We start from the raw sequence: 121,193 nt of genomic DNA, 5'->3' as shown, positions 1-121,193 counted from the left end.
TGTTGGAGGGTTTAGTGGGAGACCATAAAATGACAGCTGAGAAGCTGAAAGTCGGAAATGTTTGGTGTTTTTTGCTTGAACTACTTGAACAATTAATCAATGAACACAATGGATAGCTCTAAATCTAAATAACCTCGGGTTTATGATACCTAATGATTGTGAAGGTGTGGATTGCATGAATTAGCCATCTGACAGAAAATTTGTCATATTTCATCCAAGAAGAAAACGTTTGCTTCTCAAATGTGATGATTTGCTGCTTTTATATCTTATATGTGAATGTAAATTGAATATATTTAGGTCCTGTTGTTGAACTTTTGGTATTTGTAGACTGAACCATGAATTGATTAACCTGTTCAAAATAATCCAAAAATATGAATCAATCATGAAAACAATAATCACTGCAGTGTTTAACACTGACTTGACTGCAGTTTTTTTGTCCTTGTGGGTTTTTGACTGTCAAAAATGGGGATTTAAGTGTCCAAAGTCATGAAACATGGAACTACGACCGTAGAAACAGTGACAACACCAGTGTTCACTATCATTTGTGGCATGCTGGCTCGGCTGTCCACCGGGGACTGCCTGAGCTGTCAGTCTTCAGTGATTTGTGAAGCCACTTGTTCAGTGTCTCTGCTTGCCAACTGTACCTTAACATGGTCATGAGCTGACGGCATTCACAGCATGCCGGTGGAAGCCATACATGTCTATATCGGGAAGTGAAAGTACACTTTACAGAGTCGTGCCTTTCAGTCAGACATCGCAAAAGCTGATCTGCATACAGGAAACAACAGATGATCTGAAGTGATCGCAGAGTCACGCGATCATCGCCTCAGACAGGTTTAAATACACAGAACGGAGGCTCGAGACAGAGGGCGTGGTCGCGTGCGGTGACGTTCTGTGTTTATGTCCGAGCGAGCAGCAAACTGGCTATACGGTAACCTGTCAGACCTTCAAACCGTGGACCATAAACGGTACGTAGTCTCATATGCATCGCTAGTTTATCGATGTTTGATGCTAATGGCATTTCAAGGGCGTTCTCAAGTATTTGAAATAAATGTCATTTGATTTTTTTTTCGCTTAGGATTGTCGAGTTTTCCTCGCATCTCGACGCTAACGTTAGCTCGCTAGCTAGCTAACTTGGTGTTAGCTAGCAGCCGGTAAAAATGTAGCCTAGGAAATTTCTTCCCCTCTACACCAACCCGTCAGCGTCTGCCTGCGACTCAAGTAGCTTTTGTAATTTATATACTAATGTGTTATTTTTAAAAGTTGTCACTTCGTGTCAAGTGTGCATCACTGTTACAGACTGTCTGTTGCTTTCTTTTGTTGTGGAGCATGTCGTTGAGATAACGTTAGCTGTCAGTGTTTACGTTGAGTTAGCATACTTGCATCGCTGATGCAACGGGGACTTCTATTTAGTCGCAATAGCAGAAATGATAAACATCGGCTCTCACATTATCAGCTGCTCAGGCTTGCACTGTCAGGATGGCGTGGTATTTCCCCAACGCTGAAATGATTTCCATTAAAGAACGGGGAAAAATATTAAGTTGTTAAATGTTGCTCTTGTTCATTTGGTTAGAGAAGCGGTCATTCGCGATTGTCAACATGCATGAAATGATTCCATGAAAATACAGTTAATTCATAAAACTTTACTCTCGAAATCAAGATTTTATTTATTTATTTATTTAGTGGTCAGTTTCTCATTACGTGAATTTAAAATTCAATTTGCTGGACCCCCAATATCCAGTGTAACTCGTCTGCGCGGACCTGATCACTGTAATTATGCAGGAAATAGTATTCTCCAGTTTGTGCGTTTTTGTTTGCCACAATGAACAAAACATTACCTCCATAGGGAGCATTAACTTTGCAGCACCATATTATGAAAACTGCCATGCTGTTAAAATGGTGGTGGAGTGCATTTCTATATTAAAACAACATGTAATAATTAACTAGTCACAATAGCCATTACCTAACCAGAGGTCCAATCGCCCAAAACTACTAGAAGCTCCTGGGGGACCTTTTGGACCTATCTGTTTTACTCTGGTACATTTCAGGATCTCTGTTATTCTGTCTTGCAGTGTTTAACTCCCAGCTTTTTGAAAAATGTGTTTCAGTGTGTCGTTGTGTCACCCCTGCCCGGGTGCCATGGTCCTCAGTTACACATGAGCTCTACTATGTGGTACATCATGCAAAGCATTCAAAGTAAATACTCCTTGTCCGAGCGGCTCATCCGCACCATTGCAGCCATCCGCTCATTCCCACACGACAATGTGGAGGATCTCATTCGTAAGGTAGGCTTACTCATCTTCCAGTCCAGCTTTGAATGAATACAATGTCTTAGTGTCATCTGTTATATTGACATCATTATCACCTGTATGCCTAAGGGAGCTGATGTGAACCGGATGCATGGCACACTTAAGCCCCTGCACTGTGCGTGCATGGTCGCTGACGCTGACTGTGTGGAGCTGCTGTTGGAGAAAGGGGCAGAGGTATGTCATAGAAAACCTCTACACACTAAACCATTTCCCATAGCATAACATGGGATTTAGCACTAAATGCCTCCCTTCCAGACATCCACTGTATGATATTGAAGTGAGCCTGCAGAGAGTTGAAGCTTGTTCGTGGTAATCCATCACACTGAACATGATGTCTGATCTTGTTTTAGTCAAGATCTTTGTGGAGCAGTGCAGGTGTGAGCAGAACAAGTTTTTCAAACTCAATTTGTTCACCACAGGGGAAAAAATAGTGTGTTGCCAAGAACATTGCTGCTCAAAGCAAACATGGAAGACATATGGAAAGCAAACATGAAGATGAAATTATGAGTTGATGACAAGCTGATAGTCTTTTGGAGTAAAAGTTTTCCATTTGGCATCCAACTCTCTAGTAGTTAAACAAACAAAGACATTATTTGAAGTTTTGAATGTCATGCTATGCTGGCATGAATTGAATTGAACCAGTAGCTGCTTGAAATGTGGGGAAATTGCATTTGTAGATCCAATAATACAAATTGTATTTAATGATAGATGATTTTCTCATTTACCTATTGGGTTATCTAGCCTTACAGATTGGGTTACATTTGTCCAGGTGTAGAGATGTCTATCATTTCCGATATTGGCCTCCGCCTGAATACAGATTAAATACGTGATTAAAATATGGCCCTAAGTGCTTTTAACTTCTTAATATCGCTCATGACATTACATTTCCCTTTCAGGTGAATGCTTTGGATGGATATAACCGCACAGCACTGCACTATGCAGCAGAGAAGGATGAGAGCTGCGTGGAGCTGCTGCTGGAGTATGGGGCCCAGCCAAACGCCCTGGATGGAAACAAGGACACCCCACTTCACTGGGCTGCCTTCAAAGATAACCCAGAGTGTGTGAGGGCCCTGCTGGAGAGCGGGGCCTGTCCCAATGCTCGGGACTACAACAATGACACGCCTTTGAGTTGGGCAGCAATGAAGGGCAACCTGGAGAGTGTTAAAGTGCTATTAGACTATGGAGCCCAGGTCCATGTGACCAACCTGAAGGGCCAGACCCCTATCTCACGACTGGTGGCCCTGTTGGCCCGGGGCCTGGGCACTGAACAGGAGGAGGAGTGCCTGGAGCTGCTGTGCCGGGCAGCAGGGCGATTTGAGATCCGACGGGCTGACGGCACCCTTCCCAGGGAGCTGAGTAAGGATCCTCAGCTGCTGGCGAGGCTGACCAACATGGTGGCTCAGGCTCCCTCACTTCGCTCTCTGGCACGCTGTGCTGTCCGGCAGAGTCTGGGGGTCCAGTTCCTCCCCACTGCTGTGAAAGAGCTTCCTTTACCAGAGACTATCAAAGATTATCTACTGCTGAGAGACTGAGGGGATGAAGCCATTTGGGCGCTCTCAGACCTCACTTGCTGATTAGCTCATAAAACAGCCTTTATTGGCAAGGAAGTGTCTCCACTGAGCTCTAGAATATTGTCTGAGAGTGGCCCTCATCAGTCAAACCTTCTTGCAAATGAATGCAGATTTGCATACTGGGAGACATAAACCTTTCTTTTTTTTAATTATCTAGTGGTTGCACAGCATCTAAATGAGCAGTGCCGATTGGAAAGTTTGATCAGTGTCAGTTGTAGGACAATGGCTGCACCATTTTATGTTCATAATGTGTCAAAAGAACATCTAAAAAGTATGCAGTTGTTGGGCTTCATCATAGGAAATGACATACATGAACAAGTTGTGTTCTCTAGGAAGGGTTGAATCAGAGGCAACAGGGCTTGATTGTAGAAAGTTGAAAACATTTCACCTCCCATTCAGGGGCTTCTTCAGTTCTAGCTGCCTGGTTAACAGTGTCAGATATTTAACCTCCGTGGAGTACTTATCATGGTCGTAGAAACCACTTGGGTGTGGCTGGCTGTGTGAATGACACTTGTTTATGTTGTCACATAAAGCCAACATGATGGCCACATTTTCAAGTTTCTACTAGTCTGCAAGTCTGATTGCCCTGAATTCAGCCCTCCTTGGATAAACGTGACCTGGATGGCTGAGAATCTTCAAATTAATCTGTTACAAAGAGCCAATGCATCTTTTAAAATTTAATTAGGCTTAGTATTATTATTATATATGCAAAATTGACATTTTTGTATTGCATTTTAAAACTTGAATAATCATGGAAAAGAATGTCATGATTTGTCACAGAGCATGAGGAAAATCTTATTTGTTGAGTTTGGTGGTAAAATTAGTGTGCAGTGTGCAGTCAAAGATTAAGAGTTAAATCTAATTTAGGTTTATGAATGAGGGCTAGTGTCTAATGATGCAGGCTGTCCAGTAGTTCTGTCAGAGGATGCAGCTCCTGAAGTGGTGCTCAGGAATGAATGTTATGTAGTTACTACGATAGTTGGAGTCGCCATCTCTCTCCCAGTGAACTCACAGTGCAGTCCATTTAAAATACCAAGGGAAAAACAAATAATCCAATAAAAGTGCACTTGATGGGAACGGTTTTATTTGTCATGTAGAATAACAAGAGGTTGCAGAATATTATTATACTGGTTTGACAGATTGATTCACAAAATTTGGCCGAAACACTAATCTTCTCCATCTAGTCCACTGAAAATGTTCAACGCTGATAAGGGTCAACATGCCTGCTGTCATTTACTATTTATTTGGGTTGTATTTGATTGAAGGGTGCAGTTGCCAAGGAGGAATAAAATGTTCTTTTTGTTTTTTTACAGTGGATGTTTTCAGTCTTAACTTGAAAAAGTTTGTGCGCCCTTGTCCAGAACTTTGCGGGATTTCTTTAAAAATTACTTTGAATTAAATGTTAAGCTATTAGAACCAAGAAATGGCATGATTACTGAGTTTTTGTCCTTGAAAGATTCACTAAATAAGCTTGCAAAATGTATTTATGTTTGTTATGGCATCTGTCTGAAGTAAAATCAGACCTTTTCAGTGTTTGATTTTGTTTGCTTGTTCTGCTGTTGTATAAAAATTAACCCCTTAGATCATGTCTTGTGTACACCTGCAAAAGTGCTTTTTTTTCTTTGTCAACATAATGAAAGTAAATGCCTTTATATTCCATTCATGTTTTTTCTCTCCGTTGTTAATTTAGTTTGATCTGACAGCTATGATACATCTAAGCACTGTTACTTAAAAACCTTCACTGTAGTAGGCGGTGACCAAACTTAAAATCTTTAGTGATATACAACATTATCTACTGGGTCATAATTATAAACAACACATTAATATGAACTGAGTGAAGAAAAGAGAAGATGAGAAACCAGGTCGAAAATTTACAGTCAGAACTGCTCACTGGAGATGTTTCTAACCAATTTCAAATACTTTGCAAAAATGGTCGAAGAGTTGATAATATATAACAGCTCAACAGGATTTTTAGGTTTATTTTGACACAGGAAAATTATTTACTTTGTGAAAATAGGGATGAACTTTATCTTCCAGAGGAAAACTTTGACAAAACATTGAAATGGTCACAATATAGTTGCATTTTTCCTGAACTTTACCACAGTTCAGTTCTAAAATTGTCCACTAGGGGACTCTATAGCCTTGTCTGTGAACTGACACAGCCTCTGAAGGAGCTGATGTGTGATTTGTATACTGGACAGAAATTGTGATGTTACGTAATAATTGCTGTGGATTACACCAGCTGCCTCTTCTGCAATACTTTAGGCATCTCAGGTTCAACCATTGTAACCTGTTTGTAATATTTTAATATTCTGGCCCATTGTTTTTAGATTTGTACATCATGACACCTTGTTGTGCCGCAGTCAGGATGTCCACTTCCAAGGACAGAGAATAGGGAGAGAATATCAGGAAGGAATCCAAAGCCAGAGGGGAAAAGACCCCCCTCATTGTCAATGTTTATAAGCTCATACAATAGTTTCAACAATTATGTTTTTACCATATGTATTGTGACACATGAACCAGTAATCCAGACAGGAAAAATGTAAATAAACACATTTCTGACCAATTTTAATAGGAAATTAAGTAGAACCTTTTAAAAAATGAGAAAAATATGAGAAACTTCAAGAAAAGCAATAGGGGACACACAAGATGACAGCACTATAGATAATATAGAATAATAGAAAGAAATGGAAATTGAGACCATAAATATAAAGGATGGCAATCTCCATAACAAACGGATACTGATCTTTAGTGGCTTGTTATACCATTTGGAATAACAGAAATGTGTCAGATGCACAATCAGTCACTCTTCTACAGATAGTATCAGATCCCATGTGGGTCCTATTAGAGACACATTTGCTTGATCACAGTCTAAACTATCACCCACCCATCCAATCAATAGAGGCAATGCCATCTTTGGTGTTTTGTAATGAACAGTAGGAGCAATTGCCTTGAACAATGAACTATTTTGAAGCGGATTTATTAATCATCAAGTCAAATGTGCAAACAGCAACCTTTAATCACAATCTTAAGAAGAATTAGTGGTTTACATGATACAGATTAGAACAGTTCATTTATTTTTTTTTTTATGGTGCTGTATCTCATACTTTATTCAATGGCTATTATCAAACATAGTGCCTCTATACTTGTTAGTGAGGGTTACAGATTTTGATAGTGAAAGAGTAAGGGGTCATTTTGACCCAACTAGTGTATTTTTATCCAATATGAAGGTTGATAAAGGTAATATTTTCCTGTATATCCCTGGAGGCCTAATCTCTGCATTTTTAAGAACGTTAGAGGGCAAATGAAAACTGTGAAAATCAGGAACTTCTCCTTGTCTAAATAATCTAATTAGCTTTTGGCAATTTACAATTTTTGAGCATTACTTTTTCAATAGTAGTCAAACACGTTTTAAAACCAGTATCTTTAAGATATGAAAGGAGGAGGAAATCTTTTAAGCCGTATTATTTCATGATTACTTTTTTGCTATGATATGAATCAAATTAATTATGTAAGTTTCAGCTGCTGTGAAATTCTGATTGTGAAAAAAAATGGTATTACATCAGTGTTTGTTAATATAATATATATTTTTAGAAAGTTCTGCAAGTTTCTTTGGTAAATTGAAAGCCACCAAAAAGAAGCAGCATGATGTGCGGACACATCTGGGCTCCTCACGTCTGGCTGCGACAACTGCGTTGAATCTCGCGATGACTCGACGTCAAGGGGAGTGTCAAATTCCAAGAGAGAGGAGAGGAGAGGGGAGCCAGAGAGAGTGGGGCGCAAGGGTGAGTTTGTAAACACTTTATTACCCTTTAAATTCACCATAGATGTGTCGACTGCACGAAACTATGGCAAAGTAGCGCTCGTCGCGCCAGTTTCCAGTGTTTGTTGTTGTTAACACGGTCCGTCTGTCTGATTGTCAGAACTGTTGTGGCAGCTACAACGTTTCATTCGGACTCACTGTCTCGCTTTGCACTCAAGTGTCCGCTAACCAAGTGACTGCTAGCTCTTTTCTGCTGTTGTGCTTTTGACTGTTCTTAACGCCTCTAAAACACGCCAGTTCACCCCGGATATAATTAAATTAGTGTTGGGGTGTGTTTGTTGTCACTGCTGAAGTTGGTAGTAGCGCTGTTATTACACAGTTTAAATGTGCGTTCGGCCTGTTGTTAACGCTAGCCACTCCAGCTAGCCATTAGTTTTTCGTGGATACAAAAGTTGATTTCTGGTTTTTAACCAATAAGATTGAAGTAGCCGATGTTATTGACAGGTTCCAAAGCTTCGCATGTATCAGATGCTGTTGATTGACGTGTTTGTAGCCAATTGCTGAAAAGAATAGGCGGTCTTGTTACGGGAAAAGGCAGGACTAAGTATGCCCGAGCGTCGCCAGACCGTAATGAAGGCTAAAAAAGACAAACTTTTTTTTCAAGCCAGTCAGCGTTGTCTGGAAGAAGGAACTAAAGTGTGCAAGACTTTGAGATTTTAGTTTGACATCCACCTCTTTTACATGCCTGAAAGCCCACGAAAAGTATTTGCCTAGAATTTTTTTGGCGGTAGAATGTGCTGCAATGTTAATCTGCGTCTGCATGAAGAGTCTGTAAAGAACTCAAGTCTCAAGAAATAATGATATCCATAGTATTGCAATTTGAGCTTTTTGAACGCCCCGGGATTCGCATCTCCATGCATGTCAACACCTTCATTAGGAATGTAGGTCATGTTTTTGGCAGAGTTGTACCTCATTCCATCACATAGAGTTACACCAGACAAAACTGCAGCCTGTTTTGACAAATTAAACCTCTTGACCCACTCTGAGTAATTATATAAATCAGACTTTTAATGCAACATGAATATTATTTGCTGCAAAACGTTACACGTATGATGAATAAATGTAATGTTTCAGAAATATGTGTTAAGGACGTATGCTTTTGCAACACTGATTCAAAAACTGTTGGGACACTGTGTAATACGTATATATAATAAATATAGCAGAATGCAGTCATTTGCAAACAAGATGTGTGTACTGACAACCTTTTTATGAAATGTTGCTGAGCTCATATAGTAATTTCCTTTATATAATTGTGTCTCACAAAGTGGTGAACCTTGCCCTATCCTTGCTTGTGAACGACTGAGCCTTTCGAGGATGTCTCTTTCATACCCAATCATGATGCTTTCACCTGTTACCAATGAACCTGTTTACCTGTGGAATGTCTCAAACAGGTGTTTTTGGAGCATTCCACAACTTTCCCAGTCTTTTGTAGCTCCTGTCCCAACTTGTTTGAAACATTTTGTTAGCTTCAAATTTAGAATAAGTGTATATTTACAAAAATCAATGAAGTTGAAGAGGTTAGATATTAAATATATTGTCTTTTTACTGTTTTCAATTGAGTATATGCCTAAAAGGATTACCAAATTGTCACATTGTCCCAACTTTTTTTGAATCAGGGCTGCATTTGTCTCTGGCTGAGATCCATTTTATTATTGCTTTGTTAATTCAATATTTAATGTTCTAGAGCATTAAGCATAATGTTGCTAATGCTTTAGCAAAATTGTTATTAGCACATGACTGTGGAGGCTCCACTTTTGAGAATATTACCAAAACCTCACAGCAAGGGCTTATAAAAGTTGCCAACCACAAATGAAATTGGCACAGTGTTTCTGATTTAATTTTAGAAAACTGCCCTGGGTCTGTCCTGTATTGTCCTGCATTGTGTGCTAGCTCTGCATGGATTTAGCTTTTAGGCCTTGTTAGTTATGCAGACATGGATATAGGATTTCATTTGTTCCATTTACCAGATCTCGGGTTGACTTTGCTTACATAAATACGTATTGGCTCTTGCACGCACCCAGCTGCAGCCAAGAACTCACATTTACAAGGCCTCACCTGTGATCCAGCAAATAGCCATGATCCTTCAATTGACCAATTGCTGACCATGTTTTTCGTTCTTCCTTTTGCTATTTCACCATTTCACTCGCTCCCTCCCCCTCCTGTACTTCTTTTTTTCTGTTTGTGGGGTCTCCCCTACCCTCTGGCAATTCAAGCCTCAGATTCCAGAGTCATGGCTGCAGCATGAGCTATTAATACAGTTTGTTTAGTCAGTTTCCTAGCAGGCTGCATCAAACACTGGATGGCTGTGGCTGATTATAGCTGGGACTCGTTCCCCTACACCTGCTGAGTCGGAGAAATCCAAGTTAACGGTGGGACTTTGGCAGCAGTTCAATGAGAGGGACAGGAATTAGGGCACTTTGAGTGCTTCCATGTCACCTTGGAAGAAAGGAGGTGGAAATAGGTGGACTTGATATCCATGCGTGTAATGAATATCAGTGATGTGTATCAGGACTAATGTAAGTAGCAGGCTTGATTTATTGTCTCTCACAGAGCTGAGGTCTGCATGAAGAAGAGCATTTGACAGTGTGCAGTAAAACTTAACACTCAACTCGTAAATTAGTTTATTCTCAGTGAGATACATCTGACAATCAAAGTAGTAAATTAACATTATCCTGTCTTTCTGTGTACACTTGAATAGCAGAGGATTACAGATGGTGCTGCTCTTTTTGAAGATGTCCTTCAGTATACAGTAGATTGTCTTACCACAAAGCCAAGCAACGGATGGTGAAGAAAAGACCGTAACCCATCTGTTTTAATCAGGTTAAGTTATTGGTTGGGGAAGCTTTGAAAACAAATGGTATTTTCCACCCCTGTCATCTCAAATTTGTGCTGGAAATCCCACATTTCATGTTGGTGCCAGCCAGCCAAGTTAATGTGAAGCATGTCTTTTGTAAGATATAAACTCTGAAATCTGTTCCCACTCCTCACGCCAGATGTGTCCATTTCCCCACATAGTCCACACCCACGGTATAACGAGCTAGACGGAGTATCTCGTTTGCAGACACATCTCTGCCCAAATAGACTCAGCGGATTGGAAGCACTTTGTGAGGGTCCTGGCACCAACCTGTTGCCTTTCTCCAGAGCATGGGAGGTCTGCTCATCAGCCCTTTGATATGCACAAAAAGGCACAGGGCTTTAGCTTGCAAACATGGTGCAGACCCCTTTCCTCATAAAGACATGTAGCTGAGAGACACAACGGTAAGGCCTGTTACAGGCCCGGCGTCATGGGAGAGCGTTGTATTCCAGTGCAAGGCTGCAGTAATCATGTGTTGGCTCAGGGGCAGCTGTCCTCAGCAGAGGGAGAGGAGGAGGGAGGAAAATATACTGACTTCAACACTGGGAAAACTTTCAGACATTTATGCCTCGCCAACATAATGAATAATCTGTCCCACTCAATAATGTTAGACTACATGCTCACTCCATGTAGTAGGTACAAACAGAGGTTAATGTGCTCAGTAACTCAGTAATATTACCATACTAAAATGATACTAAAACTCATGTTGCTTTCCAGTTTGACGAATAGCTGTACATATTAAGTTGGATAATGCCTCAGCAGATTTTTTGTGGATGCGATTAAACAAGCTTTACAAACAAGTCAAAACAACACAGACATACAGAGGCTGTGGTGCCATCCTCACAGTCACCAAGTAAAAGTTCAGGAGGTGGATTACAAAACACATCTAATGTACATTTTGAAGGGTTAGTATTAAATTATTAAAGTCTGACGCCATCCCTGCTAATGACTGGGTTTTGGTGAAACCTTGTTCAGTATTACAGTAGTCAGTGACTTTTGTTTATTGAAAGGTTTCTACTTGTATACACAGCGAGGTCCTTGATGCATGTCGGTGGTTGCTGTACTGTCAGTGGGACAGCGTTGTGTAATAGCTGCCAGACGTCACTTTGGGCCAGTTGGCAGCGCTAAAACATTAATGTCCGTCGTCCATCGCCACACCTCCAATTCCCCAATTTCTATTCAATAGCCAAGTTATTTTTCTAAACTTCCCAGTTTGTCTTAACGTGGAGTGATCTTCAGCTGTGCAGAACAGAGCAGGGTGGAGTGGTTTGGTGGAGCTGGGGATGGGGTTGACGCAGAGGGAGGGGCGTTTGTGAGGAGTTATTCTCTGTAGAGACAGCTGATAGAAGCAGTAAGCTTACTTTATGTCACTTCAGCTTCAGGCACAACAGGAGGAGAAACCAAACATAAGCATGTGCATATTTGACTCTTGACAACATCATTACTTAGGAAGAGACAGACAGTATTTGGTTTGTTGTCCTGTGGAAGTGTTTTCTGTGCATGCAAATGCCCAACAATGCTATCCTTATGTGCCTCTATTTTTACAGCATTGCCAAATATTCATGCTTAGTTGGTAGCCCACCAACAATATCCTTCACATTATGCTATTACAGCATAGGGCTGGACCATGCAAGTACAGAATCTGAGTACAGTAATTGATAGAGACAAACATATCAGAAATGTTATATGTATATGCTGATGTATTTAAAAATATGATCAATGCATTGATAATTTAGGTAAATGTGACAGTTTATTGTTGCACAGATTTTAGCTCACACAGCTCAGGTCCGTTATAGCAGTATTAATTTAATAGAGAATAGATATATAATTTTCACTGTAATTCATCTTGGCAGCCAGCTGTCGAATGTAGATGTGTGAGATATATCAGTATGCTAATTATGGAATGATATAAGTTGAAGTTAATATTTTAAAGGTTGTCTCTTCTTGGACTTAAGCTGCAGTAAAGTGGTACAGTTGTTGTGCTCCATGTCAGGATTAGCACGAACGTCTCCCATCAGTCACCTGTTTCGCCATTCAGAAGAACCAAGTACATTGGAGTTTATCAGCAAAACGAAGTGAGGCACAGTACAGGGTCGCTGTATTGTCACTTTGCCCAGTGCTGTGGATTTACATGACAGTTCTCAGACAGTGGATGGACGGGACTGAAACAGAGATTGTGTGCAGAGTGAAACAGCTGAGTGAGGGAGAGGCTGAATGAGGGGTGCAAGAAGGCAAAAGGTTGGGAGGTGCTTGAGAGGTGAGGAGAGGGAGTGGTAATGGGAGAAGGAGGGATTGAAGTGAGGGAAAACGAGACAGAAGGAAAGGGGGAGTCGTCTTTGTGTAAATGGTAGCTGTCGTTCTCTTTTGTAAGCGGCTCCTCATTGGCCAGCCAGAATCCCCCCTGTGTGAAGGAAGTATCACCAGGGAAACTTCGTCTCGCTGCCTCTGTGCATGTTTTCCTCCTTGCCAGGGTTATTTTTAAATAGCATTCGGCTTCCTGCTCAGACTGAAGACTACAAGCCACAGCATCCCTGTTTTGTTGTTTTCAGGATTTGCCAGTTCACAAATCAAGAAAAAGCCGCAGCAATGTTCTCCTCTTCTCCTCTCCCGCAGTTACATTGCAAGCTCTTTGCAAAAATGGGGGACGACCGACCTTTTGTGTGCAATGCTCCTGGCTGTGGACAGGTAAGTCTTCTCTCTCCTTGTCCTGGGTTTCAGGTGTGTCTGTGTGTGTGCTGTGGGGTATTTTTGCCCTTGTGTAAGTACTCTCCGTCAGACTGTAACTACTTATGAATGAATGTATTTACTGCTAAAAGGAGATGAATTGAAAGCACTGTTTTACTTGAAAAGACTTGATTTGAGTAGAATAAAGCTTCGTGTTTGTAATGAGAGAGACCTTGACAAACCTGTAAAGACGTCTGGTCTGCCATTACACTTGGCCTCATTGCCAGAGTAAGATAAGTGGCTGTGATTTATGCAGCATCCTGAATGATCACCACACAGATAGCATTCCAGCTAGCTTGCAGTCTTGTGAGACAATGCTGTCTCCTTTAGCAGTGACTCACTGGAAGCTCCAGTGAGTAATCAGAGCACAGTTATTGTTTCAACCTGTCACTGTTGACTTCTAGCGCCTGCAGACACAGGTTTGAACCACGGCAGTGACTCAGCTGAGCGCACTCACATGTCAGTAACGTGGTGTATTGTCGGGGCTTGGCCTGATATCACAGCAAATTAAAAGAAGTGTGTTCTAGGATTTGTGATTATTCAACACAGGAAGTATTGTGTCTGATGTTGTGCTCAATTAGCTGTCTGATGCTGTGCAAGCGATGGCTTTTCTCTCCCGGGGGCTGGAGGAAGAAAGTGTTTACGTGGTTAGGAAACATTTGTGATTCATAAGCCTTCTTGCGTTCTCTGATCAGAAGCGATCTGTTGTACATGGGGATTGCGGTTCAAACAACAGGCATGTAAAGCAGTTTAACATGCAGTTGGATAAATAAATGATGATTTGTTTGACTGTTTTCTTCTCAGAACATTATGGACACCCGGGGACCACTTCCCTGTACATTTTAACTTTGCTTTGACATTTTTCGTTGATGTAAATACTCTGCATATTTCATTTGTAGATATGATTATTCATTTAGTTGGCAGTTAATGCAACAGAATCACGTGGAAGCTTTTCAAGGCAATGTGACGTTGATGACAGTGCAGGTCTAAAGCTGTGCGTTTTAGCTTCTTTTTGCTCTGTTTTGGTTTCTGTCTGAGGAATATATCTGGCTTTGTAGTGCGAAATGTTCCAGCTCCACTATGTTCATGAGCTTGCATTCCTCACTAAGTTTTTGTGTCTGCAGTTTGGTGCTGGACAGGTAGCGCACAGATTTTTTTTCACTGAAACAAGCGTACTACGGCTGGAATACGGATTGACGAGAGCAGAGGAACTGAACCAAAACAGTGAAAGACACAACAAGTCTGCAGACCTCAGTCAAACTGCAAAGTCTGACGATAGTCCACTGTAGATTTGTCACTACGAGCAACCCCTTTCACATTACATACAATCTGTAGGTATGTAAAAATATTGAATAGTTATTATCGATAAACAAGAAATAGACCTAAATGACGGCAAACATCCTTTATGTTACAAGGCCCTTATGTCCATATGACATTTTGCTGCTACTCTTTAAAAGCAACAGTTGTCTACCAGGAAAGTCTGAATCATGCCCATAATAGAACAAGGATGATTGACTCCTGGCTTTGCACAGGGTTTTCCTTTTACCAAGTTAACAACAACAACAACAGCCCCCGACATTATGATGTCCAGTATTTACTGTGTGGGGAGGGGTAATCCTAGCTGCCAGTATCTCATACAGGGAGATTAGTCGGAGATAGTTTCCTACGCAAGACCCAGCCGCCTTGTTCAGAGGAAAGAGACAAATCAGACATGCAGTTGTATTGGTGATGCTGCCTGGTAGGGCTAAAAATAAGCCCCCTGACACTTGACTGTGTTTCCACTTCACTCTCTCACGACTGAACTCGCAACTGCATCGCAGCGCCCCAAAATAGGTTGCAGCGAATGGTGAATAGGCTGGTGCCAGAGCCAAGATTATTCCTCCTCCGCCTCTGACTGATTCACCTCACTTCTCCAAAGAAGAAGTGCCGTGTCTCAGACGATGGCTGCTGGTTCTCTCTTCTAAAGGTCTCATTTGCCCAAGTGCCAGACCTGCCTGTAGCTTCCACTTTGGATACATGGGCTTTACTGAGACACAGGTTACGGCATCCACATGTTTTACACACTGCTCTTTTAAAAAAGACCTGAGAAACAGCATTTGTTTTGGTGTGTCAGCTCACTTAGTTTTGGTCTTTATCGGTGCCAGTGGTTTTTATACCTCTTCGGTTTGTTGACATTTTCAGTCATTACTTGTCCCCTATATTTCTATGCTGTTAAAATCCTTTCAGATGACATCCATACAATCCCCTTTTCCTTGTCCAGATGCAATCCTTGTTCCAGAGGAGTTGAGACGCTGTGTAAAACACAAATAAAACAGAATGTGATCATTTACTTATCCTTTTTGACATATGCTCAACTGGAAACAGTACAAAGACAGTATATTTAATGTTTAACCTCATCAACTTCATTGATTTTTGCAAGTTTGTACTTATTCGGAACTGGAATCAGGCTTGTAATTGTAGTTTGTGGTGAGATATTTGAGCCCATGTCCTGCGGCTATAATTGGCCCATACAGGGCTTTTGAAACACGAGGAATTGTACACCGCAGATGCAGTTTTCTTTATGGTTTGTCACGTAATATGTACAGTACATGCTGCATGTGTTTTCCAAGAGATCATCTGTCCGTGATTATTGCAATATGATATCTGGGTTAAGGTACTATAGGTCACCAGGACAAATAGACAATTACCTGCAGGCTCCTTCATATAATGTACTTATCCTTTCCTCTTTCTTCTTCCAGAGGTTTACCAATGAGGACCACTTGGCTGTACATAAACACAAGCATGAGATGACACTGAAATTTGGACCAGCCAGGACAGACTCTGTCATTATTGCAGGTACTGTTTGTCTGTGTGACAAACACACAGCTTTTCTCCTCTTTTGTCAGATATCCTCTCCCAGCATTCAGATGCAGGCTGAACATACCTCAGCATGAGCGCGTTCCAACGCTATTAGTAGAATCTCAAGAAAAGCAGCTCCAAAGACACATTAATGACACGGGTTTCTATATTCAGTGCAAAGTGTGAACTCAGTGCGAAAGTGTTACTTTGAATAGTTATCTCTGTTCATTCCCCTTTGCCAGACCAGACACCTACTCCCACCCGCTTCCTAAAGAACTGCGAGGAGGTTGGTCTGTTCAACGAGCTGGCCAGCTCCTTCGAACAAGATGAGGATGACAAGAAAGCAAAGAACTCTGTAAGATTTTGTCAGTATTTCGTGTGTGTGTGTGTGTGTGTGAGTGTGTGCGTGCCTTTATGTACGTATTATGTACAGAAGCAAATGGAATTTTGACTCCCATGGTGATAAATGACTTTTACTTTCTTATTTCTTACCTCAAGTGTCGTTGTACCCAGAGATTACTGCTTGCAGAAAGTCCTGCGTTGTGCATGTTGTCCATGTGTCATTATAGTTTAAACTATTGCACCAGCTTGTTAACAGCTTGTATTGCCCTTCAAATAGTGTTTTGTAAACTAATGCTGTGGTTGTTTGGTTTGTGTGATAAATACCATAAATACTCACTTCCTTTTTTTAATGTACTGTAGTGTATGTTCCTTATATTTGATAGCTAGTATAAACTCGTCTCTGTCCTTCTCAGCTTCCTGCACCCAACTCTGTGGCTTTGGACATGAGCCTGCAGACAGCATCAGATGTAAAGGTGAAAAAAGAGGCACCTGTAGATATCGACTCCTCGCCACCAGACAGCCCTGAATCTATCTCTGGAAGGTCAGACAACAGCAGTGGGCCTCTGGCTAAAGGAAAGGTAGGACAGGAATGGGAGGAGGGGGGGTTGCACGAGTGCATGGAGAAGAGGGTGGAACCTTAAATGATGTAGAAGGAGTATGGGTCATGATGCATACCATTATGACTTTTTCAGTATTACATGAACACACCTTGAGGAAGTGAATAATGTTGTCTTGTTCTTAGAGATGTGATGCCTGATGTGTTGAAACCACAATGACTTTATGTTGAATAACTGAAAGCTGTTTTACATAACTTACCTCACCGCTATTCTCCCAGGACACACCACCCAGAAGTTCAGCCCCCACCCCGACGATTGTGCGTCCAGGCTCCCTCCCACTACACTTGGGCTTTGATGCCCTTCAGCCCACCATGCCATCACCCACCTCTGTCATCACCCAGGCACCACCTTCCAATCGTACTCTAGGGTGAGTAAAGTTCAGTGTCCTTCTACTGATGAACCTCTTTAGCCTTCATTTGCCTCCTAAAAATGCCATCCACATGTGATGTTACAATGTCACAATATGATGAATATGATGTATATTCTCTGTGTGCTGGTTCTGTTCAACTGATATGATGCTTATGAGTGAACTTTTCAAACCCAAGATACATATGTACATCTTTTAAACATTTCCCCATCATTAAACTATGTTATATTTCCGAACACATTGTTTTTGACTTATATCTGACCTAAATTTCTGTGGGTTTGAGCAGTTTCTGTATGCACAGATTGAGTCAGTAATGATGGATGGAAGCATGGATTTTGTGGGATTGAATTGGGTATTTTTTTTCCTAAATGGTCACAGTTGCTCCAACACTTGATTCCAAAAAAGTTTTGATGCTGTGTAAAACAGAAATAAAAACAGAATGCAATCATTTGCAAGTGAACTGTGTTACAAAGTGTTCCTGAGCCCATGTAGTAATATCCTTAATACAGTCATGTGTTCACAAAATGGTGAACTTCACTCATGAACAACTGAGCCTTTCCAGGATGCCCCTTTCATACCGCATCAGGATACTATCACCTGTTACCAGTGAACCGGTTTACCTGTGGAATGTTCCAGACAGGTGCTTTTGGAGCGTTCCACAACTGTCCCAGTCTTTTGTTTGGAAGGTGTTGCTGCCATCAAATTCAGAATAAGCATATATTTACAAAAATCTGTTCAATTAATGAGGTAAAACATTAAATGTAGTCTTGAGTATATGCCAAAAAGAATTGTCAGTTTATCGCATTCTGTTTTATTTATGTTTTACACAGTGTACCAGACGTTTTTGGAATCAGGATTGTATGTTACAGACTTTACACAAACGTAACTGAACCTCCTGTTCCTATGTGCCTGTCTAGTTCGCCAACCAGCCACTACCCCATGATGATGCTTCCCTCTGGTCAGGCAGTGCCTGTGCTCCCTGGTCCTGTGCAGATGCCCTCTGTCATTAATGTAAGGCAGGCTAACAGTCTGAATTCAATTTTATAGCTAAGAATTTTGTTCAGGTTGTTAATACAAGTGTGTTTGTGCGTCTTACCTGGTCTCCAGCTGGCCCGACCCATGTGCATGGTACCCAACATTCCTGGGATCCCCGGTCCTCCTCTGGGAGGTAGCAGCAGCGGCTCTAACTCCCCCTCTGGCTACAGCATTCATTCAGAGGCCAAGATGGTCAGCACTAGATTAGCTCTCTATTTTTGTCTCTTTATCGGTTCTTTTTGTCTCCATCTTCACCCTCCAGCCTTCCTCTGCACTGGCTTAGTTTGTTCATCATATGACTTTTTACTGCAGTTACTTGTTTATTTAACCCTTGCACAACAAGAACACCATTTGTACTGCATTTATGAAACTGTGAAGTACACACAGAGCTCTATGTAAGGATCTGATGCTTTAACTGTATTTCAGATGAAATTGAGTTGGTTTGGTCTTTGTTTATAGTATTGCAACATACCCAAATTATCCTCTTTAGTAGTGTATTTACACAGACTGTTTGCTCCTTTAGTCACAAGTGGAAGATCATTGGTGTAAATGAAGACAAAGGGTGTTCTGTTGTTGAGCAGAATGTTTTGTGGGCACAGTCAACCACATGGGTATGAGTTACATCATTCACTACTCTCAACTGTATATAATAAACAGCTGGCATCATCATCACCATCATCAGGGTCACATCAGCTACGAGCTGAACCCAGTACAAAGGGGTTAGACAGACATGAATGCGCTGCTAGAAACAAGCTGGAACTGTGTGACAGTATCAGGTCAGCAGGGGCAAAATGTCTGCAGAATTAGAGCACCCTTTAAAATTCATGCCTTAGAGAATTCAGGCTTTTCCAACACAACCTGGGGCTCATTTGATAATGATGTGAAAACCGCAGAGATGTAGTAGAAAACGGATGTATTGCATGTAAGATATACACACTGAGCAGCCTGTTTGCAGCAGAAAACAGTTGCTGATTCTACAAATGAGTTGACGGGTTAACATGGAGTCAGCTTAGTGCAGTCTCTATGGATAGGACTTACTCAATGCTTTAGGCTGATGTTGACCATATCATTGTTCTCCTACAGCGTCTGAAGGCTGCGCTGTCCCAGCAGAGCCCATCAGGAAACGCTATGGGGCTCATGGCCATGGGCAGCAGCCCCATGGTACCTCAGAGGGCAGAGCAGAGCCAGCTGCTTGTCCAACAGCCAGATGCCCCATCACCTGCACAACCTCAGGTACACTGTGTTGTCTATAGTTGATGACCTGACTAGAGCAGTGTCACTTAAATCTGAAAAATCTGTGAAATGACCAAAAGTAATGAGTGAAAATCATGTCGGACACATGACGTATCACCTGTTTCAGTTACAGAAAATTGGGGCTGAACTTCTCGTAGTGAGATGACTATAATGTGCTCTGACTGAAATAATGAAACTGTGACTCAAACTTCCCTTTTCTCTCTCGTCTTTCTTCTGCTCCCCTCCCGTCCCCTGTCTGTTTCCTCCTCCCCCCCGTTCCTCTGCTCTCCCTCTAGGTATCTCCAGCACAGCCTACAGGTGGGCGTCGGCGGCGGACAGTAGATGATGACCCAGATGAGCGAAGGCAGCGCTTCCTCGAGAGGAATCGGGCCGCGGCATCGCGCTGCAGACAGAAACGCAAACTGTGGGTCAGCTCCCTAGAGAAGAAGGCTGAGGAGCTCTGCACCCTGAACGTCTCACTGTCGGTGAGTGGGCTTGGAGGGGGTGGGCAGGGATGGAACGTGGTCTGTGGGAGGCCTGTGTTAATGTGAGGGAAGTCACACTGACTGCGCCCAGTTGACAGACTTTCAAGTAGTTATGGAAGTTTGTGAGGTGTTTTCCAGATAAGCAGTTTCAGGGGTGAGGTTACAGAACTTCTAACCATGGAACTCGTTATAACTTGTTTCACATCTTTATTGTGTTTTTAGGTAATTTTTAAACCATATGACCACTTTTCCACTGCCAGCCGTACTGTAGTGGCAACCAGACTGTTTTTTGAGGTCCCCCTGTTTTGAGTGCACTGTATGTATGATGTGAAGTTCTCTCTGAATTATTGAAAAGTGTTTAATGTCCTCATTTTGTGATCCCTCAGAATGAAGTGTCTCTGTTGCGGAATGAGGTGGCTCATTTGAAGCAGCTGCTGCTCGCCCACAAGGACTGTCCTGTGACCACCCTACAGAAGAAAACGGCCTACTTAGGTGAACATTTCATAATTGTGCCATGTTACTCGCCTCTTGTATTTGTTTTGTCTTTCGTAATCATTCGGGACAGAATTGAGACACTGTTAAAACAACTGGGAAACACTAAATATAACATTTGTAGCCTCTCAGTGAGGCTGCGATGGAGTGCATTCAAGGTTAAAAGTGAAATGCTTTTGTCAGAGCAGGTATAAGTCTGTATTTCTGTCACCTTTTCTCTGTGTAGCTGCAGAAGAGAGCATGAAAGACACCTCAGAGCCCACAGGTTCTCCTGCCCCGGTGATTCAGCACAGCTCTTTGGCGCCCAGCCCCTCTGCGGGCCAGAACGGCCTGAGCTCAAGGGCAGCAGCTGAGGCCATGGCTATGTCTGTGCTGGCAGGGATGGGCCAGCAGCAGAGGGCTGAGAGTGGACCCTCTCACATTATCATGGCTGCACAGTCTCAGTCTGCTGCCAGATGATGAGCGATGCCACCACAGCCCAGAATTGGCTCACACTCGTCACCCAGGAGTAAAAAAGAGCAGCGGACCCCCACTCCAACTTCCCCAATCTACAAGTCCAAATTTCTTATCTTCCTCTTCCCCCTCCGCCATGTTTCTCTGCTCTCTCTGACCCTCCTGTAGAGCCATCGTGCTGTGGCCTGGAGCTCAGCAGCAGCCTTCTGGGAATGGACTGAGACTTTTGAGAGAGCTTCCTGTTCACTTTGCCATAGACTACAGGGGCTGGACTCCAACCTCCCATCCTCGTTTCCCCTCTGTGCTTCCCCGCTCATCTCTCCCCACGACTCTTCACTGGACTGTAGGACTGCATTGCTCTGAGTGTACTGCCGTAACGAACCAGACGTGCACAGTTTCTAACGCAGGTGTTGCATAAATGTTCTTGATCAAATCGTATACCAAACAACACACAGGGCTTCACAGTGTTTTCAGCAGGGAATAGTGCCTTGTGCTCCTCGACTTTTTAGCCATGCACACACCCACACATGCCATCACAGCACACATCCCTATACATCCTCAGCTCCAAAGATGCAGCCGTTGTCTAGACGTCAGTGACTCAGATTTCAAATATTCACCCAGAACCTTTTGTAAATGGCTCAACCTCAAGGTGATCTCAACACGGACCCAAAAACCTTACCTCATTTACACCCCTTTATGAAACGATTGATTAGCTGTGTGTGTGATTGGCTCTGTGTGTATATATTTATGTACATCAGAACGTCGCAGTTTGCCTACTCCTGATCTGATACGTTAATAGCTGGATTGTTAGCATGTGACTTTTTCCATTAGAGTGTTATGTTCTTGATACAGTATGTGCAGCTATATTTTTTTAATTAATTGGCACATCCTCCCTGATTAGTCCACAGAACCAAAATGACAGAGTGTTACCTTAAAATTAGTTTGTTTGAGCAATAGCTTTTTTTGACCTGAAGGGAATTGAACGCCCCCCCGCCTCCTCACTTCTCTCCTCTTAAACAGACAGTTTTTGCTTTTTATTGGGTTGTAAATAGATGCCTTTTCCATTTTACATGAAACTGTTCTCGTGACTGTGTTTCTCTGTGTGGGCTCTGGACTTACTGTAACTGTTATTTTCACACTTCTCAGGATGGTTGCACATCCTTGCTGCTCGTTGGAAGTGCGATGAACCCCATAGTCTGTTTGCTCTTTACCAAACCTAAAGTAAGCCATAATGACAACAAATCAGATCTCTGAATCTCCAAAGACCACCCGGTACTTGTTCTCGGACAGGAAGTAAACAGCCTGACTGTTAGTTAGTGATTCAGAGATCACGGTTACACAATCTACAGTATATCACTGCTTGTTACTTGCACTTGCTTGTCACACACAGTCTCACACAATGTCTGATATTTTTGCCTTAAGATCACATTGGTGCCTCCGATATCCCCACTTAAATAAATGCAGATTTGCTCACGCGAAAAACAGTGGAGCCTTAGAAAAATACATCTTTCATCAAATAAACACAACCATTGAGGAGCAAAGGGTTGGTTACTGGTTCCTCAAAGCCTTTAAAACGAATGGTTAATTGAACCATTAGTCTCTTTTCAAAATAATACAACACTTGTCTGTCATCTGGTGGAGAGACACAGCAAAGACATCTTCACTGGTGAAACATGTGAGGGAGGAAGAAGTTAGGATGTCTTGTGACTTTCTGAATGACTCTAGCTTCTTTAGAAGTCCCACCAAGATATTTTACCAAGATATCAGTATATTTTTACACCTTAATACGTAGTTTGCTTTTCTTGTTTTTCTTGGAAAATTTCCCCCCCTTTTTTTGTCCAATGTGATCGTGTATTTGCAAGATGTGATATTTCAAAAACAAGATATCTGTCCAATTACACAAGGGCATGTCTTTATGCACTAAAATAATGCAAGTTTATTGTTGCTTTTTATTTCTGTTCATTTTGAGTTTTTGCAGCTCTCTTGGTCTTTTTCAGAGATATCAGATCCTTTTTTTTAAATGGTATTTCCTCTTTTCTGTACTGTTTAGATTAATGGGAATTTTCTCAGCGACTTTAATACCTTTCACCTTTGACTGAACCTTTTGTCCTACAGTCCCAATGGCGACCCCGGCATTTAGTTGTACTTCGGAGCCGGCGCTATATTTGGCCGGCAGTCCCTTATAGACGATTGTTCATATGAAATGAAAATTCAAACTATATTTAGCTTTCATGTTTTCATGTAATTCATGTCATTGGCACCTTCTCTGTCATTTCTTGTTTTCTTTTGTTGTGTGCTGTTTTCAGCAGCACGATACAGCCTTTTGTCATAACGTTTCTGACTGTACTGATTAATATAGAGACTAATTTCTTTAACACACAGATTTTGTTTGTTTGTTTGTTCTCTCAACATAAAGATGCCATTAGTCCTTTTCCAAAAAGAGATTATAGCCCATGTTATATCTTTCAAGATGAAAATTTGTGACGTCTTCTGACTGCCCTTGTCTAACTTATTTTTTTTTTAATTGGTCGACTAACAATCGTCATTCTGGTCTTTGGCATGTTAATGTTACCTAGAACTGTTGTGAAAAGAGCAATTTGATGAAAAATGCAACAATGTGAAAGTTGCACATAGTATATTACTGGTTTTTCACACTCCCATTGTTGGACTGATGATTTCAAAAATTGTCCTTGTACTGTACATATCTGTACTATATGAATATATTTACTTTTCCATGCATGTCCAAGTGGAATACTATGAACACTTACAGTGCTGCAGTTTTAATTAAAGAAACTACATCTTAATGAACATTTAGAAAGTTTTTGTGTGTCACTTTTTATCTTAGAGGGAAATTTTCTGTAAATTTATGGATTCGGTTATTCGGTTCTTTGTAAAATGTCAAATGAAAAGCGGAGTATTACAATATACTGTATGAAAGGACGCTGTGCGTTGTTGCCAGTTGTCTGTACCCAGTGTTTCCTCTTCCTTCAGTCAGTTGTGTTGTTACTAATGACTGTGTAGAATGGACCAAACAATTTATAAATACTGTAGTTCCTGTACTTGAATGTTTTTTTCATGTACTTCTAAAGTACATTCTTAAACCTTCTTTGAAGCAGGGCCATAGCTACTTTTGAGGACACTGAGGTCAAGTCCTCTGTATTTTTCTGGGCACGTAGCAACTGGAGCTTACATCCTACAATTAAAAATCTACACATCGTGAGTATTTTATAGACTGATTACAGTGGTTTTTTTTTCTCTCAGTATTTTTAAATTCGACTACTTTTGGATCAGAACAGAAATAGATAAATGATTCCATATCTGGAATTTGCTTCCTGGTATTGTGGGGGAAGGATTTCAAACAGCGTTTTGACTTTCATGTTGGGAAATAACGTTTACAGAAGATATAATCGAACATTTAACTTGACTGAGTGCTTTAGTTAAATGCTTTTAAGTACCTTGTGTTTGGTGTGATTTTCTGAGAAGGTGTGGTGCGCGTTGAGAGGCTGGACTCACGACCTCAGTATTTCAAAAATCCTTGCTGCGGCCCTGCTTTTAAGTCCATGTTTTTGTGCTCTACTCAAGTACATTTGGAAAGACAAAAAGTGGCATTGTAGCCTACAATTATGCTGTTAAATTTGCTTTGAAGCTCGTTTTTCTTGTGAGACAATGTCCATGTTTCTCATAAGGAAAACATGATCGTAACTTTTTGTAAGCGGCCCTTAATTGCAGAGAGTGGTTGGAAGGATATATTTGTTTTTATGATGGTTACAGTCAGGATGCCACACTGGCCTTTTGAAGGTGACCATGAGTAATGAGCTCGGGGGAGTGTTCTGAAGTTGTTCTCGAGCAGCACAAGCATTTTCAAGTATAATCCAAAATCAAGCACTTCATCTCAAGTAGGATCGGGGCTGGATTAACCTTCTATCCTGGGGTGAAAATGAGCTGGTGGTCCCTGCAGAGGGACTGTTCTTCCAAAATGCAATTAAACGAGAGTTAATAGGCAACTATTTTGATAATCAGTTAATCATTTAGGTCCTTTTTTAAGCAACGCCAAACACTGACTGATTCCAGCTTCTCTGGTGTGAGGATGTTCTGTTTTATATCATTGTAGCTTGAATATATTTGGCATTTGAACCATTGTTTGGATAAAATGAAGACATTTGATGACATCGCCCTGTTCATTGTGGACATATGATGGGCTTTCTTCACTATTTTATGACATTTTAATGTTCAAGAAATTGATTTAATTGTTAGTCTCAGCTCTCCACTTGACACATGCCAGTTTCATTATGTCATATTTCCCCCCAGAAACTACTGGGCCTACTCCTATACTGTCATGAAACCCTGCCCCAGGTAACCAGGTTTAATGGTGTCAGTTTATTGGTATGATCACATGTATTACACATTTATCTGCAATTAATCAAATGAACTCACAGTGAACCTTTCGGGGCCTCTGAGCAGTTGCCTTCTTTGTTCTGTTCCTAATCCAGCCTTAAGTAGGATATCCTGCCACTTTTTTCCACCCTTGCCAGCCTCAGATAGGCTTTAGGTGAGAAGTCCTCACACAGTCTAACGCCTTGCCAAATGATAAAGCTCGTGGGATTGCCTGAAGGGCCACTGGATGTTTAATGTGTGTGCTTTGCTGGAAAATGACATGATGAAACTGTACAGCGCTGTCCTCCGGTTTTAAGAGGGCATGGGTGCGTGTTTACAGATCGGACGCCAGGGGGAGCTACAGTTCCGGTGTGCTCCCCGGCTGGGACGCGTTGAATTAACGTACAGGCGAGGTAAATGCAGTCACGTGACCGCTCGTTGCCGTTGGTGAGTTTTTCCCATTATGGCGGAGGGGCCAGCCGTGCGGATGGTCTGTCTCTCCCACTCTGATGCTTGTTTTGTGTCTTGAGGGAGGGCGTTTTATTTTTAATTTTTTTTTTACATTTTCCCGCGACAGCCTGGTTTCTTTTCAGCTAGACTGCACTCGCGTTTGTCGGCGAAGTCATGGCAGACCGCGGCGTGGATTTGTCCGCCCTGCCAAAAGAGGTTAGAGACCAATTGGCGGAGTTGGATCTGGAGCTGTCTGAAGGTAAAGGAGGGGAGGGGGCTGATGGGGAGCGGGGGGATGCTATAGCAGATTTTCAAGCTAGCTACATGTCTCCGCTGTCTGGGCTAACCAGCATCGATTAAACCGGCAGTTTCCCTTCTGCTATGCTACTTTACGTGTATGACAAATTGAATGAGGGCACACCGGCACTCAAGCTGTGCCACCGAGCTAGCTTATTTTGTGCTAATACAGGATGTGGGCACGCGAGCTAGCAGTGCAGGGGGGAGAGAAAGGCTTTCGTGTCTGCTTTAAACATTGAAAGCAAAACGTCGATTTGAAGACGTGTTTCCGGAACAAATCTCCCCGTTTGCTGTGTGATTGAATGTCAAAGCCATAGCTCAGTGTGTGTGTATGTGTGTGTGAGTGTGTGTGTGAGAGAGAGAGAGAGAGAGAGAGAGAGAGAGAGAGAGAGAGAGAGAGTGAGTGTGTGTCGCTGTTTGACAGACTGGGATGGCCAGAGGCAAGGTCTGGCTATCAGGCTTTGACCCTTCTCCTGTCATCTTTGTTTCACTTCTTCATGTGGCTGGACTTTGGTACATCACTGACCACATGGTTTCCAGCCTGGCGTCATAAAAGTCTCGGATTTGGCATCTGCTTTTCAGGTTTCATCTAAGAAATGTTTTATTGCAGGCGAGCTGTGAGTCACTGTGACCAGCGATGAGGTGGAATGAAAAGGCCTCCGGTCATGATCTGCTCTGGTGTCAGATGAGGATCCAGTCTGTTATGAATGACTGTCAGTAATTATCAAACGTGGTGCATGACCTCAGTGACGTTCACTGGAGTGGTCATCAAGATGTGTTCAAGGCCTTTTACACCTGTGGAAACCTGCTATTACTGGAATTATAGGTTTACGTACCTGCGCTGCTCACTGTGGGTTACACCACCCTGTGAGATCTGTGTCAGGTGCACGCACCCATGTGCATGTTTGTTCTCCTCTTGTGGATGGATGTGGTGGATGGATGTGTCTATTTATTGCAGTTTACAAATATCTCAGCAATTCATTCATCCAAAGCATAGTGCAAATCAACCCCTCCCCCAGAGCAGCTGTGAGCCCCTCTCCTGATCTACACCCATTGACACACACTGTCACATCCCTGCCAGTGTGTGACACACACGCACACACTCTCTCACATCCTTGCCAGTGTCCTCGTCCTGTGCTTCATGAGACCTAGGCGAGGTGATAGAATCCATTTGTGCCGTGCAGTGACCTCTCAATACTTACTTGTCCATGCTGATTGATATTCGGTTATTGTAGAGGGGTGATACAGCTTTTGGAATTGATAACCAGTGTTTGATCCTCGTGTTTGGTTGGCACCAGTTTTTATAAGCCTTTTTGCAAGACTCAATACAAATGTCATCACATCATTCAAGTCTGTAATAAGGCCTTTAAAAAGAACATGGTACTATAAAAGACTGTGACAACATGGTTCTTTTGCACTTGGCAGCTATGTTATGATACATACTCCAATAAAAAAATACAAATGCATATACACAAGCTAATGTTACTTATGAGAATCTAGAATTGGGAGTGTTGGTGCCTTTCACACCTCATATCAGCCAATACTGAAAGTAAGCTGATACATTAGTGCATCTGCAGGTATTTTAAGAGCTCACTGACCTCTAATGTTACTGTGTTAAATTTTGATGCCAAAAAAACCCTTTTGAATGTAGAATTTTCATTTTATTTTTACTTAGGTGTAGATAAGCCTGTTTTTGATGTGTTAACCTGAAGGAGTTAAACTGGTGCTTTTGAATGGTTCACACTACACATTACATGTTAACAATTTACCATAGTTATAGGTGGTTGATATGATGTTATAGTCACATTATTTCTGTAGATAGATAGATAGATAGATAGATAGATAGATAGATAGATAGATAGATAGATAGATAGACAGACAGATAGATAGATAGATAGATAGATAGATAGATAGATAGATAGATAGATAGATAGATAGATAGATAGATAGATAAAATAGGATACACATTTGTCAACTGTGATTTTTCCATATTGTTCATATCGTGGTTTATTTATACAGTGCTAACTATCCCTTCAGCATCTCTGTATTGTGAGCAATCTGATCAGGACTGGTTTTTGGAAGCTTTACATCATCCACCATGATGTAGGATTTTATCCACGTTGCCCATCCCTTTGTCTTTCCATGGTTTAGATTATATTTTATATTCAGTCAGTCGTTCATTTTACATCATATCAGACTGTACTAGAAATCACCTTGTCAAAGCTCAACCCTTGAAGGTGGATGAAGGTGCAAAGCACGTCACATTTATTTTTGGTCAGTTACATGCGGTTATGCAGTTTCGAACAGGGCTGTTCTGAACACGCTTCCTTGTGGGTGCGCTGAGGTGTGGAGAGAAACGTGAGACTTGAGAGTTGGTTGCTGAACAGTACAGTTTCTTACACAAGAAACAACTGTACTCACATGATCCTGGTGGCCATGTTTGCTCATTGTTTTCCATGTCTTGACTGTCTGACAACATAGCTGGTAAATGTAATGGGATTAAAAGAGGGAGTGAAATTTTCTCCTCCAGACCTGATGGCAGATATTTTGAATGTTTTTCAGTGTTGTAGGTTCATGTGCATGGAAGCCAACTAGACTTATTATGACTGCATGCATGCGGCATGTCATCACCTTATAGGCTATTTTTCTTGACTCCATAACAAGCCCTCCTCTGACCGAGTGGAAATGCCTGTTCCTGCGTTGCTCGGATAAGAACACAGGCCTGCCAAATGGCCTCTTAAAAAACAACCCATTTCTGCTAGCCCCCTGTGACCATGGGGACACAATGAGGACCATTCAGCTGGTCTGAGCCACCGTGGCCAGGAGTTCTGCTGCCATTTAGGCCATTCAGCTAAAACCAGCCTTTGTGTGCACATTGGAATGAGCTGCCTCCATAGGAAGAGATGGGGGGGGGCTGGTGACTGGTCATACTTGAGGAGATGACGTAGTGTGTACTACTGAGGGGAGTGGTTCACCCCTCTCACCCTGTCATCTCTCAGCTGGGCCAGGGGTAAAAGGTCATGTCTAGTTCTTTCCTGCAGCTAACCTACCTGGTTGACGTCCCCCACCAACTGTCAAGCGAGTTCAGTCTAATGTTGCTGACTCACACACATTCCACACAGATCCACACACAGATTAGTTTTTCGTCTGTGATTGGTCCATGCTGAGGTGTCGTTTTAACATTAAAATGCAACTTGAAATGATTGTTTTAAGTTTCTAAACTCAGCGCACAGTCTTGTGTCTGTGTTTATGTGGAGATGGTCTTTCTCTCTTTTGCATCTGTGATCAGTATGTGCAGACAGAGACTCCACATTATTGCCAGTTGCTTCTTTTCTAGGCCAAGCTGGATGATTATCCAGCTAACCAGCCAGCCAGCATTCAGATGCAGCAGAAGCAGCCTTGGCTTGTTGCTCTGTTGACAGTGAGGGCCCTCAATGGAGGATGACAGTGCTGTTATGGACCCAGTCTGTATCAGCCATCAGTGACTGTGTGTAGACCAAAGCTTGATGGATCCTTGAGGAAGACTCCTCTCAACCGGAGAGGAAGCCTATGAAAACATATCTTTTCTCTCCCTGTATTATTTATGAATGGGATACGCAGCAAACGGTTGTTTTTGTAAGTAGTCAGGCAGAGGGCTTATTTTGAGACGCCCAAGAGACACTTCCTCAAACTCGAGCTCATGCAGCGCAGAGCTCATGTTTTTAAGGTGGAGGTCTGTGCTGGCAAACCAAAAGAGGAAAAAGGACCTCTCACTTGATTGTAAAGCTGAAATCTCTCTCCCCAAAATCAAATCATTTCACAGATTTTGTTTGCAACAACAACAACAACATGCTGGGCAATATGTTCAGAACTGCTGTTGTTCTAATTATCACAGCATTATCTCATCAGTATGTTAAAGATATTTGTTTTTTGTTTGTTTGTTTTTTGACAACTGACAGTGTAGAGAGACAGGAAAGAAGGGGAGGGAGAGAGGGGATGATGACATGCAACACATGTCCTCAGCCAAAATAAACCAGGAACATCGCAATTACAGACTACTGCGCTATTCTCCTGATGCTATTTACAGTGCTCCAAATGACATGTTAAAATGTTAAACTCATGTTTAGCATATTGAGTCGGATGGTTTTAAAGTGTTTTTCTAGAACATAATGCTATGATTTACAAAAAGTATGTTCTTAGATCTCGCGCCGTGACAGATTTTGGTGAAATCTAACTGAGCAACTGTGAACCACGATACCTCATAGTGATCGTTATGTCGGCCGTAAAGATGATGATTAACACTTAAATTGATTTATTGCCCAGTCCTACTCGCAAGACAACTTTAAATGTGTCACTCTAAAGAGTTTTCATATGAAGTGCTGTTTTCCTGTTTGGGTGCTATATGCTTCTGTTAGCGCCCAAGATGTCAGAATCCCAAAAGCACATCTTATCTTCCTCGAAGCATCAGAGCCAAGGCCTCAGGTCCAAGCAGATGGTTGGATACTCTTGGCAAAGGTCTTTCTTTATGTGTGTCAGAGTGTGTATGCAGTATGTTTGCACATCCAAATGTGTGTGTGCATGTGTTATAATACTGTTACACTGTGAATAGTTAATGATGGCTTCAGTCCCTTTTCCTCCTCCAGACCTGTTGTAGGCTGAATTATTCACATGCTCTCATTAAATACCAGGACACCCTCACAGATTGGTGTGGGTGTGGGTGGGTGTGTTGGTGTATGTGGTTAGTGAGCATGACTTCTTTGTGCTCCCCAGGTAGAGGTTGAGGCATGCATAGAAAAAAACCCCCAACCTGACTCCTTTGAATCAGGGCCAGGAGTTATATCGACAACCCACTCATCAGCCCTCCAGACCTGCACATCTCTGGTGTGGGAAACAACAGAAGATGCTTAACTTGTTGAACAAGCTCACATGAGATGTCAGGTAGGGCTGGGCAAAATGGTGGAAATCAACAATATTAGTAAGAGTTGTTTTTTTCTCATATTGAGCCCATGATTACAGTGTGGGAGATGTATGCAGTTTTGCATATAAAACATTAAACTATCATCCTATTTCAGTGTATCTGACAAAAATTTAAAAGCCTTAGTTTCTCACTCTCTTATGTTTTAATTGCTCCTTTCTTGGAATCAATAATAGAGACAATAAAATGTTGTGAAAAGTTGGGACGGTGTGTAAAACGCAAATAAAACCAGAATGCTGTTTACCAACAACAGTTTTACAAATCATTCCTGAGCCCATGTAGTAAAATCCTTTATGCAATCATGTGTTCACGAAGCGGTGAACCTCCCTCCATCCTCGCTTGTGAACGACTGAGCCTTTCCAGGATGCTCTTTTCATACCCAGCCATAATACTATCAGCTGTTACCAGTGAACCTGTTTACCTGTCATATCTTCCAAACAGGTGTTTTGGAGCGTTTTGTTGCTCTTGTCCCAACTCGTTTGTGAGGTGTTGCTGGTGTCACATTCAGAATAAGCAGATATTTACAAAAATCAATGAAGCTGATGAGGTCAAACATGAAATATATTTATGTAATGTAATATATGTTTATGTCAAAAGGGTTAGCAAATCATCACATTCTGTTTTATTTACGTTTTCCACAGCGCTGTGGAATCGTGTTCGTATGATCATACTGAATTATTACTGAGCCTGTGTGTTACTGTGTTTTGTAAGTTTGAGGCAACATACAGTATGGCAGCCTTGAAATACTGGAATATTGTGTAAAGAGTGTCATTGAGGACCTGAGTTGAAGCGCCTGTGCTAGCGAGCATCCACTCCTCTGAGGTACCCTTGAGCAGGACTCACTGAAACTGCTCTTCTCTGTCTGACCTTGTGCTCTGACCTTCCTGTGGAGGCAGGCAAGTTAATACACAGGTTCCCTTCACCATGAATGAAACGCTAACATTCACTCATTGACGTGATGTATATGGAGCCTACTTCTGTCTCTCACAGTTGACAGAAACACACCAGCCTCCTGCTTCTTATGAACCTGTGACTCACTGCAATTAGGCGTGTGCTGTTCTCTGGGGCACATCCATGGAGCCGCTGCAAAGTGAGAGAACCTGTTTCAGGCTCCTGGCTGACTGATCTGTTTACTGAGTTGATAGGCGTGATGCCACTTATGACTCAACATAAGGAAAGAATGAATGGGGATTTCGTGATATCGGACCCTTTTCTCCCAGTCTGCAGAACACCCACCTCCATTCACTGCTTGACCAACCTTTAATCTCAGCTGGGCTGAGGGTGACAGTGAAGCACCTCTCTGACGTCGGCATTGCACAATCTTCCCACTCAGTGCTTTTCGCCTGCAGCCATTTAATCAGGGGCCCAGGCTGTGACACACCAGACAATGTTGACTGATCTGATTTATAGCTCATAGGCTGAATGATAAACTCATTGGTGACATAATAGAAATCAAATCTACTGGTGTTTTTTTTTGGTGTTGTCAGATTGAGGGAGCTGATGCAGAGCCCCTCCAGTGTATCGCTCGGCCATATCCACTGCCCGGCGGGCCATGTGACTGTGCTAATGCTGAAGAATGCTCTTGTGAATATAAATAGACCTGGCTGGCAAGACAAATTCGCTTTCATGCCTGAGGAGGAGAAAACAAGCATCTCTTTGACACAAAAGCTCCACCATTATTGCAGCGGAGGCCACCCTCTCAAAGTCCCAAGGAGTCAGCCCTAATTGTGTGTATTTCTTTCTCGCTAAGGCTAATGTTCCTGGCTAGTAGGCAAACACCTCCACATCCAACCAGCTGGCCGGTTGACTGCTACATGTGGGTCACCGTCACGCCCATGGGTTGTGTGTGAAATACCGCGGCCTGTTGAGAACTGCCCCTCTCAGGCCAATCAGCCTGCTGTCTGACCCATGGAGAAAATTGCTATAGGTATGCTAATTGTTAAAGCATCATACCAGTGCTTTTAGATGTTTGTAACATGTTATCTCCAAATAGCATATACTTAACGTTATTGCTGAGGAAGTTTGGAGTGATTTCTTACCTTACAGGCTGCTGTTGGTTTGGTTGATGCCAATATGCCATGAATATCAACAGAGGAATGTTTACAACCTTACCTGAAGGTGTGTCCAACCGTTTGAGAGAAACATGAATCTGAGCAGCAGCTGTTGTGACAGAGGAAGCCAGATTCACATTATTCCTTTTGCTTTGTTCATGTTTGCTTAATGGTGGGCTTCCAGATTTGACTTTTCAGGAGCCCCCAACAACATGCTAAATGTCAGAGCATCCTCTGATCTTTCCTGTCAGAGCTTCCTTGAACAGATCGTGAAGGAATAGTTTCAAAATCGGTCATGTTTTCTATTTGTTGGTCTCATGCAGGCAGTAGCCGTGCCATTGGGTAGATTTGCTTAAAGGGATTACACCTTTGCATATATCCAGTCAAAATATTTGGCATACTGACAAGCCTTACAGCAGCATGCAAAGTGAGGAGAACAGAAAACATTAGTTTATAGTGTATGGTAAGGATAAGTACACAGTGATCATTTTCCCTTCTTATCTACTGTCATGGACACGTATCTTATACTTGTGGACAAAGTAGCAAACAAGCATCCACCACAAACAAGTCCATCCACTCGTGTCATTAGGCTGGTCAGGTGCCATGTTTAGCTGCCGGCAGCAGCAGTTTGAACCGTTCAAACATTACTGTAAATGTCAGCATCGTTTGTTTTACATTCAGAAGGGTGAGGTCCTTTTCTCAACACAGTCCTCTCAGACTTAGAGGCCATGGGGATATTTCTGTATTTGAATCCTTAAAGACATTATTATGCATTGACAATGAATTTAAAAATTGCTTCCATTTGGTTGTTGACTGCAAAAAGAGATGACATTTGTTGTATGATTGAATATTAACTTTTGAAATCACCAGCACTCTGACCGTAAACATGCTGGATGTTGTAAATCATGTTATTTATTCTCTCTCTCTGGCTCTTCAGCTGATCAGCCACAGCTGATCACTGCAGCCTTTGAAGAGGGTGTGGAGAACATGGGGCATTTTCTCAGCAGCTGGTCAGTTTCTATATATGAAAGAACAGGCCTGCGTCACAGGAAGGGCTGATGGGAAACCAGAGCTCAGGGGCAAAGCAGTCCTGCTGTATAACGTACAATGAAAGTTTCCAAAAGGTCAACTGCTTTCTCTGCCGGTCACTCATTAGGTCATTTTTTTTCTTGTTTTGTTGGACTGAAGTCTTGCGTTTGTGAAAGGGTTATCGAAAATGTTCAGTGAGTAGAAGTCCTCAGGAAACCCCCTCAACAAGCTGATCTGTATCTCCCCTCTTGGCCCCTCAGAACACATTGTGCTCGAGCTTGGCTTGTAGTCATGGACCCCTTTAATTCAACTCCCCAGAGAAAGAGGTAAAACAAAGACCATCGAATGGGTGGGGCCTCTTAATCCTCAGCTGTCAATAACACCACCTACAGGCGTCTAGGCTGGTAAAAGTCCACATATTACATCCTTATTGTGTCTTCATTTTGTGCTGCTAGCATTGAATTAGACTGTTTTGATGGTTTACAGAGCTAAAGCTATGCCACATGCCCCCGTGAGCAGTGCCAGTACATCAACATGGTATTTCTCACACTCCCTTCTCAGCAGGAGGCCCTCGTTCTACAGCAGGTTTGCGACGTGCTTCATGCTCCCACAGACAGTGACGACACACTGATGACTAGAGTCTGGATGTTATTCACATCAGTCGGCAGTGATTGTGGTGAAACAGCCACTAGAGTTAAAGTTATATCCCAAGATTATCCATCTGAACTTTCTCATGGGACTCAGACCATGTGCACACTTGTTGGAATGTACTGTACATCCACTTGGCAGGGAGTTTGTGAAAAGATCTGTTTTTGGTGGCTAAACTCTGGCCGTGTGGTTTTTCAAATGCGCCTGCATTAGTGAAGAAAGACATTGTTTAAGCTGTTATTAGGATCAAATCACTTTTAATTGCTGCACTGTCAGGTCTCTCACCTTTCCTTCAGTCACTGTTTTCATTTAATCCCCTACCTGCCTGTCCTGTAGGGAGTAGCTTGTCGCTAGCATTGCCTCACTACCACTCCCCTGTGACCTTGCACCCTCAGTTCCACATGAGGTGAAATGTTTTCACTGATGCAAAGGTTTGTGTGTTTTAGAGCTCCACAGGCATTTATACAGCCTAGTTTCATGATGGCGTATTTTTCTTTCCTCCAGTGTTGCACCTTGTTGAACGTCCCTGCAGATTCCGAGCTATCATTTTCAGAGCAGCGATACAGTCCCGTCCTGATGACAGACTGTTTAATGACTGTGAGCAGTGGGTGGTGGGAGGTCAGGACCATGAGCTGTCCAGAGAGTGGAACGTAGGCAGTAAGGCCTGTGAGGTTTCAGTGTCAGCTGTAGACTCAACACCAGGGATCTGAGTGTTTCTCAAAGGGCACTCATGCCTTGTTATGAGCTTATAATATTGATTTAATGAGTCAGCTGCCTGGTTAACATTCCTCCTTCTACATTAATGGCTGCTTTTAACCAATCATCCATGAGCAATTCAGCAGAGTCAGGGATCATCATTTATAAATATTGTCATGTAAAGATGGAACATGGAGATATTACAATGGTAAATTCAGGCTCATATTGCTCGTGCTTGGCAATACTGACCCCATTTGTGTGTTGAAATTAATTGGAAAACAGAGCAGACAAGTAACAGTTCTGTTGATGCACAGTGCTCAGTGAACCTCAGGTCAGGTCTGTCTCACACTTGTGACTCCTGTATCTCTTACCTTCAACACCGGCACAGTGAAATCTGAAGCCTCTCGCTCACTTTCTCTGCTCAGTGTGCTCCAGCTCCCCAGCAATACTGAAACACGGCTCTGTCATCACTCACAGGCCAGGATAACTTGTTTTCTAAGTCAGAGTCAACCTACTGACCTGGTTACATGGTTAAAATAAACGAGTGAGATGAGGAAGTGACAAGCAAACTCAAGCAGGTCTATTTGTACTGTGTAAAAGACCTTTTTCTCAGCAGACATTTTAACAATTTAATATGTGAAGTCACAATCCAAAAAAGCACCAGTGTTACTAATAGCCAGTAAGCTGTCATAGTTCGACAACATGATCAATACCACGGGCCACTTTCAACCAATCATTGTAAAGTTAGCCAACCTACCACAAGGCTAACTCAGAAGTAAAATGACACATGATTGTTTACAATGTTGTGGAGCGAGCAGTGAGAGGGGAAAGTGGTTTATTTGCCCAAGGAAACAAACCTGAGCCTGACTGACGAGTTAGCAGACGTGCTGAGCTCGGTCACATGTCTGCTCTGCACTGAGATTTTATGCTACCACGAGATTTTTGTATCGTTACCTGCTTCACTGAACTTCAGTGTCCTTTAACTGTTGGCTTTTCCAGATGGAGTTCCTGTGAAAGGAGCTCAGCAGATTGAGGATGCAGATGCCTGGTCAACCTTTTGAAATTTTGTAGTTTAGAAAAATTACTGATATTTTAGATTAGTCCTGCTTATGGTACTCGAGAATTAGACATCTTTGTGCAACAGAGGAATTTAGAGGTCTATTGGAAATTTGACTATGAATTAGATCTAAGCCATCGAAGTCTACCCTGAAAACAAAGCTAAATGGCATTCAGCCATCATCAGTGTTAGTTTACACCTGTGCTTTTGCTGCTGTCACATGTGAAACTGTGTACCTATTAAGACGTAAAAACATACTGTATGCTGTAGCAGTAGTTTACAGATTTGACTCATTACAGAAGATATTATTGACAACTGCTGCCCAAGTTTTCCTGTTTTGTGCATAGAGGTGTGTGTTCATTGAAGGCTGCCAGCCTGTATACACACAAAGCATTGTTGGTAATGATGAATCACTGATCCTTGGTTCAGTGTTTTTCTTCTCATTGCAGTGCCACCATGTGTCTACTGCTCCTGCTGCCTCAAGGCAGGTTGTTTTGTGTGGAAAAAGTTGAAACTTGCAAAGATGATGATTCTTAGTAAGACTTATAAAAAAAAATTGTGCGGTGAATAATGCTGATTCATTGTCTTGCCGGGGGTCTGGTGAGAAGATGGATACCACTCGTATGTCCGTGTGTATCTGTATGTTCAGCTAACTGCCTCCCAGCTGTGGGCAGGAAGCGAGACTGGTATTGTTCTTCTCATCTAATTCTCATTTCCCAAAATGTGAAAGTATTCCTTTGTGTTTAAAGAACGAAAGCTGAACTCTTTGCTTTCATTGTGTGGTTAATAAGATTAACTTCACCTGTGCTTTGAAGGCCGTATTCAGACAGACATTTGTGTCAGTGACAAAAGAGTTCATCTTATTAACTGTTAACTGAGTTAATCTGATTAACTACACCTGTGCTTTAACTACTAGGACAAGTCAAAATTTCTCTGAAAATGATTAAAATGTCAATATTAACAGATCATCAAATTGGTGTGATGATTAACAATTCAGTAGTTAATTTGCAGTCGCTCTTGGCGACAGATTAGCCAGTAAGTGGCAGGGACGCTAACTAATCTGACCAGAAATCAGTCTGGGATTTGGCCTCTCACCTCAGGTGGTCTCATTCATCTGTGCACCAAAGCTGCAAAATCAGCTAGCTTGTTACTTAGCAGCCTATTTTGGTGATAGCGTGCTTCAGGGCAGCCTGACATGAGCAGGCATTAACCTTTCTGCTTACTAACATACAGCCCACTTCTGCCTGTCTGACGTCAGCCGTCTGACTCAGCAGTGAACCAGCTACAGTTGCTCGCCCGCCTTATCACGCCGATGAAGAAACGAGCTCTGACTTTACAGCTTGTCACTGCCAAGATTGTACAACATGACTGTCTTCAGGGAAATACTAGCCAAATTTGAGTGAAAGCATATTAACAGCAGCATAGATGATAGGGGGAGTGTGACATTTAGACGAAAGGTTAGTTAAGTCAGGAATCTGTGATATGGCTGATGGAGAAATATTATAGTTCAGTTGTACACTTCTGGGTTGTTGAGTGTACGCTCTTCTTCAGTTAGGCTTTCTCAATGAGCCAAAAGTAGAAGTAAGCTGTCAGTGCTGTAACTATCCCCAGCTCAAACCTCCACTGTGCCCACACAGCTGGCGAAGAGTGCTGCCTCTGCCAATGTAAAGTGCACAATGTAATAGAAGTAATGGAGGAAGTCGGGTAACACTCTGTCTGCACTCAGACAGCATGTGAATGCTTTAAAAGCTTGGGAGGAACATTAGTTTTTATTCCTTTTGCAAAAATAACTTCAGGATGTTGACCATCCAGTTTGATTTCGGTTTCAGCAGGGCCAACTCCATTGAGCTCGAGGGTTTTCATCCTGTATAGGAAGCCTGATCTGATGAAATGATTAGGTGTTAGGAGTCAGATGGTTGAATTGACACTTGGCCCGCATGTTTATATATGTGTGGGTGTGGGTGTGGGTGTGGGTGTGGGTGTGGGTGTGGGTGTGGGTGTGGGTGTGTCTGCTCATAACATGCACATGTTTTGCAGTGATTAAGGTTTTTTACTGTAAGACTCATCTGAGTGAATGTGTGATTTCCTCACATTTGGGGTACTATCACAGTGATTTTGACGTGAACCTTGTGAGTTGCGTCTTTGTCTTCCTTTATCTTTGTCTCACTTTAGTGTCCTTGAAGTCCCACCAATGCTTCATGGTTTCACTTTCATTTTCAATGCAACTGTCACCTTTCATTACATCCCCTGTGCTGCTCACTCCCTTTGAGCACAGTATCTAAACTTGTTTACTTCCGTTTATATATCTTTGACCGTTAACTGGAAGACCACATAGGAATTTTTCACTTCAGCTGATCTGTGCTAACATGCAGATCTCTTTCCTCTCCTTTAATTATTTTTATCAGGCCTGTAATTCATATTACAGGCCAGTGTTGTCCCCTAAGCTGGAGTTTCTATTGATTAACTTGCTATGGGGTCTGATTGACGAAACCAAACTGAAATCTTCCAGATGATTACAGTGAGATAACTAACCACATTTTGACCCAGCCCTACTCAGTGGTGATTTGACGGCTCAGTGAACTGCTGGTTTCACCCTGAAAGCATCCAAATTCAAAACGAGCCTCTGTTTCCAATCGAGATTCTGTGGAGAGAAATGACTCCCCCAGCCTGTTTCTCAGCTGGCCGGCAGATTCCTTCAGCCGTCCAGAGATCGCTTCATCCTCCCTGTCTGTCTGAAAACCCCCTTGTGGATTAGCTGGCTCCCAGAGGAATTGTAGGCCTGGTTTTGGAGTGGAAAACATTGGCCCTGGAGGTGGGAGGCCTTTTGTACAAATGTTTCGATCACTTTCCTGACATGAACAGAATACTCCCTGAGTGAGAACTCGTGGCTAATATTTAATAGCTGTGATCCAGCGGCTAAGAACAAGTACCTTAAATGAGGGTGAGGGTGTAGATGTTCATTCAGTTGTTTGGTAACTTTCAAGCTCTTATACCTCAACCAACCTAATACTGGTTGGCGATGCTCATTATTTTTAATTAATTGTACCAAAAAAAGTTCCATAAGGTACATTATGTTCATGAATGTTTCACAAGCCCCAGGCAGAAAAAACGGCTAAGCCAAACTCAGAAAACAATCAGTTTTCTTATAATAACGTGAGAAATTCAACATCATCTTAACAACATCATAATAATCCATTATTTGGTGTCTAAAACATCAGAGTGTTATGAAAAATGATTTAGTTCTAGTTGCTTGCTTGACTCCAAAACCTTAAGATTTATGAGGAGATGAGACAAAGATGAGCAGCAAATCTTCCCAATCCATAAACTGGAGCAAAGGAATGTTTGGCATTTTCTTCCAAAATTACTTAAATGATGAACCAATTTTCCAAATAGCTCCCATTTATTTTTCTGTCAATTGACTAATGGGTTAATAGATGACTTGTTTCAGCTCTAAATCACAGAATCAGGATGAAAAATGAAAGAATAAATCATACACAGGAAAGCAAACCCAGAGTGTTGGAGTTCACTTCTTGTCTTGACCAACTGCTTTTAGAGCCTGAACTTTGGAAATAAGCTTCTTCTAACGTCTACTTTAACTAACGACGAGGTGCCATCAAGTGGCCTTGGTGTCACGCTCATTCATATGCATTTCCTGTTAAGAACTATTTACCCATGTTCTCAGCACAGTCTGCCTCTTGTTTCTGTGTTTCTGCTCAGAGTCTCTATAAATAAGATCCTGTGGGTGACGTTAGTTCCTCTCTCAGCCCGTGTTTATGTGTGTATTTACATGTAAATGTGCGCGCTGTGGCTGTTTGTGTGCGTATTTCTGTTTGTGCTCATCGAGCCCCAACGGGAGACTATCTTTATTTTGCCAGTGTCTATTTCTCGTGAGATTGAGTTGTAAGAGTGTTGTATGATCGCACTGCATTTATCACAGACAATGAACCCTGATAAACAAAGACATCTTTGTCCACATCTCACCAGCATCGCTGGCTAGAAGCCCGACTGTGACCTCACAGGGTTAGAGGACAGTCCTACGCTACATGCTCGCTCGGACATTTTTTTGTCATGTGTCCAGACGGAGCGATGTAATCTGTTAGGTTAGATGTAATCTCAGATTACAGATTAGGATAGAGCCAAAAATGCAAACGTTGGATGATTCTCACGATGTAAAAGCAAGGTTTTATTTGCCACTCTCTTTGTAATCTAGGCAGTTATACTGTTGAAGTGTGTGTGTGTGTGTGTGTGTGTGTGTGTGTGTGTGTGTGTGTGTGTGTGTGTGTGTGTGTGTGTGTGTGTGTCTTGATCATGTGTCATGAAGCCTGTGACATGTAGGTGCCTGTGTGCAAGCAGGGAGAGGAACTGATACTGTGAGGCAAGAGGAAATTGTGGGTGGCAGAAATAGTCATGTCACTTCCTCCCAGAGCTGGATACTACCAGGCTAATCTGCCCACAGTAATTACAGAGCTATACCAGTGGGGGGCTAAATACGTGTGTGTGTGTGTGTGTGTGTGTGTGTGTGTGTGTGTGTGTGTGTGTGTGTGTGTGTGTGTGTGTGTGTGTGTGTGTGTGTGTGTGTGTGTGTGTGTGTGTGTGTGTGTGTGTGTGTGTGTGTGTGTGTGTGTGCGTGTGAGTAAGGGGGTCGCAAGGGTCTGTACATAGTAAGGATCTGTTACTGCAATCCCGACAGAAAATGACACACACCGTTTTTAATGAGATGACATCGGTGTTGTTGCCACATCCTTGACTGAAACGTAAAAGATTGACTCACTGCCGTTTGAAAATGGGTAAAACCTGTTCATACATGTTGTTAATGCCCTTGTGGAAAGCTGAGGGTGCTGAGGAGTGGCTAATCAGCTGATTCCCAAAGCCAGTCAGGACCCCCACCACACACACAACCTGCCTTGTACTTTACTGACTTTAATCTTATTGTTCCTGTGTGTGTGTGTGTGTGTGTGTGTGTGTGTGTGTGTGTGTGTGTGTGTGTGTGTGTGTGTGTGTGTGTGTATGTGTGTGTGTATGTGTGTGTGTGTGTGTGTGTGTGTGTGTGTGTGTGTGTTAACTACAGTCCAGACTCTCTTCTGTCTGTTAGCATTAACAATTAGCTCATCATTTTGTCTTGAGAGGAGACATTAGCCCAGCAGTGACCTCTGACTGATATTAATACCCCCAGAAACTGTGCTGGCTCCTTGTTTTATTGCTTTGTGGGTTCTGCTGGAGTGTTTTCATCATCCGCTCTCATGTTCATATACATTCACATTCATCTCTAACCCAGGGTGCTTCCTCTATACTAAAAGAACAACTCAAGTCACAAGTCACTTTCACACTCGCTCTTTCAAATTGCCAGTGGCCTTTTCATTAAGAAAATGTGCTGTCACCACAGAACGGATGGGAAACGTTAGCATTAAAATGTGCTTCACTAAGCCTCTCAGGCAGAGAGGAGCATTTTCCAAAATCACCAACAGTTTTTCACAGGCCAGCCAACATCAGTGAAGAAGAAAAGGGAGTGTCACAGTGTAAAAGTTGGCAGCAGGTGTTGCTCTGATTGAAAGAGTAGCTGGGCAGCACACTGGCTGTGCTGCTGGAGTTTTATGGAAGCGTCTGAGGCTTGTACCAAAGCGCTGTTTGCTGATCGGGGCAGCTGGAATTAAACCGCTCGTTCACATTATCAACACAAACCTCTTTTAAATCCACTATTAATTTCACCCGTTGCTGAATGAGCTGCACTCTGGCATCAGGTCTCAGGTGCTTCTGGATTTCTCCCAGTTCATTTGTGTGTTCCCCACACAGCGTCGTCTCAGAACCATAACCTCAGCCTTTGTTTCCCAGCCCTCTCTGACTGTGTGCTGTTCTCATAACGCTGATCATTACTCATCATTTGTTCACCACTGATGTGGTTATTAGTGTTCCACTTTAGGTTTGTTTTAGAAACCAAATACTTAGTGCATTGTTAATGGTGACCTAAGAAACAAGTGTCAGCTGCAGTCAGATGACTCATAGTTTCAGCTGCTTGGAAAACCTGATGGAAATGACCATCAAGGCATTCATGTTTAGGACCCTTTAAACACTGTGGCATCTGGACAGCTAGTGTTTTTCTTCGAGTCCTTTGGTGTAAGTAATCTGAATGTAGTCTGTGATTAGACCATTCCTCAAGAAGGATGTAAGAGGGGGAAATCTGCTTTATTATCTCTCCCAATAAACTTTGTTTATATTTCCATGAGGGCGTTAGACCTCATCCTGGTGTTCATGAAGGCCCAGATATTAGAGGTCCACCTTTCCGGAGGCGTCAGTCGACTTTATCCATCTCAAAACATTTTTAGAAATTGTAACCTCACGCGTAATTGTAATCGCGCATTGTTTAACCAGCATTTGGCGGGAGTTTTGTACAAATATGAAAGGATATGTTTGATGACCTCAACCGCCACGGTGCGCATGGATTGATGCACAGCACACGGATGAGCTGCACAAACACAAAAGGCTCTCATGTGCTGGATCAGACTGGAGAATGCCAGCGCAGATTAAAACTGAAGTGGTCACTAATGCCTGGATGCATGACTTGTACTGTAAAATCCCTTTATGTCCCAAAGCGCTTTAGCTCGCTATAATTATTGGTGTGACTTGTGTGTGTGTGCGACTCTATCCTCTCTGTGTGACCCTGCGCCGTCAGCTGTGAGAGGATCAGGCCCTCTCTCTGACTCGCCCGTCGTGAGGTCAGAGGTCAACAGTCACTGTCATCTCCTCTTGAATGAGCTCTGAAGCGGCTGCATTGGTCAGCCTGTTACCACAAGCAGCTTGATGAAGACAAACTTAACAAGCATGGATGACCGGAGGTGGGATTATGATGATCGCTTACAGAAATGACACGACCTCTGTCACTCTGAGACATTTTTCACCAGGGTGGAATAGTTTATCAAAATATTATCAACATTGCGATGTCCAAGTCGCAGGGGCAGCAAAAAAAAATGTTACATTTGTCACAACACACAATCTTTTTTTTTTTGTGCATGTCGTTCAGCCCTACTTTCCACTGACCCAGGCAGAGCAGGTCCAGCCTTTGCCTGGACAACCAAACCCACCTGGTCCTGGTTTGACACACTGACACACATCGCGCAGAGAGGCCCTGTAATGCCCACTCCGGGCTCAGTCAGCATTCATTCCTCTGTGTACTGTAGCACCAGTTAACCTGCACCAGCTGTGTATACACACACACACACACTCTCACACACATACACAGATACATTAACTTCCCGCACCTCCGGGGACTTTTTGGCCAGTGAGCTCGCTCTCCTGGCCAGTTGGCCCTCTCTGTTAGCGCGGTGCTCTCCAATCAGCACATTCCTCTTTCTCTAGACAGACACAGGGAGACAGTTTTGGCAGTGCACACACAGGGTGGGGTAACGCTCATATCCTGTCCCCTGACCTCAGATTACACACACACATGCACACACACTCACTGTACTGTTTGGTCATTCTCACACTCAGAAAAAAAACACATTCTTGCTCTCAAAATGTACAACTTCTGCTCTGTTTTGAAGCAGCTGTCACAGTCACTCTTTCAACCCAGAGCCCTCGGTGTCTCTCTGCCCGCTGCCAGCCACAGAGCCAGTGTGGTCGTGCCAGTCCATGCCTGTTGTTATGCCCCCACACCAACACAGACTCTCCTCTGTCTGTGTTAATGACCGCCCTCCCTCCATCTTTCCATCCCTCCATTCCTCCCTCCGGGCACCGCTCGGGCACCGGCGCTAGGCTTGACAGAACCCTGTTTCCAACAACAATGACTCTCCAGTCCACTACAATTAATTTGCCGCTGATTGCTGCGCTTGCACGTCTGTCTGTGAGAGTTTTCCTCTTCATAAACAAGCCCGTGGCATGTCTAAGAGGAGGAGAAACAAAGAAAAAGAGACTGTAACGCGCATTTGCTGCTGTGTTTTTTCTCCCAAGTAGATTTGTGTGAACCCAGGCATGAAGGCAGAGCTGAATGCTGGCTGCCCCATTTGAGCTGTTTTACTCAGTGAATGACAAAGCGCTCTGCACTCAATCACACACTCCCTCTCTCTAAAACTGTCTCTGACTTTGTTTTGCACTGTTTTTTTTCCTTGCTCTGCAAATGTTGTGCACTCACTCTGCTCCATCTTTCTTCCCCCATTTGTCATGATTTCACAGTGTTGTGAAACCTCAAGAGTTTTCTGCACGGGAAGGATCAGAAATCTGCACAACTCCAGATCAGCCCATACAGCCCATCTGTGCACTCAGCTTCATCTCTGATTCTGCTCTTTTTCATATGCCACACACCAGGGGGATAGTGACCAGAGTGTCTGAAAGTTTAAAGACACAACATGCAGAATCTGAGTCTCACATGGGTTTCCCCACCCTGCGCTGGCTTATCCAGCCCACCACCCTTCAATCTGCTCTTGAACCTTGGCTCCCCCTCTCCTCATTTTCTTTCCATTGTTGTTTCATACTCACGCCGGACCGTTCTTCCCTCTCGCTTCTGCCAGTGACTCTCACCATGTTTTTATCGCCTCACCCGGCCACAACCCTCTCCTCCCTGTTATCTTTGATTTTCTCCTTTTTTCCTCCTCTCAGCGGGTGACTCGTTGTCACCGGTTAGAGTGTGGAGGAGGTGTCGGGATTGAGGCTAAGCAGTCCTTTGGCATGAAGCACTTGACGGTGCTATCGCTGGACACAGAGGAAGGGGAATAACTGAGAGAGTTTGAAGTAGTGGGATTGTTTGTGTGTACAAAGGAAGTGTGTATATATGTCCGTTAGCTGGATAGGGTGTGTCCTGCATGCATGTTTGCTACACAAGCAGACTGTGTGTTTTGGGGTCCCTGTTAAGTGGACTTTGTCTCGCCTCTGTCGCTCTCCAGTAAACTCTGGAAGCAGTGGGAGTCCTGCCAGTCCAAGGCCGAATGAGGAAGGGAAGGGGTGGGGCTGGGTTTACAGTGGGAAAGGGGGGGGGGGGGGGTGAGATAAATCGTTGAGTCCCATGTGAAACTGGCTCACATGGCTTCCTTTTTGCTCTGCTTACTATCCCAACTGCTCCAGATAGCCTTCAGTTTTGCCATTGTTCTCTGCCTGGCGCAGATATCGGCTAGTTGCCGTAATCATATTTGGGTTTCATAGCCCAGAGGAGGTTTTTGTGCGCTCATCATGTTTGTTCACCGGGGCTGATGTAAGGCCAAACAATGGTGTTATCTCCTCGCCTGGTTGTAAATGGACTGGCCTATCAACATGTGGACTTCAGTAGATTCAGTTTAAAGAGGATTATTATTATGACTCAACCACTGCAAATGTATTAGCTAAAGCAGAGGCTGTGTGTGCTTTATCTGGTTTATGTGTGTGCTTGTGTGCGCAGTTGTCTGGTGTTTGTGTGGTAATTATGACTAACATGACGGTGTGGTGTCGCTGTCCTCTCCCCTAGGTGACATCACGCAGAAGGGCTATGAGAAGAAGAAAGCCAAGCTGCTGGCCTCCTACATCCAGCATTTGCCAAGTGAGACCAGCTCTTCTTCTGCTCTTTGTTTTTCACTTCTAAGCCCTGCTCCTCTCTTTCCTGTGTAATTTACACATAATCTTTCAGCGTTCTTGGTCCTGGTCACTCGGGGATGTGGACATTTAAAGAACTCTGGATGTGCTCATGGTTCTTCCCCATCTGTATAGAGAGTATATAAAAAAAACTATATAATTGTGGTTTTAGATATGATTTCTTTCAGATGAATTCAAAAAAGTAACTTCACTGAATGTCCAGTGTGACTTTAATTCTTTGTCCAAGCTGACCAAGAGAATTTCTGGCTTTCTGTGGCACTCTAGTGGCCAAAATATGAATTGCACATAAGATAACCAAACACAGTAACAGCCAACAACTTCTCTCATAACTGCACCACTCAAGCAAATCCCCAGAATAACAAAAGCACGGTGTTCTTCAGTCTGCGCTGTCGACTGTGAAGCTGTGAGCACAATTAGCATAAACCACAGTCGGTTTACAAGCAGTTGCAGAAACAAGGAAGTCCCAGAGTTTCACTGTACTACTGTGAGCCAGTTACCTCTGTCCTCGCTGGTAAGCTGATCTGTTCAGTTCTTCTCACTCAGCTGACTCGCATGAGGGTGTGGTGTTTCCTCAGGAAAAATTGCACCACATTAGCATTGGCATGAAAAAGTCCTTCCTGATGTGTCACTGTAAGCTAATTTAAAAAAGCGGAATACTTAACTTCCCTCCCTGTTAGTTGAACCTTGGCCCGTTTTGGCTGGAGCACACTGGAAATTGAAAAGAATCTAAATCTCACATGAATAATTTCCTTATATAATACTCAAATTCCTATGGTTTTTAGTGGGTTCTGTTTCCAGTCGTGTCATAGGCAGCTTGGCCTGGATGTCAAAGCAGGAATGGGGAAGCATTGAAGCTCCAAAGGTCCCCTCTTGCTCGTTGTTATCCCTCTGAACCATCATCTCCTCAGAGGCTCTGTTGCCCAGGCCCTCTGGGACGAGAGGACAGCTGACTGAAAATATATTTGCTCAAATCTAGCCTAGTTTCATGGACTGCGTTAATAGGATAAGTTGCATCAGTCAAGTACATGTCCTTATTTCACTTCATGCACAGAGGCTCTGTAGTGAGGCTAAATTTAGAGTGCTTCTGGGATATCATATAATATTTATGCCTACATGTAGCTGTAATGGCATTATGTAAAGCAAATGTGTCCAATGTTACAAAAGCTCATGTTTGTTTCTTGTTTAGAAATGTTGCCATACATGTGTTTTTTTATTGACTTTGCACAAACCTGTTTCTGCTCTGTAGATGTGGATCTGTCTCTGCCAGATGTGCAGCTGTCCCCAGGCCATAGTGCCGACCCCAGCCCCAGTCCCGAAGCCCCGGGCCCCTCCACATCTTCTGCCTCCAAACACCACCATGCACACCGCAGTGGAGGGGCCAGGGATGAGCGCTACAGATCAGGTACACAGTGTACATAAAAAAACAAAACAAAGCAAACAAACAAACCGTAAAACACATTAAATGAACACCATTGAGGAATAACACACCATCAGCCTGTCAGCTTACTTTTCTGTCTACCTCACTCGTTTGTCTCGCTGTCTATTTTTACCGTCTATGCAGACATCCACACAGAGGCTGTGCAGGCAGCACTGGCCAAACACAAAGAGGAGAAGATGGCACTGCCCATGCCAACCAAGAGACGCTCAGCCTTTGTTCAGTCTCCCATAGATACCTGCACACCTCCAGGTAAGCTACATGTCTCACACTCAGTGGGCAGCTGGTCAGTGTCATATAATTGGACCTGCTTTCCAATCAGAAACCACTTGATGCCTCCTTTTAAGGAGGGCAAGGAAAATTCTAAATATGTCCTTTCAGGGTAAAATATTGTTAAATAATCAGGATTTTCCCTCCCATCAGACACATCTTCTGCATCAGAGGATGAGGGCTCACTGCGCAGAAAGGCAGCTCTCAGTGCAGTGCTGGCCCAGAGCCTGCAGAGCCCCGATTACTGGATCAACCGCTCCGTCCAAAGCTCCTCCACGTCCTCGTCTGCTTCCTCCACCCTCTCCCATGGAGAGCCCAAGACCCAGCCCCAGCTCCAACCCGCTGCTTCCCTGTTGGCCGACGTACTGGCCCACACACGCATCGGTACACTTCACAGATAAATAGCTCCAATATTAACAAATACATAACAGTGACGGTTGGCTGTTGACGCTCACGTTCTCTTCTCCTCCAGAAAACAGTGTCCCCCCAGATGTGACATCCTCCACTCCCCAGGAGAGAGGGTCCAGGGTGGACCTGCCTCCAGCGGTCAGGGGCATGAGCCGTGGACAGAGCCGCTCCAGCATGCTGGATACAGCTGACGGTACACTCATACAAGCCAGGATGTTAATAGATGTCTGTTGGTGGCATAAATGCGTGTATCAGTGTGTCTGCTACCGCAAGGAGAAAAATCACATTAATCTTCTGTTCTTGAAACGTGCCTACTGTCACCTGGTTGTCTATATTCTTCAGACTCGGAGGTTAAACCGTTCCCATGCTCTAATCACAGACGTTTTGCATTGACTGTGTGCAGTGATGAACTGATTGGAGGGCTTCTGAATCAATATCAATCTGCCCATGTTCACCATCTTCAACATCATCCTCATTTCACTGTGTGGTGATTGCTGCTAACCACAGATGTTTTCTGTTCTTTCTTTTGGGTCCATTAATCCTGTCCCTGTCTTGCCTTTCATTTAAAAAAGGAAAAAGAAAAGGTAATATAAATCGAACCCGGGGAAGGGGAGGGATGCTGAAGACGCCCAGATCAGCTTGCTTTCCAACCTGATGTCTGTCTCTCTGTCTTTATGTCCATCTTGTGTCATAGGTTTAGACGTAGAGAACCTCCTATATTTGTTTTCCTAAAGATCGTCCAATCTGTGTCTCCTCGAGCACCAGTTTTCCCTTTTGAACTCTTCCTGCTGCTGATTCTGAACCTGACTGTGTGCTAGTGCGTAGGGTTCTGCCTGCGTTCGAGTGTGTGTGAAAGTAGACTTTGTGTTAGAATAGAAGTGCATGTGTGGGTGTGCGCGTGCCGTTTGGTTGTTTGCATATGTTTGTGACGGTAGCTGTTTTTGGTCTTTGTCCAGGCGTGCCTGTCAACAGCAGGGTGTCCACTAAGATCCAGCAGCTGTTGAACACACTCAAACGGCCGAAGAGACCACCACTCAGTGAATTCTTCGTCGATGACTCTGAGGAGATTGTGGAGGGTGAGGCACATTGTGTGCACATGCAGCCATGTTCTGTTAGAATAAACAGGAAGAGGTTGGACTGAAATAATAACAGGTGTAAGCTGTCACATCAGCATGTCTATCATGCATGAGTTTCACCATCCCAAATAGGCTTAAACAATATCTAATTTTTTTGGATGTGTGTCTTCATTCAGATTGGGTTTGGTGTTTTTTACTGCTTTGATTTTGGGGTTCCTCGCCTTTTGAATGACCTGTCTGAGGAGATCAGGGCTGTAAACTCTTTAAAATCACTTAAAAAAAACACTTTTTAGAAATTGGTTTCTGGTAATATCATTTGTTTACTGACATTTTAGTTTGTTTTACTCTCTTTGTGTTTTATAGTGGGTTTAGTTTTTATTGTAAAACACTTTGTAACTGTGTTTTGAAAGGTTCTATATCAATGTATGTATTGTGATATCAGTGTTAGATTTTTTTCCATTGCTTATACAGCTATTGGCATTGCTAACACAACTGGGAAATACTGCATAGCATCTGTAATTAATGGAAGCTCAACAGAAAAAAACATTGTGTTCTTTGCTGTTGAATGACTCAATCTTTGTCATCGTTTACACATTATAAACTACTATCATTTTCAGACAGAAAACATGTTGCTCTTAGTGTTACACTCTTACTCAGAGCTTCTCCTACTCATCTGCTGCCTCCCCTCTCATCTGTACCTCTGCTGTTGTCCAGTGCCCCAGCCAGACCCCAACACCCCGAAGCCAGAGGGACGCCAAATCATCCCGGTGAAAGGGGAGCCCCTCGGAGTGGTCAGTAACTGGCCTCCTGCCCTGCAGGCTGCCCTGGCCCGCTGGGGGGCCACCCAGGCCAAGAGCCCTGCCCTCACTGCTCTAGATATCACCGGCAAACCCCTCTACACACTCACATACGGTGAGAGTGATGGTGGCTTCAACTCATAGATGTAATGTAGACAGTAAACAAAATGTTTTTGTTCAGCTTCTCATGGTATTTTGTCCATCAAATGTAAATGTGAGATATATCTCTTACATATGAGCTGGCTCAACTGAATAAATACTCATTGGCCTGAGCAGAACAACACCTACATTTCCTCTAGTGTGGAGCCATAGTGGGCTGTGAAGGTCAACTGTCCTGGATCAGTTATACAACAGTAATACATGGATAGCAAAGAGGACATTTCAAAATCATCATTCGCTTTTCTTCTCCACAGGCAAACTGTGGAGTCGCAGCCTGAAACTGGCATACACGCTGCTGAATAAACTGGGCACCAAGACAGAACCTGTCCTACAGGCTGGAGATCGGGTAAGAGTCTTCTCAGTCACCTCTCAGTATGTAAAGTACAAAGGAACATGACACGGAACATGAGTTTTTCTGTCTCTTAGGTGGCGCTGGTGTATCCAAACAGTGACCCTGGCATGTTCTGGGTGGCTTTCTATGGCTGCCTGTTAGCAGAGGTCATCCCTGTGCCCATTGAGGTACCGCTGTCACGACAGGTAACGATGTTACTGTTGTCAGGTCAATTCCTCTGTGCTGATCACTGAAAAATACAAAATCAGATGGAATTCTTTATGCTTGCAGTCATCACCATGCCTATGTATATACTGTATGGTGCCTCATTTCTGGTATGGTCACATAAAAAGTATTGATTTATTTGATAAAACACCGACAGCTGGAGTGTATGTGTGGGTTTTAATTGTCACACATTTGTGTACTGGTCTCTCCTTGTGTGTCAGAAGTCTCCTGACCCTTGTCTCTCTCCATAGGATGCAGGCAGCCAGCAGATTGGCTTCCTGTTGGGCAGCTGTGGTGTTAGTCTGGCGCTGACCAGTGAGGTATGTCTCAAAGGGCTGCCCAAGACACCAAACGGAGAGATCATCCAGTTCAAAGGTCAGTCTCTTTGGGAGCCATTAGACAGACGGATTAAAGGCGATATACAGTGTGATGTTCACCGGCCAATTTAGGGCCACGCTGTGTGAGTGGGTGGCTCTGTGGTCACTCTGCTTGTTAAGTGTTGGCTGAGGTTGCAAGGTGAACATTGTCAGTTTAGCTCTAAATTAGTTAGGCTCAACACACCTTCTTATTTCTTCGTGTCAGCTAAAATATCTCTGTGTGTTTCTTTGTGGTGTTGTGATGATGTTTACCAGGATGGCCGAGGATGAAATGGGTAGTGACAGACACCAAGTACCTGACCAAACCATCCAAAGACTGGCAGCCTCACATCCCCACTGCCAACACAGACACCGCCTACATAGAGGTATATAAGGTCACACTTTTTTGCATTTCTGTTCTGGTTAACGATCAAATTTTAATCGATTTTGCTCAAATGCATTATAGAAAGATGTAGCTCCTGTTTATATTGCACTTGTATTTATTAAATCCTCTATCCTAATAGAAATCCTGATCATCTGACTTTCCTAAATTTTTGAGTGACAGTGTGTCAAAGCCTTTGCCAATCCTGCCCCAGAACTGAAACATCCTGCATGACAAACTTTGGAAAGGAAATGAAAAGTTATCTCTGGAGCAGTTATGGAAAACATACATTACCTACATGTTTATAATTATTATTACTGGTTTGTTTCCAGGTGGCTTGTACTCTCATTTAACTTTGCCAATGTTTGTGTGTTTTCTTCCATCGAAGTACAAAGCCAGTAAGGAGGGGACAGTGATGGGAGTTGCTGTGTCCAAGATCTCCATGTTGACCCACTGCCAAGCGCTGACGCAGGCCTGTAACTACTGTGAAGGTCAGAGCTCAGCGCCTTATGTCACTTATGTCTCTCCTGCATCTCTGTCTCTCTATTATAGTGTGTGTAAGGGCGATATACTCTGTAAACGAAGCCTTAAAAATTAATTTTACTAAGTTCAGCAGTGCCCTTCGGCAGCTCATTTCATTGGTGGCCGGCCCCATAATTTATTTTCATTCTCTCAAAGAGGGGCACCTCAGAGAAGATTAGCAGAGGATCATCAGTAAAGAGAATAAACACTCTAAAGGACCACAAAAGGACATTTTTGGTGGTACCCAAGTGATGCTTCTTTGACACATTTTTTGTGTTTTAGGGGAGACGCTGGTCAACGTGTTGGACTGCAAGAAGGATATGGGCTTGTGGCATGGCGTCTTAACGGTGAGAGTGAATATTTGTACTGCGTATCCAGATTAGTAGACTTTTTGAACTTTGGCTTGTAGCTCACTGTGATATTGACAAAATGTGTATTTTTTCCAGAGTGTCATGAACAGAATCCACACCATCACAGTGCCGTATGCGGTCATGAAAGCATGTCCCATGTCCTGGGTGCAGAGGGTCCACATTCACAAAGGTTCAGCCAATGGCCATCCTTACTTTTCTATTCCATATTTGTGTATATATATATGTATGTATGTATGTATGTGTATATATATATATATATGTGTGTATGTGTGTGTGTGTGTGTATTAGTACAGTATAGATGAAGTTAAATTTAAAAATTGGTATGATGTAAAAGATTTTATTTCAAATGATAAAAGTAAACACTGAAACCTGTAAGACCATGAAGCTACCACAAACTATGCATTTAGAGTCTAAGTTCACCATGTGTAACGTCTTTCCTTTACCCTCTGATAGCACGTGTGGCCTTGGTGAAGTGCCGCGACCTCCACTGGGCTATGATGGCCCACAAGGACCAGAGGGACACCAACCTGTCTTCCATACGCATGCTTATTGTGGCTGATGGAGCAAACCCATGTGAGTCACTTCTCCTGCACCAGGAGTAGTAATGCACAGACATGTTTTGGACTATTTCCATCTGTTGTGGTAACATTTTTGTGTACCGTTTGTTTTCAGGGTCTGTGTCGTCGTGTGATGCTTTCCTGAATGTATTTCAGTCTCACGGTCTGAAGCCTGAGGTGATCTGTCCATGTGCCACCTCTCCTGAGGCCCTGACTGTGGCCATACGCAGGTACATCTGCATACTCGCATGCTCTTCGTCCCTGAATGGACAAAGCAAACGCTGACTCAGGAGAGAGCCTGTCATGTCCACGAGTGCGCGGGGAGGGCTATTCAGTTGGTTGCAATCTGCAGCCTCCGCACTAGATGCCACTAAATCTTACACGCTGGACCTTTAAAACCTTTGTTGTGTTTCTATTGACATGTAAACAACTATTTTGTAACGGCCTGACTTGTAGGAAGGAGGAAGTAAACCCAAAATAGGGGAAAAGAGACAGATAAGCAGAGAGACTTGTGGTTTTGACACCACCTGCTGTGATAGATAAATACTCTGAAAGCAGTGCACTTTGAAACTGAGACTTGTTTTGTGCATCTGTTACCTCTCTGCTGCCCTCCTGTCTGACCCGTTCCCTTCTCCTTTTGCCTTCTGTGCAGGCCTGGTGCACGAGGAGCTCCTCTACCAGCCAGGGCCATCCTGTCCATGGCCGGCCTGAGCCACGGTGTGATCAGGGTGAACACAGAGGACAAGAACTCTGCTCTCACTGTTCAGGATGTGGGCCACATCATGCCTGGAGGTTAGCGGTTGGCTTTAATTGGCACTGCAGGCATTTACTGTATATCCTTTGAGGTACGTAAATATGGGTGATGTTGACATTGTGGCCTGTTGTGCATTTCAGCTCTGATGTGCATTGTGAAACCAGACGGGCCTCCTCAACTGTGCAAGACGGACGAAATAGGAGAGATTGTGATCAACTCTCGGGCCGGAGGCACCATGTACTACGGCCTGCCCGGAGTCACCAAGAACACATTCGAGGTCGGTCTAAGTTTAAAAGCCATGTTTAAGAACCATATGACTTATTCCACATCTGTTCTTGATGCACTACAGTACAGCAACATGCTGCGGCTGTTGAATACAGAATATTTGGTATGAACCTGACGACCCCAGCTGGTTGAGGAAATGGATGGATCGGAGAAGAAGCACAGATTTCATCCACTAGATGGAGCCACAGTTGTCATTAGTCTGTAACTTTGTGTTTATTTGCTCATTTATTGATGACAGGACTTTTAAGAACCTGTTCCCAATCAGTCCCTAGGTCTGTCCAATACATTTTTTCATTTGAAATCTTTTAGGCAATAAACCACCTCTAAGTTAAATTTTAACTGCAGATTACAACTCTAGTGAATGTATTTTAGTCCAAATGTTGATTTCTTTGTTAATCTGTAGGTGATCCCCGTCAATCAAGCTGGAGCACCCATAGGAGAAATTCCCTTCAGTCGGACCGGTCTGCTTGGATTTGTGGGACCGGTAAGACACAAATACACAAATAAAAATTAAGCTCTCTGAAGACATAAAGGTGGTGAGACGGTTGCTTTCCCTGCTGAGTGAAACTGTCTGCTCCACAGGGCAGTCTGGTGTTTGTTGTGGGGAAGATCGAGGGGCTACTGATGGTGAGCGGGCGCCGCCACAACGCCGATGACCTGGTGGCTACTGCGCTGGCTGTGGAGCCTGTCAAAACAGTTTACAGGGGGAGGTGAGACTGCTCATAGCAGGGTGTGTGAGTACACAGGCAACAGCAAAGAAGGCCATTTCAGCAATACATGTGCCCGTATGGGCAGTGATGATTTCATTATATTTTAGGGAAACAGCTCCTGAATATCCTCCCACAAGTGAACAGTCCCTTTAACATCCCGCAGCCTCTCCCCGCGTGCTGGTCCAGAGTGTGTGAGAGCTGGTTTCTCTGTTGTCGTCATGCAGGATTGCTGTGTTCTCAGTGACCGTGTTTTATGATGAGAGGATAGTGATTGTGGCAGAGCAGAGGCCTGACGCCAGCGAGGAGGACAGCTTCCAGTGGATGAGTCGAGTACTGCAGGTGAGTCAGTGTCACCTACTGTAAATATTCAATCTATTTTCTTATTTTTTCTGATTTACGTCTACTAACTCTCACTATGTCACAGATTCTCCTTTTAATGTCTTCTGTTTGAGTTATGTGCCTTTCAAAATAAAAGTTTCACTGACTCAGCAACACTCAGCCTTTTCTTAGAAGGACATTTTATGATCTGCTCTTTTACTTTCACATTCATCAAACTATATTAAGTGATGTCTATTTTCTGCTTAGGCCATTGACAGTATCCACCAGGTCGGCCTGTACTGCCTCGCGCTCGTCCCGGCCAACACCCTCCCAAAGACGCCCCTTGGAGGCATCCACATCTGTGAAACCAAGCAGAACTTTCTGGAGGGAAACCTGCACCCCTGTAATATCCTCATGTGCCCCCACACCTGTGTTACTAACCTGCCCAAGCCTCGCCAGAAACAGCCAGGTAGACCACCTTAGGCCGGATCTGCTGATGATCACCATGAAGCAGAGAAGGAAGTGTTTTCTGCCGTACTGTGGGTTGTGCTGCTGGTATCATGACTCTGATTTGTCTTTTATCTGTTCAGTGGACGTCGGTCCTGCTTCTATGCTGGTCGGCAACTTGGTGGCAGGGAAGCGGATCGCCCAGGCCACAGGCAGAGAGCTGGGTGTGGTGGAGGACCAGGATCTGATCCGCAAGGTACAGTTTGGCCACACAGACCCTGAACCAAGCACTGACCCTAGAATAAGTACCAAAAGCTTAAAAGTGGACCATTCTTTTTGAGTGACTTTCTCAGCACTTTAATTTAAGTTACTGTGAACTGTTAAATCTCCAGAAATCTAAATCTGACACCTGGACAGTGAGACAAAATTTCTGCTAATGAACTGTGTACTGTTACCGTCCTTGGTCACTGTATATATTACACAGTATATTAGACGATTGTTGATTCATACTGTTGCACGCCATTTACACCTGGTATTGAAATGCATTATATATCAAGACATGTGGTTCAGATCAGCAAAACACTTGTCAAGACAAGGTGTGGAATGTGATCAGACCTGCCTGACCACATCTGGGGGTAGTCTGGCTCATAAGGTGTTCAGATCTTAGGTAGGTGTAAACAGAATCTGTACAACGTGCGGCACAACTGAGCATTAATACAGATGTTTATGAAGTTTCCCCAAACTCAAAAAAATCTTTAAGGGAGCCTGGGGCTGATTTTCTGCCACCTCATATTACTCACATGCATTCATAACGTGAACACATTAAAAATAGCAGGTGTAAACACAAACACAAGATGGGATCGTTTGTCCAGCTGACAGATCCAGATCCAGATCCCACCAGGTGTAAATGGGGTGCTAGTTGGGCAAAACAATGACCTTTTATGACATGAACTTGGGCTCGAGGAAATTGTCATGGGCATTTTTTAAACTGTTTTCTGATGATTTATATCCAAAACCGTTTATGAAACACAAATCTGTTCAAATGAAACTGATGAATAATCTGGACGTGCTCTGAATGTGTTTACAAGTCAGCAGAATATAGATACTGATGTCTTATCCTAAATATCTTGTTGTTCTGCCTTTACTTTGCTTGGGTTGGGCTGTAGCTCTGTATGTGGCCCACCATGATGGTAAGGCTCTAGCCGGGCCCCCACCCGTCTTTGCTTCTGCTGCTTCTGTCAGTCAGATGTGCTTTTGCAGCCTGACGGCCACCAGCCACAGCTTTGGCCCGACGCACAGAGATGACTGTCCAGGCTGAGTCCTTGGCCAGCAGGGGTCCACACACTTTAACTAACACACAGTCAAACATTAAGACTGAAGTTAAGTGCCGTTCTCCATTTATCAGTGTCCCATATCAGACTCTCTCTGCCATCACCTTCTAAGATGGGAGTTGGCCAGCAGCCTTCTAGCTTTGCCAAAGCAAAGCTCAGCAGTAAACTACATTAAGTCATCCACTCTAAGTGAATTCAAGTTTCCTCTCTTTCTTTAAGGTGGTAATGCAGTCTCCTTGCATATTGCAGACCATGTGATCATACACTGATCATGCATTATGCTCGTATCTTTTAATAAACCCTCCAAATAAAAGTATTCATTAGGAACATTCTGGTGTGCACCTCTGCTCGCTGTGTTCACTGTGATGCTCCCACGTGTAGCATGGCTTGAAGAGTGGTCCGGGCAGCTGGTCTGCATGATGTGACTCCTGATTCCTTGTTGATCAGAGCACGACCTGTTGTCTGACTGGGGGAGAGAGAGAGAGAAAGTGGCACAAAGGATGACTTCCAGCCAGTTATTTTAATATAGCCGTCAGTGTGACACTGCTGTGTATTATGTTTGTTTGTCCAGAGAACATCATGGCGTGACCTTTATGTTGTTATTTTATGTGTTGCCCAATGTTTACTTGGCTTCTGCCTTTTAAAGGACGTCTTTGCTTTCCCGTCTTGTCTTTTTTGGACCTGTGCACTGGTCACTTCCTTATTGACACTCAAGAAACTAATAATAGACATTGCCCATGTATTTCACTGTAAAAAGATAGCGGGTTATCCCTTTGTTTAAGAAATAGTACACTCATTCACAAACCTCTTTTCCAAAATTGCCATGACCCTGTGTTTGAAAGGTCCGTAGCTTGTTAGTATTTGACAGAGCTCCTATTTGCCTCCTACCAGGTGCAGATGGTCCCAGCATGACCCTGCACTTGGCAAGACAGTCTTCTCCGGACACTCCTATACTCCTGTTGTCTGCTTGTGTGTCTCTGTGTGAGAGGTCAAAAGCATCACAGAGTATCTTTAACCATTCTTTAAAACGTGTTCTGGTCTTTAAGTCTGTTTTCACGGAGAGGATCGTTTATTTTTGGCTGGAGGCGAGCTTTTATGTGTTTTTATTTGTTAATCATTTTTAAATGGATTATTATTATTTGCCACTGACACAGCTTTGTATTATTTTTTTTTAAATCATGAAATGCATGCATCGTGTCAGTCCACCATTAATGTCACTGTGATGACACACTCTCTTCACCAGCACCAGTTCTTATCTGAAGCTCTGCAATGGAGGGCTCAAACCGACCCAGACCATGTCCTGTATGTGCTGCTCAATGCCAAGGTACAGGACGCACACACACACACACACACACACACACACTCATATTAATATGATAATGTTAAGACTCAAGGTGTCAGAGAAACATACTGTCACAATTACCACATGATTGTCCTTCTTCTCCCTTTGGTTGTGGTGCTGATGGCGATCCATTTTGTCGGGTGTGAGCTCAGTTGTACTTCCTCTCTTTTTGCTGTAGGGGGTGGCAGTGTGCACAGCCACGTGTGCTCAGCTGCACAAGAGAGCAGAGAAAATCACAGCTACCTTAATGGAGAGAGGAGGCCTCAACACGGGAGACAATGTGGTGCTGCTTTATCCCCCAGGTGAAAACACTGTCCTCCTCGCAGTAGTCGGCCATCTTTCCTTGTGTTTCCCTTTACTAAACTGTTTAGTTTGCCTGTGTTTGCGTTTGTCTCTTCTTTGTGCAGGTATTGACCTGATAGCTGCCTTCTATGGCTGCCTCTACGCGGGGGTCATCCCTGTGACAGTGAGGCCGCCCCACCCACAGAACCTGGCTGCTACTCTCCCCACTGTCCGCATGATCATCGATGTGAGTGCTCACTACCGGGACTGTCACCAAAATCAAAAAGCACATTTCCTGATTAATGGCGCCTCTGTTATATTTTCAGTGAAGCTTTACTGAAGCATAATAGATTAATTAATGCGCAGTTATGCAAGTATGACAAACAGTGCTCAGACCATCTTTGCATGAATCCGTCTTTGCCAGCTCTTTAAAGGGTCATTGCACCTAAAACTCAAATGGTTTCTGACTCGCCATGAAGATGTTTTATGTGATTTTAAAAAATGAGTTTTTAAAGGAACTGCTTCTGCTTCATTGCATCTTCAATTTTCACTGAACTATCTATCTAAAACAAAACACAATTATTCTGAGTTAGTTAATTGCTGAACACTACGAAATAGGTGTAATTTGTCAATATTAGCTCATTTTCAGGCACCGAAATATGTTTCATTTCCATCAAAAGGAGTGTGAGCATTACTTTCACTTGCACCACTCGAGCGATCTGTTATATTATTGAATTGCCCTAAAGAAAACAACCGAGTCCCTCCCAGACTCAGTGAAGTAGTTCTGCTGTTGACCCCTGTTACTGATTTCCCTGGAGAGAAGCAAATGCAATTGAATTTCACCTCGGGGATCAATAAAGTATAACAATAATGAAACGCTTTTATTTGAGTCAGACCTCAGACGGAGGATTTTTTACCAAATGTCACTGTTAAAGCCTGGCCGTGTGAATGAAGTTGTTTAATGGTTGCTTGGTGTTGCAGGTGAGCAAAGCAGCCTGCATCCTCACCACTCAGCCTCTCATGAGGATCCTCAGGTCCAGAGAGGCAGCCGCCAGCGTCAATGTGAAGACCTGGCCCACTATCATCGATACAGGTGCTGGACAGCAGCTTAGAGGCATTACCACATTTCTGTTGAAACTAAAACGCGTTCCCCCTCTGTTTGCTCTTTGCCGTGGGGAAACCTAATGGAGACTAAAAGCTACTCTCTGTAGTCCTAAACATGTTCACCAAGCATTCAGCCATTTCTTGAAATGGCAGTGCAGAGTGGTGCCGCATATGATGTGGGTGTGATGAGCTGAAAACTAATTTCCAGCTTTTTAAATGTGCAGTGAAACGGCACATTTGCAGCTGACATGATACCATCCTCCCACTCAAGCAAAAAACGCTGACCAATTATCAGGTCGTAGCAAACAGTAACACTAACAGTCGGACAGTGAAAGCGTGTGATTTATTTTGTCCAGTAAGAAAATAACCAAAGTCCGCTCGCCTCCTCTCCCAGATGATCTCCCCAGAAAGCGGCCTCCGCACATTTATAAGCCCCCAACAGCTGAGATGCTGGCCTACCTGGACTTCAGTGTGTCCACCACAGGCATGTTGACTGGAGTCAAGGTAAATTACTCTAATCATGCATATCATATATAACATGAGGCAATTTGTTTGATTCATTAGAGGCCAGAGGGACATGAAGTCCACCTCCACTCTTAAGTGTGTTTGAACTGTGTGTGTTGACAGGGAAAGATCCTCTGTGCTCACCTTGACTTTTAGCTTAAGACGTATGAGCATGATTTTACTTTGAAAGACAGTCGTGGTCCACTGTACTGTGAATGTCTGAAGACAGTTTTGTGTCTGTGTCTTGTCAGATGTCTCATGCTGCAGTCAGTACTCTGTGCCGCTCCATTAAGCTGCAGTGTGAGCTCTACTCCTCACGCCAAATAGCCATCTGCCTGGACCCGTACTGTGGCCTGGGCTTCGTCCTGTGGTGCCTCTCCAGGTAACAAACACACACACACACACACACACACACACACACACACACAGATTGAATATCATCTTTGACAACATGTTCATGTAAATGTGGCGTTGTTGCTGTAATGAGCATGGTTTTTGTTTTTTTTCTTGGCTCAGTGTTTACTCAGGTCACCAGTCCATCCTTATCCCTCCACTGGAGCTGGAGAGCTCGCTGCCTCTGTGGCTGAGCACGCTCAGTCAGTACAAGATCAGAGACACCTTCTGCTCCTACTCTGTCATGGAGCTGTGCACCAAGGGCCTGGGCACCCAGACAGAGATGCTGAAGGTCAGAATCACAGTCATGCACACCCAAAATACGCCTGCCACATGTGGCTCCCATTTGAAATGACTACACGGTCATTGCTGGAATGATAACGCCACAGGTATAAATGGGTTGCACAGAAGTCTTCTCTGCATCAAAGGCAATTAATAAACACCTGTTTAATTTAATCATTTAAAAATTCATGTTTGTATTTATTTTTTGGGCATTTTATAGTAATGAGGTGGCAATAGAGAGATGACAGGAAATAAGGATTCCCTCTTTTAAAGTCTTGAATCTTGTTGTTCATTGTCGCTCAATAACTAAACTGTAGCTGTGCTCATCTCTAGGCGCGGGGTCTGAATCTGTCGTGCGTGCGGAGCTGCGTGGTGATAGCAGAGGAGCGTCCCCGCCTCGCTCTCACGCAGTCCTTCTCCAAGCTCTTCAAAGATCTCGGCCTGTCGCCGCGCGCCGTCAGCACTGCCTTCGGCTCCAGGGTCAACCTGGCCATCTGCCTGCAGGTCGGTTTCATAAGGACACACATGCCTGTGAATATTCTCATTCATCCAGGTCATTGTAAGCTTCAGGGCATTCAATCGTTCGAAACTGGACTTTGTCAGTTTGTCTTGGATGAGAGGCGAAACGTCTTCCAAGACAAACTGACAAAGTCCAGTTGCGAACGATTGAATGCCCTGAAGCATAAGGACACACATGCTCTCGTGAGTTTGAGCTGTGTATTTTTCTGCAGTTTTACTCATAAACAATGTTAATTTTTCTTGATTGTTCTCTACAGAAATGTTTGCTCATGCCAACCTGAACGGTTACTGAATGATAGCAACCTATTGATAGTCTAAACGGGCCGGAAAACTTCAGCTTCAGTTGGATTTCTCATAAGAAATATTATTTCCTAGTGTTTCATTCCCTCTCTTTCTCCTCAGGGCACTGCTGGACCGGACCCATCCACCGTCTACGTGGACATGAAGTCTCTGCGCCACGACAGGTAAGACTGGAAACTCTTGTAACCAGAAGAAAGAGGACTGCAGCTGTCACATGATCCGCTCAGGTCAAATAGAATGATTCACACGCCGTCTTTTGTCCGTGTCCCTCAGAGTGAGGCTGGTGGAACGAGGAGCGCCACAGAGTCTTCCCCTCATGGAGTCAGGCACCGTAAGTATTGATTATTGACTGAAGAGGCTTGTGTGTGTGATGCTCACGCCGGCCACAGAACCGGAGTGGTTCTAGAAGTGGTTGTGTTATCCTTGAAGCTACACTCTCCTCTTATGCTCTCCTCTCAGATCCTTCCAGGAGTGAGGGTCATCATAGTCAACCCAGAGACCAGAGGCCCGCTGGGAGATTCGCATCTTGGGGAGGTGAGTGGGGCACAAAGGATCATGAGATGCTGATATTTAAACATTTCACCTCCTCATTTTCTTGATTCTGCAGCATATTGAGTGGTGTCACCTGCACAGATTGACGTGAGCACACAGAAGCAAACTAATCCACTCAGATTTTAGATGCCCCACCCAGAAAAACCAAACCCAGCAGGCTTCATTCACCTTTCTGTTCTGTCCTTGGTCAGATTTGGGTAAGCAGCCCTCACAGCGCCAGTGGCTACTACACCATCTACGGGGAGGAGAGCCTGCAGGCGGATCATTTCAACACCAGACTCAGCTTTGGAGAGCCCCACACTCTGTGGGCCAGGACGGGCTACCTGGGCTTCATTAAGAGGACTGAGCTGCTGGATGCAAGCGGGGGTGAGAGGACGTTAGCTGCTAACTGATTTGCTTCATTGCTCTCAATGTCAAAATACGACCAGACAAAGGGTTAGATGCCACAGCATAAACAGAATTTTGATTGTTTCACAGTATGTATTCTCATATCTCCCAACGCCAATTAAATCCACAACTAAAAATAATCAAATGCTTTCGTTCTTTTCTGCTGCAGATCGTCACGATGCCTTGTTTGTGGTCGGCTCACTCGATGAAACGTTGGAGTTGAGGGGTCTACGCTATCACCCCATCGACATCGAGACGTCTGTGTCCCGAGCCCACCGCAGCATCGCAGAAAGGTGAGCTTCTTCACTTAATGCAGGTTCATTTCATGCTACGTATTTTTCTTTGCACACTGAGAAAGTCGTGCAGTTGACACAGTAACACAGAGAATATGACTGAACTGTGTCCGGCTCCACCCTCCTCCTTGCTCCTCAGTGCCGTGTTTACGTGGACCAACCTGCTGGTGGTGGTGGCGGAGCTGAGCGGCTCGGAGCAGGAGGCCTTGGACCTGGTGCCCCTCGTCACCAACGTGGTCCTGGAGGAGCACCACCTCATCGTCGGGGTGGTGGTCATCGTGGACCCTGGTGTGATTCCCATAAACTCCAGGGGAGAGAAGCAGAGGATGCACCTGCGAGACTCCTTCCTGGCCGACCAACTGGACCCCATCTACGTGGCCTACAACATGTGATCGCCCGTCGCCAACTGATGACAATGCAGAAAACTGAGCCAGGCTCTGACATGAGGGAGAATTATTTGGGCTGCGTTCAGTAGCGACCCCAAGGTTAAGCCTCAGACACAGATTCAAAACACCAAACAATGTGGGAATGCAAGTACTGCAACAAGAACGTGCTTCCCTCTTCTTTGCTTCCACCTGCTTAATCGCTGCAGTCCAGGTTCACTTCGATTTCCACTGAGGGGGGAAGGATGTTTTTCTTTCCTCATCATCCATCTGTCAGCTGGAGGAAATCTGATCTTCATCCTCTCCGTGCATCCCACTTCTCCCTCATCACTCCGATTCATGTTTTTTAAAGACATTTTAATGACGTACTTTGATCAAAGAAAGAAACCCTCCCCTCTTTCCATTCCTTGGTTTTTATCCTGAACATTCATCCTCGTGTGCTTCTTTTCTTTCTTTCTTTCTTTCTTTAATTTAACCCCCCCTCCATTCTTGAAGGCAGGATGGTGCACCGGAACTGCTGAGAGGAGCTGGAACTTTCCCCTCTTGCACTTTAAGTCCTCGCACCTCTGAGTCCACTTCCTGTCTCACCTGCCTCAAGGGGACACTGCCCCCCGTGTTTGATGCTTTCACAAGAGCAAATCCACATCAGTATTAAAAAAAAGTGCCACCAGCAAGTGCAGCCCACAGGGCCGGTCCTGACATGTCACCTTCCTCCCAGGTGCACCGTGGCTTCCACCTCCTGTCACATCCTGTGTTTTGCCAGCAGGCGTGCTGCCGGCGTTCACACGTTACAAAATGTCACTTGAATTCTTTGTTGGTGTGGGAAAAGAAAGACTCGCGTCATACACACACAAACGCGGATTTTAAAGATGACGATTTGGGTGTGAGTAGGAGTCGGCCGATTAGATAGTTCTTAAGATTGTGAAGTACTAATCATTTTTTCTAAAAGCACCGATTTTCAGAAGACGAGCTGAAGCTATGCCTGGTGTTTAGGTGTGCATGCTAATTTGGAGTGCCGTCAGTGTCAACATGCAAAAAAAAAAAAAAAAAAAAACCTGTACAAGCCAAGGAGTGGCGCAGCAGTGGGTGGGGTAGCCCAGCTGAATATTTAGGCAGAGCTCAGCCCCGGTTTGTGCCTTTCATGTGTTCGCGTTACATTCAACTCACAGCGCTGAAACGCTCTTCTAACCATCTGAATGTCAAAATACTCTGATTGTATTTTCTCATCCAGCTACCCAGAAATGACATATGGCATTGGTTTTTTTTTTTTTTTTTTTTTTTTTTTTGGATAACACAAGCAAAGTACTGGAAAAAAAAGAAACCAGAAAGATGTTTTTTTCATCCAGATGATTATAAGAGTCTGTGAGGATTCAGTTGTTAAATCACCTTCATGATAATTAGCGCTGTGAGATGAATGTAACAGCAGACGCTGGGAGAGGCGCAAGCTTGTCATGACTTGACAAAAAAAAATAAAAAATTCAATTTAAGGTCCACTTGCTCCAGAGCTTTTGAGCATGTCAGTCAGTCTTCAGCAGCAGACTCCTCAGAAAAGTGCCCTGAGTGGAGGAAGCTTTGAACATCTAGAGTTCATGACGAGCTGCTGAGGACCATGTGGGACATCTGAAAGCTCCAGAAGCAGCCAGTAAGGAGACTTTGAGTTGACCTTCAACAGAATGAAATTCACTTTTTCCTGGCTTGACCTGAAGTGAGCCGCTAGCTTTCAGTCTGTGTGTCGTTTCCCTTGTTAAAGCAAAAGAGCATCCTTCATTTAATGTTCGCGTCACCGTCGATTAGATTAACGTAGATCATCAGAAGGCAAGTCAGTGCCTTTTTACAGCGCCGTCGTGACGTTTAGGATCATGGACTGTTGAATTTCTACAAAAAAAAAAAAAAAAGAAGAATGAGGACAAAACTTTGCCTTACTTAAACCTGTGGAACTTCAGTACTTTTTACGCTTAATCCCTCATTTCTAGCTGTACTATTACTGTATTTAAAGAAGTATTCCACCATTTTTCACACGTGGAATCAGGCCGGTTTATAACTCAAAACACACTCATATCACATTTTTTAAGGGGGGGGGGGTCTTGTTCTTTTGCAAAGACATTTGCAGTCATGCCTTTCTCATTTCATCATCAAACCAATTCTTTGTGAATGTCTGTAACACTGAAAAAAAAAAAAAAAACAATTAGGAATGAACAACAATCAGTAACAACCCATGATTTAAAAATGGCAGAATCCTCCCTTTGTAAAAGAATGGAGGCGATCAATGAGGGTCAGGATGTTGTCTGTATACTGCATTTAGAGGTCAAATACTGTATTACTGGTGTTAACGTGTACATGGATATGAACTTTGTCGATAAAAACTTGACTGATTTTTCATACTTGACAGCATTTTTCTGCATTGTTAATTTATCACATTGCAAACGAGAAAGGGTTCAGATTATTTTGGCAGGAACGATGTGCACTTTCCCAATATCATTTTATGTGTGTGTGTGTGTGTGTGTGTGTGTCCATGAGGGAGTGTGTGTGTGACTGTCCACTTTAACAGTGATATTTGGCTTTTCTGGTGCAACAAGGTTTGTCTTTTGTAAGAAAATGATCCCAGAATATTGAACCATGTTTTTTTTTTTGTTTTTTTTAAATTCTTGTTTTTTATGTCGCCTCCACTGTATTTTAATTCTTTCCATTCAAAATTGGGATCAAATATATTTTATAGGGGTTTCATCAACATTTTCCTGATGTGATCTTTTCTTTAAAACTGCACAACTTCTGCAAACAGCTGGTTTGATTTGGAAGCAGCTTGACACACTGTACAGTACAACGCATCAATAAACCACTTGTCGCTCAGTGACGGACACTGAGGACACGATGCGAGCCAGTATCTGGGTTAGAGCTACTCGTGAATAACAAAGTGAAGCTTCTGAGCTCCTGTGTAATAACTGCTTTGTTGCTACTGTTTCACTCCGACAAATTTTAATAAAGTTTTATAATTTCATGTTGGCCTTCAAGCCTTTTCAATAGACATTGGTGCTATTCAGTAAAGGAAAGTTGGCAGACTTTTGTCCTCCAATGTCATAACAAAAGGTGGTTTCTTCCTGGATGCCCTTATTGTGTGAAAATAAGTCATTCTTTTTCCATGCCAACATTTTCCACGATTTCACTCTCTCTTTCTCTCAGTTCGAAAACTGTTGGTCATCACCGGTTTTCATCAGCTCTGATGAAAACCTTCTCAACAGGCAACTCAACATGGACAACTCCACATATCTGCCATTTCCATTTTAATATTTATTTGAGTTCATGTTGTCGTGCTGTGAGGAATGGCGTACGTTTCAAACCTCGAAAGTTATTCTAAGCACAAAATGTACATGTGAGGTAATGAAATTAGGATCTTTCACACAAAACAACTCAAGGGCCCACAATGTATACCTCAACGACTGTCTGTTCACTATGCATTGTCGAGCTGCAGCAAAGACATTCTGAACTAGTCAATGGTGCGATAACTTCTAACAACATGTCTTACTTGACAAAAACACTGTCACACTGTCATTGGATGTGTTTCATGTCAAATAAAAAAATCCTTTGTCAGAATTTCCGGTGCTTTCTTTTCCTTTCTTTTCCTCTCTGGAAGCTTCAGGAATCAGCTGCTGCATCCAAGAAGGCTCATCGTCCTTCCACCAGGGGTCAGTCTAACTACTTCATCTGCACGCAGGAAACGGGCTCCCTCTGATGCCCTCTCAGCCCCGTTTCTGTCGATGTTAGTCAGAAATATTCCCATCTTGAACACCATATTCACTTGAGCTTCTCACTTCATATTTAAAGAGAAAATGAAAATAGTTCTTATCTCACAGCATTTACTAAGCTTAGTGCTTTTGCATGTTTTATTTATCCTATTTGCTACAAATCACACAGACTTTACATCTAAACTAAGCATTGTGCAGACCATGCTTTTGTGTTTTAAATGTTTTGATGCAGTATTATTGGTGCATGGTGATGCAGTTTCTTTGCAAATTAAATTGAAAAGTCTGCACTGCTTTATGCAGGACTTTGACAAAAGATAAAACAGACTTAACAAAGTTAATTCACACAGTAAGCAACACTTTAATAAACACACACACAGAAATAAATGTCGATGTTCGCTGCAGTGTAGAAAATAATAGATTATTGATCATTTTTGGTTGCAACTTATTACGTGTGAATGTTTCGTTTCTTGTACCGAAATTGTTCAAACTGTAAGTTTTTAGGTCAGAGGTCTGTGAATTGTATTTATTTCACTAAGATCTGAAACTTTCATGCAGCGTGAATAATTCCTTAACTTATTGGGTCACAGCAAAATGTAAGATTTGTTAATAATTTTCATGCATGCTCTTCCTGTGTAGACCACAATTTCCAGTGTTTCTGGATGACAGGACCTGAGGCACTGGTTTAAAAATCTTAAAATATAGAGTACATTAAATATTCAGGATGAACTAATATTACATAATAAAAGTTTACCATTAAAAAACTCAGCTAATCTGCTTTATCAGGACCGTGAGAGTTTGATTGAAACAGTACCTGCTGTGCTCTGTGCACTTCCTGTGACAGAATATACCGCATTCACGTTGAACACTATTACTCCAAGTAAGACACTGATTGAGAAACTTAGATTTCAAGACCATTAAACAAGCTCTTGTACATCTAAAAGGCTAATCGCACCAACCAGTAATGATGCTACACTAAGAAATAATGCAAAAAGATTTTGAAAAAATTCCAGGTTCATGATAAAAGTAACATTTCATGTCTAATCCAGATGGCTACATCTAAACAGTCTGAAGTGTGGCAGTGATATTTATTGCTGGCAGACTGTCTGCATGTTTCAGAGCAGATCTGAGATCAGCCTTGTGCTCAGTCTGTGTGCAGGAGACACTGATGCTGTCTGACTTGTCTTCAGCCAACCTGCAAACCTGCTGGTTCTGGCGTCCACCTCCGGCCTCTGAGGAGGTCCACACTCGTCTCCGAAGCTCGTCACTTGGACGACATAAAACCTCTCGTCGTGCTCACTGTAACACTGCAGGGGCCCCCCACTGTCACCCTGAGAGACACACACACACACACACACACACACACACACACACACACACACACACACACACACATACAGTGGCCATCTCTTGTTGAAATCTGTCGCCTGTATTGAGTTTAAAAATGTCTAACATTCATCACCTGACAGGCATCAGCCGCCCCGCTCTCCATCCAGATCATGTTCTCAGTGATGAAGCCGTTGTACCATTTGATCAGGTTACATGTTTTCCTGTCAATGAGCTCCACCTCAGCTTCCTGCTTTCTGTTCATCAGCCTGCCCACAGTGTACGCCAAAATGGTATTTACGTCAAGGGATGCTACATAGTCACTTACAAAGAGTCAATAAAACATACATTAATATTTCACAGAGTGATGAGCAGTTATATCCGAGAGAGGCATTTAAAAACAAAGGGAAAACACTTCACTTAAACCCCCCCAGGTGGCATTTCTATGCAATTTAGAAGTATTCAATAAATGATTCAGAACTCTTTCATGTAGTTAATGTTGATACAAGTGTCAGTTAATGTATATGTCAAAAATGATAACTTCTCCTGAGGGTATCCATAGGTGGAGGATGGTCTATAAACAAATAATAATAAATAATATAAGTCTTCATGGGAGTGAAGAGTTAGAGTTGGTGAAACTACATTAATAAATGGTCTTTCATTTCATTTAAAGTGTTGCTATTAAGAGGTGAAATTACACATTTCCCCATTTAGAAAGTTGAATTCATAGGTTTTGCCACTACAACCTTACCTCATCTGGTATGACCAGTAGCTTATGGCGGCTAATGTAAGCTGACTGTAGATACTGCTGTGTGCTTGACATTAAATTGAGTCTTCTCTCGAAAATATCTTTAAGCGCAAACTTGCCTTTATGTGCAAAATCTGCAGCTGCAAATGTTGATAAGTCGTTGATAAAGAGTTGCAGGTTCTACTTTACAAAATAAGCTGTCAAGCCTGCAGCTTTTAAATGCTGAGTCATTAATAAATGATGTTTGGACCAGATGCTCTGCAGCCCTCTTAAAGACGGATCCATTTTAATTTATATTACAATTTATTACTAAGGTGCAAAGCATCAATAAATGATTAATTAAGCTTTCATAAACGGCATCTGACATTTGATATATGGCATCAGAAGACTGTTATTGCTTTTCTGAAGATATCTCTAATGCTTGCAGTCCTCACTGACTGTTTACTTTGATTTTGTAATCATGGTTTATATATTTGTAATCATGCTGCTCTTGGTCAGGTCTCCCTGAAAGGAGAAATCCACAGATGAAGTCCGTTTACAGGTCTTGGGTCTTGCCTATGTGAAAACAGCTGTATAGTCGTCTGTGGCTCCAAAGGGAGCTGCATGAAGTCTGATGAATATTTGAGGCTGATGACTACAAATTTAAAAATGAAATAAATTTGGGGGTTTGGAGTTAGAAAGAAGTGAGCTCACCAGAGCTCTGTAGTTGGCTGGTCATCTATGCTTGAGGCTAGAAGCTACATTAGCTGCTACAAGCACAACGCATCCAAATCTGTGCAGTTGAGTGAAGTGAGTCAAGGTGCACTGTGGGAACAAGGAGGAAGAGTGTGTGGAATAAAAAAAAAGACCACATCTCTGGTGATGCTACACTAATGTTGATATATTTTTTCAAATGTCCGCCATGAGTCCAACAATGTTTTAAAAGGGCAATGCTAAAAATAGATTCTTAATTTTAGAGGACTTCTTGGTTAGATAAAGGTTATGTATCTTGGTGTAAAGTGGTACCCTCTCCCTCCCCAGTTCGTCAGGGACGCTGGCAGAGATTCAGTGCCTCGCTCACTTCAACATGAAAGGTCACCATCATGCTGCAGAATCAATGCCTTTTTCCACCAACCTTTGGAATACGTGCTCCCCATCCACTGACGAAGCAGCGGCTGAAGCTGAGGATCAACTCATGAGTCACGTTATGAGGAGTGCAGATTGGTTGGACATGGTCAGTGAAGTTGAAGGGAGAGCTGAGGAGCACGAGCGTCAGGTCATTGTCAGACGTGACGTCATTGTAGTCCTCATTTTGACGTCACTGATGGAGCGGGTCTGGGCTGGATCTCCTGCAGCGGATAACTCACAAAGTCCTGCCACCACACGGAAATGGTGTCTGCCAATCCTTCTGGACACAAAACACAGTAATTGACTCTGACTGCTTTGTTTCTTGTCCACTCTCATCCAGCAATGCCCTTTTCCTTTACAGGCCAGCTGTCCATTTCCCATCTTAAACAGCACATAAAGTTTGGTCTCGTCAGTTCCTGGGAACTAGTGTCCTTTATTGTACAAATAAAGTTGAATGCACATATTGTATAAGTACCTGTTCTTGCTATATCTCTATTTGACTTTAACATCCTAATGAACATATCTTTACAAATAAGCATGCATCCCTAACAGGCACATTGAGGAAACGTCAAACATGAACTCAGAGGTGAGATCACACTGCGACAGCACTGGATCAAACTGGGCTGAATCACAGCTGCGTTTCTCAGTCTAAATTCATGGTTGTTTAGTCTCCAAGGGTCTCAAAACTGTAACTGTGCCATTTGTTATAGGTAAGGTGTGTTTTGCACCACCAGCTTCCCTCTATCACTACATTTAACACAAGTTTTATTTCTCTTTATGACCAACGAAACTTCCAATAGAGATCAAACTGCTGACCTCTGTGTCAATGAATGCTATCAGACATCTGCTCATTTCGATCACACAACCACTCACAGATTCTTTTTTGTACTTCTGTTTAGCAGGACTTGGTGACATATATTTATTTTTTCTCTTTGCGCATGTGATGGCCCACAGACATGCTGGACCTCTGCTTGCACCCAGGACCCCCGATAGTAAATCCAGGTGCACCTCATTATGTGTGATGCACATATACTGTGTGTATTTCATATTCCTGTTACTGCTTCTTGAAGACTTTGTTGTCATGACCTTCACATATTAAATAGATGTGCAAGTTTTCTTAAAACCATCGCACCCAGGTTTCATGTTGTTAACTTAAAGGTGCCAGACTTTATAGATGGAAATTGCTCTTAACTGGCATTTGACCTCGTAACTGTCAGCTTTGCATCTGTTTTTACATTTGATTATTTCCCTTCAGAATCAAAGATCTCTACAGTGTGTTTGTCTCAACTTTGTGCACAAGCACAGAGTGAGTTATATAAGCAGTGTAAGAGATGCTGACAGGTATTTGAAGAAGCAGTGTGAGGCAATGAGCACCCAGACGATTGTCCCACCACAGTGGTGCCTGGATAGCATCTGGATGCTGAGCTGCCAGGGCCACGCCCCCTCAGGGGCCTCCCCCTATATGACACACACCTGGGGGGCCGACCAGGGTCTGCTGTCCGCAGCCTCACAAACACAATCAAATAAAGTTTCCATGTAATTTTTGAAATGACAACCTGTTATTTACATTGCTGGAGGCGGGGGTGTGACAGCATGCAGTGAGTACAGTATGTGACCCTGCCAAGTTCTAAATTAACATGAGATGAATCTGACTTATTTCTGAAACAATATGTGAATTAATCAATTAGTCAGTCAACAGAAAATCAGTGACAACTAGTTCGATAACTGATGCAAATGAATTGTTTGACTTTTAGTTAAGTCGGGAACGTGCGCGTCCTTCAGAGAGGCTGTTGACAGCCGTGTTCAAAGACAGACGGCAGCTCACCTGGAGGTGACACCAGGAGCATGCCTGGGTACGTTGTGCTTACTTCAAGTTTTACTTTTGGGCTGAAACCAGTTAAATGTTTATTGGTTAGCGTTAAATGCTGAAATGTAACGTTGGTGTAACAGCAGCACAAACACAGTCAGCAGACTGACTCAGTAATGTCAGGTAGCTATGCAACAATATGGAGGCTGTAGCTAAGTGTGCTAACGTTAGCCACCATAAGCTAACAGACAGTCTGCGCGTAAAAGAGAAACTATGGAGTGTGTGTGACGAGCAGGCAGCCTGAATTATTGCTCATGAATTCAAATTCTCGTTATTTTTTTCCAGAAGCGTCACTTAAACTATCAGGAGGTGGAAGAAAGAGTGGCTCTATTTAACGCTACCTTCAAACTTTTTTAACTCCTCAAGAGGACTCCTCAAAAACACATATTTTGACGTTGTTTGTGGGTAAAATTTAGCGACTTGTATGGTCACATATCTTAACAGGCCACATATGTATTTGTCTCACATGACAAATTTCAGTTAGCATCTCCGCTTTTGGAGAAATCTTTCTCAGAGTCTGTATTAAGTGACTTGACCATGACTTCACATACTCAGGCTAGCTAACAGTTAGCTCAGCTACTTTGTAAGGGCCACCGCAGGTAACTGAATATTTCATTTAAATGTTGACAGAATCAGCAATCTACTTCTGAAATGTACAAACAAAACAGTGTCCATTCACTCTCTCTCTCTCTCTCTCTCTCTCTCTCTCTCTCTCTCTCTCTCTCTCTCTCTCTCTCTCTCTCTCTCTCTCTCTCTCTCACACACACACACACACACACACACGCACACACACAGATTTCATAAAGGCAGAAAACAGGGGGCAGGTTAGCAGATTAGGAGCTGCCTGTTTGCACATTAATGTGTCTGTTAAAGAGCAGAGTGGGGCAGGGGGGCAGCAGGCTGATGCAGAGGCTGCTCATGAAATAGTTTGAGAACAGATGCTCCATGTTTCAAAATATGTCCATGTCACTGTCATCGATGGAGTTAGATGGTCATTGAATGCAACACGGTATGTTTTAAAACAGAAAACGTTATTTTAGGTGGCGTAAAAGGGTATTTTGCATGATCTGACACATGCAATATTTTGTTTATCTCTTTCCGTGCGTCGGGGGCCTTCTGGAAGCTTTCTCTGGCTGAATGACAGCCAGTGAATTCCTGCACTTCAAACTCACCGCACTGAGCTCACAGTGAGTCGATGCGTTTTGTCAGAAAAAGCTTGCGCGTGTTTTCTGTGCACAGTCTGAGCCAGGCTCCTCTCTGAGCCCAGGGAGCTGCGTTTTAAGCGCACGCCGAGGTGTGGAGGCTGCAGGCCTAAATGACCTTTACGATTTTACGAAACGCACTTGCCGACACTCCCTTACATTCTGCTGAGAGTCATCAATTATGCAGGGAAACTGCTCGCACTGAGGGGGAAGATAGCAGCAACAATATGGCGACAACCGCAGTTTCTCCCCAATCTCTCCCACATCTGCAGTCCTGCTACGGCTTTCTGGATTCATTGTAACGCTTACAAAGTGAGTACCTTTCATTTCTAATCGTTTGTGAAAGCGGTGCGTGTGTTGTTGGGTGAAGGCAGATTTTTCTCTCTGTCGGTATCCTTGCGTAAATGTCGCAGAGCTGCACACTGCCCCGCATCTTCTTTTTTTTTTTTTTTTTTGGAGCGGGATGGAAGAGGTTGTCTGCGTTTGCTGAGCATCCATCGGCTGGACCAGAGCAGGGATAGGGAAAGAAAGACGAGATTATCAATCAATCGATGTCGATCGCGAGGAATTTATCGGATTAACTATTTCGTCGAGCATCCGAGGCACTGATTAGACCTTTGAGAGAGAAAATGCCTCGTAGGGTAGGCTTCAGGTAGGGCGCCGTCTGACTGCTCTAGCCCCCAAAACGCAAAAAAAAGAAAAAGAAAGGAAAGCCAACTAACGATTTTTGTCAAATTTAGTCTGTATTTTTGCTTTTGTTTACCATCTGGACTGCAGGATGACACACTTGAAACACCATACGGCTTCGGAAAAGGGGCTGATGCTATGTGAGTAGCCTGATCCTCATCCTATCATCAATAGCCAAGAAATGCACGTTCCTCCAGGTGATTTTGGTGTGGCAGCATCATAACTGCTCTCTAATCGTCTCATTTCTCGTGTTTTATCTCATATCGCAGCCTGTGTGTGTGTTTTATTCCGCTGTCTGGCGTCATACTCTGGGCTATCTTGTGCACAGATAGAGCCCTTATTGATTTGGCAGCCGACATGGCTTCACGGGTGTGGTGCAGATCCTTCAAGGCAACGCGCAAAAACGCACAGATTATCCCCGAAAAAAATAAAGAAAAATCAACCGTGTTTGGCTTTCTGCTGAATAACCAGGCACGTATTGCTTTGGTTTATCATCAAACATCGACATCACACTTGTGACTTTGACAAATCCGTGGTTGCGTTTACCAGCGTGACATTTTCCACATACAAACCACCCACTGCAGCAGTAGTGCTTTGGCCAATTTGGTTGTAGCGGGGCCACTTCTCTGCGCAATATACAACCTCCTGCTTCTCTCTGTGGCTGAGCAGGACTTTTCTATCCACATAACGCACATAATGCTGTCTACGGGCCCTCCTTAATTAACAGGTGGAGTAAACAAGCCTTCGTTTCTGACCGCGTCTCTGGAAAAAAAAAAAAAGAGAAAATGACTGCTCAAAATGGGCCTGTTTTCTCCGTGAAAACGAGTGCGTGGCCAAGCCTGGGTGGAAGCAATTTGCAACCCACAAACCTGAGACACAACAAGACGAGTGTTGGCATCATGACTTGTCCTAATAACATTGAAGGGAACTGAAGGATAAACTGCAGGCCTGCAGGCGCGAGGAGAGAGCCCAGCAAGGAGGCCTGGTGTGCAAGCGAAACCATTTCTGCAGACAGATCCGTTATGATTTTCGTTCTCTATCCACCCTGCACGTATGCATTCGTGCGTGTGTGTGTGTCTGTGCGTGTGCGGTCGTGCGGTGCTGAAGCGGACAGCGCCAGCAGAGCAGCAGAAGGCTCAGTGACTGCGAGGTTCCGGGGTCCATTTTAAAACAGACGTCTTGGCTCACAGGCTGCGTGTTTTCATGTGTTTTCCCCTCCTCTCGGAGCAGATAGAGTGGAGTCTTTGCTGTCGAGCGTTTTTAATTAGACTGTGTTATGCAAGAGGGGAAGTGACAGGCCCTGTGATTCAGATATGGTCGACGTGGTGTTCTCCTGGTTTAGGCTGCATCCACCTTTCCCTCCAACCACTTTAGCCTGGAAAACAAAAGGTTTGCGTGTGTGATGTCAGTGGGCTTAGCGGTGAAGTGTTATGTTGAAATTATACCCCAAAATCACCTCCAGAGTCTCAGCTCAGGTGTGGCTGTGTTTCCTCTTTTCTCAGCCCCCTCCTCTTCCCTCCAGCTCTGCCTCTCATTCCTGTATTGACCCTGAAATGTCCTGCAGCTTGAGCAGTCATGGAGCCGTCATACCATTTTTACGTCCTAAGTGTCTTGGGGGAAAAAGGCTCCACTGAGTCATTCAGCTGTTTAGGGGTCAAATTCTTCAATGGGTTTGTTGTCTTTCTTGTCAGAGTTTTAATGCAGGATCTAGAATTTGGTAGCAAATTTGGGGGAATATATTGGCTCACATACTTTTATACTGTAAACCTGAACATAAAGCTTGGCATAACTGACCAAAAAATTCATCTTAGATATGTCATTTCATATATATGTAATAACAATACTTAACAATGAAGAAAATATGGCAATGAGAAACATTAGATTACAACATAAACATCATAGAATCCTTACATCTAATATAACTCATCAACCTCTGTAAATGAGCATGCAAATACATGTGAGAGCATTAAGCATGATGGCTTGTATTATAAGAATTCTCTTTCTTTATGATATTTTAAGTCTAAAATAATGAAGAGCTCCAAAAACACTTTCATGTATGCACATTTGGTGATATTTCTGAAGGGAAAATAATGCAGAACCAGCCCACCTTTGGTAGCCGAGGCTCCGCTCGCCATCGCCTCAGTAGAGCCGTGAGCCTAACTGACGTGCTGATGTTAACTAGCCACAGAGCGGGTTTAAAGGGACCAGTTAGATTCACAGAATGCGTGGCTGCGTTTGTGTTTGCTGTATCGTTGTTTTGTTTCTGCTCCGGTGCTGAACACAAGTCCGTTCCTGTTTCTGTTCATCTTATCTCCTTAACTGAGATGAAGGCATCGGGAAGGAGAGAGTGTAGCATCACTGAGCCTAATATCCTAATATCATTAAAGGCACAATTCCCCTTAATATAATTACTGTGGCTTTTAGGTTGTGGCAGCCATCTGCTTTTGTAAGTACATGAATGACATCCTCTATTTTAGGTTTTCTTGACTTTTGTAAGTTGATGGAATGGAAAAGGTGTTGCACAAGATCAACTGTGTCTGTTTTGTACCTTATAGTTATTGATAATGAGTGGGCAAAACATTATGAATACCAGTGCAAGGGCAGTGAGCGTGAAGAGCCAGCTGAGATATTGCTTGAAGTAAACATTCCTGCATCTCATGAGCTGTTGAACATCTCAGCACTTCCTGAATGTGGATTAACAAATGTCCAAACATTGTAGAGAACGTGATCCAGGTGTCTCCAGCTACCTTTACAATCAGGATGTCTTACAGTTTTCTGCTCTGGGGCTGTTGAGTGTGGCTTGTTCTTAGTCAGACTTCTTATTTACACTCATTTGGATCAAGTAAAACCAGCAGTTTGTAAAATGGAAACTGTAAATAAATGATGTGTCAAGGATGCAGAATACATGTAGCCATCTTTGTAGCACGTCATGCTTTCTGCAGCCATTTTTTCTATTCCACTCTGGCAGCAGTGGGATCAAATATTTTGCGTATGTTGTAGTAGTTTTAGCTTATCGTCACGACTACATAACCAAATCTGTGTGTGTGTAAACATGAATGCATCTGGGTGTTTGTGACCTCATACACTTGTTCCAAACCTCTTCCTGTTCACAGTGCAATCATTATTACTGCCGAAAAGTTACAATTTACAGCTGGAAATGTTATTTATTTTTTCACAAAGAGCAGATGGTGTTCACTTGCTCAACATGCCAGATGGAAGGTCTTTAGAAAGAAAAGTTCTGTTGAAGTTTTGCTGACCATTCTTCCCGGCTTGCTCCTCCTGCAGAGCTACTACTGTGGATGGTACAAACCTAAAGACCAAGTAGCTGCAGGATGAAAACATGGCTGCACCCCTTATTGCACCGCCAGGACCTGATAGCTTCAAGAAGTTTACTGTGGAATCTTTGGCGATACTTGAGCAGCGCATCAATGAGGAGAAGAACAAGAAGCCACCTAAGCAGGACAGCAGCTACCGCGACGATGATGACGAGAACAAGCCCAAGCCCAACAGCGACCTGGAGGCTGGGAAGAGTCTGCCCTACATCTACGGGGACATCCCTGCAGGAATGGTGGCGGTACCACTGGAGGACCTGGACCCATACTACCTGAATTCTCAGAAAGTGAGTTTACAAAGACGCACACACATACACACATAACAACGTTATCAACTCAATTTTGAGCAAAAGGATGTTTCTGACTAGGGCTGGGTATCAAACCTCAATACCTCCTATCATCCAAAATGTGTCTGTGTCTCTGGTCAGATTCAAAGTCTTATTTGCTTATTCCTTGATCAGATAGTGTCTGATTTAATTTAAAATGTGACCAGCTCTTGCGCAGCAGCTTGTGTTTGAACATTTAACAGTAGCTTCTTTTGTTCCCTGAAAAAACTGTTTTTATACCAACATAAGCATTGGGTATATGCCATTAAACTTCCTTTTCTGGCACTGGTGGCACAAACGCATTCAAACGATCCCCAGCCCTATATATGAATGGTATTTGTCCCTCAACCTCAGGTGTCCAGAATCTCAGATACTGACTGCACTTTGAACCAAACAGTCAGAATATGATTACATTGCATCACATCACATCTCAGCTCTTGTGTCAGGCCTGTTCTGCGATTGTAACCTGCTTTGAACATTTTGATTTTGATAGCAACGTTAGTGATTTAAATATGACTGCAACAGCAACATATTTTTCCCCCTAAATTGATCATTACATACGCCACCTTTACTGCTGAGACAGACAAGTGCTCCGGTATGTCAGCTGAGCCCAAACATGCATATTAATATTTCACATAATGTTCAGTCGATGAGTTGCCTCATGATGTCAAGATGAGTCACACATTACGACTGGAATATACGCAGACAAAGCAGAGACGCTGTGTGGTTTGTGATGGTTGGCTTCCAGGTGTGCTGTGTTTACAGTTATTTTAATTCCGAGATTAGGTTGCAGAATGTAATTATGTTTTCCTCCTCGAAGACCTTTGGGGAGTGAGAGAGTCGAGCTCTCGAGCCGTTGAGTGGGCTGTTGCCGTATCTTCGATGTGCTCGCAGGGCTTTGGGGAAAAGGTCAGAAGCAGTAACTGTTGAAAGACTGTTGTTCCACATGACAGACTTTTCTAATTGTTCAAAAATTAATCTGTAGCAGGAGAGAAAAGCAGCAGCAGCAGCAGGAGAGGACTCTGGTTGTCTTAGAAGAGACACGTGTCTCTCTGGGGTTTCTGTCATGTCTGACACTCAGTGTGAGGACGGCTGGGTGACCTTGAGAGTTTCTGAATGTCCCCATCATGTGTACCTGTCAACCAAAACTCTTAAAGGAGACTGTTTATTCCAGAGGACTGTCTTGCTCTTGTTGGACTAATCAGCCTCTGAATAAAAGTAATAAAAGATATAAAAGCCTTTAGTCCCAGATCTTGATAGAGAGCGAAGTGAAGACTCAAGAAAGGTAAAAACTTCCCTGAAATTTGAAGCCATGCTGGAGAATCTGAGCCATCTGTGCACTGTCGAGCTCCTGCGGTCTGTGTTTTATTGCGTGAACCTGTGTGTTACTTTAAAGAGAAGCAGGAATAGTTTATCATAAAATGGCCGTCTTTACTTAAGCATTAATCGAGATGCAGAGTGTACTGAGGTCAGTCGAATGCTGCTGTGTTTATAAACAGGGCTGAGCAGCACTGAGGCTGAAATCTTCTGCCATGGTAACGCCATTTGTTGTCTATTTTTAAACAAAGAATTATGTAACGAAATTGGCATTTTTATTCAAAATGGTCTCCTCCAATCACAGATCCTTTCAAATGCTGCTGCACTTTTAAACCTTCAAATACAACAAGCCCGACCTGAAACAGACAAGCTTGTGATGACCTCAGTAGTCATCCGAACAGTTTTCTGAACAGATTTGTTCAGATATTGTGTGTGTGCGCGCGTCTAGGTGCACGGTATCTGTCTCCATGTTCCTGTCTCTCCGTCTGTCTCATACCTCCCTGTCTTTACACAGTGCACGCTGACTGTTATGTAACACACCAGTCCAGTGCACAAGGAGGAGACACGATTCGGATGACACGTGGCAAACATGTCCGGTGATACATGGGACTGTCGATGGATCCAATCACTTTGTATCCAAAGATGCATGCAAGTTGTGCAAGCTTCTCAGTGCCTGCCTCTGCCGGCAGCCCTGTCACCTCTCAGCTTCAGGCAAATCTAATTATGGCCCTCGATCTAGTCTCCTTCTAATACCAAAGGGAGCCGGTGCTGCTTTGGATCTGACAGCTCGAGCAGCCGTGACGTCAGATCAGGTGGTGACCTTGATGGGAGAATGTTGCTCTGTATGTCTTTGTCACTGCGTGGCAGCAGGCCGGTTCTGGATACATTCCTCACAGGGAGGAGGTGAGGAGGGGGAGGGTTGTGGAGAAATAACCGTAAAGGACAGCAGTTCATCTTCTTCATCGCAAATTTTGAATTGTGGGCCTTTTAGATAGTGTCATAGCTGAGACAGAGGGCTGCCTGGGCGATGACGCAGCATCCAGCCCTCCCTGCTATGCTGACGGGCTGTGACATGCTGAGCCGAGCCAGGCCACGTCAAGCTCGGTGTCAATGCACAAGGCCGGTGAAACAGATCATTTTCAAGGAGAGGGGGAGAGAGATAGAGAGACGGAGCGAGGGAGGGAGGGAGTGAGAGAGAGGAAGTGAGGACAGGGACGAAATGGACGACATGTGCAAGGATGCATGAGCACACTTGCTCTCCTTCTGGCTGCAGCCAGGCTCACTGAAATGTGTTCTACTGGGGAAGACCTGAAGGTGCAAGAAATGCGCCATTTTTCTCAGAAATAGGACAGAGCTTCTTGAGATGTTCTAATATGTTTTATATGAAGTAAAATCTGCCCTATTAGGGAAATAAATGCTTTCCTCTGCCACACCTGCATGTGTATCAGAGAATAGGCAACACCTGCTCCTCCGTTGCATGGATTAAAACTTTACAGTGATCTTACCTCAAAAGTCACAGACGTGACGGATGTTGCTGTGAGGAACATGTCAGCGTGTCTCCAGATCCTTTGCTTGTTCCTAGAAAATCATGCTTTCTACCACAAAGATAACAGGTTTTCCGTTAAGAATGCAAACATACTTCTTTGGATGTAAAATGGCAGTAACTGGGAAGGCTTGATGAGGAATACACGAGCAGGCTAGCACCTAGTGTGGCAGCTGGGCCCCACGCCATTGCTATATTTGTGTGCGTTAATGTGAGGCTCCCTGGCTTAAGGACCCATAAATCGCAGTCCATTTACCATTTACCACAAGGGTTGACAGAAGGGGGCTCTTTGAATGGCTGCTGCTGCCCCCACGGATGCAGATGCTGCAGCCCTGCCTGATGGCTCGAGCTTCTGTGTTGAAGCCGCTCTCTCTCTCCCACCCATCCCCCCTCCCCACCCCTCCCCTCCTCCTCCTCCTCCTCCTCCTCCTCCTCCTCCTCCTCTCCGTCTTCTGCCCAGCTCCCTCGCTCTGGATCCCTCTGCCCTGCTTCCCCTCAGCCTGCTGCTGCCTGCCTGCCTGCTTCACTTGCTCTCCATCTCCCCTGTTTTCTGCCTTTCCTCTCCTCTTTGCTCAGCTCTGGATTATGAAATTTTCAGTAGCTTTGCAGAAGTTTAGTCATGCGTTGCAAAAAAAAAAGACTCTACATATATAGCAGTCATACGATTGTGTGTGTGTGCGCGCGTTTGTGGATGACAGTCTTGGTTGGTCATTTTTGAGCTTTTCACATGCTGGCTTGTGCACACGTCAGTTCAGGTATGTGCTCGTGCATTAGTTTATGTGTGTCGGTCACACATACGCACACCACATACGTGTGTGATGGTTGCATTTAACAGAGATGTCATGCTACCAGCAACTGGGATGTTTCCGTGTGTGTCATTATGGCTGACCATAGTACTGCCCGGGAATGTTTACAGTATATATGTATGAGAGTATTCACACTCAGGAGAGAGGCTGCTGCTCTGACCCATAATAGTAAGTCAGGAGTAAGATTATCTAATCACGTTTAACTGTGCTGGCCTGTTCTCAGTTGTCCGCAGATCTCAGTCAAATTAATATCAGGGAGGTCATGTGACAGAACTGTGTTTCGTCCTCCAGGCAGAAGCGCTCTTCGTGTTGTTCGTTTCTTCCTCCTTGAGATGTTTACGTTTCTTGTTAACAACATTTTACACATGCATTTCATTTCGGTAGCAAGCACACAGATTACATGCAGTCATGTGACACCATGAGGTCTCTTACTGTATGCCGCCCCTCCCATTCTTCCTCTTCCTCCCATCTGACTCCGCTGTCTCCAGGCTTCAGCAGCGAGCCCATGGCTCTGCAGGGCTTAATGTAGTGAGGGATGCCTTGTTAAAAGCACAAGGGCTCATATCACTTGTGCAAATGCACAGAGTCTCATTAAAGTTTCATGCAAATCGCCATATTTTATTTAAACAATTATGAGGTTATCCACAGGAAGAGGATTGCCCGCCCCTCTCAGCTTTTCTCGTTTCCTTCCCTTGAAACCATCAAAGCCACATTGTGCAGGACGGCACTCAGTGACTGGGACAACATACCAACATGAGAAACATCCTGGCAGCCATTTTCACTCTGCTCCAAATGTGTTGCAGTTCACCGAATGTGACAGAAACTCGCTCCTTTCTGAGCAAATGCACATATTGTCTTTAATATGTTATCAATATGATTTATGTATACTGAGACACACTGTATGCATGCAGAGAACACGCTCACAGTACTTGAAATTCCTTTGCTTTTGGTGAATGTTTTCAATGATCTATAGTGCATTTGCTGAAATAATATGTGTATTTTATTCTGATCGTGAACTGATATGTCTCTCTCTCTTTCTCTCTCTCTCTCTGTTTCTTCTCTCCACAGACATTTATAGTGCTAAATAAAGGGAAGACAATCTTCCGTTTTAGTGCCACACCTGCCTTGTACTTCATAAGTCCTTTTAATCTGGTTAGGCGAATAGCTATTAAAATTTTGATACATTCATATCCTTTGAAATGGTGTCTTCACAGCAGAGACAAAAGACCTTCCTGTCCATGTGTGTTATTCATGATGATATGTTCTGTCTTTCTGCTCGTACTGCTATTGATGTTTTCTGTCACTTTAACTGCAGGACAGGAAACAGACAGTTGGTATGTTACAGTGACAACTAATAGCATGTCAGATTTCACAAAATGATGATTTTCATAAATGGAAGAGCATGCAGTAGCCATTTTGTCATTGTCAGGGAAGGCTAGCACAAATGATGAGTCATCCTTAGCAGTGAGCCAGGCGAGATCTCCTAAATAAGCCTAATGTGGTTTAATGCTGCGTCATCCATCTCAGTACCCAGGCTGAAGATTTGAAGGTTGTACCCCTGTGTAGAGAGGTGTCAAGTAAAGGTTCAAGATATCGGATTTAGAAGACAGGCTGCAGCGGACTAAAGTAGAATTTCCATAAAGTAGTTTAAATCCTCTTAATGAGTTACCGCATGGGGAAAATGACATTGAAACTGATCCCTGTCTGATACTAGAACCCATCCAGCAACTGTCCACTGGCTATAATTATAATATATTTTACCAACAACTAGAACACATAGACCTGGACCACACAGGTCTGAATGAGCACTTCAGTGAGCTTCCTGTAGTATTCATATAACGTCAGACTCATAATAGGCACCTACATTACCCACAATGCAAATGCTGACAGATGAATTGGAGATTTGGATGTGTTCCGCTAGCTAATTTAGCCTCAAGCCTCCTACTATGATGTTGCTCTCCTGGCAACTGTGAGCCACAAGCTAATGGTCAAGTGTGGTTTTATGTGATGTGCAGGGTTAACTCTCTGTCTCAAATGATACTTGACTGGATAGAGAGAGAGGCAGAGGGAGAAGAGAGGGATTTTAATATGAGGATACTCCAAATGATGGGGGGTTTTTTTTAGCATTCTGTGTATTTGCCATAGATCAAGAGATAACAAAACAAGTAACGGGGACACAGGAGTAGAGCTTGGAAAATGTGTTTAATGTTTCACTGTCTTTGAATATTAACATAATAATGTTCAATTTAATCTGAAATTTTCTCAGTGTATGGCAATATGAGATTAATTCCTGAAATTATACAAAAATCTTTAAAAAACATGAAATCATATGTCAATTATGAGGAAAAGAAACAGCTCAAAGCAGCAATTTTGTTCTATTTAATTTAAAACAAACAAGCAAAGATGGAATAATGTGGTGACGAGTTTGTAAAAAAAAAAAAAAAAGTCCTATTAACAGCGTAGTTGTTTGCAGTGTGCAGCGTTGGCCTTTCCCCTGTTGTCAGATGCAGCAATCCTGGTAGCAGCAACTAAAACTATTCTGAACAATGAACACATCAATATTGATTATTGCTCTGTCCCTACATTTACTCAATTTCCTCCCATTCTTAGCCAGAAGCCACAGCTATTACTGACCTGTGGCTGCCTTTAAAGTTAATGCTGAGGTTTGCCCTGAAACCTATGCAGCTTTGAAAACACACCATTGTTTTGGTCATGCCATTGTATTTCCACTAAATATATGCCATTTAAATATTTCATGGGGAAAATAATGGCCTTTGTGGTAGGGAGCACACGTAACCACCTCCTGTTAAGTGCTATGAGTAGATTTTAGGTCATGTTGACTGGACCACAAAAATCACATTAGGTGCACACTACAGGAACTGCGCGTTTTTAATCACTATAGTGAATATTTCTAATGAGCCTGATGAGGTTTGCAATGTTGTTGAGTGTCTCTATGATTCATATTTTCCTTAACTTGCTCCTCACTCTTTTCAGCATGATCATTATGTGTACTATTTTGACCAACTGTATATTCATGACCTTTAGTGATCCTCCCGAGTGGTCAAAACAAGTAGAGTAAGTACACATTCAGTATATTCTCTCAGTCGTATAAATGCATGCTACTGTAACTGCTAGCCAAGGCTTGTGGCTTTGTATTACTGTTACATTGGAGCGTAGAGCTAAGCTAAACATAAATACCCGTCTATCTTTGAAAAGAGAAGAAACAAATCTTACTGCTGTTCCTGAATGCTCAAAACTCTTCCAACCACCTGGATGGAAAAAAATCAAAATATATAAATACAAAAATATTTTGTCCACTGGACAGTAGAAAAGTTGGGACTCTATTTATATTAAGTACCAGCAAAACTAATGACATTCCCATTAGCCTCAACTGCACTTTGTATTTAGTGCTAATTAGCAAATGTTAGCATGCTAACACTCTCAACTAAAATAGTGAAGATTGTAAACACTGTGCTTGGTGTTAACAGTGTCACTGTGCACATGTTAGCAGTTTGATGTTAGTGTTTAGCTCAAAGCGGCGTTGTGCCTAAATAGATCCGTGCTAGGTTGCTAGCATGGCTGGAGACTCTCAAATATAAGATCGTTATGGATTTATTTTTCCAAAAATCAGATGCTTGGCTAGCTCTGTGACTCAAAAGTAACAGTAAGACAGGATGAGCACAAACCCCATATCACTTCTGCTTGGCTAAAAACATTGTAATATATATAGCAATTTGTCTGACTTTATCATCCCTGTGCCCTAGACTCCACTTTGTCATTTCCTGGGTGTTTTAACTGCAAACAAGGGTGCAGACTTGTAGATATGAAAGAGCTTTGATCCAGCCTGGTGAACTGATTCTGTCAATGCTTTTTGTCTTTCAGGTACACCTTCACAGGAATTTATACATTTGAGTCTCTTGTAAAAATCACTGCGCGAGGGTTCTGTATAGACGGGTTTACATTCCTTAGAGATCCATGGAACTGGCTGGATTTCATGGTCATTTCGATGGCGTAAGTATTTTTCTTGTAACTCAGACCATCAATGAATGATGAAGTGAAATCATGTGTACAAATATTGCCATGTTAGTTTGTTAAAGAGGGTGGGTTCAGAAAGTGAGCTTTCGGTCAACAGATGATTGTTCATCTTTTTTTCTTACGCTTTTGTTTCTTTCTGTCTGATAACCCATCTTCTGTGTTTCCTCCATTGATCTGAGATTTCTCTGGTCTGTCTCTTTGGGAAGTGAAGGTTTCCATCCGACACTCTGCGGCCTCCCTGAAAACACCCACACCTCAGTCCCATTCATCCGATTTATCTTCCTCTTGTCATCTAACGCTCCCCCTCATTCACCTTTTCTCTCTCAATCTGCTGGAGTCTGCAGCATTCAATTTAAGGCGCAGTATCCCTCCATTGACCACATGCCAGCCAGTACTTTATACTACACATTTACCTGCCTCTACATGAGCCAACACATACCCAAAAATGATCAGCACCATGCACAATGCATCCTCATTGTTTGTAGAGCTGTCACATAGCTCGTCTGTGTGTGAATTTAACTTTTCATCTCATATCTGCATGTAAATAACAAGCTGTTGTAACTGTGGTTTGATCCTGCAGGTATATAACAGAGTTTGTAAACCTAGGCAATGTCTCAGCTCTGCGCACGTTCAGGGTGTTGAGGGCATTGAAAACTATTTCTGTAATTCCAGGTAAGACAGGATGGGGCGGGGGACGGTGGGGCGGGGTCGGTGTTAGGTGTGTGTGTCTTTCTTTCCTTTTACCTTCCACCCTTCTCCTCAGTGGACAGGCTCTGTGAGTGGCGTCGTTTCCTCCTGGTTCGGTGGTGTTGTGCTCTTGGCGTGTGTGGTTTTTGTCATCGTGTTTGTTCTGTGTGTGATCCTTCCCCTATTTCAGATATATAACAGAGTTTGTGGACCTGGGCAATGTATCTGCGCTGAGAACATTCAGAGTTCTCCGAGCATTGAAAACTATCTCTGTCATTCCAGGTGAGACTCAGTTTAAACACTAAGGCTGATCCTCTCACCCTTTCTTTTCTACTCACTATTATTATGAGTCCGATTATGATTTAAGCAACAACAAAAGAATTGGAGACAACCATTTTTTGATTTATTTTTCCTCCAAAATTATCAAAAATGGTACTAATACATTTTTGATAGGCTTTGCAGTCTCCTCTAGGGCCCTCTAAAGTGTCTGCACTCTCTTCTGTACTCTCATTATGAGGCTTGTTTTTAAGGCAGCTGTGTTTCTCTTCAGAAATAGCTTTAACCCACTCCTCTCTCACCACCTTTTTGAATACGTAAATGCCCTGTTGTGTAGCAAAGGACATTGTGGATAGAATATTCTCATTGTAGAAAAAAAAGCACATTATGCATGGTATTTATCAGTTAATCATGGCTTCTCGAAATTGACCAGAAATCCATCTATTACTGAAATGAAAGTGCAAGTGAAATTAAAAGATCACTGATCTTGTTGCACTAGTTGTAAACTGGTGATTGAATTGGACAGAGAGGATTCCATCTCTTTGGGATCAAACTCAAACCTTCTTCACGTTGAAGTTCATATCAGAAATGGCATCGCTCTTAGAGAGATCCCACAGAATACCCCAATTACTTATGTATGAAGACTGCCAAGCCTAGTTTGTGAACATATCTCTTATGCTGCATGATGCTTTTCAGTCACTTGCTTTTACAATATTAGCCTACCAAGAGCTTGGCTGACAAATGGCATTGAAAGTTTGATTTGCCCTCTTTTGTTTTAGTTTGATTTTTTCTCTTTTTTTTCTCTTTCTTTTTTTTTTACGATCTACTTGAATGATATAACCACACAGAAAAAGAAATGGTGTGCTCTCATTGTGGGGGATGTAGATGGGATGGTTGAATGACCTCTTGACCTTTTTGAGTGACACTGACCGCACATCTATCTATGTATTGATGGAGGATGTACAACAGATGTCGTGCTCAAAAGAACCACTATGGATGGCTTTTTTAAACGACCCATTCATTTGGAAATATGATAAAGGAAATCCCTTAAGTGCAAATGAAAAGGGATCACATTTTGATTTAAAAGAATAGTTTGACATTTTGGGAAATATGCCTGTTTGCTTTCTGACGGAGAGCTACATGACAAGATCAATCTTACTGTCATGCTTGGACAGTAAGCATGAGCTACTCTGAGCAGTTGAGAGACTTAGCTTAGTGCAAAGACTGAAAATGGGGGGAAACAGCTAGCCTGATTCTGTCCTGAGCTAACAAACCCCCCCACCTACCTGAAATTCTCTAATCAACATAGAGATTAGTGAGTTTTAGATGTGCTGATAGGCTGATTTTGTTATCTTTGGACAAAGCTAGGTTAGCCACTTCCCTGTTTCCAGTCTTTATATTTAAAACATGAGAGTGGCATTGATCTTCTCATCTTACTCTTTGATAGGGAAGTCAATTAGCATATTTCCCAAAATATCAAAACATTCCTTTAATTATAAATTCATCAAGGCCCGTGGCACTGGTGTGGAGAAAAGTTAGCTAGTGTAGTTTTAGACCAGCTAAGAGTACTTCATGTGCAGTGGAGGGCATCATTTCAGAAAATGTAAACAGATTATGGGGATATTTTAATATAATATTTTGTTAATTTGATTTGCTCCTTGAGAACTTTTTTGTGTACTTCTGGATAAAAAAAGTAGTTTTGCTAAGAATATCTGAAGCATTGCTCTTTGTTTTTCTTAATGGACTCTGCCAAGATAATGGAGCTTTAACTAAGATCGTCTGAATGTGTAAGCCTAAATTTGGAGCATATTTTAGGAGAGGATCCAGTGTGTAGAGCTGGTATTGCCCACTGTACCTGTAGAGAACAAGCAGAAAGGGGGGGTGTGGGTCTTCCTGCTTCCATTTGAATTCCTCATGGGCCCGTGTGAACGCTGCCGGTGGATGTCCAGAAGGTAAACCGATTCTGTCTTTAGTGCAGGTGTGGATGAGACAGACTGCAGGGTCACGGTTTGGGGAGTCAGTGCTTTCCTAATGATACCTTATACAAGACAGTTCAAGAAAGTGCCCACACTGGCACTGGCATTGAATTGCTCCGTTCAGCCTTGGAGTTTAAATGACCTGCATGTGGTTTCCAGCCCCCTTGCCTGTGCCTCTGTCCTTCTCATGGCCCCTCGTTGTGCTGCTGTGCTCGATTCCTTATGGATTTCCTCTCACTTTTCTACAGTCTTCCCCCTCTCTTTCACTTTATCATTAATTGGCAATTGAAAGAATATTTTTCTGTTAAAAAGCCAGTCATTGTGAGTTTTGACTTGATTTTGGTCCCAATGTTTTCTGTCTGGATAAATCTGAAGAGAGTGGGAAGGCTCCTAAATATTTCCTGTTTGTTTTGTTTCTAGAGATGTTATGTATGTAATCTGTCAATTTTGTCCAAAATGTATTACTACCTATATCTAATTTAAAAAAAAAATATGCTTCAGCTTAAATTTCATTCAAATGAAATTCCCCCCCTTTGTTGGGATGTTCCACACAGGAAGTCATTGCAATATCACATAGTAGCATCTAGGTGTATTTTTACATTCATAATTCACTAATTTAATGAAAATGTACTTCCTTAACTGGTTTAATTAAATATGAAAGCAGTACACTTTAGCCATTGGGTCCAGTCAAAACTGGATATTTCCCACTGATAGATTCCTAAACGGGATTAGCGTATTAGCAGTAGTCATGGTTAGAAACAATCATTTCAATTAGTTGTAGACACTCCAAAGATTCATAACTGGAGCAACAGCATCTCCTGTATCACCTGTGTGGTTTGTGTACGTGTGTGCGTGGCTGCCCCCCAGGCCTGAAGACCATTGTGGGCGCCCTGATCCAGTCTGTGAAGAAGCTTTCGGATGTGATGATCCTGACTGTCTTCTGCCTGAGCGTCTTTGCCCTCATCGGCCTCCAGCTCTTCATGGGCAACCTGCGCCACAAGTGTGTGATCTGGCCAATCAACATCACCGAGAGCCACCTGGCCAACGGCAGCAAGGGCTTTGACTGGGACGAGTACATCATGAACGACAGTAAGTAGAGACATGGCTTCACCAACGGTGAGCTGGCAGTGATCGAGGAGTATGACTCAGCCCATATGCTGGAACGACAAAACAACATGTCACTTTGGCACTGGATGGACAAAAAGAACTGCTTTGAAATTAACTGCGCTGAATTGAAAATGCATGTGCAAACTGAAGTCAGAACGGATTTACAGACCGTTGCAGAATAAACAACTGTAGCTGCGACAGAATGTGAGTGAAATGACTCATTATGGCTGTTTGTTTTATCTTCAGCCAATTTCTACTTCCTGCCTGGCCAGCTGGATGCTCTTCTCTGTGGGAATAGCTCTGACTCTGGGTGAGTTGCCTTCTCTGCCCTTCTCTAAATGCTGCTGATCCTACTAAGACCTGCTGTAGCTCTTCTATCTGCCTGAAGTCAGATTACATTATAAGTAAATAGTGCTGAGTCATTTTCGGGCCGGGTGCCCTGCTCTCTCTCTCTCTCTCTCTCTCTCTCTCTCTCTCTCTCTCTCTATCTATCTATCTATCTATCTATCTATCTATCTATCTATCTATCTATCTATCTATCTATCTATCTATCTATCTATCTGTCTGTCTCTCTCTCTCTCTCTCTCTCTCTCTCTCTCTCTCTCTCTCTCTCTCTCTCTCTCTATCTGTCTCTCTCTCTCTCTCTCTCTCTCTGTCTCTCTCTTTCTCCACCCCTCAGCCGCTGCCCGGAGGGCTACACATGCATGAAAGCTGGGAGGAATCCAAACTACGGCTACACCAGCTTTGACAGCTTCGGCTGGGCCTTCCTGGCCCTCTTCCGACTCATGACACAGGACTTCTGGGAAAACCTTTACATGCTGGTAAAGCTGATGTGTCAATGAGTTGTTTCACAGGAGGCATATACCCCACATAAAACTTCTCATATACTACTGCCAGTGACCAGTGAACCTGCAGCGGAGCTGAAATGATTATTCGATTAATTGATTAGTGGAAAAGAAATCAAAATAAGTTATGTTTTTAGCAAAAATGGAAAATATTTGCTGGTTCCACCTCCTCAAATATGAAAATTTGCAATTATTATGCTAATTTTTTTTAAACATTTTAGAAACTAAATGATTAATTGATTAGTCTAAAACATACAGATTAATCAGTAATGAAGAGCAACATGTTGCAAATGAAAATTATAGATAGGTCATCTGTTTTAATCTGTCATGGCTTGATACATGCTGTAGGTTAAACCCCAAACCCAAAATCGGGATAGTAGCAGCTAAGACTGATCTGATACAAGCTCAGCTGTTCTAGTGTGTGTCTCCGTGCACACAGTTAATGTGCCTGCTGTAGCTCCACCTCTCAGGCAGAAAATGGTGGATCATTCTGCATCGACTTTTTCCCTCATTCCCACTTTGACTGGCCTCATCTGCTCACTGTGGCCAGGCCACGTCTGTCCTGTCTGTCAGCCTGTTCCACACAAAGCCCATGGAGACACTCCTGCCTCCACATCAGGAGGCCGAGTGGAAGGAAGGAAGTATGAAATATTAACAGCTCAGGATTACAGTATGGCCAATGAGGGAGATGAGACCTGATGGGAGCATTCCACCTCTATTTTTGTTCCTTTCTTTGAAATATACCTCCCAGCTGCAGGCTCCTCACTGCCGAGGTGTACTGTATCTTTAGAATAATGATTAGACAGTCATGTTTAGAGCTCATGTACAATGTTCTTTGACAGATGTTCGTGTTCTTTCATGTTATATATACACTTCCCAGCACTGCTTGTCAACTATATTCATAACTGAAGATCCCAGGAAGCCCTCTCCATCTTGCTGTGCTCCCTGAAGACAATAGTCCACCTTTAGGAGGGGGAACCAAAGGAGGATAACATCTTCATTCCTGTTTGGAATCCCTCTCGTAAACACCTCTGCAAAAAAAAAGAAAATAGGAAACATCAAAATCCTGTTGTAAACCTGTGTTAAAAAGAAGGTAGCCATCATGTTCACACATTGAGAAAAATGTTTTTCAAGATTTTTCCAGGAAGTTCTCATTTTTTCTGTCATGCCTCCGCAGCCAAGGCTCCTTACTAACACCCCAATCTGTAGCAATAGTTTGACTGCACACCGGCTGGTATCATGTGCAAGGCTAAGTAGGTCAAAATGCATATGTTGTGGCTCACAGCGATGAACAACACAACCTTGGTCTCATGCTGAGAACCTTAATGAGCAGAGGATGTGAGATTATTCCTGTGCAGACCAAGAAGAAATGGTTGTGTGTCAGTTCCTCATAGTATGAGATGATAGTAGAGCTACCAGGAACAGACATGTTAAATATAGTTGTGAAAGCTGTGTTTGTGTCACATCTTTGAGATGATTTTTCCACCCAGAAATACATAATCAGGCCAATCTGCCAGCTCACTTTTCCCCACCAGCATCTGACTCTGTTTATTTGTGATGAGTCATTGCAGTGAGGATGACACTGAGGTTGACTCTAGTTGAGGTTATGTTCCAGAAGTTTGCTTTGCTTTACTATTCCCTCACCCTGTCCTCTCTCCCCCCGCCTCTGCTGCCTCCCAACAGACTTTGAGGGCTGCAGGGAAGACCTACATGATCTTCTTTGTGTTGGTGATCTTCGTGGGCTCGTTCTACCTGGTGAATCTTATCCTGGCTGTGGTGGCCATGGCCTACGAGGAGCAGAATCAGGCCACAATGGAAGAGGCCCAGCAGAAGGAGGAGGAATTCAAGGCCATGCTGGAGCAGCTCAAGAAACAGCAGGAAGATGCCCAGGTCAGCCCTCTGCATGGCAGAGCCTGAAATTATCCCTGAGTCACGTCATATTATGGTTCTGACTTCATTCATGTGTTTGCTTCTTTGCAGGCTGTTGCAATGGCAACCTCTGCGGGCACAGTGTCAGAGGATGCAGTGGAGGATGATGGAGGAGGGCGTCTGTCTTGCAGTTCCTCTGAGATGTCAAAGCTCAGCTCCAAGAGCGCCAAGGAGCGGCGCAATCGTAAGAAGAAGTGGCGGCAGAAAGAGCAAGAGAAGGAGAAAGGCGACAGCGAGAAGTTTGTCAAGTCAGAGTCGGACGACGGCAGCAAGAGGAGCCGCTTCCGTTTCCCTGATAATCGCCTGGGTCGAAAATCTTCCATCATGAACCAGGTGAGAAGACAAGGATGATATCTGGGCCTGTGTCTTCTATGTAAACAGCGAGGTTTTTCCTTTTACTTTTTCAGCGTGAGTGTTGAATGCTTTGAGCACCACACATGAAATTCTACTTGGCAGGAATCTTAGACAAAACCTCAGCATGTGAAACTATGTGCATGTCAGGATAACACTAGAGGCAAGTGGGACGTCCAAACAAGATCATAACATCAGAGCCACAGAATGAGAACAGAGAATTCTTTTAATCTTTATTGATAGAGAGGCAGCTGTGGCTCAGTGGCAGAGCAGTCGTCCCCCATTAGAGGGTCGGTGGTTCAATCTCTGGGCCGCAGGCAACCCAAATTGCTCCCAATGCTGTGCCTTCAGTGTGTGACTGCGTGAGTGGTTATTGCTCATGATGAGCAGGTGGCACCTTTCCACCAGTGTGCAAATGGGTGAACGCTGGCTCATGTTGTAAACGCGGTTTGAGTGGTCAGTAAGACTAGAAAAGTGCTATATAAATACGGTCCATTTACAAGTCCAATATAGATGTCAGTGAATAATGTGGCTGTCATGTGAGTGATATTTCAGACTGAAGAGTGCTGGTGCACTGTGTGATGTTGCATGAGCTTGCATACTGTGGAGCATATAGTGGGCAAAGATATAGAAACACACATCCAGGCCCTGAATAATTTACAGCGATTACATGAATGTTTCAAAGGGAGCTTTGTTTAGGCCTCACTTGGGCACAACTGGCTCTGACTGGCAGTGGCTTTTTACTTTTACTTTACATTCACCATCTGCACAGGCAGATATTTGTTGTCACAAAAGGTGATGTCAGTGGAGCTAGCATGCTATGGCTGCAGCTATAATAATATTCGGATCAGTACTTGCAGCGGATGGATGTTATCATGACTCATGTACCTCTCCATGTTGTTTCAGCTGCCTCTGTGTGTGTGTGTGTGTGTGTGTGTGTGTGTGTGTGTGTGTGTGTGTGTGTGTGTGTGTGTGTGTGTGTGTGTGTGTGTGTGTGTGTGCGCGCGTGCGTGTGCGTGACCTTGACAGTACAGAATATCACTGACCTAATTATATATTTCCAGCTTGTTTATTAAGTCACATGACTGCTGCAGCAAGATATGCCTCCTCAGGGAAAAGCGTCCTGTCCTGGTTTTCCACACCCCTTTCATCATGACCTCAGGAACTGACGACAGACAGCATAAAAATGATGGTGCAATCAATTGTAATTCAGAAAAACCTTGGACTGCATCAGTCACACAAATGTCACATCTCCTCTCCTCTCCTCTCCTCTCCTCTCCTCTCCTCTCCTCTCCTCTCCTCTCCTCATGCGTCCTCTACCTCCAGTCCCTTCTCAGTATACCCGGCTCGCCGTTCCTGTCCCGCCACAACAGCAAGAGCAGCATCTTCAGTTTCAAGGGCCGCAGTAAGGACGTGGGCTCGGAGAACGAATTTGCCGATGACGAACACAGCACTGTGGAGGAGTGTGAGGAGCGTCGGGGCTCCCTGTTCAGCCCTTATCGGCGGAGCAGCTACAGTGGCTTCCATGGAAAGAGGAACAGCACGGTGGATTGCAATGGCGTGGTGTCGCTCATCGGCCCTGGGCCCGGCGGACGCCTTCTGCCTGAGGTGAAAATAGATAAGGCAGCTACTGACGACAGTGTAAGGAAGTCAATGAGTAGACCTATCTAGGCATGGCCCCCCTCTCGTCCGTTCCTTTTCCTTCTCGCTCTCTATCCTCTACTCTGTCATCTTTGCAAGTCCGTATGTATCTCTTGGCTAAGCGCTCGCGCCTCCCCTTCCCCAGCCCCTGCAGTGTATGCTGCCCTCCAACAGTAGACAAAGGATGGAGAAATAAATAAATTTTAGAGTGAATATACTATAGCCGAGATAGGTTAGTGGAACTGGGTCTATCAGTGACTTCCAGGCGATTTTGTTGTTTGATTTGAACGATGAATGTCAGTGTTTTGAATGTTCATATCAAATTTTTTTATTCATACTTGCATCATACTCACACTATCATACAGGCACTGATCAAACAGACCTGACTCTATTATCCCTCTGCATCCCCATTGGCTCATAAAATTTTGGTCTATATATAAAAGCCTGATTAATATTTAATACAAAACTTCATGTGCGGGATATCATCAAGTTCCTGTTGAACACACTTTAGTGATAAAACACAGTTTCTGTTAACAAACAGCATATAATGATGAGTTAATATAGTCCAGTGTGTTGATGTGTTCCTCCTCCAGGCATCCAGGTCCTCTGCTAGCCTGTGTGGGTAGATCTACAGTAGGAGGCGGAGGACACAGAGGGGACCAGCACTATAGAGCCACAGACACTTTAATCTGCTTCCCCAGTACACTGTTAATATCCCAAAGCAGAAACACAAGTAACACACACCATCCTATCAGGCCTTAATGGTATCGTTCAAGAATAAAAGGAGGGCTGCTGTCCTTGTCTGTCTTTACCTTTCTCTGTTTTCCAAACTCTCCCTGGTCAACATTAGTGAATTAGTTGTGTCTCATTCTAGTTAGCATGGTAGATTTAGACCCCTAAATTAAAACAAGCATGACATAGACAAGTAGAACAATGGCTATGGTGTCTGTAATTTCCTCTCCTTCTCTTTGACTTTGAGCATGCTCATGCATGACAACTGGATGGATCTGAACTACCTGCCTCCATATGATCTCGTTACAATGCTCTTGACTTGATGGTTGCAATATAAGTTGTATGGTTTCAAAGTAGGAAGATACAATAGCATCAATTTGGAAGTAACATTAAAATGGCCAGATTTGGGAGACATTTCGAAAAATAACCTAATGATTATATTGCAATGGCAGCAAAGCCTCCATTATTGCATGACAGGACTGAAAATGCATTCATGCAGAAGCAGTTCTCCTTGCACTATGTCTCACAATCCATTTATTATTTAATCGGGATGAGCTAATTACATTCAAACACAATTAGGTCAAGTAGCTCTAGACCACTGCTCCCACTTTGGCTGAGACCTGCATGCATTTACAGCATACACACATCTTCCTTGAAACCAGCATTCGGATAGAAAAGAATGAAAGATGCCCTGCCCCCACCCCAAAAATCTGATCCTCAACTATTTTTTTCCTGCCATTGCTGTTGTGCACTTCCCTCCGCCGGCCACCGGTGGTGATGTGGGATGGTGTTCATGTCCTCTCCATGGGTGCTTGATTCTTCCTCTCCTCCTGACAGCCAACTACTGAGGTTGAGGTGAAGAAGAAGCTGTCGGGCTCCCTGATGGTGTCTGTGGACCAGCTCAATACCTCCTTTGGGCGGAAAGAGCGGGCCAACAGTGTCATGAGCGTCATTACCAACACACTAGTGGAGGGTACTGCCACTTTAACCCAGCTATTTAACCTGCTCTCTCATTATTCTTTAACTAGGGCTGCTCTCATTGGTTGATTAGTTTGACATGAATTTCCTGCTTATCTGCTTTGCATATCCAGCAGTACCAGATACATACAGTGCATACAATTTCTGTCTATGATTTGATACCATTGCATGCGGTATGCTCAAGCACGCAAGTATGTTTGATTGTGATGTGTGATCCGCGCTATGTCTTCAGAGCTGGAGGAGTCTCAGCGCAAGTGTCCGCCATGCTGGTATAAGTTTTCTAACACATTCCTGATCTGGGAGTGCTCCCCCACGTGGATTAAGATCAAGGAGATTGTGAACCTGATTGTCATGGATCCCTTCGTGGACTTAGCCATCACCATCTGTATCGTCCTCAACACCCTCTTCATGGCCATGGAGCACTACCCAATGACCCCCGACTTTGAAGACATGCTGTCTGTAGGCAATCTGGTGAGTGGCAACCTTTTTGTTCTTTTATTTTTGTCTGAGTAAAAGTCTCCTCTGCTTCCTCTTTGCAGCTCATAGAGAGGTGTTATTTTTGGGAGTGTAATTGGCAGCCCTTTCATTGCCAATCTGGAGTTGAAAGGGAAAAAAAAAATTCTCAACCCCCCCTCCCCTGCTGTTTTCTTGTATCCATGCTGTTCTCATTTGTTCACACACACACACACACACACACACACACACACACACACACACACACACACACACACGTTCCCTGTCTTCTCCTTCTATCTCTGTTTCTCTCCTCTGGTTAAGTGGAGCTGCTGTTTGCTTCAGTGGGACCTCTCTGCTGGTTGGCTGACTGGTGGGAGGCCTGCATTAATATTTCATGGAGCCTGATCGATGAGCTGCTCTAAAATGGTGCCTGAATCATGGCTTGGATAATTCAACCTGGCCATTCTCACTATTAGCATTTTTAAGGAAACACAGTAAATCCTGCACTCTGGTTGTTGTGTCACTTTTCTGCATTACATCTGTAAACATATGCTGCGTCATTGTCCCACAAAACAAGATGCATTACAGATGACACAGGCGTGAGTCTATCTATCTTTGAAGAACAGCTCAATGTGTGTGTGTGTGTGTGTGTGTGTGTGTGTGTGTGTGTGTGTGTGTGTGTGTGTGTGTGTGTGTGTGTGTGTGTGTGTGTGTGTGTGTGTGTGTGTGTGTGTGTTGTGCACATAAAAATGGACAGGAGCACAGAGATGTGTTATTTACCACTGCTGCTCCAGAATAATTTACCATGAAAGGTCAATGGGTGGTACAGGTGGATATTTCTAGGTGACCTTGATTCATGAGTCATCGTCTTACACACAGATACACACACAGACACCCACACACACACTCGCAAACCTTACATATGGTTACTGTATGTTGTGCATTTATTCATTATGTGCGCTCTATGAATGAGGCTAACCCTCACCAATCTATTAGAGCTGTTACGAGGCCTCAGAGTGCCATTTTATCCTTACTGACTACAGAATAGCTGGCACACACACACACACACAGACAATCACACAGACACACACACACACACACACACACACACACATACAATTAACTAGATGTGCTGCCTCTTTAAATGATTGGATTTATCCTATCGGTAGTTCATTAATATGCAGGTACCATAAGGGTAATATACTGTTATGTATTTTTCTTTAATGCAAACGTCAGATGGGTCAGAACAAATATCATAAATTTCAACACTCATCATGCTTCATGCTCTCGTGTGTTCTCTGAAGCATGGTGTTGAGCCAAATCCATTTGTTCACATCTGTTCTCTTTCCTATCTGCCAGGTGTTCACGGGGATCTTTGCAGGGGAGATGCTTTTCAAGCTGGTGGCCATGGATCCATACTACTACTTCCAGGAGGCCTGGAACTGTTTCGACGGTTTCATCGTGACGCTGAGTTTAGTGGAGCTGGCTCTGGCTGATGTCGAGGGCCTGTCTGTCCTGCGGTCATTCCGATTGGTACGTTCTCATTTTAGCTCCTTTCTGACATAAATGAAAACAGAGATAGCATGTGCAGTTAGTGTCTTACCATTTGGAATATGCACATTTTGTACCTCAAAGTCGACCTTCGCATTGTATGTGCTTGCAGACAACATGTCTGCATGTTTGTACTGTTTTTACTCGACTGAAGCAAAGCAGCAAGGGAGCAAAGCTGAAATGTAATGACTGAATCATATCCATCCTACTCTTTTCCACCCACCCCACTTCAGCTGCGAGTGTTTAAGCTGGCCAAGTCATGGCCAACCCTCAACATGCTGATCAAGATCATCGGTAACTCTGTGGGAGCCTTGGGGAACCTGACTCTGGTGCTGGCCATCATCGTCTTCATCTTTGCTGTGGTGGGCATGCAGCTGTTTGGCAAAAGCTACAAAGACTGTGTGTGTAAAATCGCTGCTGACTGTGAACTTCCCCGCTGGCACATGAATGACTTCTTCCACTCCTTCCTGATCGTCTTCCGGGTGCTGTGCGGTGAGTGGATCGAGACCATGTGGGACTGCATGGAGGTGGCGGGCCAGGCCATGTGCCTCATTGTCTTCATGATGGTCATGGTCATCGGTAACCTGGTGGTGAGTGTCCAGGCTGGGAGGGTGTGCAGGGTTTTCCAGAGAAACAGCACACTTGTTGGCTCTCTAAGCTTTCTTAAAGAAATTATTATGTGGTCAGAGAAAAATTAGCACATGACATCCAGTTTCTGATTTCTTATTATGTGTCCAAAAGGTGTTGAACCTGTTCCTTGCCTTGCTGCTGAGCTCATTCAGCGCTGACAACTTGGCTGCGACAGATGACGACGGCGAGCCCAACAACCTGCAGATTTCTGTCATGCGCATCAAGAAAGGAATTGCGTGGACAAAAGCGAAGGTAAGGATACTAATGGCCAGTCTGCTGAAGAAACCGCCGATGGAGGATGAGCAGAAGCCTTTGGACGACATGTATGACAAGAAGCTGAACTGCATTGCTAACCACACCGGGGTGGACATCAACCGCGACCTGGACTATGCCAAGAATGGGAACGGCACCACCAGCGGTATCGGGAGCAGCGTGGGCAAGTACATGATTGATGAAGACCACATGTCGTTCATCCACAACCCGAACCTGACCGTCTGCGTGCCCATAGCTGTGGGAGAGTCTGACTTTGAGAACCTCAACACAGAGGACTTCAGCAGCGAGTCAGACAATGAGAACAGCAAAGAGGTCAGTGAGAGCAGTGCATATATACTGTGTATTGTCCACTTCTCGTGGTTTATCACACTTATCACATTATTTTCCAAGCACTTTTAAAATAATTTATTTTACAAAATATATACATGCAGATGTTGTAATGATCAGTGTTTTGTTGTTTTTTGTTGTTTATTATCCTCAGATGCTCTATATGCAATGTCCTCTCTAAAGAGAGTAAAGCCATGGGTGTGGCTGGCTACTCTGCACCGTTAGAGACTACCATAACTCAATAGAGTCATCTAGAGTAGCTGGAGCAGGCAGGCAATGTGGATGAAATGGATATCTGCTGATGTATTTCTTGGGATGAAATGCATTTAAAAGCCCTTCAGAGCAGATGATCTGCCATTTGATATTCCATTTCAGTGTTCATGTGGATGATATATGACTTTCAGGGTTGTTATGATGTCCATCTCAAGCCTCTGTGATCAAATAGTAATCAAGGGTTTTTTTCTGTTTAAAGATTGAGTGCAATTTGAAAATAACATGAAAAATACATTTCCGGTCTGGTTCCAGAGTGCTTCCTGAGTTCAGCTTTCTTCATGAAAATGCGATTTCTTAGCCACACAATGCAAAACCGACGTGTTTGGGACCCACTTAAATTTCGTCCCTGTGTTGTATGTGTGTGCTCATACATGTGTCTCTACAGCTGGATGACACCAGTTCATCAGAGGGCAGCACCATCGACATCAAGCCAGATGTGGAGGAGGTGGTGGTGGTGGAGACGGTGGAGGAATACATGGAACCAGAGTCGTGTTGGACAGATGGTGAGACCCCCGCTCCCACTGCACCCATTACCTCCACTCCACAGCACAGAGACTCCCCCTGGGCTGAATGGAAATGATAGGGCGGCGGGGTCAAGGACAGTTTTATTATGAAGGATCACTCACCCGTGGAGACTCCCAGCTATTTATTAGTCTGTCTGTCAGTTAGTCTGTCTATGTATGATACGTACGCTAATACACTTAATACATAACAACATAAAGCTTCACAGATAATTATTCATACATGAAGCCTGGGTTTTTTTAATCCCGTAATAGAAATCATAACACTAAAAGGGAGGGGTTTTTCCTACTTGCCTGATGATAAACCATCCCAAAACCTGAATATGAAACTGAAAATGAATGGGCGTATTTTGGAAAATGTTGTTCCAGTGAGTAAATAATTTTAGGATTTTGTAGGCAAAGTCTGGTCAAAACAAGAAAATTAACTGAGGCTAAAAACACCAAGTATTGGTATCAAACTGCACGCAGAGCAATAAATAAGGAATCCAAACTATATCAAATGTGGTCTCCTCTCCTGTGTGTCCTCAGCGTGTGTGGCCAAGTATAAGTGTTGTGACGTTGACATCACTGTGGGCTGGGGGAAGAGCTGGTGGTTCCTGAGAAAAACCTGCTACCTGATAGTGGAGCACAACTGGTTTGAGACCCTGATTATCTTCATGATCCTCCTCAGCAGCGGTGCCCTGGTAAGGAGGCCTGAGCATCTACATCCTTCGCACACACAGAAACACAGTCACATAAAGCCTTTAAAACACAAAGCAACAGCTGTTTAAGAAGCTTGAGACCACAATTTACATTAATCTTTACACATTTCTGACTGATTAAAGGTAAAATAAACACACTAAACAGGGACCTGTGTGTATCTACAGTATGGCAGTGAGGAGGAAATTAAGTCAATCTGTTTGGTTGCTCAGTCTCAGAGCTGCTGGGTCGGGGAGGGGCCAGGGGCGCCTGAGATTAATGGACTGTACAATTTATCAAACGCTGGATCTCTTTCTAGGGATGGAGAGGGGCCTTGCTCTCAAGCATGTCAAATGCTACAAAAATAAGAGCAGAGACAGCTGCAAATCTACATGCACTGTGCAGTCATTTGAAATATTTCACACAGGACAGATTTTTTTTTTTTTGATACAGTAAATCACTGTGAGTGATCAGCGATGAGCGGCCTGTAGTGCTGCGTACAGTTCCATTAGTGGAATCATAAATCATGAGGTGTAATATTCCCCTCACCATCTTCGATCTATGTTTCCCATTTCTCCACAGGCCTTCGAGGACGTGTACATCGAGCAGAGGAAAACCATTCGGATCATTTTGGAGTACGCCGACAGGGTGTTCACCTACATCTTCATCCTGGAGATGTTGCTGAAGTGGGTCGCCTATGGTTTCGTCAAGTATTTCACCAATGCCTGGTGTTGGCTGGACTTCTTCATTGTGGATGTAAGTCCAGCTCTTGTTTCTTTTGCTCTGTCGTGTGCAGTAGACTAGAAGAGCGATTACTTGGTCCTCAACCACACCCTGGTCCAACAGCAACACAAAGATCCGTACAGCCTCAAACAGCAGAGCTAAGGCTAATTCCTCTTCTGTTCGGTCTGTTTTGACCGTAAAAGTAAAGTAATAATCTGTCCTTTGCTTTATTAGATTACATGCACTTCATATGACATATAGCTACAGGATATAACGTTTTTATAACTCTGTTTAAGTGTTGCCCCTCTTGTTGTCTGTCGGGTGTGGTTAGGTTTGAAAAGGTCAGGTTATAATCGAATACCTGCTTCATGGCATGCATTAGGTGAGAGGGCACGTGACTTACAATAAAGAAGAGTCTTTATTTTGTCTACTCACACTGTAAGGGCAGTGTTTTACAAGACTGTATGGCAGTCTGTCCATTTCAAGCGCACACATGCCAGAATCACCTTTTACAGCTCCATCAAGCAGCAGTCCCCGTTTTTTATTCATCACTCTGAGATGCTTGAATATGCAAAACCATCGTCTGCTTGTGAATTAAAACTCTTTATCTGGGGTGCATGCGAGAAACTTTTTTGTCTGTTTCCCCAATACCCGCAGATATATTTGCCAATTCTAATGTGAACGCACAGATATTTAAACACAAATTAGAATCTGGCAATCAATAACCAATCTAGTTGATCAGCAGCCATATTCAAGTCATGCTCAGAGCAATGGGATGTGTCAAAGATGTGTCTCTGTAAAGCTGTCTTTGCCTGTGTCTCTGACCTGTACGATGTTTGATATGTGCCTTTGTCCTCTCTCTCTGTGTACTTCTCTGCTCCTTGTGTCAGTCAAGACTGAAAGACCAGAACACGGAAAATTCTTCACCCTATTCTTACACATTGGTATTGTGAAGTTGCTCAGATGTCTGTGAGGGATTTCAGTGAGGCGATCGTTTTAATGGCTAGAAGCTTAAAGTATTTTAATTTGTCATAAACTTTGAATTGAACAGAAGAAGAATTTCCCTGACTTCTGACTTTCTGCTTGAACTAACCACCTCTCCGCAGTGTCCAACACCTCAGCCAATACCCGTGAATGGACTCCTATCAATGGCCAGAGGTTGCCATGTTGCTTCATTATAAACTCCTGTACCCCAGACCCATGCAGCACACACACATTTATTTTGTACCACAGATAATGTACACTTCTTTTTTTACATTTTGCATTTATACATTTTTACGTTTCTATGGCTTAAAGTGACACATAAGTACATAAAGACTTGATGAAACCATATAGTACACATAGAGCTTGAAGGAATTCAAATCATGCCACACTGTATTGATTCTGGTTATTGTCATTGTAGACTCCCTCCCTGTAGGTGTGTTGTCAAGCCCAACACTTGGGACAGTGCAGGGCACCACGTTTCCCAAGTTGTTACAACATGTTACAGAGAGTGACGTCCCTCCTTCCCTCCTCCCCCGTCCTCCTCTCGTTCCCTCTTGAAAGTGTAACCTCAGGAATGTGGTGATATTGTGCTGAGATGTAATGATGGTGGGTGACAGGCGGCTGGCGGTAAGTTTGGTCTTCACTAGCGCTCCCCCTCAAAAAAAAAAAAAAGTCTGGTTTGTGTTGTGGCCCCTGCCGTCCTGTGTCGTGGGGTGAAACCATTGCTATGGACTCAGAAAGGGGGGGCACCATCATTAGACCGGCCTGATTTATGCGAGTGTGCTCCTCCTCATTTCCCTTGTGTTACTGTATCTTTCTGTTTCCCATCTGATTTGTGTCTTCCTGATTTTCATTCTAAGAACATTTTTTGGATTTTATTATGCATCGGCTTAGAAATGGCAGAATAAATGTAATGTTGGAGAGCATTATGTTCAATCAGAAATGAACCCAACGTGATATTTGCAAAGTAAAGTCGTGTATCTGTAATATTTCGCTTACATTGTAGGACGAGCAATCCACGTGTATCTTATAATAGCATGAAGAAATAGCTAGCGTAGACAGTATAGCAGTGACACTGATGTGTGTGAGTGGGGTTGATAGGTGTCATACTCCATTCATCTTTCTTTTTTACTCAGATTATTATCATTGTTTTGTTGTGTTTTTCCCTTTGTTTTTTAGTTTGTTTTATTTCTGTTTGGTTTGTGCTATCGTCATCATGGGATCACAGCCCCAGATGTCATTGGCCTTGCCTTGCAGAGCTCTGAGAAGGACGCTGAGGCGCTGAGGTCTCTACCACACAGCTGGCCCAGCAGGGGGCCAGAGGTCAGGCACCCCAAAGGGGGCCTCTCCAAGGGGTCAGGCTGAAGGTGACAATTACCCCAAACACTGTAGTATAGATCAAGGCAAAATCTTTATTTTACTGTCTCCCCACCAGAACAGCTGCTCACTTATTCAAGAGACAGGGTTATTGATTGAAATAGGGGCTTTGTGCCAAAGAGTAAGTACAGAATCTAAATGGAGGCCCCGTCCGGGATATTTCTGGACCCGATGTTTGAACATGGTCCAACATTCACACATACAGTAAGAAGCCTGAATCCATGCCGCCGCCTTCTCTGCTGTTCTTTCCATAGCCGTGATGCATTCCACCCGTCAATGGTTGAAAAGTTGGCCTTTTTGTTGATAATGGCATCAGTGAAAATGAAGATTTTGCCTGTTACAAACCTCCCTCCGTGACTTTGGTAAGCTTTGAATGTTGTGTACTTCTTGCGGTGAGTTTGACCGGTTGGTGTCGGTGGCTGGTTGGAGGTGCTTTCACATGTGTTCACTGTTGATATTTTTCCTTATTTGTAAGGAACTGGTACTTCTCCTGTTTCAGTCCTTCCAGCATCCACACTGGGAAAATTGCAGTTTAAAAAAAAAACATAAAAAAGGCTTCCTGTGATCATGTATTCGTTCTTGAGTAAACAAATGTCTCTCTGACTGAATTTATAAGACTTTGAGCTGAATTCTCATACAACTGCCCACTCCTGCACTTTCCATCTGGAATAATCTGCGTTCAGCCAAAGAATCCTTCTTCACAAAGCTTTCCTGTGCAGCAGACAGCCTGTAATGGCCATCTTGAAGTGACTTCATCAAGGCTAAATTGTCCCTGCACCTCTCACCACCCCTCAAAGAACATTAGCAGGGATTATTGACCACACTCCCCATCATCCATTTCCTCCTTTGTTAGCGATACAACACTGTATGTGTGTTCATCTTACACCAGATACACGGCCCAGAGCTACAGGGGATTCATTATTACTGAGCTTAGGACACTTTTCCTGAATTCATTTTGATTTATTACGGCGATAAGAGTCCTGTACATTTACGCTGTTGCTGTGAATGGCTGCATATACAGTTTTGTGAAATAATGACCTAATTTAAGGATTGCTTAGTGTTTCTAACTAATGATAACACACTTTGAGCATTCTTTGGCTGCAGCAATACCCTGGCGGCTGCTGTCGGACATGGAGAGGGGCTGCACCAGTTTCTTTGGGGTTGTGTGCTGTTATTGTTAACCCTTGTTAACTGTGTGTAACTCGACTGTACTCTGTGTATTTTTGTCCTTTCAGTGCCATCCAGTGCTAATAACTATATCCGATCTGCCCTTACTCTCCATCCCTGTTTCTTGTGCGTGGTTCATGTGACTGTGGCTCTCCTATTTGACTCTAAATGCTGTGTAGCAGTTTGATTTGATGTCTGAGAAAGAAAATGGCAAAATGACACACTTGTACATGTTTACTTGTATTCTTTCTCTTAGGTTCCGTTAGTTTGTCTGTCTTAAATTATATGGGATTTTATGCCTCAGCCCAAGAGCGACATGGAGAGACAATGTTAGAGGGGCAAGGGTAAGGCTCTCAAGTCTGTTGGGTTTTTATCAGCTTCTACAGGGTAACCTCTCTCCTTCCCTCCCTCCCCAACTCCTCTTCCTCTACTCTGCCCAGTCCCTTCGCTTGTATCTTTACTAAATCATGTAGCACTCTTTTCTGCCTAATTTACCCTCTATATGAGTCTTATGTCTCTATCTCCTCTCTTTCTCTCTCAACCACAAATTTCTTTGCAGGTACAAAGGACTTTTCACATCTCGTCAACTGCCCCAAAATAACAGACAAACAATCCCTATGGCCTTCTGCTACTAAAAATACTACGCACATAAAACCTATACTAAACATTGACCTTCTCTCTCAGTGTATATACATGTATAAATGCAATATTATACATGCATATACATGCATAGATTTATGTGTGTATGTCAAGCAACTCTCCGCCTATGCCAGGGCCGTCTCTCTTCCCTAGTGAATATTCTCACTTCTAACAGTTTGGAACCTCTTTTGCTTCTCTGTTTTTGTGTAGGTGTCTATAGTCAGCCTTGTAGCTAATGCGCTGGGCTACTCCGATCTAGGGCCCATTAAATCACTCAGGACACTAAGGGCCTTGAGACCCCTCAGAGCCTTGTCACGTTTTGAAGGGATGAGGGTAAGATCCAAAGCTAAGCAGCTGATCCTTCCGCATGCCCATTCAACAGTTTAAAGCATGCTAGAACTGATCTAAAAACAAAGAGGACAAAAAAAGAACTCCAAAATATTGGGGGATTGTTTTTAAAACCAGGAAATGAAAGCCAAGAAGTCACCTTTCCATGCGCAATCCTGTACCATGCCTTTGTTAGAGCGAAAGAAGTCATGATGCAGCTGGGAGACTGAGTAAAGTAACAGTAAAGTTGTATTGCCAGCAGAACAACATTTCAATTGAATTTCCTAAACAAAAAAACAAAATCTACAAACAAATTGGTTTGTTCCATAATACAAATTACCCAAAGAGCAACAGAAAGATTTTTTTCACAAAGCTGCCTCATCACATAAGTGACAAACTAGAAATTCTGATTACTTCATCTTACTTTGTTTCTTCTTGATTGGCCAAAGTGAATGTGAAAGTGGTCAAAGCTAACCAGACGTACATACCATCTCATAGAGCATCCAAATCAACAAGTAGCTCCTCATTTGGCCTGATTCTCAATCACTGCTTTTAATTGAGAACACCCCTCCCCTCCACATGCCCCCAGTCCTCCACCCCACCCCACCTCCTGCTCCCATATCCCCCCCCCCACCACCACCCCCCCACCCCCAAACTCACACCATCCCTCAGTGCATCTGGCATCGAGAACAACCAGCAGGAACCAGGGAGCTGCAGGACACCAGAACCTCTGCCCCACCAGTCACACCAAAACTATGCAGGGCGGCTGCCAAGCGAGCACTCAGAGGCCCATTTGTAATAGAAGATTCAGCGGTTTACAGAGCAGAAATCAATCGCTGTGACAGTAACTCTGACAGCTACCTCTGCCTAAAACACACAGATCTGATTGGTTGTCTCTGTGACTGGTGGTAGCGATAGGTTGCACCTGGTTGTTGTCACCCGTAGTCCCTCTTGTCTCTTTCTTTCTCTCTAACTCTCGTGATCTCATTCTCTTTTACTACTCACTACTCTTGGACTGGTTGCATTGTCTTCTAGTTTGAGCTTCCCCTCTTCACCTCAGCCCCTCCCCACCACCTCTTCCTCAGCCCCACATGTGCAGCACTGTGCAGCACCAACCCCCCCCCCCCCCCCCCCCCCCCCCCCCCCCCCCTTCTTCCACAACCCCTGACCCCTCCACTACTCACTCCACCTTGGCCCGGTTTGGCTGGGCCGGACCGCTGGAGGGTCACCACACTCTCTCCTGCTTGTCCAGGATCTTTCTGCATCAGGGACTGAGACAGAAACCACACACTCACAGTGTTGTGGCTTTGGGAGGAAAATATTTGTTAAGCTTCTGCCAGTGTCAGCACTGTGGGTCATTCCCACCTGACCGACAGATCTGCTAACAGTCCATTCTGGTGGCAGGTTATTGCTGTAAATTTTTCAAAACATTGTTCATATTAAATCTTTTAAATCATTTTTAGTGCCTTCCTTTGGGAATGCAGGCAGAAACTCAGCAAATATGCTAGGCTGCCATTTCACACAAGGCATTACTGCTGTCATGTCATGACACCACATACTGTAGCACATACAGCAGGCCCTGGCTTCCTGTTGCCTTCCACTCCCACAGGAAGTGAAAATGGGAGGCAACAATGGGCCCAGTTAAACTCTGACTTTTGAGTTCTGGGTCTGGGTGGGTGGTGGCCCGTAGGTTGACTAGCGCTACAGCGTTCGGACAACACTCTCAACCCTAGACAGACAATGTGTTGCCCCCCTTTAGCACGCCCCAAAAATGACAGACCGGCAGGAGAAGAAGGCCTGTGCAATTATCTAATGGGTGGACTGATTGTAAATAAATTGTGAAGTCTCATTCATACTAGATATCCAGCGACTAAAATGTGATGCCGTTGCACATGAGCAGACATCAATGCTTTTAGGCCCTGGATAGGCTTTATGGATGTTGTCAAGGATATTTCACTGAAATTTTATAGTTTCAATTGTTAATTTGGGGATGGGAAATAGACTTGTTCATGAGATTTTGTCATTTTTGGGTTTGGAAATCTTGGCACATTTGCTTCAGTAGAATGTATTAATGCCAGCACCAATGCCCCTATGAATGACCTCATTCAGTGGGGGTATGTGGTCAGAGAGGTGAGGGTGGCCCAGTCACGCAAAGGGAAACAAACAGAGGAATTTGATCCTGCTGTATAAAATTTTTTTTACGTCTATGTTCATCAATTGAGTTACCATTTTGTTTGAACTGAAAATGGAAAATTCGAGGTCAAAGCAATACATAAATGAATAGGGAAGTACATGAATGGAGAGATGACACCGTATGAAAGAGATTCTGGAGAGTTAGAATGATGAGAACTTCTATATTCCCGCTGGTTGAGTGTCACAGCACGATGCATCGCAGAGGCCAACGCAAATCAACAGCGCCGAGCGAGCAGTGCAGCTTCAATTGGACACATTGCACTGCTTAACATGCAATGATTATGGGCTGCTCTGACTTTGTACTTTGCTCTCTCTTTCCCTTAATGCTGCTTTGTAATCTTGGTCCTACTTTTTTGAGCAATGCATTGTACAGGAATGACAACATCTTTACCCCAGTTTCAGTCAATCCCCTTTTTTTCACCCTTCTACCTGACGAACCTGCTGAAGTTTAAGTTACACTAAAGATTTTGAAATGCCAATGACTTAAGTATTTTGCTTTTCGCCACTTACTAAAAGCATCAGTCATCATGGGGTCTTTGGAAATAACCTCTGAGCCCCAATCACTGTAATGGCCTGTCAGCAGGCTAACACATATTTCAGACTAATGGTGTCTCAGCTCAGCCATGCTGTGCTGTAGATATTTGTCAGACACCCATACAAACCATGTAAATATCAGAATGGCTCGTCAGACGCACAAGCAAGCAAAGCTTCAATCATTATGTCTTTAGCCGCTATCTCTCTATCCACACATTTCTCTATTTATTTATTTATTGATTTGAGCGGTTCTTGAGATTGCACAATGCCATGTAACACGCATGTACTATAACTGCCAGTGCACATTATGCATTTTTGAAAGCCATTTTCCCTCTTTCTGAGAATGCTTTCCGCACAGCATGGCCTAATTCTTTTTTTGAACACTGAATTTTTGAAAGCGGTTCAATTGTACCTCAGATCGAGCAAAGAGTCATTCTCTCAGCGAGTGCATGGCAACACTGCAGGGGAAAGGCTTTAAACTCTGATTTGTGTTTTATTGTATTTGAAAAGTATCACCCTAAAGCCATCTCCTTCCCGCATTCGACATTTGATGACGCAGTATATTAACAGCGTGCAGCACATGTGAAATCTACGAAAGCACATTGAACACGAGTCAGCCTGTGAACGCCATGTACACGCTGAGAGAATCCTGCTCTAGAGCTCCTCCCTGTCTGTTTGTCATGAGGAGGGAATATGGCTCCACAAAACGAGTCTGCCAAAGACATGCATGCTCAGCTGTCTGCCTGAGAGCTGCTGGTCGGCCTGCCTAACACTGGTAGTAAGCGGTTCACTATGTGCTGAGCTTTTACTGGCTATGATAAGTATATACGGGAAATCAGACTGGATTGATAGACAGGTGTAGATTTTGGGGTGGTGGTGGGAATTATTTTACTTTAATTGATTTTTTTTCCCTTTAGTGTTGTATTGTTGGACTTAGCTATGGAAAAGGGCCAGTGAGATTAAGAATATTGACTGTCTAAGGTTGGGGTGGTTAAGAGTGGACACTTCATAGTGGTATGGCAAACACTTTTTTATAAGCTTTATAAAGCAAATATGCAGAAAAATACGCACATGCATTTTGTCCAATTATAAACTGTAGTCCTCACGACATTGTCAAATGCTCCAGTTATTATTTCATGTTTCTGTTATTATTTTGCATTGATATTTATCTAATATCTACACTTAAAGGTGAAATAATAACAGGAGTATTTCACAGTTCTTTCAATCCTTGGGGAGACAAAGCTTTAGAAAACAGCCACTGAGAAGTGGTGTGTGTGCCTGAGTCTGTCTGTCTGTGTGTGAGAGTGAGGTGTGCTCTGCCTGTAACCTTATGAAAAAAAATAAGGATTAAACATGCAAAGTGTACAATTAATATAATACATGAACTCACAATGTTTGGCCTGATATGATATATAGTAACTGTCATGCATGTACAACACTGCATCAGTTTAGCACCACATGCTACACGTCAGTGACATTCATGTCATGTGTAAATTAATGACTTATTATTATTACAAAATGTCACCAAATTTTATACACAAACGTTATGATTTTTACATTATAAGCATGTGATTCTTATAGATTTCTTATTTTGGTATTTTCCTTGGTATGTGCATGGGTGTGTGTGTGTGTGCGCGCGTGCTTGAGTATCCCTGAAGCACTTCTAGCTGCATGTTTCAACAGATCAAAGAGCATCTCAGAGTCACATCAGTGCTGCTCTAATTAGAACGGATCTTCACACATCAGCATGTACATCACAGAGGAGCGCAGCACTTACTTTCGGCTGCTTCAAATCATAATCAGATTGAACTGCTGCTCTTAATGCCAGCTGCACCAAAGTGTTGCATAGCTTTTTTAAGTGTTCAGTGTAACGCCATAACAGTATGTAGTGTCTTGTCGGTGGGGTTGAATGAGCTGCGTTTGCTTCCTGGTTCTCACTCTGTCATATCCTGTCTTCCCTGGTCTGGTCTAGGTGGTAGTCAACGCCTTGGTGGGTGCCATCCCTTCCATTATGAATGTGTTGCTGGTTTGCCTCATCTTTTGGCTGATTTTCAGTATCATGGGGGTCAACTTGTTTGCGGGCAAGTACTACTACTGTTTCAATGAGACATCAGAGGAATACTTTCCCGTCGACGTGGTCAACAACAAGACACAGTGCGAGGCCCTCATGAATCAAAACAATTCCGAGGTCAGGTGGAAGAACGTCAAGATCAACTTTGACAATGTGGGCGCCGGCTACTTGGCCCTGCTGCAAGTGGTGAGAGTGTCGTTCCTCTTCTCCTCTCTGTGTGACTCCATTTCTTGTTTCATGCTAACTTGGTTTCTCATTTTCCTATGCACAATTTTTTTTGTCTTTCTGTGTGTCACCTGAGAGTCTGGTGTTACTTCAAGCTCCTTTTGCTTCCACAGTGCTCTGAGGCTGTCTATTGTTCAAGTTCATTATGTATATCACGTGTTTCTCCGTGTCCTTTTCTTCATCTACTCGTTTCTTTCCATGAACAAGCTGTACCACAGGACATGCATCAGTTTCGGTTTGAGTTTGAATGTTCTTTCTGTATATTATTTGTTTTCGGTTTCTGCACATTGATTTAATTATCTGTCTCTTCTGAAAGGCCACCTTCAAAGGCTGGATGGACATTATGTACGCAGCTGTGGATTCAAGAGAGGTATATTCATTGCTTCTTCAGTAAATATTGTAATGCTCATTTATCTTACTGTGTGCAAGACTGTGAACAGGCAGAACTTAAAGAAAAAGTTTGACATGTTGGGAAACAGGCTCATTCGCTTTCTTTGCTGAGAATTAGATGGAAAGATTGTACTCTAAGTACGAAGCCACAGCCGGCTAACTTCACGTAGCATAAAGGCTGAACTAAAGAGGTGCAGATTTTGTTATCTTTGGACAGAGCCAGGCTAGCTGTTTCCCCCTGTTTCCAGTCTTTGTGCTAAGATAAGTAAGTCAACAACTGGCGGTAGCTTCATATGTACCGTACAGATATCGATCTTTTCATCTAACCTTAAGTAAACAAGTCTGTTTCCCAAATAACTGTTTCTTTAAATTTGTTACTAAAACATAAAACTACGTTCAACGTTGTGCCTCCCTCCAAGGTGGAAGACCAGCCCGATTATGAAGTCAACATCTACATGTACATCTACTTTGTCGTTTTCATCATATTTGGCTCCTTCTTCACCCTCAATCTCTTCATTGGTGTGATCATTGACAACTTCAACCAGCAGAAGAAAAAGATAAGACCCGTTCTTTCTCATTGTCCAATGTTAGGAGTTTCCGTTTGTAAGCATTAGAATATGATTATAACCAAATCTTTGATTATCCCTTTACTTTGGAGGTCAGGATATCTTCATGACAGAGGAACAGAAAAAGTACTACAATGCCATGAAAAAACTGGGGTCCAAAAAACCACAAAAACCTATTCCTCGACCTCAGGTATGTGTTCTCTCTGGGACCAAGTGTTCACATTATTCACAACATGATGCTTTTAGTTGGATTCCCCAGTAAATCTCTTTGTGTCCTCTCTCCTCGTAGAACAAGATCCAAGGCATGGTCTTTGACTTTGTGACGCAGCAAGTTTTCGACATCTCCATCATGATACTCATCTGCCTCAACATGGTCACCATGATGGTGGAAACGGATGATCAGTCGGATGAAACAGAGCTCGTCCTCTACTGGGTCAACTTCATCTTCATCGTAGTCTTTACCACAGAGTTCTTGCTGAAGCTCTTTGCCCTTCGTCACTATTACTTCACCAATGGCTGGAATATCTTTGACGTGGTGGTGGTCATCCTCTCTATTGTCGGTGAGTGAGAGGGGTGAAAGACATGGAACAATGAGGGAGGGAGCCTCTAGACGTCTGTTGTATTCTAATGGTTTTTTCATCCTTTCCTTCCTCTCAGGCATGTTCCTGGCTGACCTCATCGAGAAGTACTTTGTGTCACCGACCTTGTTCAGGGTGATCAGGTTGGCTCGTATTGGCCGTATTCTCCGTCTGATCAAAGGAGCTAAGGGCATCCGGACTTTACTCTTTGCACTGATGATGTCACTGCCAGCCCTGTTCAACATCGGTCTACTGCTCTTCCTCGTCATGTTCATCTTCTCAATCTTCGGTATGTCTAACTTTGGCTACGTAAAACACGGAGCAGGCATCGACGACTTGTACAACTTTGAGACCTTTGGCAACAGCATGATCATTCTGTTCATGATCACAACGTCGGCCGGATGGGATGGCTTACTGCTGCCCATCCTCAACTACCCACCAGACTGTGATCCCAATTTGGAAAACCCTGGTACATCCGTGAAGGGCGACTGTGGTAACCCCTCAGTGGGAATCTTCTTTTTTGTCATGTATATCATCATTTCTTTTCTGATTGTGGTCAACATGTACATTGCCATCATCCTGGAGAACTTCAGCGTGGCCACGGAGGAAAGCGCCGATCCACTCAGTGAGGACGACTTTGAGACGTTTTACGAGATCTGGGAGAAGTTCGACCCCACTGCCTCTCAGTTCATTACTTTTGCCAAGTTGTCTGACTTTGCTGACGCGCTGGAGCACCCGCTTCGTGTGCCGAAGCCCAACACTATAGAGCTGATTGCCATGGACATGCCCATGGTGAGCGGCGATCGCATTCACTGCCTCGACATCCTGTTTGCTTTCACAAAGCGAGTTCTGGGTGACAGTGGTGAGTTGGACATGCTAAGGCAACAGATGGAGGAGCGTTTCGTGGCAGCCAACCCCTCCAAGGTGTCGTATGAACCCATCACCACCACTCTTCGCCGCAAACAGGAAGATGTCTCTGCCAGAATTATCCAGAATGCCTACCGCGCCCACCTCATCAGGCGTGGCATCATCTTCAAGCGCCACACTTTTACTAACAATAAGCTTGAGAACGGCGGGACCAACCAAGAGAAGAAGGAGAGCACACCATCCACTGCCTCTCTCCCCTCTTACGACAGCGTGACCAAACCTGACAAGGAGAAGCAGGACGAGAACAAGGAGGAGTGGGCCAGGAAAGAGAAGGACAAAAACCAAAAAGATGAGTGGGAATCCAAGTGTTAGGGTTCAGTGACTCTCGAATTCCAATAAAACACAGTGAGATGAGACTCTGAGCCCAAATCCAACAAATGTAGAAAAAGTGATCATTTGCAAGTAAGAAAAAAAAAACAACAAAAACATCCAAAAAAATGTTTACAGACTCAAATACAACTGAGGCAATGTGGTTTCTTATGTCGTCAAAGACAGCTGAACCAAACACAATCAGTTTACCACGGAACTTTGCTGCATAGTGACCAAGTTCATTAAAATGAGGAACAAATGCAAAATGAAAAACAGTGACTCACGGTGTGCTGGCCAGTGGCACACATCTATGGGGATCAACTGCCAAGGCACAGAAATCTCTGCTAGATGATCGGAGAATTGCAAAATCCCTGCCACCACAGAGTGTGGACCCCCGCAGCAAAGCTCCAGTGCTACGGGACTGGATCATACAGATCCCACTAGAACTGTGTCAGCAGTCTAAAGGAGCGTCTGTAACTCTGCGTTTACCATCTTTATCAAGAAGAAAACAATAATCAACCAAGCAAGTTTAGCTAGGAAGGAAACACTAGCGAGGGAGGGGGAAACCCAGAACAGTAGACAAAGATTTTTTTGTTTGTTTGTGCTGAGTATACTTGCATCTTTACATTATTTGAGCAGCAAAAAAAGATAACATTTAGCCCATGTCACTAGTCTTTTCATCTCCTCTTTGTTATACTGACATTGAAAAAGACATTTTCTACATGGGCTTTCACACGGACCGGTAGGGGTCATTAGTCATTGTTTTGACTTGGGCTGAAGGAGACTTGCTCAGACCGAGTTCCAGATAAATAATAATTATTGTGCTCGTTCAATGCATAGAAATGACTTGCATGAAGGCATGTGTTGATCAGGAATCATGCATGAGTAATCATAGTCCACAAGACACTAATTCTCAGACCACTGCAGTGGCTTGACTATAGTTTGAGGCTGTCCATTGGGGAAATTACGAGAACCACAACTGGAAAATGAAGATCTTGGATAATGATATGTGGAATATCGGGGGAATGATAGTGGTACGATCCTGCCCTTCACCAGTTTTGCTTTTCGACTGACAGATCTTTTAATTGAGCCCTTAATCAAACGTTCAGGTGAATGAAGGATGTAAGCACTCAGAGGCAAAGTCTCAGTCAGATCAGCCAACAACACAAACGACAAAATGTTTTTTTGCTGCTCTGAATGTTAGTAGTGCAGAAAGAGTGTGGAGTGTATGAGTATTCGGAAGCAGACTATCCTCAAGTTGAGGATGCACAGATTTGGAGGGCCATGTCAGTCGTCCTGAACCAAATCTGGGGCTTACATCTCTTTGTTTACTTACATCCATCATACAGTCACTTTCCTTACTTACCTGTGGTCCCTGTTACGGCAAAGACCAGCCGGTGTTTCATCCAAGGAATTCACATCGGGCATCAGTAAGGTTCAGGTGTGCTCAAGGATCAATAGGTATCCTCTCGAAATATGGTTTTATTTTGTATTCATACTCCTTTCCTTGTTTGTTTTGGGCTTGTGGAAGTACTGAAAACCGCATTTAGGTCGATCCATTAGACAGTACTCCTACAGATTAATTCATATCAAGTTCCTCTTTTTGTACTCTGTCAGCCCCACATCAGAACTTCCCCCGTGAGTGATGTCTTAGTGCTTTTCGGACAATTTGAGTTGCCAGCTTTAGAAATACAAAGCCTTGAAGTCCTTCTCTGATGTCCTTGCGATGCAATCATTCTCAGAAAAGGCTTTGATCAGTGCGAGTGTCACTGACCGTCTGAAACAGCAGAGTTAGCAGAGAATCTTCACAAGGACATGCCTTGTTGTGCCTAGCATGTATGGAAGGTGGATGGCCAGGACGAGCTTGAGGTGTGGACTGTAGAATTAAATGGATTTTGTCTGGTGCGTCAGGGAGGTGGATGGGTGACAAATAACTCAGTATAAACGTGGACCAATAAATATGTAGAGCCTCTCCCTTCAGGGTTTTAGACTGACTGCCATGAGTACGAGAGGGAAACGGAAGAGCAGAAGAGAATCGTGCTTTGGTCGAAGTGCTGAAAGTCCAATGTTTGTCAGTGTATCATTGTGCTTTTGTGGGACCTCTTAAACACTGTGTGGTGTTGGACCCAGGCTCGCACCATCTTTTCACATACTTGCAGGCTTTCAAATGCTGTCACCCGCTTCAAAAATAATTAGCCAGAGATGGGGATAGAAACACGAACACTTGACGAGATAAAACATCAGCAGGCCTCACATTGACGCAGCTATGTTGTATAATAAGCTTTGTGAGTGTTTTTCATAAAAAACCTGAGGCTTTGCCAAGTCGTAGACAAAACACAGCTGCCTCCTTAGGTGTTCCTGCCATTTGTTTTTTTACACAGGAGTGATGGTCCTATTTATAAATGGATGACTGGACATACAGCAAATCTGGGATCCATTGCCACACCACTAATGCCATTTGGTGTGTTTAACACTGCCTGTACCAGAACCCCCTGTCTGTAACAATAACTGAGGTCTGTTTACAATATGAGGTCTCCAAATCAGTTTGGCTGCTGCACACTGAAACCAAATACATTCCCAATGAGAACCACAGGAGGAGGAGTGAGTAATGTCATCCAATTTACCCATGTTCATCTTGGATGTAATGTTTTAGAATGATACATTCACACTTGAAAAAAGACAAAAAAAGACAAAAAAGAAAACACAAAAACATATGTACAGTGCAGGCTATGATGTAAATGGCACAATTGCTGAAAAAGAACGAACTTTTTGAGAGAAACTATAAATATTGTATTATATTCTTTTATTTTATCGGCATGCTTTGTTGTGTTTTTTTGTAAATACGGAATTTTAAAAATGTTACTACTAATAATCAAAAAATGAATAATAACAATAATATAGAATGGCTTCCAGCTATGCCCTTTGTCACATTTGTTACCTTTTGGATTTTTTGAGACACTTTTCACTTTGTTGACGGAAATTGAATGAAATATAGATATTATATAATACAAAAGATAAATACATGTATACATATATGTCTATATGTATATAAACAGAAGAACACTGTTTGTCACATTTGATTTATGTGCAACACGTTCAGTGGATGTCTAAAACTGGTTGTTTCCAGCACCCTTCTATGTTGGGGAATAGCTCATGTGCGATGTTACTGGAGCTGCTTGCCATGGATTGTAGCCTGATCATGATGAAAGGATAATGTTACCAGCACATTTCTCACTTACTGTCATATCTCTCACCTTCACTGAGTATACAGGACACACCCACAATCACGGACACAAACACACACAGGTGACTCTCTTCACTGCCCGCCAACCTTACCAGTGATCTCTTCCCCGAGGACGTCAGCTGGTGTGACTGACTGCCTCTTGCACCCTGAGACGGTATCTACCCCAGGGCCTTTTTCCCATACCCACACATCAGTGCCATTACAGCTCAACATGCATACAATCATGTACTTGCTTCTCATCCTCACATTTCTTTTGTTGAAAATGGTTTGTTTCTAGTGTTCCACTCAATGGCATGTGCCTTTTTTCTGCTTTTTCTGCGAATTTGGATGTCGATACCACACTGAAAAAAATGAAAAAGAAAAAAAAAAATTACAAAAAATGGACCAAAAAAAAAAAAAAAAACATGTTTTCAAACTGTGCAGGGTGGGGGTTTGGGGGTGAGCACAACATTAATCAGGGATGTCGAGTCAGAAATACTGCCAGAGGATCATCCAGACACCCCACTTCATCTTAATATTCAACAGTGTGTGATGTTAACAGAAAAACAGCTAACTCAAAAATGTCCTGTTCTTAGTGCTATGTGTGTCACCCACTTGGCTTGTGAAAAAGCAGCTTGCCTTCTATATTTCTGTTTTATTTCTTCAATATTTCCGTTTCCATCTGAAATTTATTTTTGTATCAATATTTGATTATAGGACTCATTCTTTTTTAGCATGGTTTATTATGGGCGTTTTTTTCTTTTTCGCTGAAAAATTAAAAAGTGCTTTTCAAACTGTTGTTATCATTTGACACCGTGATAAAAGAGGATATACAGTACATTATGATGGTGTGTTGCACAACCACTTGGACTCTTGGTAAGAATATATGAAAGATTGTCTTCATTTGAGCACGAACCTTTTTATTACCAATAAAGCAGCCTTCCAGTTACAATGTGCGTGTTGTTTTTTTCAAATGAAATGTTGAGAGTTGCTCGCTAAAGGCATTTTTTGACAATTTCAAAGATATTTAGATACAAGACAGAGCCTCTAGATTTGCTTGTCTTTCTTCCCCTTCATGAGTATTTCACATTCATTGTGTCCACTTTAAGTAATGGTCACCATTTTGTGTGGATCATGTTACTTTTGTGGTGCTGTATGGGGATGCAAGTGGATTACAAAACATTCTGTGAAATGGAGCTGAGTGGTGCTGTGGCAACAGGGTCGTGAAAGGCAGCCTTTCAAATGTAATGTACTTATTGAATTTGTTAAGAGCCCTGTGTTAACATCCCCCTCACAGGCATAAGATGGACTAAAGCCCCATTATTATGCAGTCCATCTGCACTGTGATGCTCTTGTTTGTGGTCCACCATAAAGTAAATAGCCCAGAGTTATGATATCAGAGTCACCAGCTCCATAACCTCATGAGAACAGGGCAGAAATAGCCATGTTGGGTGATATTGATCTGTTTGTGCTTTTCTCATTGGTTTGCAGAATGGGGAGGAGGGTGAGAAACCTTTTTTGGCGAGCAGATGGAGGTGTATGTAAATGATACATGGAGTTGTCCTCAGACAGCGTAGACACTGAATAGATGGCATATTCTCCATGGAGCACCCTCCCTTCCTTCCCTTCTCTCCTCCCTTTCCTTTTTCTGTCACATTACAAAATTCGGTCTCCCTCCCCTCCCTCCAGTCACATGGACTGTTCTTTGACTCTCAGCATCTCACTCCTCCTCCACCCTTCCTCATCCCCCTGGATTTTTCTACGATATTCTCAAATCTATGTGTCTCTCTGCTATCTATCATCTACACATGGACACATGGAGGCAATGGGAACCTGGTCATTATTGGCTATCGACCCCCCCCCCCCGAGAGTGCAGTGAGGTGGAGAGGAGAGAGAGAGCCAGGAAGGGAGGGGGAGGTAAGGAAAAAGAAGGGGAAGGGAGGTGGTGGAGCACTGCAGTGCAGATAAATTAATGCAGCAGTCGAGGCTGAGTCAGCAGCACACTCCCAGTTTGGCCCAGTGCCTCCATCATCTTGTGTCCATGCACGACTATCCAGGAGACCGGCTCCCACGCTCAAAACAAAACAAAAAAAAAACCCCAAAAAAGATGGACATTTAACCCTGAAATTAGGCTTTTTAACGACACGTGAGAGCCGCGAACGCGCCGACGGCAGCGCGCTAGCGGAGCTGTCCGTGGTGCTGGAGGTGGTACCGCGACGACGAACATCTTCTGACCGGCTCTGACGATCCTTAGGTGGGGTTTGGATGGTGAGGCTAGCGCTAGTTGACGTGGGGCTAAAGCGAGCCATGAAATTGTGTTTAATGTGCGGGGGGAGCTCGACCTAATTCGTGCACAGCCACACCTACACCCCCCTCTCCTCCTCCTCCTCCTCCTGTGCTCGCGCTCCTCTCATCTCACCTCCCCTCCTCTGAAGTATGTTGCCACATAGCATGTGGTTTCTCTGTGGGTGGACCTGAACGTGGCTAAATATAACGATTAAACGTGTCACAGCATTTCCTTTGCCATGGTTATCTTTTTAAGGATGGCTTTTTGTGCACGTGACACTGAAGATTGTCTCTTAATCACAAATGAGAGCTATATATCATTTACAAGGACTCTTCATCCATGACAATACAATGCTTGGATTATATTTTTCATTTCTGTGCTACTCCTATTCCTTCCTTCTGTCCCATTTTGCTGCGGTCCTGCTGGTAAATGTCAGACAGGCATTAAGTGGGAATAGCCAGCAGTGAAAGGGGGTTTTCCTACTATCTGATCCCTTTCAACCCTCTGCTGGGATCAGAGGGTTGTGTTTGTGCTCGGCTGGTGTTCCCTCTCGCTCTTTTCCCTTCCTCCCTCCCTCCTACCCTAGTCTCCCTTTCTCCCCGGAGAGTCAGACTGAGGAGGGAGGACCAAGCCCAAAGAGGGAGCTCTCCATCATGGCTGTGGCCAGAAGCCAAGAGCCCCCACCACAGCTGCATCCTCATCCAACTCACATTTCTCATTGAGAAATGAGGCACGCTCTACCCCCTCCGAATCCATTGCCAGCACCTATACATGAAAACCTACACCACCACCACCAGTTATAGCCTCCAGTTTCTCTCCACCTACCTAAAATCCACCAGCCCCTCCTCTGCACTAAATGTGAACTCCATCACTTACTGCAATTTCTGCCTGTCTCATTGCATAACCTTATTGTGCAACAATGTAAATCTGTGTGAACAAAGTGCATGCTATATACAGTCTGCACTGCAAAAGGAAACAAAACAGATGCTTTTACACCCACTCACTGCCCTTTTTTAAGATTCTCCAAATGAGCCCGTGCTGAGCCTGAGCTGTTTGACTGCCTGATTTGCTGAACAACAGCACCCACCACTGGTCAGCGCTGTGACAGATCACTAAATATTGCTTCATTTTTTCCTTTCCTGTGGATAGCATCAGCAGTATCCATCATCAATCTCCAACACCAGTACAAAAACACTGCTCCTTCATGAGATTTTATTCTAAAATCTTAAATGCTTTGAAAATACATTTGTGCGCATCACAACATCAAAGGCATGCAGGTCAATTCACAATGCATTTGGAAAAAGGCCCTAAATTGATTCATTGATTGATCTTGCATCTTTGTTTATTCATACTGCAGAGGAAAAACAAAAAAAAGTGCAAAAAAAGAAAAACAATTCAAGCATGCATTCACTGTCAGGAGTAAACATGACTCTGCGTTTTTTTTCTCAAATGAAAAACATAACAGCATGTCTGTGAATGGACTTTGGAGTTGAAGGTAATGATTCTGACATTTCAACATAACAAGTAGGATTTTAGATATTTTTCTTCACTTTGTTGCTTATTGTGGAAAGTGCAAATATACCTTTACTGTGAGAATGGCTTTGCATAAATAAACTGCCCAATATTAGTGGTTGCAGAGAATCCATCTTCTTTTATGCCGCTGGATGACATGAAGCAGTATCAAGTGTACAGTACATGTAATCTGGGATGCTTTAAACTTCTGCTGCAATCTGGAGCAGGTCTCCATGACATCTACAAGTAAAATAATATGATATATGATAAGTGTGAAGGCACAGAAAACCAAGATGCATCCACATCACCACCAACGAAGCAGCTTTGGTAGAAATGTTGCTTTTCAGCTCACCCTTCGTGTTTGGTGCTGGCCAGCCACTCCACAAAATCTTTAGCCTTAATCTTATCAAGATAGTGGGTCAAGTCGCTGCTGAATGTCCCATCTGAATGCCTTTTGAGGTTTCGGATGATGTTTTGTCCTTTTTCCATCTGATATGAATGCCATCTAAGAAAAAGCATGTTGATGAGTGAAAGTTCTTTTCAGCCTTAAACATCACATTGTATATTTCATATA

The 121,193-nt window shown here is 43.4% G+C and overlaps 5 protein-coding genes across 12 annotated transcripts; 4 read left to right on the top strand and 1 right to left on the bottom strand.

Annotated features, from left to right (window-relative positions):
* The first annotated feature begins 721 nt into the window (after nt 1-721).
* On the top strand, nt 722-5,539 carry asb8 (ankyrin repeat and SOCS box containing 8). Its single transcript, XM_070969308.1, has 4 exons — nt 722-968; nt 2,109-2,285; nt 2,379-2,483; nt 3,206-5,539. Exons 2-4 carry the CDS (start codon nt 2,157-2,159, stop codon nt 3,839-3,841), a joined length of 870 nt encoding a protein of 289 aa, XP_070825409.1. The 5' UTR covers nt 722-968; nt 2,109-2,156; the 3' UTR covers nt 3,842-5,539.
* Nucleotides 5,540-7,587: 2,048 nt separating this feature from the next.
* On the top strand, nt 7,588-23,947 carry atf7a (activating transcription factor 7a). 2 transcript variants are annotated; one of them, XM_070969142.1, is made up of 12 exons: nt 7,588-7,665; nt 13,171-13,242; nt 16,020-16,116; nt 16,362-16,474; nt 16,875-17,039; nt 17,297-17,445; nt 18,363-18,456; nt 18,553-18,672; nt 19,564-19,713; nt 20,010-20,198; nt 20,585-20,690; nt 20,917-23,947. In XM_070969142.1, exons 1-12 carry the CDS (start codon nt 7,588-7,590, stop codon nt 21,147-21,149), a joined length of 1,566 nt encoding a protein of 521 aa, XP_070825243.1. In that variant the 3' UTR covers nt 21,150-23,947. The 2 variants fall into 2 exon arrangements, with proteins under 2 accessions (XP_070825243.1, XP_070825240.1); XM_070969139.1 differs by lacking the exon at nt 7,588-7,665 and having other exon boundaries at nt 12,993-13,242.
* A 2,013-nt stretch (nt 23,948-25,960) lies between these two features.
* On the top strand, nt 25,961-64,356 carry dip2ba (disco-interacting protein 2 homolog Ba). Its single transcript, XM_070968074.1, has 38 exons — nt 25,961-26,226; nt 46,124-46,195; nt 47,495-47,650; nt 47,810-47,935; nt 48,107-48,337; nt 48,426-48,554; nt 49,318-49,437; nt 50,152-50,349; nt 50,648-50,739; nt 50,820-50,930; nt 51,201-51,324; nt 51,582-51,691; nt 52,076-52,178; nt 52,492-52,556; nt 52,656-52,749; nt 53,034-53,153; nt 53,253-53,367; nt 53,790-53,929; nt 54,032-54,168; nt 54,580-54,660; nt 54,759-54,886; nt 55,111-55,225; nt 55,472-55,673; nt 55,795-55,907; nt 58,226-58,306; nt 58,503-58,626; nt 58,732-58,853; nt 59,588-59,699; nt 60,105-60,214; nt 60,466-60,596; nt 60,731-60,899; nt 61,223-61,393; nt 61,811-61,872; nt 61,982-62,039; nt 62,168-62,242; nt 62,452-62,626; nt 62,817-62,940; nt 63,080-64,356. Exons 1-38 carry the CDS (start codon nt 26,142-26,144, stop codon nt 63,330-63,332), a joined length of 4,734 nt encoding a protein of 1,577 aa, XP_070824175.1. The 5' UTR covers nt 25,961-26,141; the 3' UTR covers nt 63,333-64,356.
* A 3,819-nt stretch (nt 64,357-68,175) lies between these two features.
* On the bottom strand, nt 68,176-72,088 carry LOC139335437 (transmembrane protease serine 11D). The gene is given in 7 exon segments (XM_070969039.1): nt 68,176-68,391; nt 68,523-68,670; nt 70,259-70,427; nt 70,430-70,521; nt 71,581-71,691; nt 71,693-71,747; nt 72,067-72,088. Coding segments are annotated over 7 exon segments (813 nt in total).
* Nucleotides 72,089-72,938: 850 nt separating this feature from the next.
* scn8aa (sodium channel, voltage gated, type VIII, alpha subunit a) lies at nt 72,939-116,357 on the top strand. Of its 7 annotated transcripts, none has more exons than XM_070967839.1 (28): nt 73,766-73,962; nt 74,088-74,137; nt 77,283-77,616; nt 82,390-82,508; nt 84,307-84,396; nt 85,204-85,332; nt 86,234-86,325; nt 89,163-89,384; nt 89,649-89,712; nt 90,082-90,223; nt 91,931-92,137; nt 92,228-92,509; nt 93,854-94,135; nt 95,738-95,873; nt 96,111-96,349; nt 97,694-97,867; nt 98,119-98,475; nt 98,627-99,100; nt 99,774-99,891; nt 100,438-100,592; nt 101,170-101,343; nt 105,688-105,810; nt 110,504-110,788; nt 111,144-111,197; nt 111,637-111,774; nt 111,869-111,973; nt 112,073-112,343; nt 112,441-116,357. In XM_070967839.1, exons 3-28 carry the CDS (start codon nt 77,338-77,340, stop codon nt 113,598-113,600), a joined length of 5,871 nt encoding a protein of 1,956 aa, XP_070823940.1. In that variant the 5' UTR covers nt 73,766-73,962; nt 74,088-74,137; nt 77,283-77,337; the 3' UTR covers nt 113,601-116,357. The 7 variants fall into 7 exon arrangements, with proteins under 7 accessions (XP_070823939.1, XP_070823935.1, XP_070823941.1 ...); XM_070967836.1 differs by having other exon boundaries at nt 93,854-94,168; XM_070967833.1 differs by having other exon boundaries at nt 82,390-82,523; nt 84,316-84,396; nt 93,854-94,168.
* The last annotated feature ends 4,836 nt before the right edge of the window (nt 116,358-121,193 follow it).

Source organism: Chaetodon trifascialis, chromosome 8 (assembly GCF_039877785.1).
Source record: "Chaetodon trifascialis isolate fChaTrf1 chromosome 8, fChaTrf1.hap1, whole genome shotgun sequence".
Taxonomy (NCBI): Eukaryota; Metazoa; Chordata; class Actinopteri; order Chaetodontiformes; family Chaetodontidae; genus Chaetodon; species Chaetodon trifascialis.
The sequence above is the reverse complement of the archived record's forward strand: the minus strand, read 5'-3'. Positions and strand labels throughout refer to the sequence as shown.

What these genes read in the sequence shown, in the direction of transcription:
- asb8 (XM_070969308.1), top strand. Translation starts at nt 2,157, where the DNA reads ATGAGCTCTACTATGTGGTACATCATGCAAAGCATTCAAAGTAAATAC. An exon ending in TGGAGGATCTCATTCGTAAG is followed by an intron (nt 2,286 to 2,378) that starts GTAGGCTTACTC and finishes TGTATGCCTAAG; the next exon opens with GGAGCTGATGTGAACCGGAT. An exon ending in TGTTGGAGAAAGGGGCAGAG is followed by an intron (nt 2,484 to 3,205) that starts GTATGTCATAGA and finishes TTTCCCTTTCAG; the next exon opens with GTGAATGCTTTGGATGGATA.
- atf7a (XM_070969139.1), top strand. Translation starts at nt 13,009, where the DNA reads ATGTTTTCCTCCTTGCCAGGGTTATTTTTAAATAGCATTCGGCTTCCT. An exon ending in CCTTCCAATCGTACTCTAGG is followed by an intron (nt 17,446 to 18,362) that starts GTGAGTAAAGTT and finishes GTGCCTGTCTAG; the next exon opens with TTCGCCAACCAGCCACTACC. An exon ending in TTCATTCAGAGGCCAAGATG is followed by an intron (nt 18,673 to 19,563) that starts GTCAGCACTAGA and finishes GTTCTCCTACAG; the next exon opens with CGTCTGAAGGCTGCGCTGTC.
- dip2ba (XM_070968074.1), top strand. Translation starts at nt 26,142, where the DNA reads ATGGCAGACCGCGGCGTGGATTTGTCCGCCCTGCCAAAAGAGGTTAGA. An exon ending in CTGTCCGCATGATCATCGAT is followed by an intron (nt 58,854 to 59,587) that starts GTGAGTGCTCAC and finishes TTGGTGTTGCAG; the next exon opens with GTGAGCAAAGCAGCCTGCAT. An exon ending in GCATGTTGACTGGAGTCAAG is followed by an intron (nt 60,215 to 60,465) that starts GTAAATTACTCT and finishes GTGTCTTGTCAG; the next exon opens with ATGTCTCATGCTGCAGTCAG.
- scn8aa (XM_070967833.1), top strand. Translation starts at nt 77,338, where the DNA reads ATGGCTGCACCCCTTATTGCACCGCCAGGACCTGATAGCTTCAAGAAG. An exon ending in CACGTTTTGAAGGGATGAGG is followed by an intron (nt 105,811 to 110,503) that starts GTAAGATCCAAA and finishes GGTCTGGTCTAG; the next exon opens with GTGGTAGTCAACGCCTTGGT. An exon ending in TCAACCAGCAGAAGAAAAAG is followed by an intron (nt 111,775 to 111,868) that starts ATAAGACCCGTT and finishes TTATCCCTTTAC; the next exon opens with TTTGGAGGTCAGGATATCTT.